This window comes from Mauremys reevesii, linkage group 4 (assembly GCF_016161935.1).
Source record: "Mauremys reevesii isolate NIE-2019 linkage group 4, ASM1616193v1, whole genome shotgun sequence".
Classification (NCBI taxonomy): Eukaryota; Metazoa; Chordata; order Testudines; family Geoemydidae; genus Mauremys; species Mauremys reevesii.
In genome coordinates this window covers 109,193,481-109,295,848 of record NC_052626.1, presented here as the reverse complement: position 1 = coordinate 109,295,848, position 102,368 = coordinate 109,193,481, and the positions used below count along the sequence as shown (strand labels likewise).

General features: G+C 43.3%; 1 protein-coding gene across 2 annotated transcripts; it reads right to left on the bottom strand.

The window, feature by feature from the left end:
• Nucleotides 1-35,472: 35,472 nt before the first annotated feature.
• LOC120404414 (toll interacting protein) lies at nt 35,473-92,148 on the bottom strand. Of its 2 annotated transcripts, none has more exons than XM_039536898.1 (6): nt 92,017-92,148; nt 65,963-66,112; nt 63,775-63,957; nt 59,467-59,619; nt 57,407-57,497; nt 35,473-39,110 (listed from the first exon to the last, which is right to left on the bottom strand). In XM_039536898.1, exons 2-6 carry the CDS (start codon nt 65,999-66,001, stop codon nt 38,896-38,898), a joined length of 681 nt encoding a protein of 226 aa, XP_039392832.1. In that variant the 5' UTR covers nt 66,002-66,112; nt 92,017-92,148; the 3' UTR covers nt 35,473-38,895. The 2 variants fall into 2 exon arrangements, with proteins under 2 accessions (XP_039392832.1, XP_039392831.1); XM_039536897.1 differs by lacking the exon at nt 92,017-92,148 and adding an exon at nt 88,960-89,374.
• Nucleotides 92,149-102,368: the final 10,220 nt, after the last annotated feature.

Genomic DNA, 102,368 nt, shown 5'->3' with positions numbered 1-102,368 from the left:
AGCGGCTTGATTTTTAGTGGTACTGAGCAAACTCAGCTCCCACTGAAGTCCATAGAATCTGCAGGTGCTTATCACCTTTAAAAATTGGGCCAAACGTTTGGGTGTTTTTGTGAGATGATTTGGTCCCCTACATTCTGATTATTTGCTCATGTGCTCACCAGTTACAAAGCCTGAAAAACAGGTTATCTGGTTTGTTGGCTTCACTTACAATGATTTTAGCCACTTTATAAAATGTGCTGTTTAGTACTTACACTTCAAATGTTGCTCAGCTGCCCTCTAGTGACGATTAGGTGTTTCAGTCAACAGAGTACTGTATTCCTATGAGACTATCCAATACAAATTTTAGTATGTGAGACTTATTTACTCACTAATCTCGGGGAGGGAGGGTTTGAAATCCTACAGTACATGCAATACAAAATTTAAATACAATAGACAAAGGGAGACTGGATGGCTCAAGGGATTGATCATGAAATATAGATCTTATCGCCTTTGTCACTATTGAAAAGGTTGTTTTTTTTAATTTTACAAGGTCCAAAGTGTGGTGGGTGCTTACTCAACTTGGGTTAGTAGTGACCAAAGCTAATTGCTGTCGGTTGGCTGCTAGTGGCATGTGAAATGAATTTGATTATCTCAGTGCAGTCCTCGGTGGACTTGTTGTGACATCATTTAAAAAAAACACAACTGGCAACACTGTACTGCCAGATGTGGTGGGTTTTGTGCTGCAGACATCTGAACATTGGGAGATAGATCAAGATCATCAAAATTGTACTGATTTCTTTAATTAGTAAATGTTAATATTTTTACGGCAAGTCATCTATCTAGTATACTTGCTGGTTGCCTCAGCCTGGAGACCAAAGAGTAGATGGGCATAGGTACCAATTACCTTCTTGAGGTATGAACCGCAACTCCCTACTTGTCTATGAAGTACCTAATATACTTTTTTATATAAATAATAACTTTAAAAAAATTAAAAAGAACTGATGGAAAGAGGGACACAGGCTCCTTTCCCCCCAAAACCTAACAAGTGAAAAAACTAGTCCTTGCATTTCCTAATTAAGGAGTTTCCACACTCTTCCCCAGCTAAATTGAGAGTCCAGGATAAAGGGGAAAGCTGCTAGAGCTGATCAGGAAATGCTGATTCCTCAAATCCAAAGTGTTTCACAGAAAGGGATCTTGTTTGACAAACTTCCAAAGAACTGCAGCAGGTTTCCATTGAAAATCTGCCTGATTGGCTGCTGGGACCCCAGGGTCTGCAGCTCTAGGGCATCCCTGCCATGCAGACTGCCCTATGACCAGGGAGCTCAGGGCTTCCAGACTTCCAGGCCAGCTGGCTCTGCAGGCTGCCTGACTCCCATAGTCTTTAAGGGTATGTCTACACTACCAGAGTAGTTCGATTCTACTTAAATCGAATTTGTGGAACCGATATTACAAAGTCGAACGTGTGTATCCACACTAAGGACAGTAATTCGACTTTGTGAGTCCACACTAACGGGGCAAGCCTCGACATTGGAAGCGGTGCACTGTGGGCAGCAGCTATCCCACAGTTCCCGCAGTCCACACTGCCCATTGGAATGCTGGGTAGAGCCCCCAATGCCTGCTGGTGGAAAAAATGTGTAGAGGGTGGTTTTGGGTAACTGTCGTCATTCAACCGTCACTCCCGCCCTCCCTCCCTGAAAGCGCCGGCAGGCAATCAGTTTGCGCACTTTTCTGGTGAGTGACAGCGCGGACGCCACAGCACTGCGAGCATGGAGCCCGCTGCGATCATCGCTGCACTTATGGCCGTTGTCAACTCCTCGCACCTTATCGTCCACCTTTTTCACAGTCAGATGCTGAGAAATCGGGCGAGGAGGCTACGGCAGTGCGGTGAGGACATGAAGTCTGAGAGTGGCACAGACCTCTCACAAAGCACGGGACCCCGCGCCATGGACATCATGGTGGCAATGGGTCATGTTTATGCTGTGGAACGGCGATTCTGGGCCCGGGAAACAAGCACGGACTGGTGGGACCGCATAGTGCTGCAGGTCTGGGATGAATCACAGTGGCTGCGAAACTTCAGGATGCGTAAGGGAACTTTCCTTGAACTGTGTGAGTTGCTGTCCCCTGCCCTGAAGCGCAAGGACACCCGGATGCCAGCAGCCCTGACTGTGCAGAAGCGAGTGGCCATAGCCCTCTGGAAACTTGCAACGTCAGACAGCTACCGGTCAGTAGCGAACCACTTTGGCTTGGGCAAATCTACCGTGGGGGTTGCTGTGATGCAAGTAGCCAGCGCAATCGTTGAGCTACTGCTCTTAAAAGTAGTGACCCTGGGAAACGTTCAGGTCATCATAGATGGCTTCACTGCGATGGGATTCCCAAACTGCGGTGGGGCTATAGATGGAACTCACATCCCTATCCTGGGACTGGACCACCAGGCCAGCCAGTATATTAACCGAAAGGGCTACTTTTCAATGGTGTTGCAAGCACTGGTGGACCATAGTGGACGTTTTACCAACATCAACGTTGGATGGCCGGGCAAGGTTCATGACGCGCGCGTTTTCAGGAACTCTGGTCTGTTTAGACGCCTGCAGGAAGGTAGTTTCTTCCCGGACCACAAAATAACTGTTGGGAATGTAGAGATGCCTATAGTGATCCTCGGGGACCCAGCCTACCCGCTAATGCCCTGGCTCCTGAAGCCCTATACAGGCGCCATGGACAGTGACAAAGAATTCTTCAACTACCGGCTGAGCAAGTGCAGAATGGTGGTGGAGTGTGCTTTCGGATGTCTCAAGGGGAGATGGAGAAGCTTACTGACTCGCTCAGATCTCAGCGAAACCAATATCCCCATTGTTATTGCAGCTTGCTGTGTGCTCCACAATCTCTGTGAGAGCAAGGGGGAGACCTTTATGGCGGGATGGGAGGTTGAGGCAAATAGCCTGGCTGCTGATTACGCCCAGCCAGACAGCCGTGTGATTAGAAGAGCCCAGCGGGAAGCGCTGTGCATCCGGGAGGCTTTGAAAGCTAGGTTCCTCAGGGAGCAGGGTAACCTGTGACTATTACGTTTGTTTACAGAGAAGCTGAACCTGCCCCCGTTTCTTTACCCAGTTAATGTTGACTATCCTCTGCAGTTACATACCCCGTTCACCCAGTTCCCCCCCTTCCAACACACGTTTAAAAATAAAATACATGGAACTTTGTTAATTAACACCGTTTTCTTTATTACTGATTTCGCGGTAAAGGGTTGAAACTGGGATGCAGACTGTGGTGGGTAGGGTGTGTAGTGATGTAAAGACTGCTTCTAAACTCGAGGAATGACAGGCTCCTGCTCCTAGAGCGGTCCGCAGTGGCGGACTGGTTGTTTCAACGGAGCCTGGCACCCCTCCTTTTCGGGACTCTGTGTGTGGGGGCTACGTGACTTTGTGGTGGGGGAGGACGGTTACAGATCCCCTGCTGCGTGGCTCTGTGATCCAGGATAAGGACCGCTGAATAAGATCTCTAACCGCCCCCCCCCCCGAACATGGAAACCACCTCCCAGACTGACCAGGGTGCCTAGTGACTGCACTGTGTGTGTGACCTGCTGCTGAACCTGCCCCCGTGTCTGTACCCTGGTAAAGGTGACTGTCCTGTCCAATTACTAACCCCCTTCCCCCCTTTCAAACACAGTCTCCTCTAAAAGAACATGACGGAAACAGTAATTAACAGAAAAGTATTTTTTATTATCAACTACACAGTTAGGGGATGAAACTGGGACGGGGGCTTGGGTGAGGCAGGAAGGAAAGGACTTATCAAAATTTTGGGAATGAGAGCCTTCTTGTACTTGTGCACTCTTCAGGGGTGGAGTGACAGTTTTCACGGCCCCTGCCGCCCCTCCTTCTTGGTACTTTGGGTGAGAGGGGTATGGAACTTTGTGGCGGGGGAGGGCGGTTAGAGGGGGCTCTGTCCTCCTGCCTCCGGTCCTGCAGAACATCCACAAGGTGCCGGAGCGTGTCCATTTGCTCCCTCATTAGTCCAAGCAGCGTTTGAGTCGCCTGCTGGTCTTCCTGCCGCCACCTGTCCTCCCGTTTGCAGTGTGAGCGCTGGTACTGCGAAATGTTCTCCCTCCACTGGGTCTGCTGGGCCGCCTCTGCTTGGGAGTAGCCCATAAGTTCTGAGAACATCTCGTCCCGTGTCCTTTTCTTTCGCCGCCTAATCTGCGCCAGCCTCTCTGAGGGGGATGCCGGGGTAGGTCGGGAGACAGCCACAGCTGTGTGATGGGAAAAAGGGAGTGAATTCCTTACAAAGATACATTTTTGCGAACAATGAACATAGTCTAGTCTGTCTCTGTGAACAAGACCATGCACAGCACCTATCTCATGCACACTCAGGACAAGGTCGACTTTTCGGCCTTCGCATTCAGTGCCTGGGGCCTTTCAGTGGAGATCAGACAAGCGGGGCAGGACAGCAGAATTCGTGTTGCAGGCAGACATGGTAAGCCGCAGACTTTTGGCTGCTTAAAACTTAATTTATAGCAGTGCCCTCCTTTCACGGTCAAAGCAATGCTCCTAGCATTGGCCAGTTCCTGCTGCCGGCAATCCGGAAAGCATGGACTCTGCCCCTGTCCCACCCCCTCGCGGCGGTCCCCGGGAAAGATCCCTGTATGCTGCCCCTGTCCCGCCTCCACCGCGTGGCTGTAAACCGCCGGTTACAGTTATGTAAAGGAACAGGCAAGCAGTCCCAATCCTAACATTCCCCTAATTCAAAGCAGGTCACCATGAGCGACATCACCCTGATGAGGATCACTGCCACAGATAAAGACCGCATGCTGCGTGAAAGCCAGCAAAAACCAGGGCCCTAAGCCGCCATGCTCTGCGAGGCTATGATACCAGAGTACCAGAGGATAGCCTGGCGCGGAAGAGTGTGCTACCATGGAGGACCCAATAAGGCCGCTCTCCCCAGGAACCTCATGCGGAGGATTTTCGATTACCTCCAGGAGAGCTTCGTGGAGATCTCCGAAGAGGATTTCTGTTCTATCCACGTTCATATTGACCTTCTTTTCGCATAGTTAATATTCCTGTTCTGTTAAAAATAAATGTTTACATGTTTAAAGCACTTACCGACTGATCCTTCCCCTGATTCAGGGTCCGGGTTAATGGCTGGGGAGGGTTGCTAGGGGATCTCCGTGAGGGTGATGAAGAGATCCTGGCTGTCAGGGAAATCAGCGTTGTAAGCGCTTTCGACTGCCTCGTCCTCCTCATCTCCTTCCTCATCTTCCCCGTCCGCGAACATCTCCGAGGAACCGTCCATCGACACTATCCCATTGTCAGAGTCCACGGTCAGTGGTGGGGTAGTGGTGGCGGCCGCACCTAGAATGGAATGCAGTGCCTCGTAGAAGCGGCATGTCTGGGGCTGGGATCCGGAGCGTCCGTTTGCCGCTTTGGTCTTCTGGTAGCCTTGTCTCAGCTCCTTGATTTTCATGTGGCACTGCGTTGCATCCCGGCTGTATCCTCTGTCTGTCATGGCTTTGGAGATCTTCTCATAGATCTTCGCATTCCGTTTTTTGGAGTGCAGCTCCGAAAGCACAGACTCATCACCCCACACAGCGATCAGATCCAAGACTTCCCAATCAGTCCATGCTGGGGCCCTCTTTCTATTCTGAGATTGCATGGACACCTCTGCTGGAGAGCTCTGCATCGTTGCCGGTGCTGCTGAGCTCGCCACGATGTCCAAACAGGAAAGGAGACTCAAACTGGCCAGACAGGAAAAGGAATTCAAATTTTCCCGGGGCTTTTCCTGTGTGGCTGGTCAGAGCATCCGAGCTCGGACTGCTGTCCAGAGCATCAGCAGAGTGGTGCACTGTGGGATAGCTCCCGGAGCTATTAGCATCGAATTCCATCCACACCTACCCTAATTCGACATGGCCATGTCGAATTTAGCGCTACTCCCCTCATCGGGGAGGAGTACAGAAATCGATTTTAAGAGCCCTTTATGTCAACAAAAAAGGCTTCATTGTGTGGACGGGTGCAGGGTTAATTCGATTTAACGCTTCTAAATTTGACATAACCTCCTAGTGTAGACCAGGCCTAAGACAGCTGTCTAAAATGTCTGGCAGCCTGGGGAACCAGCTGGCTTAGGAGTCTGGAAGCTGTGGCATGCCTGGCCCTGGTACAGTCTGTATGACAGGCCTGCCCGGAAGCCACAGAACCTGGAATCTCTTGGGTCTCCGGCCCCAGGACAGACCAAACGGTGCAGTCTCCCCAGAGCTGTGGACCCTGGAAGCCCTGTCAGTGTCAGTCAGAAGGTGGGCAGTACAAAACTGACAAGAATCACGTTAATTACAGTCAGGAGCTGCTGGAGTCAAGGAGAACAAATTTAATTTGGAAAGACCATGTGTTGGTGTTTCCAAAACGAAAATTTGACAGAATTTCCAGCTTGTGGGAATTTTTCCACAAACTGAAATATCTGAGATTAGGCCAGTTGTAAAAACTACAATCTCTCAGAAACAATTGCTACAGAATGATCACTACAAAAGATCAATAGCTAGGAATCTCTAAGAAAGAGTGAGAATCTGAGACACATATCTATCAATAACTGCATAAAAATAACATGAAGATATAAACTTGTGGCTGACAAAGTGATCATTGTTTTTTGCTAAGACAACATATATATCCAGCTATCGTGTGTCCTTTTAATCTAGTTAATCAGAAGAAGAAACCTAACTCTTGAAGTACAGTTAAACAAATACTATGTATTTCTCAGTCTCATGGCAAAATTCTTGAAAATGTTAATTGTGTATTCATGCTGTAAATCAGTGCAGTTACAGACTAGTGAGGATACTGCATTTGAAAAATGAATGGTAGTATATCCGGTAAAATCAGCACTGGACAACTTTGCTAACAATATAATAGATACATTTAGAAAATGTGCACTTTGACTTTCCAAAAAGATGAGCTGATGTCCTGATATTTCATTAGGAACTGTCCATGAGTGGCACTTGTCTACAAAAGAAAATGGGGTGTTAGGATGTTTATCTAATCAAATTGCTAAATTCAGGTGCTTTGGGGTATTGTTATTAGGAGTGGCCATGTTGTAAAATATGCACATATATGCTTCTATTACCCAGTTGGGTACAGTCAATTGGTCTCTCTGCACAAGGTTTATTTTCCCTGTTTCTTTATGTAAACAAATCTGTAAGCTGTCTCTTAATATGATCTCAGGTGTTTGTCCAAAAACAACTGCCTACTTTACAGCAAATTTACTGTTGTTATGAGTTCCTTATCTAAACAATCCATTGAAAATGTCAAGGTTAATTTTTTCTCTTTTGTAAACCTCTGTGTTTACTTGGTGAATTGTAGCGCTTATGAATGTGAGAGAAGCTAGTGCTACTGAACAAAGGAAGGCAATGGGGGGGGTGTGAGGTGTTTGCATGGTGTTTTCCCACCACTCGTCGCAATCCTAATGTGCTGCATGTCTCATTGTGCCCACCTTGGCTTCTCCTGAATAGGTGCTGTCAATCATACCTAGCTTGCTGGTTGTTTGGGAAGTCATAGACTAACCAAATTAGTTTCATTTTGAACAGAAGATGGAACCAATCCCCACTAAACATATGGGTCTGAATTTTAAAGCTTGGGCTCATTCTCTATTTTTCAATCTTCAGTCTCTCTCTCTCTCTCTCTCACACACACACACACTTTTTTTTTTGAAAAATTAATATAATCAGGCACCATTTGATGCCAAGAGAAATATATTGTCGTCCTCCCCTCCCTCCCACTCCTGCTCTCCCTTCTCTCTCTTTCCTCTTTATCATTCAGTCTCATTTTTTCCCTCAGTTTGCCTATCACTAAATTCAGGGTTTTGCTATCCTGCCTCCTCTGAGATACTGAATTGATAGTACGAGACAGTTTCTTCTATTGGGGATTAATCCGAATCCCTCTTTAGTCACAGAATTCCACTCAGCACCACTTTCTTCACTAGGATGTGGCGGCTGTTTCCCATGGTAAGAATTTTTTGTCCATATTCTTGAATGGAAGATGATCATGGCTAAGAATTCTACTAGATACATTTGTTCACATCTTTTACCCTCCCCCTCTCTCCCTGTGCAAAGATGTGTTGGGTTTTTATATTGTTAGTTTTACACATAAGTGTTTTTCATGGTGGAATTTCAATTTGATGAGAGAGTTATATGGCTACGTAAGGCCATGTTATGATGCTATGGGAGTTCACCTAGACTAGTTCTGTCACCACTTGCCCTGTAACCGTGGCTGCTTCAGTGCTATGCACCTGCACCTTTGGCTCAGAGCCCTAGTATCAGCAACATGCTCACAGCAGAATGGCCTCACCATGGCTTCCACCAGCCGGGTTACTCATTTCAGAGTGACACCAACAGCCTTTCCAGTCCTGTATCTTCCCAAAACCATCTCCCCTCCAGTGTCCAGTCCCTCTCACTGGATATTCACACTGAAGTTAAGTTCACTGCCTCCAAAGAGACAGAATACACCAGCTTGTTGCTTTAGTTGAGGACTTCACCCTTCAGTTTAATACACAGCACTGAGTTGGTTTTGTAATAAAGAAAGAGTAAGTTTATTAAGGAAAAACAGTTTTAAGTGCTTTCAAGCAAGAGTGAAAGAGATATGAAAGAGTTACAAACAAAGCAAAACTAACGTGCTTTCTAGTGTCTAAAACGTCATTCTAGAAAGTTATAGCTTTGCCTAAACATAGTTTCTTACTTACACCAAGTTGTTAGCATTCTCCAGCATGACTGGCTGTTCTAGTCAGAATCCAACCCTCACAGAATCAAAGTTCTTTGTTCCTACAGGAAATGGATGTCAAAATGGCTTTTTGCTTCTGCTTATATTTCCTAAAATTCATTGTTTTATCCCCTAGAGTCAGGATGATCTCCTGCTGTTCTTCCCTTCCTTTTGGCTTTCCATCCCCGTGCTGATTCATATGTAAATGGGGCTTCTGTTGTTTTGACTCCATAATGCTTAATTTACACTGGAGAGAGGTAGACAGCTACCTTCCCTCCGTCTGTGAAAAAACTGTTTCTCCTTTTGTTTGGGCACAGATTTTAAAGCATAATATAAATAAGTATCCATAATTCCTCCTATAGTGTTAATACAAACATTTCACAATGAAACCAATCACCAATGTGTCACCGGCTTTAATAAAAGACCTTACTCAATACACTTTTATAGTATGGTAATATTGTATGCAATCAATTGATTCAACTTCTTATTCTTTGGGCTTCAGAAATCCTGTTCCCTCCCTGGGATGTCTATATCCAGATCGTTGCACATGTCTACTCAGGGGAAATTTATATAAATAATCCCAACAGGTGCTAGCCCTGATGTAGGGGCCCTAATGTAGAGGAGACACTGGCAGACTTTAGTATTTTTACCACTCTGATAGTTAAACCAGATGAAAAGGAGGTTTGACACTATGGTAAAATATATCTGGCCACAGATGCCTTGTCTTCAATAGAGCTCCCGTCAGTACTAACCCCAGACAACAGATGTTAGTAGTGGTGGGAATATCTTTATACATTTTCACAGCCCTGACAAAGCTTAAGTTTCAAATGACAGACAAGCCTGAACCAAAATTTCAAATAAAAAATTTGGTCAGGAAAGTTTGGATATATAACTTCGGCCTGTCTCCATTTAAAAACAAAATGAAACTCAGAACACATACATGGAGATTCAGGGTAAGTTTTCTCCTTTCAGTATTTAGTTATCCCTTTTTAAAAAATAGTTTGTTATTTTTTCTAAGAGATTTTTAAAAGGAGAAAACAAGACTAGTATTCCAAACAAACTCATAATATATCTTCTTATAGTTGATTTCTATTATTTTTCAATCAGATTGATTACATAGAGCAGGGCATTGGCCATCCATGTCTGGAAGACAGGGATGGTAACTTTATTCTCTCTGCTGTATTCTAGATTTTAAAACTTTAAAAAAAAAATTATTTTGTGCCAACAGAGAATAAGCTACACTGCCTTGTGAAAAGCCCCTTCACCATTCTACAAGGTATTCCAACCAGAAGCCCCCAGAACAGACAATCCCTCAAGTTTTCTGTAGCTCCATGTGAGACATTTCTCACTAGTGAGAAAATGTCCCTGAGCCCCGCTCTTCAAGACCCTGGTCATTGGGAGCCATGCCAGGGATACAGGGGCATACCTCAGAAGAAAGGGGTGCACTGAGAAAATCAGAGGTGTTGGGGGAGTAAATAGAGGCTGAGTGTACTGGAATAGGCAGCAGCTGCTGGGAGAAAGTTGCTCTGGAAGAGACTCTAGAAGATGGGCGGTTGGTGTCTGGAGGAAGGAGAAGAGAATCAGATAAATCCTGGAAAAGTGGAGGGGTGGACAGTGGAGCCTGGGGCAACCAGGGCAAGGATGTGAGGGGAGAGCTGTGGGAGCCTCTAAGGGCTGTTTGAGGTAGAAAGGAACCTGGGGTAGTGCAGCCAGAGGGCAGGAGGATAGAAGGGAGCTTGGGGCAACTGGGGCTAATAGTTCTACTCAGATCACTACAGCATGTCAGCACAGCCACATGAGAGAAAAGCAAAGCAGGGAGTAACCATCTTGAGCAAAAAAAATGACTGGCTTATGCTAGTACGTTAGACCCTTAATGCTATTTTTATGTATTGTTTTAAAAATCAGTGTATAATTAATAGCTGGAGGTGTTCTTTTCTGTCTGTATGAAACACACACAACCATCAGATTTTTAACAGGCTGGACAATTCCATTACGATACCTAGAGGTGCCCCCTTTTAGACACTTGGCCCAGCCTCTTCAGTCAAACAAAACAAAAATCTCTGTTTTGAAGGAAGGTGCAAAGGATACACAATCCCAAATTAACCAGTCCTGCAGTCTTTAGTCCACTGACAAATATAAGAATATACTCTGGAGAGGGAAAAGAAAGAAAGACAGAAAACTTTGGGGGCTAAATTCATGCCCGAGGCAAGCACATTAGCTTCAGTGAATGCTGGCCCTTTATAATAGGCACACGGTGAGAGACAGTTGATCATAAACTTTTCAATCAGATTATTTAGTGAGAAACGGCTTCTAGGGAGACAAGGGGTGTTGAATTCAACATGCTTCATACGGTCAGTTTATCTCCCTCCCCTCATTGCTGTGTGGAAAGAACAATCCACAGTGATTCCTAGGGCAGGGCTACACTACAGCCTAATTCGATATAATTTAAGTTGTTCAGGGGTGTGAAAAAGCTCCCCCCACTGCCACCCCCCAGAGCGACACAAGTTTTGCACTGTCCATACTAGCGCTATGTCGGTGGGAGACGCTTTTCTGCCAACATAGCTTCTCACCAAGGCGGAGTAATTATGCCGACATGAGAGCGCTCTGTGCCAGTGTAGCACTGTCGGGTAGACTTGGCCCTAGTTCCAGAGCTCTGACACCATGTAAAGAAGCAGCATGCATGAGGTTCATTGCAACATAAGGGAGACCCTGTGTCCCAACAGGAGAGATTCATCAAACCAGTCCCCAAAGAGAGGCAAGCCTAGGCAGCTCTGGAACTTTCAACTCCAGCCTCTGCTCAACTGGAGGCTCCTACCTCCCGAATGTGCCCCACACAGCAGCCCACAAGCAACAAGAGGCTTCCCCCAAACTCACTTTACCAGCAGAAGAGTGCATGCAGGGCAAGGTGGGGTTCTCAGGTCCCTGTGTCACGTTGCCCGTAGCACCCACACTGCCTCCTGCTCGCCTTGGCGCCCTCCTTGTTTCCCTGCCACCTGGAGGAGCTGAACCACAGCAAGGAGAAGCCTAGTCACCAGCATCACTGATCACTGGCCACTGACCATCTCACAGCATCAGCTCCCCCATAGTGTGGCTCTCCTCCAGCCCCAGGCAGGCATGATCCTCAGCAGCAATCAGGCCAGACTTAAGCAGTCCTCTGTTGCCACGCAGCAGGCAGACTGACCAAGTACCCTGGTATTTTTATGCCGGGGATAACATTATTAAATCAGGCCCTGGGAATGTTTTGGTGTTAAATGGAAGTGTCCCTGACATACCAGGTACTTGGTCAGTCTGGTCCTCCAGTGCTATATACAGAGATAAAATCACCTCATTACTCCACTGTATACGCCCAAGGACCAAATTCACCCTTTTTGCCACAGCATTGCACTTGGAGCTCATGTGGAGTTGCGAGTCAAGTGTGCTGTACTCCCCTACATTTTATATTCCCCAAAAAGCAGAGCACTACCTGGTGCATTGCAAGTATTTCATAGGTTCGCAGAGCATCATGAAATTCCTCCATTGTAGCTCTCCCCTTAACTGCTCCTCTACAGCTGCCCTTTACGCAACACGTAATCAAAGTAGAGGAGTTATTTTTAAGCATAACATACCTAACCACCCCACACAAAAATCCACTTCCTTTCCCACCCATCGAGGGATGGATGGTCTCCCTTAAATTCCGTTTTAATAATACGTGCACATCATCTTCTCACAAAGAGCACATCTTTTATTTTAAGATTCTTCCTTAGTTAAGTGACACGTATATAAACTAAGTAGTACCCTTTTAAATAGTTTGGGAACCCTATAGTAGCCTCACTGTCTATGTTCCAGAATCCAGCATTATATATAGGTAGCTAGGCCTTGCATATCATACACAGTTAGCGTACCCAGGTATCGAGAACTCACTATGCCTGTGTGGTTCCTTCACATTACATATGTTGTGTAAAGAGTAAAAGACAACCTGACACTGTCACAGTAGGTTGAGTCTATTCAGATAAGCAGCGATACTGGTTCGCAGAATCCGTGGGGAGGTGGGATCCTAATCTGTGGCCCATCTTTACCCTTTGCTAAAATATTGGATTTTATGTGGGGGAAGAAATCATACAGGGGAACCTAAGGAATCAATAACAAACTCTACTCGTTTTCTCTTTAGCTGAGATTGCATAATCACATACTTCATTTTAGTTATTTCTTCTTCTTAAATGCAGAGATTAGAGTTGGTTAGAATTATTCAACCATTTTATTTTATGGAAAAGCATAGTTCTGGCAAAAATAAAATATTTCACAAAATGTTTGATTATGATAAAGTTTTTTATTTTTCCATCAAAGAATTCAAAAGGAAAATGTTTTCACTTCAAATATTTCATCCATAATCCAACTTTTTCCTCAAATATTTCAAACAAATAATTCTGTCTGAAAATTTTCAAAGAAATGACTTTTTTAAACCAGTTTGAGGAGAGAAAGACCAAAACTAAATCCACAAATCCAATATCCTAGAAAATTTAAGATTTATATCTCAAAATCCATCCTGAGGTTAGCCTATATCTAGATAACACCCTTTCTCCTAAATCAGGTACAGGGAAAGACCAAACTGGGTTTTATGTCATGCCCAGCAGGAAGGGATTCAGGGTCACCCCGATGTAAGCTTCATTTTTCTCTCTCATTCCCTCCTATATCATAGCACGAATGAGCACTCATTTAAAATATAAAAGCAATATCAAAGAAACAAAGATGCTGTGTTCTGATGTCTTGTATCAGAGCAGTGTGGGTGTTTTATGCAGATACACAGTCACAAAGCATTCCTTATGCTCATGCTACTTGCAGACAACTGCCTGTGTTGCTACACTAAATTAATTAAGCTCCCCCGATTTTCCCAGCTGCTATGGGTATTTTGGGTATGGATATTTTGTCTGCTGAAACAAGGTCATAGAAATGTGTCTTCAGTTTGAAAACATGCCATTGGCACTCACACTGTGTTGAATTGTTTCTGATGTGCACTGAATATAACAGAGGCATGAAAGTGAGACAATGTGTTTTTGTTTTAATTTCTGCAGGATCATATACATGCAGCAACAAGGCTCCCTCCTGACCTCACAGGACCTATATCACATGCGTAAGCCCTGAGGTCTGCCAGGAGGCACTTAGCTTTTTTGCTTCCATGCTGTGTGACTATGTCAAAGCCCTGAAAAGCAACATAAATCATCCTTCCTTTTTCTCAAAAGTAAAATGCACCCCACAGAGAAGCTAGCAAGGGAAATGTTTAACTGACTTTCTACATTACGAGCTGTTTCAAACAATGGAGTAAAAACGACAAGCATTTAAAACTAAATTTAAAGTTACTCCCACGGGATTTCATTGTCATAAAGAAGATTTATCACCATGATTTTGGCACCAGCATGCTGAGTGTTTCTGAGATATGCACCCATGGTTTTATCATTTGGAGATGGACTGTCTAGAATTAATAAGAATAGTATCTGCAGTTCCAGTAGCAAGGATAAAAATTACAAAGGCTATCAATCCTCATGCTTCAGGGCATTAGCTGATTCCTAAATTTAGTTGGCAGAACATCCTCCACCAGCATGGGGAAAAAAAATCACACACAAGTACATTATGGGTTTTTTTCCATCCACGTCGAAGTCATCCGCTATAGACCACTGGCTGAGGCAGGATAACAGACAAGACGAACCTTTGGCCTGTTCCTGTCAGGCAATTCTTTTCTTTCTATTTTAGTAAGATTCAAAGCTGATGTTAAAATACCTAACTAGAGCCAATACCTGTAGACATCCAGGCAACTTGACCCACCTGATAGTCAAAAGATGCAGCTTGAAAAAGATAAATGGTAAGAGATCTAAAAATTTTAAATATCCACTAATTCACACCCTCTACTGTGCTCACCACTTGAGCCTCAATATCCAATATAGAGCCTGATTCAAAGCCCACTGAAATCAATAGAAAGATTACCATGGCCTTTGGATCAGACTTATAGCCCCTTATCTCTGTTTTCCCATTGCGCTTCACTCTTTATAAAAAAAATGAATTGTTTAAATAGCTCTAAACAGACAGAATTTTAAAAAAGTTCTGTGGGTGAATGAACCGTGCATAGATAAAGAGGCTATGAAAACTCTTTTTTTGTTTTTTTAAACATGATGGCAAGATGTTAACCTGATGGATTCCGGCAATGTGTTTGCTTGTTGTGTTGGGGCTCCCCACTGAACTGATTTCAGGTCTCTTCATTTGATAAAATATTTGTTGATTTAAAAGGTGTTCGTCTATACTGCCTTACTGGTCAGCATCAAGTCGTAGGTGCTTCGCCTGAAAAATATTTAAAAGCCTAATTTATAGCATTCCACAACATAATTAAAAAAAATAGGCTTTGTTTGGAGTGGGTGGGGAAGGTTGTGTTTGTTTGCTTTTAATTTTAAATCAAAGGGGTTCAATACAATGACAAGGAAAGGGGGTGATTGATTACTAAAAGCAGCAGTGTTACACTTTGAATTTGCTGCACTCTACAGAGATTGCTAACTCCAGTGGCAGCTACTTCTCTCTTGGGCCTGGTCTACACTAGGACCTTAAATCGAATTTAGCAGCGTTAATTCGAACTAATCGCTCAACCGTCCACACCAGGAAGCCATTTAATTCGAACTAGGGGGCTCCTTAGTTCGAATTTGGTACTCCACCCCGACAGGTGGAGTAACGCTAAATTCGCACTTGCTAGCTCGAATTAGGCTAGGTGTGGATGCAAATCAAACTTACTAGCTCCGGGAGCTATCCCACACTGCACCACTCTGTTGATGCTCTGGACAGCAGTCCGAGCTTGGATTCTCTGAGCAGCCACACAGGAAATGACCCGGGAAAATTTGAATTCCTTTTCCTGTCTGGACAGTTAGAATCTCATTTCTTGCTTTGACATCGGGGCAAGCTCCGCGGCACCTGCAACGATGCAGAGCTCTCCAGCAGAGGAGTCAGCCCAATGGAAGAATAGAAAGAGATCCCCAGCATGGACAGACCGGGAAGTCCAGGATCTGATCGCTGTGTGGGGCGAGGAGTCTGTGCTGTCGGAGCTGCGCTCCAACAAGCGTAATGCAAAGACCTTCGAGAAGGTCTCCCAAGCCATGACACAGAAAGGATACAGCCGGGATGCAATGCAGTGCCGCGTGAAAGTCAAGGACCTGAGGCAAGGCTATCAAAAAGTCAGAGCGGCAAACGGACGCTCGAGCACAGCCCCAGACATGCCGCTTCTACGAGGCACTGCATGCCATTCTCGGTGGGTCTGCCACCACTGTCCCACCAGTGACCGTGGACTCAGTGGATGGCATAGTGAACCAGGACAGTTCCTACTCGATGTTCGCCGATGGGGAAGACGAGGAAGGGTCCGTGGAGGAAGCGCGGCGACAGCGAACACAATGCCGCTTTCCCTGACAGCCAGGATCTCTTCCTCACCTCACAGAGATCCCCTACCAACCCTCCCGGCCGTTAACCGGACTCAGAGTCAGGGGAAGGATCAGGCGGTAAGTCGTATAAACAAGAAAACATTTATTTGTACGAAAACATGTATACAAAAATAGAAATTCTGTATCTAAATACTATATCTAAAAGTTTTTTATGGGAAACTACACGAACAGTAGGTCCACACAGATTGGGATGGAACAATAGTCCTCCAGGGACAATTCCACAAATGCGTCAAAAAGTTCCTCAAATACCCTCCGCAGGAGGTTTCTAGGAAGAGGTGCCTTATTTGGTCCTCCGGTGAAGCACACTCTTCCACGCCACGACATCCGTAGATACAGGGGAACCATCGCCTCAACCAGCATGGCCGCGTAGGGTCCCGGTCGGTGAAGTGCTTCCCTTAACATCCTGTCTTTCTGTACTTGAGAGACCCGCCTCAGGGTAATCTCGTTCATGAAGTGCTGCATCTAATTAGGGCAATTAGCGAATAGTTACTGTTCTTAATGGTTTACTTATACTTTGCATAACAAAGCCCCTCGCTTAGCAGCCACGTGCTGTAGGCCACAGAGGAAAAGCATACATTGATCTTTCCCCTGCAGTGTCGGGAGTGGCTGGAAAAGGGTCATAGTATCTGATTTCCAGATTGCCTTTAGCAGGAGGGCACAGCTATCCGTTAACTGATAAGCATAATCTACTGTAAGGCTTACCAGGACTGTCTGCTAGACGGATTCAGCTATCTCTCCCGACTTGTCCGCTCTCCTGTGCAATGCCGCAGCCAATCAGAGCGTAGCCCAAAATGTCGTGCTTGTCTTGAGACCACGTGAGACTTGTTGCCCGGTACGGTCTTGTTCATAGAAATTGACTAGACGGTGTTCACTGTTCGCAAAAATGTATCTGTTCAAGGAAATCACTAACTTTCCCCATCACACAGCTTCGGCTCTTTCCCGGGCTGCCCCGGCATCCCCCTCGCAGAGACTGGCAATGATTAGACGGCGAAAGAAGAAGACTAGGGACGAGATGTTCGCTGAACTGATGGCCTGCTCCCGAGCAGAGGCTGCAGAGCAGAAACACTGGAGGGAGACCCTATGTGAGCAGCATCGCACACTCATGGAACGTGAGGATAGGTGGTGGCAGGAAGACCAGCAGACCACCCAAACGCTGCTTGGTCTCATGAAGGAACAAACGGACACGCTTCGTCGCCTTGTTGATGTCCTGCAGGACCGCAGGCTGGAGGACAGGGCCCCCCTGCAGTGTCTCTGCAATCGCCCTCCCCCGTCAAGAAGTCCTGCCCCCCCCTCACCCAAAAGTACAAGACGGAGGGGCGGTAGGGGCCGTGAGAACTGTCACTGAACCAGAACAGAGCGACCATGTACCCCGCACTTCTCACGTTAGAAATTTGTAGAAGTGCTTCCCTTATAGGCTCAGCCAGTCCCAAATCCAAGTTTCATCCCCCCACTGTTTATTAGATTAATAAAAGATGTTTGCTGTTAATCACTGTTTCGGTCATGTCTTTTCTGTCAGAGGATTTTTCGGTGTATGGGGTGGACAGGGGTTTCATACTTGCACGATATAGCCTACAGTACCAGGGTACAGACTTGGGGAAAGGATCAACTGCAGGGCACACACACACTGCAGTCAGTAGGCACCAGGGTCATTCTGTGTTGTGTATGCTGCCCCTGGTCATTCCGTAATGTGTATGCTTGTCCAGGGTCCTAGCGCCTGCCACGCCATTAATGTAAAGGCAGGCTGCCCTTTCCATGCACTTCCAACGGATCAACGAGCCTATCCGCTGCCCTGAGCCCCAACAAGAGCCCTCATCCACGGACAGATACTCACCCTTCTCCCACACCCATCACCCCTTCCTACGCACAAACCCACAGCCCACTGCCGTCATCCAAACCCCTATGCAAAGAAGGCACCACTCGCCCCTTCTTGCAAACCCTCCCCTTCATGCAGAACCACTTTCAGCCGTCCCCCACCCCAGAGACCTATGTAGGAGCAGGAGGATGTCAGTCCTCTATGGAGGAAGCGGTCTGTACATCAGTGCACACCGTGCCCAGCACAGTATGCGTCCATGTTTCAACACCAGAACAGAAATGCAAAGTAAAACAAAGAGTTATTAATAATTAGTGTAACAATTACTTTGCTTTAAAACGTGCTTTGGAAGTGGGGGAAACTTGGAGAACGCATGTAGCCGCAGATCGAAATCGACACAAACAGACACAGGCCCAGGGTCAGTTTCTCTTGAAAGCAAGTGGAGAGTCATAGGTTACCGCTGGGATATTCTCTCGGCACGGGTGTCTGGCTGAGCGTAAACTGCAGCCAGGTGATTTGCCTCAACCTCCCATCCAGACAAAAAGGCCTCGCCCTTGCTCTCACACAGATTGTGCAGCACACAGCAAGGAGCAATAACTACGGGGATATTCTATTCGCTGATGTCCGAGCGAGTCAGTAAGCTCCGCCATCTCCCCTTGAGACGTCCGAAAGCACACTCCACCACCATTCTGCACTTGCTCAGCCGGTAGTTGAAGAGTTCCTTCTCTCTGTCCAGGGCGCCTGTATAGGGCTTCATGAGCCAGGGCATTAGCGGGTAGGCTGGGTCCCCGAGGATCACTGTAGGCATCTGCATATCCCCAACCGTTATTTTGTGGTCCAGGAAGAAAGTACCTGCCTGGAGGAGTCTAAAGAGACCAGAGCTCCTGAACACACGCGCGTCATGAACCTTGCCCGCCCACCCGACGTTGATGTTGGTAAAACGTCCCCTATGGTCCACCAGTCCTTGCAGCACCATGGAAAAGTAGCCCTTTCGGTTAATGTACTCGCTGGCCTGGTGGGCTGGTGCCAGGATAGGGATGTGAGTCCCATCTATAGCCCCACCACAGTTTGGGAATCCCATCGCGGCGAAGCCGTCTATGATGACCTGAACGTTTCCCAGGTTCACTACCTTTGAGAGCAGTTGCTCAACGATTGCGTGGGCTACTTGAATGACAGCAACCCCCACGGTAGATTTGCCCACGCCAAAGTGGTTCACTACTAACCGGTAGCTGTCTGGCGTGGCAAGTTTCCAGAGGGCTATGCCCACTCGCTTCTGCACACTCAGGGCTGCTCGCATCCGGGTGTCCTGGCGCTTCAGGGCAGGGGCCAGCAAGTCACAGAGTTCAAGGAAAGTGCCCTTACGCATCCTGAAGTTTCGCAGCCACTGTGATTCGTCCCAGACCTGCAGCACTATGCGGTCCCACCAGTCCGTGCTTGTTTCCCGGGCCCAGAATCGCCGTTCCACACCATGAACTTGACCCATTGCCACCATGATCTCCACTGCGCGGCGTACCCTGCTTTCTGAGAGGTCTGCGCCACTCTCCTCACCACGCTGCCGGAGCTTCCTCGCCCGATTTCTCAGCAGCTGACTGTGGAAGAGGTGGACGATAAGGTGCGAGGAGTTGACAACGGCCATAAGTGCAGCGATGATCGCAGCGGGCTCCATGCTCGCAGTGCTGTGGCGTACACGCTGTAACCGAGCAGGGAAGGGCGCGAACAGATTTTCCGCCGGCGCTTTCAGGGAGGGAGGGCGGTTGTGAGTGACGGTTGAATGATGACAGTTACCCAAAACCACCCTCGACACATTTTTCCCCCAGCAGGCATTGCGAGCTCTACCCAGCATTCCAATGGGCAGCGGGGACTGCGGGAACTGTGGGATAGGTTCCCACAGTGCCCCGCTTCCAAAGTCGACGCTGGCCCCGTTACTGTGGACTCAGAAATTCGAATTAGTGTATTTACTGTGGATACACAAATTCGACTTCGTAAGGTCGAATCCACAAATTCGACTTAATTGGATTCGAAATAGTCTGGTAGTGTAGACAAGGCCTTGGAAGCAAACAACTTACTTAACTATTAAAGACTTATTGGGCATGAAAATCAATGAATTTTCCTTTGCTTCATTTTTCCTTTAAGAAAAACAGGAATATTAATACGTACCTACAAATAGCCTTGTGAAGTTTAAAGTTTAGATCAACACTTTTATAAAACCTCAGACAAATCGAAATATTCCTACAAATTAAAGTTGTTTAAAAAATTTTTTGTCTGTGTTTGAAACCCAGACATTACAGCCCTAAGGATCTAGAAGCCAAACAGACACTATACTTTTAAGTGTAGACCAGCTCTAAGATAGCATGGCCTGAAAACTGTGTAAATTATTTGAACAGAACAGAACAGGGGCAACCCCCCTAAAATGCTAACTTCTGTGCTGGCCCTATCCTATCTCTTTCTCAACCAATGATAGGAACACCATCAGGTCCAGGTAGGGTTCATATTTAGAATTTATAAAAATAACCCTTTAAAAAGTCAAATATGAGTGCCTCCGTGACTTCTAAAGACTCCAGAAAAAGGTTGTTCTTTTTAATGAAAATTAAGTTTCCTTGTTATGTTGCATCCCAAATATTGCAGCATTGTGCTACTGTGTGAGAAGCTTGACATGAAAGTGATCAAAAACAAATGGCGAAATGTAAATTTTTAAATAATTTCTCTTACATTTAACATTATTTGTAAGTTGTTGGGGGTTTAGAAAGGATTTTTATTTTTAAAAAATCTGACATTCACCCTCTAAAATACAGATGTGCAATGGGTACTGGATATCCAGTGTGAAGAACACTAGTACAATCTCTTAGGGTACGTCTACACTACGGGACTATTCCGAATTTGCATAAACCGGTTTTGTAAAACAGATTGTATAAAATCGAGTGCGCGCGGCCACACTAAACACATTAAATCGGTGGTGTGCGTCCACGGTCCGAGGCTAGCATCGACTTCTGGAGCGTTGCACTGTGGGTAGCTATTCCGTAGCTATCCCATAGTTCCCGCAGCCTCCCCCGCCCCTTGGAATTTCCGGGTTGAGATCCCAGTGCCTGATGGGGCAAAAATCATTGTCGTGGGTGGTTCTGGGTAAATGTCGTCAGTCACTCCTTCCTCTGGGAAAGCAACGGCAGACAAGCATTTTGCGCCTTTTTTCCCTGGATTGCCCTGGCAGATGCCATAGCATGGCAATCATGGAGCCTGTTTTGCCTTTTGTGACTGTCACCGTATGTGTACTAGATGCCGCTGACAGAGGTGAATCAGCAGCGCTACACAGCAGCATGCTTTTGCTTTTGCATGACAGCAGAGATGGTTACCAGCCATACTGTACCATCTACCAATCCATAAATTGGTAAAAAGATGATCATGGCTACCAGTCGTTTTGCACCATTTGCTGCTGTCATAAGTGCCCCTGGCTGCTCTTAGCCAGGGGCGCAAAAGCCAAAATTGGGAATGACTCCCAGAGTCAATCCCTCCTTTTTGGTATCTAAAAATAGAATCAGTCCTGCCTAGAATATGGGCAAGTGTACTAGAGAACCACTGTATCAGAGAGCACAGCTGCTCTGTGTCAGATCCTGCAGAAATTATGAGCTGTATGCTATTCACAGGGGGTGCTCCTGCAACAACCCCACCTGTTGATTCCGTTCTTCCCCCAGCCTTCCTGGGCTACTGTAGCATTGTCCCCCCACTTGTGTGATGAAGTAATAAAGAATGCAGGAATAAGACACACTGACTTGTTAGTGAGAAATGAGTGGAAGGCAGCCTCCAGCTGCTATGATAGTCCAGACAGGACAGTAAGGAGTGTGGAGCAGAGGAGCCCAGCATCCCTCTGCTAGTCCAGGGCAATTGAATCTTTTTTTACACATGAAGGGTGGGGCTGACAGAGCTCAGCCCCTGTTGCTATGATGATGGTTATCAGCCATACTGTACCATCTACCATGAAAAATTAGGGCCAGGCACCCTTGATCGACCTAACGGATGCTAGTCTGCATGGTTACCAGTCCTTTTGCACTGCCCCATGTGCCAATAGGCTGATGACGAGGACGGATACCAGTCGTATTGCACCATCAGCCACCCATGGCGGGGGGGAGCAAGGATGTTGGTGTTGAGTGCTGCAGCATCGGGTCTATCTGCAGCATTCAGTAAAGATAGGGTGACATGTTAAAGAGTCAAGAGAGGATTGTTTTCCCTTTCACTTCTGGGGGTGGGTGGGGGGGTGCGTAAATTGCCGAGCTATGCCCTGACCCACCGCGGACACTGTGTTTGACCCTAGAAGCATTTGGAGCTCAGCCAAGAATGCAAATACTTTTCGGAGACTGCAGGAACTGTGGGATAGCTTGAGTCCTCCAGTCCATGAGCGTCCATTTGATTCTTGGGCTTTCCATTACGTTTGTCACGCAGCAGTGCGCTGAGCCCCTGCTATGGCGTCTGTCTGGAGATTTTTTAAAAATGATTTTGAATTTTGTCTTCTGTAACAGAGCGCTGATAGAACAGATTTGCCTGCCCTTACAGCGATCACATCCGCATGGTCCATGCGGGAGCTCTTTCTTTATTTTAATTTTTAACTGCATCGCCACACGTGCTGATCTGAGCTCCACGCTAGGCAAACAGGAAATATTCAAAAGTTCGCGGGGCTTTTCCTGTCTACCTGGCCACTGCATCCGAGTTCAGATTGCTGTCCAGAGCGGTCAGTGGTGCACTGTGGGATACCGCCCGGAGGCCAATACCGTCGATCTGCGGCCACACTAACCCTAATCCGATATGGTAATTCCGATACTAGCGCTACTCCTCTCGTTAGGGAGGAGTACATAGACCGGTTTAAAGAGCCCTTTATACAGATATAAAGGGCCTCTCAGTGTGGACGGGTGTGGCGTTAAATCGGTTTTACGCTCCTAAAACCGGTTTAAACACCTAGTGTAGACCAGGCTTTACTCTAGTCAGCAACTGTTATCAAGAAATCTCTTCAATCTCCAGAATGCAGAATGAGAAGGTTGCTCACCCTGTGCAGTAACTGAGGTTCTTCGAGATGGTTGTTGCAGGCGCAGGGATGCAGATTCATCTAAAATGGAGCACCCACAAGGACACACCTCAAAGAAGAAGGATCAGTTTTAAAATGCCGTACATAGCTACTGTTACCATAAAACTTCAAATGAACATTTTTGAATTTGAGTAGCCAAAGTTTGGCATTTGAAGCCATAGGCACCTAAAAAAAATTAAAGATATAGATTCTCAGATGTGCTGAGCACCTGCATTTTCCACTGACTTCACCGGGATTTGTGGGTGCTCAGCACTTCTGAAAAACAAGACCACTTTTAATTAGGTAAGAATATAAGAATGACCATACTGGGTCAGACCAATGGTCCATCTAGCCCAGTATCCTATCTTCCAACAGTGGCCAGTGCCAGATGCTCCAGCAGAAATGAACAAAACGGGGCAATTTATTCAGTGACCCACCTTGTCATCCAGCTTCTGGCAGTCAGAGGTTTAGAGCAGAGGGTTGTGTCCTTTGCACATGGATTCAGCAGCATAACTTTGGGCACCCATTTATTAAAATATTGGTTTAGATCGATAGTGGTTCTGCCTTTCTCTACCTCCAGCAACATTTAAAAAAACCAACTTCTTATAAGAACAATTCTTATACTTGTACTTGGAGTGTTCTTTTGTAGCTGGCAAGGTCTTTGTTGTTGTTGTTGTTATTACCATACCGTTTTACCCTGCTGTTCAGTATTATGGTAACAATCTTTTCTGTCTAAAAGAGAAGCAAACAAAGCAGTTTCTGCCATTTGTTATCAAATCTTGAAAACACATTGTGTATTCCTCTACTTGAAACACTTCAGGCTTGATTACAGCAAAGCGATCTGGATCAGCAGAGTGGAAGAGGAAAGAATTTTCATCCTTTTGCAAAGAGTTGTTAAGCATCAGTGAAGTGCTCTGCATTTCTACCCTGAGCTGTTTATTATGGAAACAGCACAGAGACTCTCCTAGGGCAGGTTTCAGAGTAGCAGCCCTGTTAGTCTGCATCCGCAAAAAAAACAGGAGTACTTGTGGCACAAGTACTCCTGTTTTTTTTCTCCTAGGACAGAATACTGCCATCTCCAGCTCTTAAACCCTTGATTACTCACACAAACACAATCTGCATTTGTAAGTAAAAATAGCAGGGCTATTTTTCTTTGGGCCACTACCAACCAAAGTGGCCATGTAGAATTTAAAAGATGTATCAATTGATCACCAGTTTACATTAAACTCATCATATAAACCACCTTTGTGAAAGTATAAGAAAGAAAAGCAAAGATTTGTCTTGAGCTTTGATTTAAGTGAGATGACTTGAAGGAGCACGGTCCTAGCACACAAAGAAGATGGGCTACCCTTACTAGTCTATACAAATCGAGTTATTTGGAGCAGCATACATCTGGCTTAGAATTGTAAGGAGCCAAAAGACTCCAAATGTAGCAAACATCTTCACAGCACTAAGATAAAACAAATTCACTATGATGGATCATAAGTGTGTTGCTTTGCCTAGTTTCACCGTGACCATTGAACTATGACCAGTACTTATGAGACTGGTCCAACATGGGCATGTCAGGACACTCAGAGTAAACTGCAGACTGCATCACTGTTGAGCAACTTGTGCTTCCACCACAAAGTAGTGTTTTACAATGGACCAGATTGGAGATGGGTGTGGGTGTGTGAGGTAAGATACAGGCACTATCCCTTAATAAATAGCTTGGATCAGTGATGCAGTCACATTTGCTACCATGAGACTTGGGAGAGTGGTGTAAGTGTTCTTAAGCACCTCTTTGCATCAAATTTTGATGAGTGTTTCAGCCCTAGGAGATACTGTCAATCTTCTTTGCTGCAGCAGCAGGCTATGCAGCTACTTTATTAGAGAGGAGATATGGAGTTTGAGCCTAGTGTTACTCAGTGATAGACCATATCAACTATTCATAGTGACCAAATAATTTCCAGGGCTTCACCACTTTGGGAATAGTGACAATGCCTTTGAGCCGCACTCAGGTTGAGTGAGTAAAAGGGGAAGCTAGTGCTTTGGGGCTTCCAAACAGCAAGTTTTAGTTCAGCCTATAACATATCTGGGTTCCACTAACAAGTTTGTTGTTTGCAACAAGGGCCACTCCACATTAATGCTTGTATATGGTGGGAAAGAACAAGAGTTAGATAACAAAAGTTCATTAAAATTTCTAAAATATATACACACATCCACTTCTAGTGAGTACATCTATGATAGGGTTTCTTCATTCACGGTCCTACTGATGATTAGATAAGATATTTTGCAATTAAAGTATCAGAACTCTCCACAAACCAGGTAATAAATTGCACCAAACCTATTTAGAATGTTTGCTATACACCCACACTGCTCCCAGGGACAGTGTTCTTTCGATTTAAAGAATTCAGTCTGTTTACTTCATCAGAAAGAAGGTTGAGAAGTGACTTCATTATACTATATCTGAATCTTCATAAGGAGAAAATGTCAAGTACTAAAAGGATCTTTAATTAGGCAAAGAAAGGCATAAGAACCACCAATGGCTAGAAACTGAAGCTAGGTAATCTCAAATTAGAAATTAGGCATAATTTTAATTTTTTTTCCAAAATGGTGTTAGAATGGTTAATCGCTCTCAAACTAGCAAGACAAGTGGTGGATACTCTCTCTCTTTATGCCTTCAAATCAAGACTGGATGACTTTCTGAAAGTTCTGCTTTACCCAAACACAAGTTAGGCGTTAGTTGAACTAGTTATTGAATTCAATACAGAGCTCCCTATCTCCTCTTGGGATTCCCAGCCATGAAGCTCCTCTCCTGGAGTTAGGTGCCTAAGCCAAGTTAGTCCTTTCTCACCAGAAATGAAGATGTGGCATCCTCTTCCCACCTATCTTCCCCACCCCCATCCCCCAGTACCCTACTGGGTAAAGCACTCACCTGGGATATCAGAGATCCAGAATCAAATCCCTGCTCTGCCTGATTTGGAGCAGGGACTTGAACCCAGGTCTCTGAGCTCCCAGGTAAGGGCTCTAACAGCTGGGCTATAGGGTAAGGGGCAGCACTACCACCTGCTGTGTTTTGTGCAGGCCCCAGACCAGTTGGCCACCTCTGAAAATGCCTACGAGATGGTGCCCTGCAGGTGAGAAAGGCAGGGCAATGTCTAATTTGAGAATTCCTATACGGCTTAGGTGCTAAGCAACTTGGCAGCATCAAGACTTAGGTGGCTTTGCACATGCCCACCAGCAGAAATGTAAGCACATGGGGCACTTTGCCAGCAGAAGTGTAGTCACCTCCAGGGTCAGGTGGCAGCTGAAGAGGGGTTTTTAATTCAGGTGCCTAAAATGGCATTTAGGTATGTAAATCCCTTTGTGTCTAACCCTGACTCATGAACTGCAAGAAGCCCTTTCTTTGGGCTATGGGATGTAGTCAAGCTACTACATTTTTATAAGAATTTTGCAGGTCTGGCCTAATGGTACACCAGCATGCAAGAGACTGGTTCAGTTTCTGGTGCTGGGCTTTGACACCAGGAAGGTCTGTGAGCATTACAGAAAGCAAACAAAATGCTTACCTCACACACCACTCAGTGCTGGCTCCTTTAGACTAATTCAGTTCTTACTGTGGGAAGCTGCACAAAAAGTTTCAAGTTTGAGGGCATATATTAAATTAGGAAATATAGGGATTCTCACAGCTCTGAAACAGGCCCCCAGAAAATTCCCCCTTGCATTTGTGGGGTGGGACTGGAAAAAAATAGTAAAGAAACAAAGGAAATAAGGTTAAAGCTTCTTTGGCCATGTGTACACTACAGAATTAAGTCGACTTAAGTTACATCAACAGTCATAAACCGCTGTAATTACATGACCCTCCTTGTATCAGCGGAGCAAGGCCACAGTTGGTGCTCTACCGCCGACACAGCAGTGCACTGTGGGTAGCTATCTCTCTGTGGAAATCTCCATCTTCTCCCGGTAGGAGGTCTGGGAATGGATTATAGCACATCAAAAGGGGGCGGGATCACTGCCCCATGATGCATTTTTCTCCATCCCATAATTCCAAGGGCTTCTGACTGTGTTTCACACCGTTTTTCAGCTGCCCTCATAAACTTTGCACCTGCCATTTCTGACTGAAAGCATGGATCCTGCACTGAGGACAGGCTCCAGGCACCAGCCAAGCAAGCTCGTGCTTGGGGCGGCAGATTCTAAGGGGTGGCATTCCGTCCAATCCTAGGGACGCCCTTTTTTTCCCCCCTTTTTCATTTTTTGTTCGCCACTCTGGCTGCCCTGTACGGGGTGGCGGCATGGAGGGAGGGGAGCGCCCTGCTGGGAGCTGGCTGCGTGCTCCGTCTGCCCCAGCCGGTGCCAGGTCTGCAGCAAGCCCTGCAGCCCACGTCCTTCCCTCCCCGCCGACCAGAGCAGTGCGGAGCCCTCCTGGCAGGCAGCACGGTGGGAGGGGCTGAGTGGAGAACGTCCTGGCCGAAGGAAGCCCTGGCCGCCCCCCTTCTCTCTCTCCCCCTTGCTCCCTTCCCATGCCCGCTGCTAGCCAGGGCACACACTCCACTGCCTGGGGCACAACTGCAGCACAGGGAGTCCCGCTAGCCGGAAGTTTGCACCCTGGCTCCGGCCGCCCCGCAGGGTTGGTTTTTTTTTTGCTTGCGGCAGCAAAAAAGCCAGAGCCAGCCCTGCCTGCACTGCTCACCAGTCTAGTAATAAGCATTATCAACACAACATGGCTGATCCTTCAGTATTTCATGAGTTGTGAATCTAAGCAGAAATGCATGCTACCTGACCTGCTGAGTGCCATGGAAAGAAAATTCAAGATTGATGTTGGCATTCAGGGAGCAGCTGCACACGGTGGAACATCGCTGTTGGGCTCGGGAAACAAATACTGAGTGATGGGATCAGACTGATGAGCAGCAGCTGCAGAACTTTCATATGGGCAAAGTCACCTTCCTTGAACTCTGTGTGGAGCTCACCTCCACCCTCTGGCACAAGGACACCAAAATGAGAGCTACCCTAATGGTGGAAAGAATGTGGAGGTTGCTGTGTGGCAGCTGGCAACTCCAGACTGCTACTGGTCAGTCACAAATTCGTTTGGAGTAATGCAAGCGTGCAGGGCCATTAATCGCCTCCTACTTCGAAGGACTGTGACTCTGGGCAATGTGCGGGAAGTACGGGATGGCTTTGCAGCAATAGGATTTCCTAACTGCGGCATGGCTATAGATGGCACGCATATCCCAATTTTGGCCCCAGATCATCGTGCAGCAGAGTACATCAAGAGAATGGGCTGCTTCTCTATGGTGTTGCAGGTGCTGGTGGAACACCGGGGTCGTTTCACTGACACCAACGCCGAGTAGTCAGGGAAGATGAATGGTGCCTGCATCTTCAGGAACACTGGCCTGTATAGAAAGCTGCATGCAAGGACTTTCTTTCCAGACCAGAAGATTCCAACAGGGGATGTTGAAATGCCCATAGTGATCCACAGCCGATCCCTTACTCCCGAGGCTCATGAAGCCCTACACCAGAAACCTTGACAGCAACATTTCTTACAAGGGACATGACAGTGAGCAGCACTCTCTGAAGTGAGGATCTCACAGCTGTGTGTAAGTCCAGTTGTCATTATAGAAAATGTCCCTAGGGGTGGTGTGCAAGGGGGACTGACAGGCAGGGAACATGAGAGGAATGAAGAGCCGCATGTGCAGGCTAGATACCTTGTGGGCCTTACCCCAGAAGCAAACATTTGAAATATACAGGTATAGAGCCAATACTCATAACTTCAAATACAAACATGATATATGGATACAAATAGCATAATCATATTCAGCAAATCATAACCTTCCCATAGACATCTTACATGCCACATTTTGTACAAGATTCGTTGCAATTATATAACAGTGGTTGCAACACTGATCTGTATGGTCATATTTTAATCAGATAGCATCACCGCAGCATCAAAGCAAAATGAGTACTTACTGGAGCTCCTCTCTCCTGTTTGAGGCATGCCAGAGTGGGAGTGATGGGACTGGCTAGACCCCTCTGGAGTCAAAAAGAGGTCCTGGCTCGCCACACCACATCACGCCACCAGATGAGCCTGTTGCCTGTCACACATCCTCCTTCAACTCGACCTCCTCATTCACCACTTCGTCCTCAGGGATGACTCCACTGGCCGCTGCCTCCAGTCCCCCCGAAGTATCCACGAGACTCTTGGCGGTGGAGGATGGCGTGCAACTCCTTGGAAAAGTGGGATGTTTTCAGCGCCGCACCAAAGCGATGGTTTCTTCTCTTGCCTTCTGGTACACCTGCCTCAGCACCTTGATCTTAGCATGGTACTGCTGCGTGTCCCTTTTGTACCCATTTTTATCCGTGCCATGAGTGACTTGCTCATAGGTCTCAAAGTTCCTACAGCTGGATCCGAGCTGCGAGTGCACCGCCTCCTCTCCCCAGAGACCCAGCAATTCTGGTGTACTCGAGGCAGGAGGGCGTTTGCTGAGGAAAGCCAGCATGGTCAGCTGGGAAGATCGGATGTGAGCTGTCCATGCTGACCAAACAGGAAGTGGAATTTCAAAAATTCCTGGGGCTTTAAAGAGGCAGGGGCACATGCCTGTGTACCTGGCTGCAGGGCAGCAGAGTAAAAACTGTTTGCCAGAGCACTCATGACGGGCGTTGTGGGACACCTCCTGGAGACAGCTTAGGGTGACATAAACAAGTGCACTCTCTACACAGACACTGTCATTAACTTTGCTGCAAAAGGCTCTATGCTGCTTGTTGAGGTGGTTTTACGATGTCGGCATAGCATGAGAGTTAAATCGGCGGGAGGAGCATTGTTGGAGTACACCTCCACTGTTTTGTTGATGAAACTGTGTAATGTAGACAAGGTCTTAAAGAGGCATAGCCAAGTGGCCTGAGTATGCAACTTGAAGCCATGAACTTGTCTGCACTAATACTCGCTCTGAGAGCACCTCTGGCTTTGGGCTAGGATAAAAAGAGGATAATATGTTCCTACTGTGATGCTGTTAGACAATTCCAACAAATCTTATACAAAGTATGTCATGTAAGATATCACTGGAAAAGTTACAATCAAGTACGATTATCCTGTTAGTATGCATGCATTACCTTTGTATATAAAGTTATGAATATTGACTATGTACCAGTATTTCAAATGTTTGCTCGCTGCCAGGCAGGGCTGGCCCCGAGGCACCCCACGCAGCAGCTCCCCCCCTCCGCCCTGAGTCACGCCCCCCACCCCAGCTCACCCCTGCTCCGCGCACGAGCACCCCGAGTACGCCGTGGCTGCTTCACTTCTCCCACCTCCCAGGCTTGCGGCGCCTAAGCTGATTGGGAGAAGTGAAGCAGCTCACCCCTGCCCCGCCTCCTCCTCGAGCACGCCGTGGCTGCTTCACTTCTCCCACCTCCCAGGCTTGCGGCGCCTAAGCTGATTGGGAGAAGTGAAGCAGCTCACCCCTGCCCCGCCTCCTCCTCGAGCACGCCGTGGCTGCTTCACTTCTCCCACCTCCCAGGCTTGCGGCGCCTAAGCTGATTGGGAGAAGTGAAGCAGCTCACCTGCCCGCCTCCTCCTCGAGCACGCCGTGGCTGCTTCACTTCTCCCAACCTCCCAGGCTTGCGGCGCCAATTAGCTTAGGCGCCGCAAGCCCGGGAGGCAGGAGAAGTGAAGCAGCCATGGCGTGCTCGGGGAGGAGGCGGGGCAGGGGTGAGCTGGGGCGGGGAGTTCCCCCTGCGTGCCGCCCCCCCGTTACTTGCTGCAGGCAGCCCTCCCCTGCCCCAGCTCCCTCTGCCTAAATGCTGGCGGTGACTGGGGCGGCAGAAGATCCAGCCGCCACTGTCGCTGCAGAAGAAAATGGCGCCCCCCAAATCCCAGTGCCCTAGGCGACCACTTAGGTTGCCTAAATGGTTGCACCAGCCCTGCTCCCAGGGTAACACCCACAAGGTAATTTACATGCAGTCTGGCCAGCACATTGTGAATGAACTATTCAATTTGATGGCCCATCAAAGAATACTTCACTCTCACAATGGGTCATAGAAGCTCCTCTCTCTGCCCAGTGAGCCTTCCTGTAGACTAGTGGTTCTCAAACTTTTGTACTGGTGACCCCTTTCACATAGCAAGCCTCTCAGTGAGACCCTCCTTATAAATTAAAAACACATTTTTGTATATTTAACACCATTATAAATTCTGGAGGGAAAGCAGGATTTGGGGTGGAGACTGACAGCTCACAAGCCCCCATGTAATAAGCTCACGACCCCCCCAGTTTCAGAACCCCTGTTGTAGACCCTTTTGCCAGAATACAGGTAATGGCTACTCCTGAGTCAAAGCATGCAAGGGCATGTGACTTGTTCATGTGACCCTGGACTCTCTCTTGCAACTATAATTTCCCACAACCTAAGACAGAGCAGTCAGGCCACAGGTATAAAAAACCCTGGTAGCATCTCCATTTTGCCTTTCCAGTTCTGATCTCTGGACTATGGACTTTACACTAAAAGGAGCATTCCAACCAATGGGCTGAGGACCTTCCAATCTTTTGGAAGTTACCAGACATTACAAGCCAGCAGTTTATTCCATCACGGCTACAAACCTGATCCAAGAACTTTGCAATGATTGTATGTATATGATTTCTTTGACTATTTTAACTTTCTCCTCTTTTCTCTTACAAATAAAGCTATTAGCTACTAAAGGATTGGCAAAAGTGTGATTATTGGGTAAAATCTGAGTTACATAATGACCTGGCTATGTGGCTGATCTCTTGGGATTAGAAGGACCCTTTGTTTGATGAAATATGTTTTCAATAATAGCTTGTGAAGTTGAGTGTCTGGGTGATGGAACAAGGGCTGGGCTGCCTAAAGGAGACTGAAGTTTGGAATTCTTGTTAACCAGTGTGGTGACACAGAAGTTTGTTTTTGTTTCTGGCTTGATCTATCTAATAGAATTACCGCCAGTTTAGGGTAAGTCTGCCCTATTTCACAGCAGTTCATCCTGAACCTGGCATCCGAAGTCATGACCGATGCACGAGGATACCTACTTCACAAGGATAGTGAAGTTTTTAGTTTTTCAGTAAAGCACTAAGCTGGGGTACTATTAAAAGCCAGTAATAAAGAACAAACAGTGGAAGAATGCAAACTGTAGCAACAAAAAAAACCTGAAGAACCAGAAGACTTGTTAAATTCACACCATATTAACTGTATTTTCTCTGAGGAGATGAATTCCACCTTATCAAGAGACTAAGATCTGCACAGCTCCTGTTTCCTGCTGGCCTGCAGGGTACCCAATGTTCTGTATTTCTATCTCAAGTTTCATTGAGAAACGAATTTGAAAACAAAATAAATATTTGACAGCAATTGCCCTTCACCTTAAGCAAACAATGTGTGTATATCCTGAAGAGGTAATGCACTTCAGCTCTGCCATGTAAATACCACTCCTAATTCCCAATCCATAAAGTTGTATCTGCACCAACCTAGAAGACTCCAGTGCCTCATGCTCTCAGAGAACAAGCAGATACTATTCCTAGTAACTGAACAATCCATCGTGCACTCCTAAAGTAACTGAAGAATAAATCAGTATTGTAAATCTTGCTTTGCACATTTTATATCTAGTCTGCCTTGTACTTATTCATAGACTTTAAGGTCAGAAGGGACCATTATGATCATCTAGTCTGACCTCCTGCACAATGCAGGCCATAGAATCTCACCCACCCAACTCCTGTATCAAACCTGTATCTGAGCCACTGAAGTCCTCAAATCATGGTTTAAAGACTTCAAGGTGCAGAGAATCTTCCAGCAAGTGACCCGTGCCCCATGCTACAGAGGAAGGCAAAAAAAACCCCAGGGCCTCTGCCAAATCTGCCCTGGAGGAAAATTCCTTCCTGACCCCAGATATGGCAATCAGCTAACCCCTGAGCATGTGGGCAAGACTCACCAGCCAGACACCCAGGAAAGAATTCTCTGTAGTAACTCAGATCCCACCCCATCTAACATCCCATCACGGGCCATTGGGCATATTTACTGCTAATAGTCAAACACCCATTAATTGCCAAAATTAGGCTATCCCACTATACCATCCTCTCCATAAACTTATCAAGTTTAGTTTTGAAGTCAGATACATCTTTTGCCCCCACTGCTCCCCTTGGAAGGCTGTTCCAGAACTTCACTCCTCTATGGTTAGAAACCTTCATCTAATTTCGAGTCTAAACTTCCTGATGGCCAGTTTATACCCATTTGTTCTTATGTCCACATTGGTACTGAACTTAAATAATTGCTCTCCCTCCTTGGTATTTATCCCTCTGATATATTTAGAGAGAGCAATCGTATCTCCCTTCAACCTTCTTTTGGTTAGGCTAAACAAGCCAAGCTCTTTGAGTCTCCTTTCATAAGGCAGGGTTTCCATTCCTCGGATCATCCTAGTAGCCCTTCTCTGTACCTGTTCCAGTTTGAATTCATCCTTCTTAAACATGGGAGACCAGAACTGCACACAGTATTCCAGATGAGGTCTCACCAGTGCCTTGTATAACCGTACTAACACCTCCTTATCTTTTTATGAAAATACCTCACCTGATGCATCCCAAGACTGCATTAGCTTTTTTCATGGCAATATCACAGTGGCCGCTCACAGTCATCCTGTGATCAACCAATACTCCGAGGTCCTTCTCCTCTGTTACTTCCAACTGATGTGTCCCCGGCTTATAACAATAATTGTTATTAATCCCTAAATGCATGACCTTGCACTTTTCACTATTAAATTTCATCTTATTACTCCAGTTTACACAGTCATCCAGATCTTCCTGTATGATATCCCGGTCGTTCTCCGTATTGACAATACCTCCCAGCTTTGTGTCATCTGCAAACTTTATTAGCACATTCTCACTTTTTGTGACGAGGTCAGTAATAAAAAGATTAAATAAGACTGGTCCCAAAACCGATCCCTGAGGAACTCCACTAGTAACCTCCCTCCAGCCTGACAGCTTTCAAAGTATGACCCGTTGTAGTATCCCCTTTAACCAGTTCCTCATCCACCTTTCAATTTTCATATTGATCCCCATCTTTTCCCATTTAGCTAATAATTCCCCATGTGGAACTGTATCAAATGCCTTACTGAAATCACGGTAAATTAGGTCCGCTGCATTTCCTGTCTAGAAAATCAGTTATCTTCTCAAAGAAGGAGATCAGGTTGGTTTGGCACAATCTACCTTTTGTAAAACCATGTTGTATTTTGTCCCATTTACCTCAATGTCCTTAACTACTTTCTTCTTCAAATTTTTTTCCAAGACCTTGCATACATAGGGCAAAGAACATTGATTTTTTTTTAGGTTGAAATGGGACTGCATTTTTTCGCTGAATAAACTATTCACCGATAAAATTTCACCCTCCTCTACTTATAAATAAGCTCGTTACTAGCTTACAGTACCTTTACATATAATTAGTGATTTTACTAACTGAAAATTGTCAGCTATATTAGAGGACTAATTCTTATGTACAGCTAAAAATAGTTAATATTCAGTTGTCCACTTATTCATTAGCAGGAGACCACTGTTCTCTAGCCAGATTTCATTCCATTGAGATGTTGGAGCCCATTCTTCTCCTTACATGAGTGAGTGTCATTCATACATAGATATAGTTGTTTATTATTTCATCCACCTTACAATTATGCAGACTCTACTTCTTCATTCTGAGCAAAATTTCCTTTGGTGTCACAATACTAGATAACTATGAAGATAATACTCTTGGAATAGAATAGCATCCAAAATACCAATAAGAACAAAAACACACCTATTAGTAGGTTTGTATTAATTCTTTTGGCCACAACTTTGCACTGGAAGCTTATGTTCAGCTGATTTTCCACTATGACTCCAAAACCTTTTTCAGAGTCATTGCTTCCCATGTATCAGAGGGGTAGCCATGTTAGTCTGGTTCTGTAGAAGCAGCAAAGAATCCTGTGGCACCTTATGGACTAACAGACGTTTTGCAGCATGAGCTTTCGTGGTGAATACCCACTTCTTCGGATGCATCCAAAGAAGTGGGTATTCACCCACGAAAGCTCATGCTGCAAAACGTCTGTTAGTCTATACGGTGCCACAGGATTCTTTGCTAGCTATTGCTTCCCATGATAGAATGCTCCCTCCTGTAAGTCTGTCCTACGTTCTTCATTTCTAGATGTACACATTTTTGTTTATGCATGGTGCATGCAGCCACCATAGGACATTTTTAAACACTTACTGCACTAACACTGCAAACTGATTGCATCTCTACAAGAATTCAGATGCAATCTACAATTAAGTAACTGTGGTATTAGAAAATAAAGTGGAAGAGTGATGTGCATAGAAACTAAGCATTGTGCTCAAAGATTTTACAAACATCTGAAGTGAAAAATTTCTCACACCATCCTAGATTTGTCTTCATTTTTATTTTGATCGTTGACCCCAGAAATTGAAAGCTGGATTATTTAGTCTGAATGTATATAGGTTAAGAGGTATAGCTTCCCTCAAATGACTGATTCTTCTGTTTTGGTATACATGATGCATTTATTAAATTAGATAGAATGAAAAAAGTCAAAATGTATTTTACAATAAAAGAAAAACATGTGGACACTGGGCCTCAATACAGTGAGAAACAATGCCTCCAGAATTATTACAGCAACAACATCCTCTGTACAGTATTACATGTCAACCAACACAAGCAATAATATTTGCAAAGGGAAAACATTTGGTACCTTCAGCACACAAGAACAGCGGTTGAAGAGAAAGTAGGAAGGATCTAGCTAGACAAACATATTCCTATCTTTAGTCAGTGCAGACCCTTGGCAGGATTGAAGCTAGTGCAAACACCACTAACTTTTAGCAGATGCCAGTATTACACAGCTGGCTTTGGCTCCAGGCTCTTGTAAGCTGCTGAGTGTGACAGAAGTATGATCAAGACATATTATTCTATTAAATGAAGCATATATGTCACAGGCTGCAACAGAACGTGTGGTTATTTAATTGAAATAAATACCCAGCAAGGTATTGCCTTTCAGTTCTGCATTCCTGGACCCTCAACTGCTAGCTTTCACTATTCCTTGCCAGTTCAAAATCCCTCAGACCTGAAACTGACAAGAAATAGCAAAACAATTGTGGGGGGATATCATATATTGAGAAAAACTGAGTAGGCTTGTGATTTCTGTCTTGTTAATTTTAATGACAAAAAATACAGTAGTGCATCTTGGAGGCTTCTTTTTAATGCATAATGCTTGAGCCTCCATTGAATTAAAATCCCCAGGTCAATATTTCTTAATATGAACACAGTATATTTTAATCCCATAGAGTTCAATTTATTGGCCATACTGCTCCTAAACTACTCACCTTCAATCTATGCAGCTTCTCTCTGCTATACTTCATATAACAAATGCATCTTACAAAAAAAAGACTTCCAGTAGGTCTAGAGATCCCATGGAAAACGTAAGGATCCCCAGAAATTCAATCTACTTAGTGTAACATTCTCACTTCCTCCTCCTAATTGTTAAGAGTACTCAGAGCTGTTTGTTCTATGCTTATATTTCAGCCATAACAGAATTAGCAGTACAATCTCAGGTGACAGCAAAATTACTTTCCCAGACACAGATCAAACCAAGAAAAATCTGCTACTGTAGACTCCAAGTAACTATATATAAATCTTTATTATATACATTTTCCCTGAATTGTTCTATCCTAGCAATTCATAACAATTGTACGAGTGTTATAGCAAGGGACTCATCTCTAAATTTTTACCAAGAAGTTGAGTGGTGATCATCTTTTGTTTTAAAGCATAGGCTGGCAATGCCACAAGAAGTCGCTGTCTTATGAAGATAAAAACCAGATGCTCAATCTAGTGTTGAGTTTTGTGATTAACATGTGATGACACAGGCTACGAACAAGAGGAGCATGGCTAGCTTCTTGATGAAAAGCTGTTTCTAGAGAAGCAAAAAGGTAAAGATTTACCTGCATAGCCCATTACAATGCAGAGACAGACAATGTAGCCTTGAATTCTTAGGGAAATGTAAAACCAGTGGGAGAACGTGAAGACAACTACATTTTTACAAGCTGTAAGTCTGCCAACTAAGACAATGAGGAATTTTTGACATAACAAGTGAGTGTCTGATACATCAAGAAAAGAAGTTTTTAAAAAAAAAAACCAAGCAATGGAAGAAAACCAGGACAATTTTGGTACTGTATTTAAAAAACTCTCAACCCCCGCACACTTAAACAGAAAGATATTGGGAAAAGCAGTTTATTCATAAATATTGAAGAATCTTGTGCTTGGGGAAGAAGAAAAAAAGAGGGGAAGGAGAGAGAATAAAGGCTCTTTCCTTATTCCAAACCTGGCTTATTAAAGTTCTCATGAACCACTCTTGAGATCCTGTATTTCAAGTGTACATTCAAACACGAAGAAAATACAAGCTATGGCTATTATAGAAAGTATTGTAAAACAGTTTTAAAAACACCACCAAAAACCAGAAGAGTGACATTGCACATTATTGAAAATAAATTTGTGCATACTACTTAAAGTGCATTGTTTTGCAGTTTTAAAAAAATTAAGAAGCTGCAGAAATTTATCTAAACAGGTATAATCTGTTCCCTCTCCAAAGGCTCTGCAATTCTATGCTAGAATGTTGCATACACATTAACACAGGCAATGACTGTATGCAATCTCCTTCCCCTTTATGAGGATCTGCCAATTTAGGATATGTCAGATTTTCCATTATCTCACAAGATAGTTTTGATATTTGTATGCACACAATTCAATTGAATTAGTAAGATCAACTGTAACTCAATGAATCATCAAAACAGCTCTTTAAATATTTTATACCTACTGAAGATTCTGCAGCTCTTTGCTACTCCTTATTCCAGACTACCAAAAAACCTTTCCTCATTAAAAAGTATTTTTTTCCTCCATGCAAAAAGACAGTTTTGCTGAAAAACAGGAGTGTAGCATGTTTCTTCTTAAAACATAAATGCTATACTTAAAAAAAACAACAACAACATGTTCTTATTACAAGACAGCTCCTTAAATAATTAAATGCTTATTTTATACATAATTTTCCAGGTATAAATTCTTTCCTTCTGCATTCATCCTTTGGAATAATCACAGGAATGTAGAAGCAAAAAGAGTGCAAGTAACTGCAGGAACACATTAGGGCCCAATCTTGTCCTCTGATGCACAGTGTGTATTGCTGTATATAGAAAACCACCTCCTGCACATTTACTAATACAGCAACATCACATGGTAGGATTGAGCCCCAAAATGCCCACCAAACAAATATATATTGCTTTGGCGCCCAATCACGAGGATAGGTGGGTGGGGCTACCTAATTAGAACACTAAAGACTACAACAAGAAAGCCAGCTTCTTAGTAGATTTAAAACTATGTTAAAGATAGTTGGACTATTCACAGCAATAACTGAACACCACAGGACAAATCAAAGAGCATTGTGTAATCATTTTTTATATCTTGGGTAGAAACTGGTGGCTTACTGAAACAAAAACATGTTATTAAAAGAAGTATGTAAAGAAAAAAATCCAACTCCCAGAAAACATAACTCTTCCGATCTAACAGACAGAGCGGTAAATCCTGTACTGCATAGTGTTAAGAGAGATCATATGAACATGGTCTTGTTTTCAAACAGAGAGAAGGAAGAAAAAGCAGCAGACCCCCACACCTCTGAAAGCAATATAGCCACATACGATAAGGCTGGTATTAACAAAAAAGCTTCTGCAGAACATATGTAAAACAAGCTGTAGAAGAAAAAGTGAAAAAAATGTGCAAATATCCAAGGAGAAAAAGGGGTACAATCTCTTTTAGACAGAATGCTCACAGGAATCTGTTAGGAAATTCTTCCTCTAGCTAAATCCCTGGCTTGGCAAGTCAAAATAAAGGTGGCATCAAGAACAGAGATAATGCAGGGGTTGGGGTCTATAACTCTTCTGCAATCTGAAGTAATGAATTGATAGCTGCATCCTTGTTCCCTCTCTGGGCTTCTAGCACTGAACGAATTACTTCCTTGTCCATATTAGGGAACATGTCTTGGATTGATTTCAGATCCTCTTCATTACACAGGTGCTGAGGGTTGACTGGAGGAGGTGGCACTGCCACTGGTACCATGCCTGGGTTACAGACTGCAGGCATTCCTGAAAACAAAAACAGAGGAAATTAAAAATTCCTCCTACATGAATAATAAAATGCATATTCTTGATCAAATGAAATAGGCACGAAAGGTCCTTTATACTACATATTTCAGAGAAAAGTGTTGACTTTATTTATAGGTGCAAAAACATTGTGATATTTGGGAAGTCATCTGACTGTGGCGAACAAAATTTGCAACAATTCATACTATCAGACATGTTAGTGATTGAGCCCTTATAACGTAATTCCCATGTAAATGGTGTATCCTCTTGCACCGAGGACACCTCTCCATGGGAGGGAATCCCAGTTACCAGGAAGAGACAAGTAATGGTAATAGAGGATTCAATCATTAGAAATATAGATAGCTGGATTTGTTATGACCAGGAGAACAGCATAGTGCACTGTCTGCCAGGCAAGAAGATTACAGATCTCTCACGACATCCAGACAAACTTATGTGCAGTGCTGAGGAGGAGCTGATGGCCATGATACATGTGGGTACCAATGACATAGGAAAATATAGGAGAGGTCCTGGAGACCAAATTTAGGCTGCTAGGTAAGAGATTAAAGTCCAGGACTTACATGGTAGCATTCTCTAAAATGTTTCCAGTTCCATGTGCAGGGACAGAAAAACCACAGGGTCTCAATGCATGTATGATGGGACAGTGTAGGGAGAAGGGTTTTAGATTTATTAGGAATTGAGGAACCTTTGGGGAAAGGAGGAGCCTATACAGGAAGGACAGGTTCCACCTAACCAAAGTGGAACTAGACTATTGGCATGTAAAATTAAAAAGGTCACAGGAGTTTTTAAACTAAGGGCTGAAGAAAAGCCGACAGGTGTGGAGGAGCACACGGTTCCGACAGAGACATCCTATAGGGGAGGATCTATTAATGGGGATTCTCTATAGCCTAGTAAAGAGGGAAAGATAGAAGTTGATACAGTACAAGTAGGAACTGAGGAGAAACAGTCAAATGAGAGTGTCCCATTCAGTTACATGACATGACGGCAGACAACTAAAAAAAAGTGACAAATTTTGTAAGTGCATATACAAAAATGTTTGAAGTCTAAATACTAAAATAGGTGACCTTGAGTGCCTGGTATTAAATAATTATATTGATATAATAGGCATCACAGAAACTTGGTGGAATGATGGCAATGAGACACTAACATCAGGACGCAAAATATATAGGAATGACAGAACAGCTTGTGCTGGCGGTGGAATGGTAGTGTCTGAGAAAGAAAGCAGAGTCAAATATAGTAAAAATCTTAGATAAATCAAACTTACTATAAAATCTCTATTGTTAGAAATTCCGTGCTTGAATAATAAGAGTATATCAGAAGGTATATACTACTGACCAGGATATTGATGGTGACTGTGAAATGCTCAGGGAGATCAGAGGTGCTATAAAAATAAGAAACTCAATAATAGGGGATTTGAACTATCCCTATATTGACTGGGTATGTGCCACCTCAGGACAGGATGCAAAAATTAAGTTTCTAGACACCATTAATGACTATTTCGTGGAGCAGCTAGACCTGGAACTCACAAGAGAGGCAATTCTTGATTTAGTCCAGGATTTAGCATAGGATGTGGTCCAAGAAGTAAATACAGCTGAACCACTCAGTAATAGCAAAACCATACTATAATTACATTTAACATCCGGGGGGGGGGGGGGGGGGGAAGAGGGGAATACCACAAAAGCCCACCACAGTAGCATTTAACTTCAAAAAGGGGTAATACCACAAAAACGAGGAAGCTAAATGGAAATTAAAAGGAATAGTCACAAGAGTGAAATGCCTTCAAGCTGCACGGGAACTTTTTATCAACACCATAATATAGGTTCAAATAAAAACAAATATGAAGAGGACCAAAAAAGGCCACCATGCCTAAAACAGAATAAAAGAAGCATTTAGGAGCAAAAAGGCATATTTTAAAAGTTAAAAGTCAAAGCCTACTGAGGAAACTAGAAAGGAACAAACTCTGGAAAATCAAATATAATTAGATAGGCCAAAAAAGAATTTGAAGAGCAATTAGCAAAAGACAAAATAAACCCAGCAAACACATTTTTAAGTAGACTAGAACCAGGAAGTCTGCCAAATAGTCAGTGGGATCACTGGTCAATCAAGGTGGTAAAGGAGCACTCAACGGAGACAACACTATTGCAAAGACACTAAATGAATTCTTTGCATCAGTCTTCACTGCATAGGATGAGAGCCCAGGAGATTCCCACATCTGAGCCACTGTTTTTAGGTGACAAATCTGAGGAACTAGCCCAGACTGAGGTGTCAATATAGGAGGTCTTTGAACAAACTAATACAATTAACAGTAATAAGTCACCAGGAACAGCTGGTATTCACCCAAGAGTTCTTAAAGAATTCAAATACGAAACTCCAGACCTACTAATGTTAGTATGTAAACCTATAACTTAAATCAGCTTCTGTACCAGATGACTGGAGGATAGCTGATGTGACTCCATTTTTTAAAAAAGGCTCCAGAAGCAATCCTGGCAGTTACAGGCCAGTAAGCCTAACTTTGATACCAGGCATATTGGTTGAAAATACAGCAAAAAAAAGACTTATCAGATGCATAGATAAACATCATTTGTTGGGAAAGAGTCAGAGCTTTTGTAAAGGGAAATCCATTATTGTTTGTTTGAGGGTCAAGCAAACATGAGGAAGAGTGATGCAGTGGATATAGTGTACTTAGGCTTTCAGAAAGCCTTTGACCCGGTCCCTCACCAAAGGCTCTTAAGTAAAGTAAGCTGTCAAGGGATAAGAGGGAAGGTCCTCTCATGAATCAGTAACTGGTTAAAAGACAGGAAACAAAGGGTAGGAATAAATGGTCAGTTTTCAGCAGGGAAGAGAGGTGAATAATGGTGTATCCTAGGGATCTGTACTTGGGACAGTGCTGTTCAACATATCCATATACCATCTGAAAAGAGGGGTGAATAGTGAGATGGCAAAGTTTACAGACGATAAAAAATTACTCAAGATAGTTACGTTCAAAGCAGTCTGTTAAGAGTTACAAAGGGATCTCACAATACGGGGTGACTGGGCAACAAAATAGCAGATGAAATTCTATGTTGATAAATGCAAAGTAATGCAAGTTGGAAAAAATAGTCCTAACTATACATACAAAACGGGGTCTAAATTCAGCTAAGAAATATTTTGGAGTCACCATGGCTAGTTCTCTGAAAACATCTGATCAATGTGCAATGACAGTCAAAAAAGTTAACAATGTTAGGAACCATTAGGAAAGAGATAGATAATAAAACAGAAAATATAACAATATTCTATAAATCTATGGTAAGCCCACACCATGAATAGTGCACGCAGTTCTGGTTGCCCTATCTCAAAAGACATACAGAAATGGAAAAGGTACAGACAAGGTCAACAAAAATGATTAAAGGTATGGAACAGATTCCACATGAGGTGAGATTAAAACAGACTGGGACTATTCAGCTTGTTAAAGATGACTAAGGGAGGAAATGATAGAGGTCTATAAAATCATGAATGATGTGGAGAAAGTGAACACCACAACATAGTCAAGGGTCACCCAATGAAATTAATAGGCAGCAGGTCTAAACAAACAAAAAGGAAATACTTCACATAATGTGCAGTTAATCTGTGGAACTCGTTGCCAGGGGATGTTGTGAATGCCAAAACTATAACTGAATTCAAAAAAGAACTAAAAAAAGTTCCCGAAGGATAGGTCTAACAACAGCATTTTGCCAACATGGGCATGAATGCAGCCACATGCTCTGAGGGTCCCTAAGCCTCAGACTGCCAGATACTGAGACTGGACAACAGGGGATGGATCACTTGATGACTACCCTGTTCTGTTCATTCCCTCTGAAGCACCTGGCATTGGTCACTGTTGGAAGACAGGATATTGGGCTAGATGGACCATTGGTCTGACTCAGTATGGCCTTTCTTATGCTGGGAATGCTGATAAAAGCCAGTAAAAGAGTTTTCCTTCCTTAAGAGACATCATCTTTGACCTTACTGACGATAAGACCTGACATTTTACCGTTAAATTTTTTTGTAGATTTTGAAAGACTGAAATATAATAAAAGCAAGTGAATGAGGGTCTCTTTAGTTGGCATAGGCCTTCAGATATGTAAGAGAACTTACAAAAATCAACTCCACCAAAAACTTGTCTCTACATCACAACCCTGAAGCAAGCAGGCATGAAACTAACCATTTGCACAAACTTTTCAGGAACTACATCTTTCAGTTAACATTTTGCTTTCCACTGCTTCTCTTTCCATAGAAGATTTGTGGACTAAGATCACGCTGCTTCATGTATATGGCCATACCTTAATAAAATGTAAGTCCTCCTGCTTTTCATAAACGAACCCAAGACACCCAAGAGTTAAACAAGAATCTTGTTCAGTTAGTGAACGCACATTTTCCAATGCACTACACAAAGTGTTCCAATTCCAACTATTCCTCCTTTGTCGGTGATTTTAAAAGGTGTTTTGCTCCATTGCCTTCCTTTTTCAAAGACATGCATGAAAGCAATTTAAAACTCATTCATCTTAAGTAACCCATCACAAAGGCCCTTTTTTGGGGGGAGGGGGAGGGGGAGGTGGAGTTCCTCCATCCAGGAATATATTTGTGCTTATTACAAAAATATAAACAGGTGAAAAATTGGTGCAAAAAATTTTACTTCACAGCCTTCTGGATAAAAGTCCAGGTTAATATTGGGGGACAGGAAGAAAGGGAAATAAAAAACAATCGAGATAACTAAGAGAACTGAAAGTAAAAGTTGTGACTTATTTCATGAACTGTATATTAACAGTACCTACACATATGCACATGCATCTGTGCATGTGTATCTTCCACTACATTGCCTTACTTTAAATGTAAATGTGACACAGTCTGTTAAACTAATTGTTAACAGACAGATCTACCTAACGTAATATATTGGAGTCTCATCAGAATGTGCATTTTCATGTACTTCAATGGTCCAAAATTTGGACAAAAAATAAATCCATAAAATACAAATATGAAAGGCCTTACCCATCAGGCACCTTGCCCCATCCCAAATAAGCTTGACTTAGAACTGACAAACATCACAAACTAAGTATACATGTCTAAAGCCTTCATCAGTGAAGATGGCTTCCATGTAGCACAAGGAAGACAACACCACATATGGATAAAGTGATCCAACCAATCAAATGCTTTGGCCTCTCACTATTACTGTCAAAAAATAGTTGGGGTGCAAAGGATCTCAAAACCTTAATTTTCAACCACAGATTGTCTTTTAATAGAACACCAGTTTCTAGACATGGTTTGTAAAACTGTTTTAAATGATTAACAAAATACTTTTTTTTTTTTTTTTTTTTTTTAAGATTCAGCATCAGGTGAATAGCACAAGCAATAACCATCTTACTCAAGAAAAGGCAGTATCACTTCGGTTAGTTTCTGAAGTGATTCACAAACAATAGAAACAGCTCAGCTAATCCACATATTTGAAGTTGTATGTCTTGTCACAGTAAAAAAAAACACAAAGGCCAGAGAGTTTCCTTTCCTACTGTGTGTCATCTTGTGTTAACTCTTGAATCATAGACCTTGTAAAACCACTACTGAATAAATATTCTCAACTTTAGAGTTTAATATATTTTCTTTCCTAATGATTCTAACACTCCATCTTCTCCCTCATTATTGCACAAACTGCAGACAAGTGGTTTTGAAAATTCTGTATCACTTGAAATTCATTTGGTGCACAAAATTAGTCCAAGCACAACTAGATGGAGTACCATAAAACAAACAGTGATATTTAAATATGATGAAAGTTTACTTTGTCTCATTTACTGTATATTCTCTAGTTTTTCAAAATTTAAATACTTTTTTAAATAAAAATCAAATATCACTCCCAATTTACATGATAATCTTCGTGTTAAAGAATTACAATTTTAAGATTAAGAGTTTGTTTTTTAAACTAAAACTGCTTGACACATTAGCTTCAATTTTATAAAATTAAGACTCGGTAAGATGCCACTTCATATAACATACTGTGTAACAGCTCATTTTTCATTCACAAGCATAGATAGAAGATAACAGTATTAAACGTTTTCAGAGGAGCTGGAATTGCACACTGCCATTATGCTCTTGCTTCCAGTATTACAAAGAAAGTATTATAAATTAAGAGTGGAGAGTCTGTTCTCTAAAGCATCAGCGTGACTGCAGTGGGAAACATGCTGGCACAAGCGATGACATTCCAATAATATAAAAATGAACATGTAAAATAGCAAGTCAGTTGATAGCATATTGTGGTCATTTAAGAACAGCAGTGGAAGCAGCAAGGGGGATTTTTTTTAAATCTAGATTGTACACAATGCATTACACAAATATTTTGCTTATTAGTTTCTAGTTCAGTCAAGTGCCTTATGGTCATTTCTTTTCCTCAAAAGTTTTAACAATGAAATATGACAATACATACAATAGTTCCTTGCAGGCTATACCATTTTAATAGTTCTGTGGAAATGCCACTGGGGGGAATTTTGATGGTATCCAAATCATTTTTGCCTAATTCATTCATACCTTTGAAAATTTCCCAAAATGTTTGTTTTGTACAAAGACTCACTTGTGTCAGGATTTTTGGTGCTAAAAACTGTAAGACAATTTTATTTTTAGAACATCAAATTCTGTCTCAACAACATATCCAGTTATGGCATTAACTACAAAATGAACTGACATCTATGGAAAACATGAACATTCTCCAATCCCACAATAATTCAGGTGCTCTGGTGAGGCTAACTAAGATGATAGAACCAAGCCAATCAAGTTGCTTTATATTTTATTTACACCATTTTATCTGGAAGTCAGAATACTAGTAAATGACATTTGATTTATTTAAGAAGAAATCTAGCCCTTCATGAAGGCACTGGACTGGACTTTATACTAAGTTCAAATTGAGGATGTCACAATATCTATTTGAGAGTTCAAAATTAAGGATTTATCAGTGTATATCACTTTGACAAACTATTCAAGAGAAAGGGAGTCGTCTGTTAAACCAATGCCTGAGGCCTAGAGTCACAAAAATACCACAGTACCTAAACTCCAGAATGAAGTGCCTAGGCGCAGAAGTCCCAGTTTTTGGCTTCAGTGCAATTCACAGAATTCATGCTGAATCCATGGGTTCCTAACCTCACTTGGCATCTATGTTTTTGCAGTAAAAAGTTCCCAAGATGCCTATGTTTCTGCCTCTGAGCATGCCTCACTCTAGGGGTCTGGGCACCTATCTCCCACCTAAGCAGCAGAATGATTCACTAACCAGGAAAGAGGTGTTCAACCAGCTAACTTGTGCGCAGGCCCTAGTAAGCATCTCAGAGACAGCCTACTGGAATGGGCACCTCAGGCAAGTTCACACAAAACAGCTGGGGGAGGACCTCCCTCATAACTTGTAGCCCAGTGGTTAGGGTTCCACTGTGGATAAATAATTAGTCACTGTGATTGGGGGCAGGAGAGAGGGATAAAGAGCACAGAGATGGACACACAAGCATGAGAATGATTCTATAGCTTGGTGGTTAAACGACTCACGCAGGATGCGGTAGATCCAGAATCAAATCCCCTGCTCTAACAACTAATTATTATACTATCACATAGCTCACTTGTTAGAGCACTCAGCTGAGAAGTGACAGATGACTGTTCAAATCTGTTTTCATTGGCTGGGGAGGGTGGCGGGGGGGGTGTCCCATATCCAAGATGCATACCTGACCACTGGGCTAAAAGTCAAGCTAGAGGTCCTCTTCCACTGGCTACCTTCTTGCAAAAACACCTGAGATGCCTAACTTCAGAGTGTTCACAGCTGAAAATCGCTAGCAGAGATAGGCACCCCCTGCAGTCCAAACTGAGGCATCTATCTCAGTGAGAGGGGAAGAACTTAGCACATACCCATCTTATTGGCATCTCCCATTGGCTAGTTTGGATGGCTTCCTGTCTAGCATCCTGGCTTTTGTGAATAACGGTCTAAGGCACTTCTCTCTCCCCATTCAATGTATAAGGAGCCTAAGTGCCTAACTCGGGCTTTGCGAATCAGTGTGTTCCTGTGATTTTCTAGGCTCCCAAAAGTTAGGTGCTGCACCACTCAGCATCACAATGCTGAAGTACCTTTGTGAATCTAGGCCCAACTACCCTGAGTAGTGCTCACACAGAAATAGGCATCAGATGACGTAGCTAAGACTAATAATCAAAATGAATATTGCTTCCAAAAGGCATGGTGGTGAAAAAATTTACCCATGAGAATGCAAGGTGTAAGGCTTCAGCCTGCCAAGGTAAGAGGGGTGAGGAAGGGAAAGAAAGGATAGGAAGCTTTGTCAATATGTCACTGGAGAACTTGTTAGCACATGAGCTTCCAAGAAGTTTTTGAAGTCCCCTCCACTCCCACAGTAAAAAAACAAAAACAAAAACCTAGCAGTGGCAGGGGTTGGGATAGTCCTCTCTCCCCCTATAAAAAGGTACAAGTGCAAAATTAGTGCTTGTTGACATTAAGAATGGTTGCTACCTGAATTAGCCCACAAGACTACTTGAACCAGATGCTGTCAATGATTTTGGAATTAGTTCTACAAGTTTCCAGCACAGCTTGCCTTTGTGTATTGATGATTTTAGTATACAGGAAAAAACTTTACTACTTTCATGCTGTTTTAGTTTAAAAATCCTAAAACTAAATATTTTTTTTACCTGAAGACTACTATAACTAATCCTGTTTATTTCTGAAGTCCCTGGAAAGAAAAAGAAAAAAGAAAAAACGTTTAAAGACCATTAGCACCTGCAACAGGGCAAAGATGTCTTTGAATCTTAAAACAGATGTATTAAAACTGTTGTATTGTGACATCCCAGTGCAATGCTCTGTGGTACAATATGCTGTGTACAAACGAAAAGCAATTTCAATGAGCTCATGCAAAAGATTCTCAATCCAATATGGTGGGGTAAGATAAGAGCTCAGAAGACTTACCCAGAGCAAAGTACTCAAGCCCTGAGGATAGGTAGGAAAGGAATAAGACATGGAAAAGAAACATTAATCTACTTTTTACCAGGAAATGAACAGTTTACCCTCCAAGGATGAGAGTCAGGCAAATTCAGATACAAAGCTGTTAGACTATGGATCCTAGCCTTCATATTTCACAGTGTCTTTTAATTAGACGTAACTTGTTGCAACAGTCAGATCAGATTTCCTGAAGATATATTGAGGTGGTTTACACAAGTGATGATCAGAAGGAAAGCTTTGTACCTAGATTGCGATTTCCTTGTGGTAGTGACTTTCTTTTCTCCATGAAAGACAACATATCCTTATAGCACCGCATAAAAATATTTAATACTGATGTGGATTAAGAGCAAGGCGACTTGTAGATCTTAACAGATGCACATTATACTAGCCCTCAGCTTTCATACTATGATAGACTTTAATTTTTTTATTCCTATCAAAGAGCTTTTCATTAAAAAATGGTCACTGCAATCAGAGTTTACAATTTCAGAAGAATGAGTCTGCATAAATTAAGGCATCTCTTGTTAAGATGTGCAAGAAGGTGTAGCCACAATAAGCTAAGATTAGATTGGCAAGAAATACTCTATACCCTTGATGGAGCCCTAACTAGCCACTTTTAATGTCTTGTAGTTCTGACTTAGGCTATGTCTACACCACACATCTTTTAGCAACACAGCTGTGCAGCTACAGGCATGACACTAAAAGTGTAGTGCAGTGTAGCCACTGTTTGTCAGCAGGAGAGAACTCTCCTGATGATAAACCTCCAGCCCCAATGAGCAGCAGTAGCTTTGTCAGCAGGAAAGCTCTCCTGTCGTCAAAGCGCTGTTCACACCAGCGTTTTTCGTCTGCAAACGTGGGGGAATGTTTTTTTCACACCCCGAATGACAAGTTTTGTCATTCAGGGTCCAATGTAGATAAAGCCTTAGTCAATCAGGAGTGAACTTCCTTTAGAGCCTATTAACGCTATTCCTTAGCTGGCTGTAGATATTCTATTCAATGAAGCAAGCTCCTATTTCTTAGAGCTAGTCAACACTGGCAACATTAAAGTGCTACTGCGGTAGCGCTTTAATGTGGCTTGTGTAGTCATGGCCGAGCTCTAAAAAAAAAAAAGCCACCTCCAGGAGGGGTGTGGGCCCCAGTGCTGGTGCACTATCTACACTGGTGCTTTACAGTGCTGAAACTTGCTGTGCTCCGAGGGGGTGGGGGGTTCCACACCCCTGAGCAAGAAAGTTGCAGCACTGTAAAGTGCCAGTGAAGACAAGCCCTAAGTCTACTGCCTCTGCTAGACGACTAGCTCATCATTTGAGAGTTCAGCACCTGAATGCTTTTGAGGTCTGGGCCTAAGTGTCTGGGACCGTGAAAGTATATAACACACTGTAGATCACGGGCCTAGCTGAACTTGCATGACAGAGTTGAGGGGGAGGGGTTTGTTTGTTTTTTTAAAAGCATAGTGCTTTGGAAATTAGATGTTTCAGCAAAACACTAGTATAACCTCCACCACAGCCCCACTCTGCAAATCAAGAAGAGAACATTAGTCATTGGATGGCATAAAATGCTTTTCTTACTAACAAAAATAATGTTCATAAGTGAAGTTTAATATCATGCAGAAATTAGTATTTCTGCTCTAGATCAGTATTGCGCATCTCCCCCATCACAGTGTAAAAATGACCCCATGCTACTCAACATTTTCTTCCTGTGTATATTTTGAGTCTCATCCACTTATTGTGGTGACAAACCATGTTTTCCCTACTTTTTACTCCAGTTAGTACTACGAAGGCTGAGGGATTGAGAGATTCTATTCTGGCTTGCACATCATGATTAACAGTCCTGCTTGCACTAAGTTCCAAATGCAGAGTCTTTTACTGATGAATGAACTAGAAAGATCATAGCTTGACTTTGAGGTAACAGGTTGAGTTTGAGCAGAAAAAAGTTCTCTTTTAAATTGAACAAATTGTGGAAGTCAGACATTTTTTTATTTTTTTTATTCTTTTTTTAAAAAGAATAGCAGTGTAACTTTTCTGAATAGACATTTCAATCCAATCATGAGGCAGAGTTTATTGCTATATTTCAGTCACAAAAAAAGCCTCATCACCAAAACTTTCACTTAGGAATCAGTCTGCAAGATAATTGCTGGAACTGAATGACACCTAGTGGCTATTTACTTAATTGCAGATGTAGTTCACTGGGAGAAATTAAGGGTATGTCTACACTGCAATTAAAAACCTGTGGCTTACCCATCTGATTCAGGCTCACAGGGCTCAAGCTGCAGGGCTGTTTAATTGCAGTGTAGATGTTTAGGCACAAGCTGGAGCCAAGGCTCTAAGACCCTGAGAGGAGCGCAGAGCTCAGGCTGCATCTCAAGATCCCTACACCACAATTAAACAGACCCTTAGCACAAGTCACCTGGCACGGGCCAGACACAGTTGTCTAACTACAGTGTAGACAAACACTTCATAAACCCCATTGTGTAAGATTCTCTCTTTATGATTCCCATTAAGGGGAACAGGACTAGCATGGCTAAATGCCTTGTGGCCTTGGATTCTCTTTGCAGGCAAGGGAACTTCTTGAGAAGAAGTGCCAATTGGGGCATCCTATGTCCTTCCAATCTCACTCAAGTAAACAGAGGATGTAACCCCAACTGATATTTAGTTCCTTCCACTAACAATATGTTATCTCACTCAAGATTGTCGAGTCTGACAACAGTAACTATCTTCTTCAAAACACATTCTACATGGACTCCCCACTGCAGGCAATTGACAAGAAGTCCCTAGACACAAAGGGGATGGATCTGGAAAGTCTATCCGACTAACGATTGCTAGGCTGTTTGCCTCAGAGTATCTGATCTACAGGCCAAATTATTAGTGTTACTTCAAGTGAAAATATGGATGGACCTTCAGGTAGTGTCTTTGCATCTCTTAACAATGGAGATTTTTCTGAGGCATGCATTTGAGGCCTGGTAAAATGTACCTTAATATTCATGAACTAATGGAAAGATTCTGATCTGCTTGGAAATTTTTACTGTTTCCTAGCATGTGAAGATAATGCTAAAAATAAGGCAGCCATCTAGGTGTTTTACAAAGCCCTGGTCAGGCAGTAACTTAAAACCTTACTAACAATGTAGTCTAGCTTTCCCTGCTTATAATTTGTTTATGTGGAAATCACAGGTCACCTTCAACAAGAATCTGAAATGCAGGTATACCTTTATCTTATCATTCTGGAACACTATATATAATGGCTGAACCATTAATACACAGCTCTCACTCTTCAAGCCAACATGATCATGACCAGAAATGCAGTCTTCAAAGACAGATGGTCCAAGAAATATTTGAGCTGCTAAAATTGTGTTTGTAAGCACCACACAAGTCCCAGAATGGGGATAACTCCTGAACAATAGGCAACACAATGACATAATTATGTTCAGGTCATATAGGATTAGAGAATATAGTGGAATCTTGCACCAGTGAAATTGTAAGCCAGGTGCACTCTGACCAAACTGAAGGAGAGATTAGATTGCTTGATGTAAAACAAGTAGTTCACAATAAAAGATTAACAGAATAATAATGAAGTTCAGATCCTTTAATCTTGCCCAGATAGAGAACCAGGTCCATTTCACAGAACGTGAATTTTTGGGTGGAATATTTCCTCCTTTCAAGTAGAATTTTCTGGTCTTTTCAAATTCAATCTGAACTGTTCAACTAGCCAACCACTAGGCAAAGAGCTCAAATCAGGATGTAAATGCTTCTGGGTCAGGAGATCTGACAAACTGAGCAGAGAAAGAAAGATTGGAAGTTCTAGCAGGCCGGAGTACAAAACCCAATGAATCCAAAATGGGGTTCTACAGCTCCACGGGTGATGTTCCAATCATCTCTAACGTGCTGTGGAATTAAATAAATATCTGGCTCCAGTTAATGAAGATCTCCTGTTGTGATATTTTAAAATAATACTGTCTATCCCTAGGAGATTGAGAACTATGGGCATGCTGTAATGGACATACCAATCCAAAAATTCATAGCCTTCTACCATAAGTATGGATGATGATGATATGGTAAAATTATGCATAATTCACAGCAGTGTTAATGATCAAAAATAGATCATTTCATGATATGGTCATTGTGACCTTGTGGACTGTGCTGCCATACATTAACAGTTATTAGCTCACTTTGAGCTAGTCCTGTTTGAAACAGGACTAGGTTAAAGCAAACAAACTGTTAATGCGCAGCAGCTGATCAAAGTGAACTAAAACTGTTAATGTGCAGCAGCAAGGTCCATATAAGTGGCAAAATTTACAGATTCTGTGAAAATGTTGACCACCGTGACGCAGTCATATCTTTAAGCAATAAGCAGGCTCTGCCCATGTAGTTGTACATGGTAGTATCAAATCTGGAGAGAACATCCTTCAGTAAAAGTGAAATGGAATTGGACACTATAAACAAGTTATTCTCTCCAAGACCCCCTGGTCTGAGGTAATGTCATTCTAGCAATTCTTTCCTTGTTCCTACACTGCAGATGAAACTGAACTTGCAGAGGTTGAGATACCACCACTCAGAAGGACAAGATGGTAGTGGTCAATAAGGGTATGCTGATTCACCCCTTGAGTTGAGGGATTCCAAAGCTGAGCATTAGTAAGTTTAAAGTATCATCTAGAGCTGAGACAAGTAGATAGCACTTGAGGGGAAGGGACTCCAGGAGGAGCTTTTATTGTATCCTGGATAACAGAGATTGATCTCTGGAGCCCCTGGGCCACAGAACTCTCTTCTCCAGTGTGTGGTATACCTGACCCATGAAAGTGAGTTATAAGAGAAGGTTTCCTACTTGGACCTCTGGAAATAGAGAATAAAATCAGAAGAAAGAGCAGTGCCGAGAGCTAGCAGTGAAGGAACTCTATCTGTTGTCAGGAAGAGGAACAGGTGGCGTTAGGCAGTCAACAGTATGAACTGACTCTCCAGTGTCCAGGCATTCCACAGGAAGTTCCAGAAGCTGGCACCTGGAAGCCAGCTCCTCCAGATGACCAATACTAGAGGACAATGCTCACAAGCCACCTCAGTGAGGATCCAATGCAGGCAATGCTTGAAGTTTTCCTTCATGGATCATTCTTCTATTTATGTCTATTTCCACTGCTTGCCTTTAGGGATTTTTAAAAGACCAAAATCATTTCTGATTATGAACTAGCCAGAGCCATTATCACCATCATTTCCGCAGAAAACCCTCTGCTTAGAATGGATTTCCAAGTAATTGTTTTAAACACTCAAAAATCCTAAAGATGTCACCAGTGAGTAACTGAAGAGGTTTGTTTACCGTCACCTTAAAAAAAACAAAGTGACCAATTAGAATATCGATTACTCTTTACATTCAGTATCTCTCTACTCTGTTCTAACTCTGAGATTCTGTCCAAGATTCCAGAGATTATCAAATGCAAACCTAGAATGGTGCCATGTGCAAAATGAGCTAAATTAAAAAAAAACCCTAAAAAAGAAAAATCAGAAGCATTAAATAAAACCATTAAACTGTGCATAATATTTTTCTTCTAAGTCACCTTTGGAGTCTTTTTTTTTTAAGTGGAAAAATCTGACATTTGTTACATAAAGGAAGCAATTCATGATGGTCTGAAAAATAAAGAATTGTTTAAGTAGAGAAGCAGGATTTCCTAATACTTTCATTCACAGTAATAACTGAAGCAACCAGTTAACTCTGAAAACAAATGCAACAGTAATGAGTACAGAACTAGAAGAAAGTATGCCATGGCTATGGAACAAGTGTGCTACACCCCCCATACCAGTACAGGTATGTTACCAGATAAGGACACTTCTATACTACACAAATATGAGTTAGGAAACTAGACGTTTAATATAGGAAATAAATACAGTCATATGCACTAAATCTCAGATGTCTGTGCTTTTCTGCTTAGAAGAGTTTCACCAATAAAAGTTCTTCAAAAGATTTTAAAATATTTTCAAATTAAAGTGGAAAGGGGCAGACAACACTAGGTGGTATGCACATCAGATTACAGAAAAGCATTAATCTTTCAACTCTGAAGAAAGCTTAGTTCTCATGTGAAAATGAGTCTCAGGTCAGATCTACATTACAGACTTCTGCTGATACAGGTCAGGGACCACGTCTTCACACCCCTGTGCTTTTAATGATATAACTTGTTTTGTTGGTAGAGGCTAGTTTTACTACACAAGTGCAAAGTGCAACTTTGCCACTATAGCTGCATTCACACCAGTGCTTTGCTAGTATAGTATACCAGTATTCAGTGCTTAATTTGTGCCAGAGTTGCCATGGCTAAGCCCAGCACCTCTGCCCTGGCATCTCTGGGCTTGTTACGAAAGTAAAAAAATTACTTGAGCCCTGGCACCTAATTGCTTGAACCCCAGCACCTCTTTCATTACAAATGAAGCACTGCCAGAGCACTTAGTGTAGGCATGGTCCTTACTACAACATGCAATAGGACTGAGCCAGACAGGCTAGCATTGCAATTTTTCGTAGAGCTGTTTGAGAAATTCTGTACAGCATTCAGTTGTAATCTCCCAGGACCCATTCACACCCCCTTGTTTGTGGAGCACTGAAATTCACAAGTATTGTATATGAAGTATTTATTACATTGATGATTTTGAAGCTACAATAAGAAAAATATTAAATTCTAATTGAAACAGTCAAGAACTACATATGCATTTGGTTTATATCATAATGAAATTGCACTTCAGAGTAGTTTTGACTATAATTCATATAGTTAGCTAGCTGATGAAATGAGGTCTAACACTAAACGGCATTTCTCTGTAACACAATAACTTTTGAACGCTGCTACTGATGAATTCCAAGATTTCAGAGAATGCTCTCCCAGTGGACAGAACCCTACTGATTTTGGTGGGGGGGGAGGGGGGAATCAAAGCCAAAAGGAAGAAGTGGGGCACATGCAGTTTCAGCATCTGGTTAGCAGAGCCATCAGTTTCAATCAATTACTTTTCTTACTTGTCTATAGATCAAAGAACCAGTTGCTGGTAGCCATTAAACACATTGCTACATAATACTCTTCCTCCTCCCCATTTTTAGTTCCCGATACAGTATCAAATTTGCTTCCCTGAAAGACTTCCTCCTCAAGGTTGAAAGAAAATAAGAGCTGAAAGGAGAAGGCAGTGGTGCACAAAGAGCCCCTGGCTTGGGGAACCCAGAGCCACCAGCATGAGGGAGGGAACTGTGTTGCAAGGGGGTTCCTTAACAAGGGGGAAGCGGACGAAGACCAGAGTCCCTGTTCGGTGAAATGCACTAGGACTACAGAAGCAATGAAGTGTGCAAACCTCTAGTACATTCACTGTTTAATATTTCAATCTTTGTATGTGCAGTTATTTCAACGGTCTTGTACACATTACTACTATAGAGTAAATTTGCTTCCACATGCCAGGTAACCCAGATTCCTGATGGAATTTAAGCTTCATATTAACTCTAATAAATGAGTTTGGAATCAGATTTGGGTTCAACCCTTGGTGCTGTGATCATGCCCTATCCATTCTGTCACTTATTCAAATGGACTTAAATGCATTTATTAAACGTAAACCTAAAAACCCACATTGAATTCAGTCTTTCCCTTTGATGTACACAAACTGACATTATATTAGAGTCAGGTACTACACCTGAATCCATGCCCATATCATATCAGAATGAAACTTTTAAACACCATATGTCATGTGAGAAATAAAATATCACAAAAAGCCTATTAAATACTTCAGTGCTGCTTCCAAAGTTTGAAAGGCAATTTCACAGTCTATAATTGATTTTTACTACTTTTTTTACAAAAATAAAGGGCCTCTGCTTCAGAATATAGGCTCTCTCCTTGTCCTGGTTGTGTACAATAGTGCAGTGAATTTCAGCAGAGAAAGTCTATGCTAAACCCTCTGAAGAAAAAGTTGGTCTTCAGCTACTCGTGTATTCTGGGCTGCTATTTTAAATAACTTTCTTCTGCATGCTATTGCAAAGAAGTGCACTCATGGGTAGATTCTGTCCCTCTGTGAGCACAGAAGATCCTGCCAACAGAGTAGAAGTGGTGCAGTTCTGCTACACAAAAGAGGATTTGGAGAGTCTACAGAAGCTAGGTCTCCCTGAGTAACAAATCCCAGCTCCATGGAAGCTTCCTGTGCACCACTGTGCAGAAGGAAGTTGGGGTCCAACTGATCTGCTGCTATATAGATCCACTGACCAATCCTCTGGAGGATGAGCACAAATACAAAGGAAACTACTTGAGTCCTGTGGCAAGATTCCCAAGTTGCAGAGCTGCTCTGCTGCTCCTCTGTGGCCTCTGGGGAAGATTCCTCCCTCGCACCACAGTGCCTTGGGAATTCCCCATTGCACCTTCCTACTTCCCTTGGCCATATTCTAGAATGAGAAATTGGAATTTGGAATGGAGAGCACTTCCTTAACCCCCAATGCAAGTGATCTCCATGATGCTCCCAATCTCTGATTGGTTCAGGTAAGGGATCCATTTGAGCTGGTAGTAGCCAGCATACTATCTTAGTATTTCTCTGGCAGCCTCTGAATTTCTGCAGAATTTAAACTAAGCATTATAAATGAAACTGAACTGATGCAAGCACTACCTGAATGAGTATGCACAGACAAATAAGAGCAATAAGAGAGGTGTGAACTGCCCCAATTCATTTCAAAGGCACTAAATCTGAAGCCTTAATGGATGACTTCAACAACAGCATTAATTATGTCACTGCAGGAACAGCCTGCTACTCTGGGACTTCGTAGCACACCACCACTTTTTAGCCTCTCAGTCTGAACCTTGCCTATGGTACTGACAGCCCGTCTGACATGTGAAGATGGGATCTTCCACTGTGCCAGCCTAAGGCCTTGTCCACACAACAAAGTAGTATTGTTTATACACAATATTCTGACAATTGTATTTAATTTTAACTTAAACAGATTTCTAATCTATTTAGGCCTTGTCGATGCATGAAGTTATTCTGCTATAGCTATTCTGCTTTAAATTCATACCCTACCTTATTTTGGAATAACTCATGTGTAGACTAGTCTTGGTTTAAACCTAAATAAGCTTTTTGCACTGATTTAATTAGCCCAGTTTATAAATCACATCTTTAGTTAATGCAATGTAAATCACGTAGACTAAAAGCTGACTGACTCCGTTTGGGTTTGGTTGCTCTCATGCCTTCTCTCCCCCACTCAACATTACACAGCTGAGAAAGGACCATAGAACAGATACTGCTAACGTCCTCCTACACACAACACAAAAGAACATTATTTTGGCAGTCTGAGGGAATAATTTTCCAAAACCATTAAGGAAGGACGGAAAACATACCTGCAATAGGTACATATCCAACTCCTTCCTGGTATACTGTGGGCATCAGGACGACTGGCTGTGGCTGCATCATCATGGCAGCTGGTATGGACTTGATACCAAAAGGATGACAGAAAAAACAGTTAAACAACTAAAGTTGACAATGCATTTGAGTAAAGCCTTCAAGTCTTGCTAGTCACTTTACATTGACTAGTACAGCAAACAGTTTGGTGGCAATAATAGACATGAATATCACTTTTCAGGAAATCAGTGTGAGTACTCAAAATTAATTGCCATTGAAGGAATGAATCTATAACCCATGAAGCCATGTCAAATTAAGCTAGCTTTTTGTCACAATTCCCAGATAAAAATGAGGTATTCATTAGTAAGTGGGAAAATCTGAATTTCCAAAATTCTCATATATATTCATGAATTCTGCTTCATTTCACAAATTTTTACAATAAAGTAAATTCTGTATAAAGAGTTTTAATCCATTACTATTTAAAAGGGAAGTAATTTCTCAAAATCAAGTGAGTGCAGCTGGATTAATTTAGACAAGCCAAAGAATGTGCATATTTGGTTTAAATCAGTCTCAACTTAGATACTATACAACTTCCATTAATACTAATACTCTCACTGATCAAAGATAACAAAAAAAAAAAAAAATCATTATCCATGTCCACAAGGCGGTGTACTGCATCTTGCATTGTGTTTTAAAGGTTAATGATGTCAAAGGCTCTTTGAGCTCTCTGATCTTGTTCAGTTATTTTTTCTTTTTTAATTGGCAATTTCTGCAGGCACTGCTTAAATCGTTCAATACCTACCTTTAGTGATCTAAACTGGTTCATAAAAATGGTGGAATCTTTGTCATGATCAATAAAAATAATTTAGATCCCAAGGTTTTGAACCAGTCAAACCCAGGATCAAGTTGGTCCTGAGTTTGCAGAGTGCTTCTTGGTTAAGTTCTGCCACCCTTACTCCCCAATTAGTAGTACTTAAGAGTAGTTCCACTACTCACTGCAAGTACAAGTGGTAGAGTCCTCTCCATCTGAAGAGTGCCTTCTGGACCAAACACCATCTAATTTTTCCAACACAAAGATTTTCCAGCCTCTTCCCCTCGCAAAAGGTTCTTTTAACCTATTCTTAGCCTTGTATGACTTTTGATGTTATGAAATTTGTAAGTCTCCAGTTGAACATTAATCTGATCTGGAACATCTGTCTTTACTCTTGTGCTTGTAATAGAAAACCTACAGTCTTCCATGTGAAAGTAAAAGTTCATTGTAAATTTTGAGCTGTCTGTGCCTTCAACTTAAATGATTAAAACTAGTCATTATAGGAGCACTCAAAATACTTTGATGGTGATCAAAGTGGAGAATGATTGTTTGAGTAGGCTTAACTAATCAGGAATACTACTATTCAGATTACTTAGAAAGCTTGTAGGGGGTGAAGGGTTATATTGTTATACAAGCAGCAACAGTTTCACACAGGTAGAAAAAACTAAACTTCAGCTGTAGATAGAACAGCATGGAGGACATGTCTTTTGAAAAATCGGGAAATATGAAGAGCCTCAAAGAATCTGGATACCATTTTTCTCCTTTCATGGTGTGCCCACCTTTTAGGATAACATGCTATACCAGCGGGTCTCAAACTTTTTTACTGGTGACCCCTTTCACATCACAAGTGTATGAGTGTGACCCCCTCAATAAATTAAACCCCCTTTTTAATATATTTAACACCATTATAAATGCTAGAAGCAAGTGGGGCTTGGGGTGGCGGTTGACAGCTCGCGACCCCCCCCATGTAATGACCTTGTGACCCCGAGGGGTCCCGACCTCCAGTTTGAGAACCTCTGTCCTATACAGCAAGTGCAACATCCAGCTATTTCACTGAGTAGAATGGCAGTGTTTATTGATAGAACAGTTAAAATATTAGGTTCACTTACATCAATAGGCTTTAACAATATAAAAACATGACAAAACATGGTTTTACTGAGCTGTTCTATTATATCAGACTTCTCCTCTGTTCCCATCCCTAAGAAAGCCACCCTCCATATCCTGAGGGCAAAAACACATTTGGCTTACCGCATAGGACATGACCAGGTTAATCATTCCTTCTTTGTCATCACCCTGCCTTCCACTCAGGCTATACCACTCATCCTCCACTTTTCCTTGTTTCAGAGACTCAGGAATAGTAATGTGTGTCCAGGCGATGCGGTCATCCATTGAGAAGGCTCGCTGAAGGGCATTAGAAATAAAATATTTCTGATCAAACTCAGAACCTTCAGAAAAAAATTCCTGAACATGATTTCTGATTAACGTTCTTTGAACTCAAGTCTCAGTGTCACATTTTACCCATTTCAGTTTTAAGCCATTCTTTGCAATACAACTTTGGCAGCAGAAATTAAACACTAGGCTGTTCAGCCAATATTCCTTGCAAAGATTTTTTCCCTACTGAAGATTGTATTCCAGCAAGGATACAGCTAAGTACCTTTTTAAAAGGAGGGACTATGGCTTTTCAGTGTGGGGAGTTGCAACAGGGTAGCCAGAGACAGCTTATTACTTTCATATCCACAGATGGAATATGCTGAAGAAATGCAACATTAGCATCAGTATGGACTGTACTGACAGCAGCTCCAAAGTGATATATATCGTAGGTTCTCAAATGCTGATTGATCTGAATGCTTCTAGTTGCACTATTGCTATTTTGAACTACTAGCCACTCATTTATCCTCACTATCTTAGCTCACTAAAGGATCCAAACTACATAAAACTGGAAACCAGCTTGAGGGAAAAGTTATTTTGCACTTTACAGCAAGGATAACCTGGCATTTATCAGAGATGTTTTTTACAGCCCCAGGAAAAAAAAAAAACTAGTTAGCCCCAGTTTAAGGCATTTCCTATTTTTATTTTTTGTTAAAACACACCACATTACACTTAGTTTTAGTTACATATTCAAGTTGTGGTTACATAAGGCAATACATTTATAGATTATTTAGGGCTGTACCAATAAAAAGTAAACTGCAGTGGGCATAATACTAATATAGTCATTATAATACAGAACATCAGAATGTATGTATATATTTTGGTTTGGTATTTTCTCAAGGAAGTTATACAAGTCATGACTCATTTCAGTTTTCAATATTATATAAACAAGAGTAAAAAATATTCCAGTATAGAACACAACAAGGCAGCGATGTAGGCTTGAAGCATTAAACAATCAGAAGCTTGCAGAGTTGCAGACTACCAGTCCAGGGCCATTTGGCCATGCAGCATTTGGCAGCAGACGACTAACTTTGATGTCGTGGATAGACTGACCCTATTCCTAACTTTTGAATGGATGTATCCAGTTTGAAAAGATTTGTTCTGCAAGTTCAGCAACCATAGGACACTGGTGCAATTATTTTTCCCAATTTCCAAGTTTAAACTGGGTTTAAGCTGGTATTTACCTTCACCGTCTTCAACTAGTTTTTCCTGGGAAACTGCCAACTCTGTTGCACAGAAAATTGTTCCCTACAGTTGGAATCCTGAAGTGGAGCCTCCAAATCCACCCCCAGCAAAACCAGTTTTACTTTTGAATGCCTTGACTGTTCACATCAATTTTCTTTGGGGAGAGAGGACAAAATTAAGCTTCCAAACCGGAAGCAGTGAAAGCCCAATTGCTTGACACATTTAACCCAAAACTGGACAAAAGCATTGAAAGACACACTGTAAGGAGCAATCACACAATGGCATTAAGATTGGTTATCTAGTCTAACAGGTATTTCCATATCTGAGTTTTATGATTCTCTAAGCCAAAACAGACTTACTAAAACCAGCACTAGATAAATTTGCTAGAGTAGAATTTTTCATTACCACTTTCTACTAATGGTAGAGCTGCAGAAAAACTTCAGTGTGAGGGCAGAATGTATAATACAAAAAGTTAGAGAGCCTACCAACACTGCCTCCTTTCTGAGGAAGCATATGCTTTGATTCATTTGCGATCATCTCTATCCACTCACCATACATCCATATCTCTTTTATGATTTCTAAAATAATAATATGTGAGCACCTACCAAGTATCTAAAGATAGAAAATACATTTTTCATTCCTAAAATGTAAAAGAGAAACCTTGATTAGTTTGTAGGGATTCTCTTGTGTGCACATGCATGGGCCTGTGTGGAGAAACTGAGGGTGAGCTAGGCAGAATTGAGGTTTATGTGTAGTTGTCAAATTATTAGTGAGGATGTTGGTCATTTCTCTTGTGGGAGTGAGTTCCACAGGTCCAGCTCCTGTGAAAGTTCTGTCTGCTGCTATCACAAGCTTCCACATATTCACCACAGAGTCATTGTTCCAAAGGAATACATCTCCCATGAAAATTAATGTTTTTTAATTTAAGAGGCTGTTGGCACAGACAGTGAAGCACATGTTCAAAGTGAACAGTTTTGTTAACTAGATGGGCTATTGCATTTTTTTGAAACCAGATGAAGCTTTAAGGGAATGTGGTTTCATTTCTACATCTAACAAATTTCAGTAATCAAGGCAGGAAGTCACAAATGCACAGACCACTACAGTCAGGTCTGAACCCTATAGGGTCACCAGTTATTTGTCTGTGGTTATCTAGGCATCCAACTTATTCTGAAGGAAAAATGCCCTTGATAGTGGCTCATGCCACAAAACAAAGCAAGTTCTTCAACATGCTTCCCACCAGCACCACCTTAGTCTCGTCTGGGTTCCAAATTAAGACAGCTGCTTTGTAGTGAGCCAATTTCACTTATGTATTGAGAAACTGACCTATTTACATTTGGTGTAAATGAGAGTTGTCCTAATGATTTCATGTTGATATTGAATAATGTGAGGGGAGAGAATTAAGCCTTATTAAATTCTGCAGATGGAAAGCCCTGGAGATGATCAAATGCCCACCAATAATTCTCTGGATTTAGTCCAAGAAGGAAACACCTAAACCATTCCACAGCATTCCTGTTTGGCTCTGCAGCTTCTTGAGATCAGGACAGGAGTAATTTGGTCATCAACAATATCAAGTGTCTCAGAGATCCAGCAAGTTGAGTACAGATGTACATCCTTGTCTGTGGGCAGGTGATCATCCACAAGAATAAGCGTTATTTAAGTACCATGTCAAGTCTTGAACCCTGACAGAGGAATCCAGGATACCAGCAGAACAGAAGGTTGTGCTTCTTGATAGTTTGCTCAGAAAAGGGAAAACAGTGTGTGATGTCTCTTGTGTAAAGGGATGATTTCTTCATTGCTGGTCTGATTATTTAGGTGGGATGGCAGATTCCTCTCAAAGGAGAGACTGATAGCATCTATTCATTGAGAACCCTGGGACTATCTACCATGACCATTCAGGATTTTGAATAGTTCAGGGTTCCAAAGTACACTATCCAGCACTTGTTGGCCAGAAGATTGGCCACCTTGACATAAGATGCGATGCGGGGAGGGATAGCTCAGTGGTTTGAGCATTGGCCTGCTAAACCCAGGGTTGTGAGTTCAATCCTTGAAGGGGCCACTTAGGGATCTGGGGCAAAAATTGGTCCTGCTAGTGAAGGCAGGGGGCTGGACTTGATGACCTTTTAAGGTCCCTTCCAGTTCTAGGAGATAGGTATATGTCCATACCTGTAAGGTACAAGATTCTAACATGTTACCATTATAGATAGCTTTTTAATGCTACTGTCTCTCCCACACATGCACCAGGAGCAGCAGGGAAAGTTTTAGGCACCAAGGATAGTAAGAGAGGAGCTGGGAGGAAGAGAGATTCTACGAGTGAAGTGGGAGGTAGCAGCAGAAAGAACCAGGAGGAAACTATAGCTGTAAGGAGAGAATGCCTGATATGAACCTGGGATTCTGGCTCATAATCATGTACGATGAATTTTAGTCACTGGAACCCCTTAATGGAATCATTTTTTAATTCAAATTTGTCTACAAAGATTAGTCTACATTTAACTGATTTACTGTCACCAAAACTCTTACATCTTGGATTCAAGCTGTAATCTGATTTGAAAAGTCTTGCAACATTATCTCCCAAAGAACGGCATGAGCAGCCTATTTTTAGTATAAAGTGCAGAATATAAGAATGCTCCTCACGTACTGCACTGTCGTTTAGCATTAGAGTATTCACAAACCACTTGACTTGAAGACTAACATAACTGTCTCAACTCCTATGTCATCCTTCCAGAACTCATAATTACATCAGAATCTCAGCTCTCATTAAAGACAGTGCCTCTACCTGTTGTGGTTGAAAAGAAATATGTGCAAGTGTGATATACCCACACACACCCACACACAAAAAAACCCCCACCACATTCCAGGTGCTGGTATACATCACTGGGCTATGTCACCTCAGTACAGCTTTGTAAGGTCTGACCCCAACCAGCAAAGCAAAAATAAAATTCTAACCTCATCAAATATCTCAAGATAGAAAGAGTCCACACCCGGGGGAACAGTGCATTGAATAACTTTGTTCCAGCGTGGGTTTTTGGCTCCATTGTGCGCTGTAGGAGTTTCATACACAGCATAGCCAAGCCGTACCCGACAGTATGGATCCATGCGGGTCATACCGTAGTTCTTTGCCAGTTTTGCCTGGGAAGAAACCAAAAATGAAGAAAGAAGAAAAAAATAAAAAAATAAAGTTTGCCATTTTCTTTATTAATTCTTATGAGTGAAACAATATCAGTTTAGAAGAAGTCATGATAGAAAGGGGATACTGAATGGGTCCACCTATGATGTGGGCAGACGCTCAAATAAAAAAAAAGCAATGCTCAGTTAGGTTAGATATTAGGGGGAAAAAAACCCATCTTTCTAGCTCTGGAATAGGCTTTCCAAGGGAGGTTATGAAATCCCCATCATAGGAGGTTTTTAGGAACAGGCTGGACAAACACCAGTCACGGACAGTCTATGTTTACTTGGTCCTGCCATAGTGTAGTGGGCTGGAATGGACTTGACTTCAAGGTCACTTCCAGCCCTATGTTTCTCTGATGCTATGATTCTATGATAAGTTATACAACTGCCTAAATAAATGTGGTTAGCAAAAAGCACCAAATTTAGTGTAAAGGCTATATCTTATGACTGTCAATTGCTGTTAACACCTGAGATTAACTGAAAACAAAATTAATGCAATAATTTTTTAAACATGTTAATCGCACACCTCTGGGGAGGGCACAAGTTGGAGCCCCAGAGCCCTGCATCCACCAGGGCTGAAGGTAGGGGGGGATAAAGTGTATCAGCCTTAGGCTTTAGAGCCCAAGCCACAATGTTTACACTGTGGTGTAAACTGAAAAATTATGAGAAAAAGTTTACTGTTAAGTCATTCCCCTTTGAAATTTTTATAATTACAAACGTGTATACAAAAATATGGACAGTGTCTGGAATGGAGGCAATGAAAGGCTGACTAGAAGAAGCAAGTCTTGGGACTTGCAATATTCTTACAAGTAACAAGAGAACTAATTAAAATATATCACACTACTTCTTAACTGAATGATGTGCACAGAAGATTATGCTCTGTGAAGCAGTAAAATATTTTAAGATTCGAATAATGTCAATGTTTTGTCTGGTGGTAGTCCAAACTTCTTGTACCTCATCATCTCTAGCCTCTTTGGCCCTTGCCTTACCTCACTTCAGTCTGTCCAAAAAGCTGTACCAAAAATCATTTGCTTTGTCTATCAGTTAGAATGTACCCAGACCCTTATGAAATTCCTTTAACCTTCTGTCTCAAACGTAAGGACTCTCCCATCACTTTCAAAGCCATGCACAACTTAGCTCACATCTACTTCTCCAATATAGTCTTTTATCATAATTTCTTAGCCAGAAGAAAACTGTTATTTCGTAAGTCAAGTTATACCAGGAGCTTGGTTTCCAAATATCCCCACCCCAAAAGAAGAAGAGTTCACTTAACCAACACTAGATGGCAAGAGAATTGTTGAATGAAGAGAATGCAAAAGTTTAGTAGGCTAAGATGATACAGTAATTATCCAGGAAATGTCCCAGAAACACCAAAACTTCTCACTTTGACATTAAAAACAATATAATAAGAATCGGAGAGGTAGTATACTGATTATATATAAATAAAAATAGAATCAGACATGTAGGGTTGGAAGGGATTTCAAGAGGTCATCTAGTTCAGCCTCAACTGCACTAAAGGAGGACCAATATTATAAGCTGTGGTCGCAGTCATACAGTATCTTATTTTACACCCTGATGAAAAAAAGCTTCTGCCCAAAAGTTATTTTAACAAAAGATGTTACGGAAGCTGCTCCTCCTGATGGTTTAGTAACCCAATGACAGAAGCACATGTCTACTCAATTACTGTACATGGCCAAAATAGTAAATACTGATGAGAATTTTTAAATAGGAAAACGGTAGTACTGTGCATTACTGTTAATGCTGTACAATTTAGTATGTAAACACTGCTAGGCACTGTGGGGAGGTCATATTTTATAATGAGAGACCAGTACACAGAGCCACTTAGCTAGAAACTAAGTTATCCAATCAGTGTAGCAACTTCAATTTCAGCACCAGATCTCATGCGGCCACTGTTGGAAGATGTAGCAGATTAACAAATGTATTAGAAGAGAGAAACAAATCATACCTGTACTACAGTGATGCTGAGTCTGCCTACTGTACCCATCGGTCCCCCATACTGTAACTGTTGAGCTGCCTGTGCATCCAATTGGATTTGCTGCTGCTGCTGTGTTGGGGTGATACGTAGGAAATCCTGAGGAAGTTCACCAATATACACCTGTAGAACAAAGAAATCAGATTCTAATTTATAGCTCATTTCCACTAGTAAAAAGGTTCTCTAACAAGAAATGGAGGAAGGAAAACTTAAAGAAATGCCCACCAAGACACTTCAGCATGATTTTATTCTAATTTTGGTGGCATGAACAAAATGGTAATTTTGCATGAGCTATGCTTAAGAGAAACTTATAATGGTATTATTATGCAGGTCTTTGGACAACAGTGCTGAGTTATGAAGGGTGAGTGTAATATTTTTATTTAAATCACATCACACATTTTAAAAGTTTGCTTTTAAATTAAGCCTGAAAGATAGGTGCTACAGTAATACAAATAAACAGTATTCCCTAAGTCATGGACTAGGATACCATTGTACTAGCTGCTGCACAAACTCAGGAAAAAAAAAAAAGTCTACCCCAATAAGACTACAATCTAAATAAGAGATGAGAGAACCAATGGATACAGACAGATGGGGGAAATACAAGGAACTAAGACAATACTGGTCAGCATAATAAGCAGTGGTGACTGCAAATCATCAGCCTACTCATTGCCAAGTTTTTTTTGTAGCCATCTTGGCAAAGGAGATGTTTGAGGTGAGATTTAAAGGTTGATAATGAGGTAGTTTTGTGGATATTTAGTTTGTGGATGAGATTACCCAGAGATAAGATATAGAGGGAGAAGAGAAGAGGACCAAGAACAAAGCCCCGTGGAACCCCCACAGAAAGCTGGTGGAAGGGGAGATGAGGAGGATCTTTCAAAAGACAGACAGTGGAGAAGCAATTAGCAGGAGAAGAACCAGATTACAGATTCACAGAAGCCAAAAGGGGACAAGATTTCAAGTAGTCCACGGTCGACTGTCAAAGATGGATGACTCATCATCAAGGAGGATGAGAATGGAGCTGGTTCTGTGCTTTAGCTAGGACAGTGTCAGAGACATGCACAGGGCAGAAGTCAGATTGGAAAGGGGTTAGGATGAAATTGGAAGAGATGAACTCCAAACAGTAATTGTACAGTATGTTCATTGACCTTAGAGATGAAAGAGAGACGGGGAAGTAGTTGAAGGGATCATAGTTGAAAAGACAAGTGGGGTCAGTGGTTGATTATAAGATGAAAGACTATAAAGCATGCTTGTATTATAAGAGGAAAGAATCAGAGGACAGCAAGAGATTTAGGCCAGATCTATACCACAGACCTATACTAGACACCCGTGAGCGACAGTTATACCGGGCTAAGTCATTAAGCATTGGCTTTAATTTTGGGATGGGGGGGGGGGGGATGGATTTTCATTTTTAATCAAGTCCTAGCTCAGAGAAAGTTTTACCAAAATTATAAACTCGCTCAGAATATAAGCATCAAGTTAAACACATTAACAGACTCTTGACTAAAGTGTTACATTATTCCACTTGTGTGATTTAGCCCACTAAGCAAATGGAACAACTTAAAAAGTGAATAGAAATGGGTAAAAACAGCCTCTATCATTCTACAAAGGCAAAATGTTTGTATATTTATAATATGAACTGTGCATGAAATAAGACCCTGAATCTATTTTAAAACATTATATACACTGCTCCATTTTCTACAGAACATTACATATCCCGACAATGGTGACACTCAGAAGTATCCCACAAAAATGAGCAACATTGTCATTCTTGCAAATGCTTATCTACAACATCTTATTGTAGAATATTAGAACATCTTTAAGCTACAGTTTGAGAATTACAAGCTCTCTTAAGATATAGCTGCTATACCTTGTAGATACTATGAAAAGTAATTTGGCAAGAGCTGATACTCCTAAAGAAGACTTAGAATCTCAGCGACAGTAGGTGCAGCAGGCCAGGTCTGAAATGTATTGAAAAAGCTAGGGGTAAGGAAGACTCCCTGAATGTCCAGCCACATATTGCCAATTTAAGAATGGCAGAATGCAAACGTGGTATTTAAAATCTCTTGCAAAGGCATCTCAATTGCCAAGGTTCCTTGATATAATGTGATCATGGACAGTGTTTGTTTCAATTAATAAACCCAATACAATCAACATTGTTTTGTGCCAGGCCCAAACTCAAAAATAACTGAAAAACTGCCCTGTGTCTTGTATTGTAGAAGCTTTGAATATTTAGTTTCTGTGAATTAATTCAGATCTTTTAAGGTTACTTCTTGGCTGAATCAGTCCTGAAATATGCAAAGAATAATGGTGTACTTCAAATACTTGTTTAGTCAGCTTAAATGTAAGTACATAATACCTTTCAAACATTTATATAATTGCTATTTGACCCTTAACACAACAATATGAAAGTTCATATCCTAGTTCCAGAGTCAGTTTTTCTAGTACCAAGAGCCTTCATCAAAATGTAGAATTTGTAAAGCACCATGAATGAGGCGAAGTTTGTGTCACAAATATTTTTAGCAAAAATCATGGACAGCTCACAGGCAACAAACAAAAATTCACAGAAGCCCATGACTTGTCCCTGACTTTCACAAAAATATCCCTGACAAAAGGGGTAGGCAGGTTCAGCACCCACTGCTGCTGGGGATCCCTGGTCCCTCACTGCTGCGGGTGTCGGAGCTATAGGGTCTCCTTGCCCCAACTGCAGCAGGGCATCTCTGGGGGGGTCCCCCACCCCCTGCAGTGGCTGGACAGCTCTAAGGGGTCCACCAGCTGCCCAGCCTTGGCAGGCAGTGGGGACTCCCCACAGCTGTCCAGCCTTGGCAGGCAGAGGTACCCTGCAGCTGCCCAGGCACAGAGTCCTATGCCCGCCAACCCCCCCGCCGTGGTTAGGCAGCTGCAGGGTCCCCCCACTAGGGTTGGGGCTGGAAGCTGCAGGGGCAGAAACAGCTGGGAGCTCTAGCTCCAGGGCAGAAAATGTCACGGAGGTCAATGGAAGTCATGGATTCCGTGACATAATAATAGCCTTAACTATGAACTATAATAACCCCAGTGTGCGCGCATGGGGAAGGTACTAACCCTTAAAAAAAAAAAAAAAACCAACAACAACAACAACAAAAAAACAAGCTAGAGTTGCAGCCTAGGAATAACAGTAACAGGAAGCAGAACAAGGAAGAGAAGCAGTGGGCGGCAGTTGTTCCTGAGGTATCTGGATACAAGTCTAACCTGATTCAGAGACTTGGGTGTGGACTGTCAGTATAGGACTCTATACCTGGGGCCTGATAAAATGATTGTTGTAATGATTCTTGGGCTGAAGCCTTATTAAAAAGATAACCACTAACCGGATGCTATGTATGTGCTTCTCCTTGTCCCTGGGCTGTTCAACTGCAATTTATTGCTGCTCCACCTGAAGAAGTTATAGGTGGGGCACACCTGTAGTGTCATGCCAGGCCAAAAAGGGTTGCTCAGGTTGTGACCACACCTTTATGCAGCCCTATTATCTTTTTAAAATAAAAACATTTTATATATAATCAGCGATCCCTCGATTTGAGGATGATCTCTATTACGGATTTACATATGGGTCCTGAGATGACTTAGGAGTCTAATCCCGGAACCACATCAGTTTTCTTGAGATACTACAAAGATGCAATGAAAAAGTGTGTTTCTTCTGATCCATGGTCAGAGATCTCACAGTGGCAAGCTGAGAGTAGAGAACTACTTTTTTTTGGAGGCAAGAATCTGGAATCCACACACAATGTCCAACCCAACAGAGTTGGTGCATGAAAATCATTGTTTCAACGCTGGGGACATTGTCTTCAGGGAGGATGCTGTAATTAGTGCAGCAATCTTCTCACCTGATGCGAAGGATATTCCAGAGGTATCGGTGGTGGTATATATGACACCCAAGTGTGTGTGTGTGTGTATATATATGTGTGTGTATATATATGTGTATGTATATATATATATATATATATATATATATATATATATATAAATATAAAGGAGTGTAGGAAAACAGAGTTCAGAAGGAAGAGTTATATTTTGAAGTATCTGTGCCATGACCGTTGTTTTTAAAGATGATTTGCAAAGAAATAACTTTGGGCTTGGCTACACTTGAGAGTTGCAGCGCTGGGAGTTTACAGCGCTGGTCATCCAGATGTGTAGGAACAGCGCTGGTGTGTGGCCACATTTGCAGTGCTGTTGGGAGTGATGAATGCTGGGATAGCTGCCCATAATGCAAGTGGCAGCAACGTGCTTTTCAAAAGAGGGGGGTGGGGTGTAGTGTGACAGGGAGAGGGAGGGGGGGAGGGGATTTTTGGAGCCGACACTATGTATTAGCTCCCTGCCTTGAAAATCAGAAAATTTTCCCAACCCCTTACTCTTAATTGCAAACAACCTGCAGACCAGATAAGCAGCACGGACTCCCTTTCTCCCCCCCCCCCCCCTCGTCAAACAAACACTCAACCCCTGTGAATGAGGTAGGCAGGGGGTTATCTCATTTGATTGTTCAGTCACTTACAGATTGATCACAGCAAACAGGAGCTGTGTTTGTTTAGATAAGCAGCTCTGGGAGCCCCGGAGCCCCGAGTTCACAACAAAACGAAAAGAGTAATTTACTTAAAAGCATTCTGGGATATCTCCTAATACCCTGGAGGCCAATAACAGCACTGGTGTGTGTCCACACTTGACGAGCAGTGCTGGATCACCAGCGCTGCATTCGCTACACCCCAAGCAGACCAGGTGATCAGCCAGCGCTGCAGCAAGGGAGTTGCAGCGCTGGATGTGTCTTGCAGGTGTGGATAGTTACTAAGTTGCAGCGCTGGAAAGCCTCCACCAGCGCTGCAACTCACAAGTGTAGCCAAGCCCTTCACCACTGCATTCAACGACCCTGTGCAGTCTAATGAGGCATTTCACCATTAAGTTTGTCAAATGCCCCTAAGGGTACATCTAAGCTGTAATCTACATCTCAAGTAGGCATATCCACACTAGCCTTAATCTAGCTAGTACACTAAGAATAGCACGGAGACAAAGCATTGTGGACTTCTGCATGGGCTGGCAATTGAGTATGCATCCATGATCCCCAGGCAGGCTTGTGAAACTAGTGCTGAAGCTTGTGATGCTTACAGTGTAGACATACCCTTAGTGGTCTCTAAGTGATGAGAAGAGCTTCCTACCTGCTCTGTACCTGGAAGCTATTATTTTGGACCCTGCAATGGAAGTAATAGTCCAAATGCTTTCCTGAAGAGTTAGAGCCCCTATGTTTTTAAGAGTGGGCCCCAAGAAAAAGGTGACAAACTATTGTCGCTGGGATTTTCTCTCTCTCCAATGCCAAACAAACAGACAAATATTTTAGTTGGCTGAAAACAAACAAACGCAGTGAAAACCCTCCTAGAAGCATGAAACAGAAAATCTGAAGTCAAAATCACTGTTCAAAGAGAACAATCAGCCTTCTAAAAAAAACCAAGCTAACATCAATTCAACCCTCTCCAGCTGAAAGATGAGTTGCAAGAAAAAAAATAAATAAAAAAACCACACAAAAGGGAAGAAGGAAGATCCAGGGAACTACAGGCCAGTCAGTCTCACCTCAGTCCCTGGAAAAATCATGGAACAGGTCCTCAAGGAATCAATTCTGAACCACTTAAAGGAGGGGAAAGTGATCAGGAACAGTCAGCATGGATTCACCAAGGGCAAGTCATGCCTGACTAACCTAATTGCCTTCTATGATGAGATAACCGGCTCTGTGGATGAGGGGAAAGCAGTGGATGTGCTATTTCTGGACTTTAGCAAAGCTTTTGATACAGTCTCCCACAGTATTCTTGCCAGCAAGTTAAAGAAGTATGGGCTGGATGAATGGACAGTAAGGTGGATAGAAAACTGGCTAGATGGTCGGGCTCAACGGGTAGTGATCAAGGGTTCCATGTCTAGTTGGCAGCCAGTATCAAGTGGGGTGCCCCAAGGGTCGGTTTTATTCAATATCTTCATTAACGATCTGGAGGATGGTGTGGACTGCACCCTTAGCAAGTTTGCAGATGACACTAAACTGGGAGGAGTGGTTGATATGCTGGAGGGTAGGGATAGGATACAGAGGGACCTAGACAAATTAGAGGATTGGGCCAAAAGAAATATGATGAGGTTCAACAAGGACAAGTGCAGAGTCCTGCACTTAGGACGGAAGAATCCCATGCACTGCTACAGACTAGGGACCGAATGGCTGGGCAGCAGTTCTGCAGAAAAGGACCTAGGGGTTACAGTGGATGAAAAGCTGAATATGAGTCAACAGTGTGCCCTTGTTGCCAAGAAGGCTAATGGCATTTTGGGTTGTATAAGTAGGGGCATTTCCAGCAGATCGAGGGAAGTGATCATTCCCCTCTATTCAGCACTGGTGAGGCCTCATCTGGAGTACTGTGTCCAGTTTTGGGCCCCACACTACAAGAAGGATGTGGATAAATTGGAGAGAGTCCAGCGGAGGGCAACAAAAATGATTAGGGGGCTGGAACACATGACTTATGAGGAGAGGCTGAGGGAACTGGGATTGTTTAGCCTGCAGAAGAGAAGAATGAGGGGGGATTTGATAGCTGCTTTCAACTACCTGAAAGGGCGTTCCAAAGAGGATGGATCTAGACTGTTCTCAGTGGTAGAAGATGACAGAACAAGGAGTAATGGTCTCAAGTTGCAGAGGGGGAGGTTTAGGTTGGATATTAGGAAAAACTTTTTCACTAGTAGGGTGGTGAAGCACTGGAATGGGTTACCTAGGGAGGTGGTGGAATCTCCTTCCTTAGAGGTTTTTAAGGTCAGGCTTGACAAAGCCCTGGCTGGGATGATTTAGTTGGGTTTGGTCCTGCTTTGAGCAGGGGGTTGGACTAGATGACCTCCTGAGGTCCCTTCCAACCCTGAGATTCTATGATTCACACTCATCCAAAAAAACAAACAACCAACTCACAGCTCAGACAGGATTATTCACCTCCTGGTATCAAAAAGACTTAATTCAATCCCACTACAAAACAAAATAGCAAGTTTACAGTCTCCAAGAAAGATGTTTGTTGATGTGGAATGAAACTTTCTGCACTGTCCAGACCTTCCATTCCTAGCAGTCCCCCTGTGATGCATGACCAGAAAGAGTTAAGCAACCCACAGGATAAATGACTCAAACTCAACCCTTCAAGACATGGGGGAGGTATTTGTGTATTTACATATATACTGGTAGAGGTCAACAATGTCAAACAGTCCCTGTCTATGCTTTATTCTATTAATTCAGAGATCAAAAGGCCATCTTAACATTTAAATGAACTGTAAACAGTGTATCACTGTAAAAGCAACAAAGAATCCTGTGGCACCTTATAGACTAACAAACGTTCTGCAGCATGAGCTTTCGTGGGTGAATACCCACTTCTTCAGATGCAAGTGTATCACTGTATTCATCTATTTGAAATGTATAGCAAATCATCTGTGAATGGTGGAAAAACAGGCAATTGCCTTATGTTAATCTATATGGATAATCACCAGGGATGCTTAGAAAATGGGTCCACTTCAAGGTCCCCAGGAGTGCCTTTTGTTCACCTAAGGATTCTGAGCTGTCAAAGAAGGCCTGAAAGTGTATAAAAAATGGCTTGGGTCCTGATCCTGTCATCTCAGATCTGCTTGAGGCTTCATGCAGGTGAAGCCTAAGCCATAAGGACTGAGATCCCAGTCCTGACTGGACCACCCTCTATATAAACATTGGACTATAACCTATGAACTATTTCTGAAAGAACTCTTTGCATCTACAAAGCTCACCATCTCTGTTACGAAACTCAACCTCAAGAATTGTGCTCAAGTTTATATGTATACTGAGCTTTTAACCAATTCTCTCTCTTTTTTTAAATACATTTTAGTTTAATAAAAATTGGCTGTAAGCTTGTATTTGGGTAAGATATGGAATATTCATTAACCTGGGAGGTAACATGTCCAATCTTCTGGGATTGGTAGAACCTTTTTTCTATAATGAATAAGATTTTCAGTAATCCTTCTCCTATTTGACTTAGATGTCTAGGTGGAGACCTGAGGCTGGGTTACTTTAAGAAAACTGGTTTCAAAGTGGTAGCAGTGTTAGTCTGTATCAGCAAAAACAACAAGGAATGTTAGTCTCTAAGGTGCCACAAGGACTCCTCATTGTTATTTGTAAGGGAACTGTGTTGTTGGCTTCTGGTAACCAGTAAGGTATAAGAAGAAGCTCTTATGTGCTGCTTTAGTAAATCTAAGTACTGGAATATCCACCAGCTTTGGGGATTGTCTGCCCCATTCTTTGCAGTTCACCCTAACTGAGTGACCTCAATTGGCTGCCCTGGGACACTGGTCACACCCCCACCAGCCAATTTCCTTCTCCTTAAATATGTTCCAGAACCTCCAAACCACTCTAGCTGTACTAGACTTGGAGGGTCCAAGACCATGTTAAGCTGCAACTAGAATCTAAGCCCTATTGCTTTCCTGCGTGCACTCAGATTCCAGAAGTTCTCTGGATGTATCCTTTCAGCAATTTCCTTAGTCCTCTTTATGCTGACAATCTTTGTTGCAGTTTATTGCACTCTGCTGCTAACGGAAGCCACACCTCCCATTGCAAACAGGAGCTGCTTAGATCACTGTTAACCCATTGTCTGAACACTGGTCTGCAAACATGCTATCAGAGAGCCTGCCCTTCAGGAAGGGGGAGCCAGCAGAGCTCCTGGCTCAGTATAGCTGCTCCCACACCCTGTAGGGCAGCTACTTGGTCCCTCTGTGCTCTCTGGTGCCCCCTGCCCTCCCTGGGGCTGCGTGCACTGTCAGGAAAGTAAGTGGGAGCCAACCCAAATAACTTCCCACAGCTTTCTGCAACTCCAGCTCCTCCTTGCTGCTCTGTAGAGTTTGCCCAGAACACGGAGCAAAGCTGACTGGCAGGAGGAAGTTCTCGGCTGCCAGGATGTTGGGGGTCATCCCTCTCCTGGCCATGCTGAGCTGGGAGTTCAGCCTCTCCCCTTCCCTGCAGGGCAACCGCTTGGTCCCACTCCACTCTCTGTTCCTTGTTCCTGGGCCCCCTCTACCCTCTCTAGGGCTATGGTTACCACCTTTTAAATGCAAAAAGCCCCCCCCCCCCCCCCACCACAAGACAAGCCTCCCACAACCTCAACCACAAGGCAATTCCACCACCACTTCACAGACACTTACAGTATCTAAAGAGACAACACACAGATAAGATTGATAACATCCCACTTTTGCCTGACTCAAACCCTCTCACTCACACATGCGCAGTGCACTTGACTATTGGTGGGCATACAGCTGCTGTATTTTCAACAATTTTGATCTGTTATCTCTTAAACTGCAGAAGTGGGAACACAGCAGCATCTTTGGCTGGATACAGAAACTTAACATTAGATATCCCAGTGGATTCTGATAATAATGCAAATCTTTAGACCCACATTAAAAAAACAGCAGATTAAATCATTTTTCTGGCAACTAGTGAATTCATATAAAAAACAGGCAGTTCAGTATAAGGCCTTCTCAAATTGTAGTCATTCTACTGAAACAACCACCAAAAGAGCTAATTATGCATCTTATGTACTCATGTGCTCCTTATGGGCACCCGATTTCCATCAATGGTACTGTCACAGTTGGGAAACCGGGTGGGCCGGAGAGTTTTCCCACAGTGCAACACAGTCATAGGGCTAGTTTAGACACTGAGGAGTTAGTGGAGCTAGGAACTCTGGGATAGAATTACTTGGACTCAGGTTTGTGTACTGCAGTGTGGATGTCAGACCCCTAGGTTTGAGCACGGGTCAGAAAATCCTTAACCCAGGCCATAGGCGGCAGGTTTGTATAATTTTTGGTGGGGCCCAAAATGGTGGTGCCCCCCCGCTCCCGCCCTGTAAGCCGATATAAAATGAAGCTATAACGCGTCAGTGCCACAAGATTACAAGGGTCAATTAAAAGTGGAAAGTCAGAAGCAGCACTTGCCTACTTCAATATACAGTATTATATTTTGTTGCACTTGTTGTGATGAAGTGGGAATGTTAATATTTTCTCTGAATACTGTGTGGGTGCCTCAGTTTCCCCTGCAAGATGCCAACTGAAGGTGTTGGGGACAAAGAGATCAGGTGGCCTCCTTGTCCGGAAGAGACACAGAGGCCAGAGGAGGGAGTGTCAGTTTGGAGCTGGCTGGGGAAATGGGGAGAGACCCAGAACTTGGTTCTGGGCTCCCCACCCCCTAAGATAGACCTGACAGAGGGGTTCTGTTTTCTGTACCAACAAGCTCTGTTTAAACTGTGTTCCCGTCATCTCATAGACTCAGACTTTAAGGTCAGAAGGGACCATTATGATCATCTAGTCTGACCTCCTGCACAATACAGCCCACAGAATCTCACCCACCCACTCCTGTAACAAACCTCTAACCTATGTCTTAGTTATTGAAGTCCTCAAATCGTGGTTTAAAGACCTCAAGGTGCAGAGAATCCTCCAGCAAGTGACCAGTGCCCCACGCTGCAGAGGAAGGCAACAAACCTCCAGGACCTCTGCCAATCTGCCCTGGAAGAAAATTCCTTCCCGACCCCAAATATGGCGATCAGCTAAACCCTGAGCATGTGGGCAAGACTCACCAGCCAGCACCCAAGAAAGAATTCTCTGTAGTAACTCAGATCTCATCCCAGACCATTGGGCATATTTACCTGCAAACCTTCTGTTTTACTGTCTGGCTGAGAGTCACATCTGACTGCGGAGTTGGGGTGCAGGGACCTCTGGTTGCCCCAGGACCCACCTGGGCAGACTCGCTGTGGAAAGTGCATGATGTGGAAGGGCATGCTGAATGCTCTGAGGTCAGACCCAGGAAGGTGTAAGCTTCTTGCCCTGGAAACAGTATGCTCCGAGAGAGGAGGCTCCCCCAGAGTCCTGACTGGCTTTGTATGGAGTTGTTCCAAAGCATCACAGCATCCCCTTCCACACCATGCACTTCCCAGAAGTCCGCACAGGCACTGACACTCCCTCCTCTGGCCTTTGTCTCTTTTCCAGGCATTAGGAGGCCACCCGATCTCTGTTTTCCAACACCTTCAGTTGGCACCTTGCAGGGGAAACTGATTTGGGAGAAATGAAGTAAAAGCTGCCCAAACGGAGCTTGAATTTTGAGGTGTTCAAATCTGGAAGGCAGGTGCTGGGGGTGGGAGGGGGCTGTGGGCTCCATGGGGGAGCATGGCAGCAACTGTCTGGAGTTGCACAGAGCCAGATACGCTGGTCTGAGTGGCACAGTAAGCGGTTTGGGGGTTGGAGAAGGGGTAGGGAGTTCCGGGGGGCAGTCAGGGGACAGGCAGCAATTGGATAGGCATGGGAGTCCAGGAGGTTTATCAGGGGACAGGTAGGGGGTGGGGTCCTGGGGGGACGTTGGGTGGAGTCTCAGGAGGGGGCTGTTGGGGACAAGGAGAAGGGAGGCTTAGATAGGGGCTGGGGTCCCAAGGGGACGTTAGGGGCAGGGGTCTCGGGAGGGGGTAATCGGGGGCCAAGGCCCGGGGGTCCTTAGAGACGGGGTGGGGGTCCTGAGGGCAATTTGGGCAGGGGTCTGGGGAGGGGCAATCGGCGGCCAGGGCTGGGATTCAAAGGGCTCTGGGCTGCTGGCAGCTGCGGGAGCCCTGAGTCCTTAAATCCCAGCCGCGGCCGGGAGTCAGAGGGCTCTGCGCTGCCCGCAGGCTTTGCGGCGCGGCTGGGATTTAAAGGGCTCAGGGCTCCCGCGGCTGCCAGCAGCCCAGAGCCCTTTGAATCCCAGCCCTGGCCGCTGATTGCCCCCTCCCCAGACCCCTGCCCCAATTGCCCCTCAGGACCCCACCCCTATCTAAGCACCACTGGTCCTTGTCCCCGATTACCTCCTCCCGAGACAACTGCCCTTGGAACCCCAGCCCTATCTAAGCCTCCCTTCCCCTTGTCCCCAACTTCCCCTCCTGAGACCCCACCCAACTTCCCCCAGGACCCCACCCCTACCTGTCCCCTGATAAGCCCCCTGGACTCCCATGCCTATCCAATTGCTGCCTGTCCCATGACTGCCCCTCTGAACCTCTGCCCCATCCAACCTCCCCTGCTCCTTGTCCCTTGACTGCCCCCCGGAACCTCCTACCCCTTCTCCAACCCCCAAACCGCTTACTATGCCACTCAGACCAGCATGTCTGGCTCCGTGCAGCTCCAGACAGTTGCTGCCATGCTCCCCCATGGAGCCCATAGCCCTCTCCCACCCCCAGCACCTGCCTTCCAGATTTGAACACCTCAAAATTCAGGAGTGCTCAAGCTCGGTTTGGGCAGCTTTTACTTCATTTCTCCCAAATCAAATATACTGATCCACTGTAACTTGCTGTAGAAAAAGTAGGATAAAATTGAGCAAGAAATGCTTATTAGCACTGGAATTGCTACTTTCAACAGCCATTGCCTTTTTGTTTGTTTGAAAGGAAGACAGTGAGATTGCATTGGCAAATTCCCCATAGAAAGAAAGAGTGGAACAAAAGAATAATAAAGGCTCCTCAACTTTTCCTCATTTATGGAGGACAGTCTTATAATATGCATCCAGATATCCTCCAATCACACAAGCTGAAAATTGTTCCACTTTACTGCAGCTCTGTAAGCATATGGGAACCAATCCTGTCTGTGTTTTGTGCACATCCAAAATTCCGGCTGAACGACCCACCCTGGGAGCGAGTTACCAGTGACCCAGGGCTGGGGCGGAAGGAGGTGTGGGGGGGGCACTGGTGTGGGGAGCCCAGGGCTAGGGCAGCAGCAGGGTGGAGGGAGGGCACTGGTGGGGAGGAAAGGGGGAAGCCCAGCGCTGGGGTGACAGGGTGTGTATGTGGGTGGGGGGAGAGCCCAGGACTGGGGCAGCAGGAGGGTACGGGGGGAGCCCAGGGCTGGGAAGGGGGACAGCAAAAAACCTAGACCTGGCCCTGCCCACAACCCCCAGCTGTGTCCTTGTGTGTGTCTGCCTCCATCATCCCTGGCTGTGTCTGTCTGTCCCACAACCCCCTGGCTGTGTCCGTGTGTGTGTCTGTCCCACAGCTGTGTGTGTGTGTGTGTGTGTCTGGCTGCCCCCAGAGCTCACCGGCTGTGTCTGTCTGACAGTGACAGACCCTGCTGCTCGCTCTGCCCGGGGCTGAGAGCCGCTGCCTGTGGCTCCCTCCCCCTCCCTGCTGTGGAGGCGCGGCCAGGCAGCTCCGGCACCGCCCCCGGCAGCTCCCATTGGCTGGGGTTCCCGGCCAATGGGCTGTGAGTCAAGTCAGCCCCGGAGCCTCTCCAGGGCTGGGGAGAGCTGCCGCTGAGGTAAGAGCGCCCACATTGCTGGCGCGGGGACCCCCAGAGCACAGGGCCTGGGGCCCGAACATTGGTGGAGCTGGGCCCACCCTCGGGATTATTGGTGGGGCCTGGGCTCCACGGGCCCATAGAACACGCCGCCTATGACCCAGGCTTCAAATGCAATGTAGATGCTCATGCCCAGGGTTCCCTGACATGGGTCAGCTGACTCGAGTCCCACTAACCTTGTGCTTAAGGAATGTCTACACAGCAATGTTAGAGGGAACTGAATCCATACCACTCTGTCCTACACACCCCTGACTCTTTCCTACAATACTACCACTAGCGTCAATGGCTTGCCAGTTATCTTTCCTGGTCAGCAAGCCCTAACAAGGGCTCCAACTGGCCCTACTGAAATATATAGGGTTGTGATAGTAAAGCTACTAGTACAGAACAAATATGATTAAAGTTCCTTAAGAAAGAGATTTGCCTTACCCTATGTATAAGTCTACTTTTATTGGCATAGGCCTGATTTTAGAAAACAAGACGTACACTGCAGGTAAGTATCAGAGGGGTAGCCATGTTAGTCTGGATCTGTAAAAAGCGACAAAGTCCTATGGCACCTTACAGACTAACAGAAGTAATAGAGCATAAGCTTTTGTGGGTGAATACCCACTTCGTCAGACAAATTCACCCACGAAAACTTAAGCTCCAATACGTCTGTTAGCCTATAAGGTGCCACAGGACTCTTTGACACTGCAGGTAAGTGAGCAATAATCCATCATATTTACTATTCAGACATGGAACAAACAAATATTCTTAATGCTTGAACACCAATGTAAAAATCTGTTCTCATTACTCACCTCTCAGTCCAGCTTTCAATATAAAACATAAGAACAGCCATACTGGGTCAGACCAAATGTCCATCTAGCCCAGTATCCCGTCTTCCAACGGTGTCCAATGCCAGATGAACAGAACAGGTAATCACCAAGTGATCCATCCCCTGTCACCCATTCCCAGCTTCTGGCAAACAGAGGCTAGGGACACCATCCCTGTCTATCCTGTCTAATAGCCATTGATGGACCTATCCTCCATTAACTTTAGTTCTTTTTTAAATCCTGTTATAGTCTTGGTCTTCACAACATCCTCTGTCAAGGAGTTCCACAGGTTGACTATGTGTTGTGTGAAAAAATTCCTCCTTTTGTTTGTTTTAAATCTGCTACCTATTAATTTCATTTGGTGACTCCTATTTCTTGTGTTATGAACTAGAATAGAGACCACTACCTTTGAAAATACCCAGCTGTACAGTCCAAAAAAATCTCTCCCATCACTATGCAACAGGGAACGATGGAATTTATGATAAATCATTAGATCAAGCTAGCTCTTTGGTTTTAAAGTGGAGTTAATATAAACAGATTCCATTTAAAAGGAGTCAATGCTAGAGGGAATGAACTTAAAAAGCTTTCACCACAACTCAGATTAGTCTCTATGTAACATGACAGTTCCCCTCAGTGCCGGCTCATCAAGCCAGAATATTTTTTTTTTAATTATTTTTTTAAGATTTCCTAGCAACCAGAACAAGCTACCAAAGAAACTGAAAACCTATAACCTTAAAATATTCCGGCTAATGTAGAAAAACTGCACTAACTGCTGGGTTGCACCTGTTCTCAATGTGCAGTAAGGACTGTTTTAGGCCAGATCAGGATCAGGAACTTTTGCCTCTACAGAAAAGTCAGGAGTGTGTGTGATTTTTTTGTAACATTTCTTTGCTGACAAAAGTCCTAGTGTAGACTCAGTATAAAAGAGTGCTTTTGTCAGTACAGCTTGTTTAGCTAGCGAAAAAAGACAACCTATATCACCAAAAGCACCTATCTGCTAGTATAAACTGCATCTTCACTAGGAGAGTTTTGCTAGAATACTATATTGGACTGATATGTTTACTGGCAAAACATTTAAATATAGAAAGAGGGCTCAGTACCGGTTTGTGCAACACTTGGCATAGTAAATTCCCCAATCCTGAGCAATGGCTCTGGGTGCTACAGTGATACAAACAATAATGGAGAGCAGGTGGTACAGTCATTTGAAAGGACTAACATTAATTCCTAGACAAAAAGTTATATTAAAACAGATTTATAGTTGAGAGAAAGTGTCAGTAAAATAATACAGTATAGAAATATTGAAATTATCCCCAAGGCAGACATTATAAACCTAGGGAACTCAGAATTCAGATTTGTTTCAAGTTTTACCTTAACATGTTACAATAGGGAAATGCAGAGTTAGCGCATCAAATATCCTTAAGTGTGCCTTGTAGTAACACCATGCTATACCATGATTAGACTTAAGTCATTTTAGTGTTTGAGGTCCCAAATTAATTAAACTGATTAAAAAACATTTTAGATTTTCTTGCCATCCCCCAACAGTGTCACTACAAGGCACAATTAAGGTTACTCATGTGCTTTAGAAGAGTAGTGTAGATAGGCTTGAAAATACTTAGAAATTTACTGTATCCTTCTCCTCTCCTACCCCATGCAAATCCAGAACCTAGGCCCTGAAAACAAAGACCTTTGCTGGTGATGCCTTTCTAGTCTGGACAGGAAATCCCCACTGCCCTCTTGGATCAGCTGTTCCTGCTATATGCTAGGAAGCCCTGGCCAGAAGTAGGCTTCACCCTGTCCCCACTGTGTGGGGAGGCTGGGAAACCTGAAACCTCTGTCCCCACCTCTGGCTCCTGGGACACAAGAGGGGGAAACGTGATACGTATCCCTGTAAACCCTCACCTGTGAAGTTACCGAAACAGCAGACCCCATAATAATCTCCATTTTTAAGTCTCACTCCTTCCATTTGTAACAAAATGAAGATGTTTTGGATTTCATCTTTTAAACTATACTGTTTAAGAGATGCTGTAACATCCAGCCCACTCCATGTTTCACCAGCAAGCTGCTGACCACAAAATCCTCTCTGTTGTCCGCTTGGCACTGACTTGCACATTGTCTGTATCCATCCCAATTTGTTGGAGTTAATACAAAGCTGGTCTTTTGAGCCAACAATCATTTGCAGAGTGTGTTTGTTTCCCCACAATGAAAATACACAGATGGAGTGTTGTCCTCGTTGTACTTTGAAACCAGTTCACAAACAGGATGCACAATATGGAGTACAAGCCAGAGAACAGTGACAGAAGTTGAGAGGAACTGGAAAAGCTTTCAAATTGTAAACACCTACAGTTTTCGTTTTTAGATTGAAAAATACTGAGCAAAGAAAATTCATACATAGAGAGGTTCATTTAAGAAGTACTACGTCTTACCAACTTTAGTTTATTTTTATAAAATTGAGCTGATCAGTAGAGTGAATTTGTCTGTCTGAAAAATGGTAGTACAGGCAAGTCTCATCTTAGGCAGGGGTTCGGTTCCATGGTTATCATGTAAAGCAAAAACCGCATATAGCCAAAATTATATCCCCAAGCCCTTTAAACCCCTCCTGCAGCTCCTGCAGCCGGGCCAGGGGGGGCATTTAAAGGGCTCCACCAGGCTTCCCACCATGGCGGGGAGTCCAGAGGAGCCCTTTAAATCCCGCCCGCAGCTTTGGCAGCCGGGCTGGGGCTAGCATTTAAAGGGCCCGCAGCTCCACAGTGGCTGGAGCCTTAGGCCCTTTAGTTCGCCACAGGGGCTACCAGCCACCTCTGCAGCTGGGAGCCCCCTAGGTGACTTAAAGGCCCTGGGACTCCCAGCCACAGGACCGTTAAATTTTGAGGCCACGCCCCCCACTTGAGGCCATGGCCCTCCACTCCGGCCATACGCATATAGTTGAAATTGCGCATGTTAAATGCGCGCAAGTTGTGAAAGTCCTGTAGTAAAGGTCATTAATTGATTTGGATTTTTTTGCACTTCAAAATCTATTTTAATGAATCAACCAAATGCCTGAATATTTATATTCTAATAACTAAACATATCCAATTGAAATATGAAGGTATGATTTTTTTCATTAAGAACATGTAGTATTGCTGGCTTCAAAATTTATGGCATATTTCCTTTTCAGAGTTGGCTACAGACAAAGAATGGTAGGTGAAGCAACTATTATGTATTGAGAGGTCAATTCTGAAACTTGGATACCTTAAATGCCCATTTGGACGTCCTTTTAAGTAGCAAAATCAGGGATTTGGGCACTCAACCTTGAAAATTGGGTCCAAAACCTGCAATGTACTTTGGGAGCTTCCTATTTGAGGCCTATGCTACATAAATGAAAAGAATTATTATACCTTTGAAATGTTGCCACAGTTGGAAAACACAGCATTCTAATTATTCACGTAAGTACCTTGTCCCTGGGGCTCAACAAGCCCACTCAAAACTGTGTGCATTCAGCAATCTGCTTAGACCCATTTCACCTAATTCGATAAACTGTTTATTCATCATGCAGGATCTTTCTTTTAAAAGGACAGACATTCTAACCATAGTTATTTCAACACTATGGTTGAGATTTAAACACACAGTTTAGAGAACTGAAGATTTACTTATTAGTAACTAGAGTTCAGAATATATTGGCCTCTGTAGAGACCCACTGACCTCCCTCTTCTCTTTTCCATCAAAGTCTTAAAAATAGACTTCAAAAAGCTTCTGATAAGTGTGATACAGTTAATATACCCCAAAATGATTGTTGTTGCAACCATTAAGGAAAATCAAGTTATTCTGATATCTAAAGTCATAACGCAATTCAGTAGCACATTTACATCTACAAGACTAAATTATTTTAACCATGTCAGGGCAGTGACTTTTGTAACGAGGTCTCCCAACATGGAATGGATAGGGCCTCACTTCAGTATTTTAGTAAGAGGAGAAAAACAAAGTTCCAAGGCAAAGAGTGGTGCAGTATGACTAATACATTTCTTAAAGGTGGTGTAGGAAGATAAATGCTTGCCCTACAGCTTCTCTCAAGCTCAGTCTGTTTTCGTTTTGAGTTGTTTGTTTTTTAAGAAAAAGGTAGCATACAATATTCAACATAAAATAAATATTTGCCAAGCATCGGAAAACCAAGTGTTTGAATGTTCTCCTCTATAAATATTTGCATTCTGTAAAAATTAAATTTCAGACAGGAAAGATTTAACCTACAAGTTCCACGTACCTCCAGCTACAGGTATTCAGAAGGAACCAATGTCATGAAGGCAGTATTGTGTCAGAGTTACTGATAGTGACTGAATCAGATCTGAATTCTGTTGTAAGTTGTGCAAGCTTTATACCTTACTTTCTAAACAATATGATAATATATTTTATTTGTTCCTGCTCTAACTACCTACTAAGGATGTTGGAAGTCTTAGTTTATGTTTGCAAAGAATTTTGAAATGTTAAATGAAAGAGGATAGAGAAGTGTCAAGTATTATAGCTGTAGCACAATAGATAGCTCTGCTACTGTTAAGGTTGAGACCAGCTAACTGTTTAGAGCTCTTAGAACAGCCGAGCTTTAAAATCTGTATAACTAATCGGACTGACTTGAAATTCCTCATGGATTGTTGACCATACCTCATGCTCCCCAACTGGTGCTGCGACTACACAGCCACGTTGCTAGTGAAGACATACCCTACGAAACCAGTCTGTAGAACAACTGCAGCTTTTGGATGGAATGAAGTAACCCACCAACCTTTTGATCAAGATCAAAACTACTATTCCAGTATCATGATCCATAGAAGATATATGTTTTAGTGGTTTAAGCACTGGACACCATGACATCCGTGTTCTAATGTTCAGCTACAGATTTACTGTGTGATCATGGACAAGACATTGAACCTCCATGCCTCAGTTTCCTCTTGTTGAAAATGCTAATGCAGGAATAGCTAATTGACATTCAGATTTGCTTTAAAAAGTATGGGCTTGTCTACACTTACATTTTATAGCACTCTAACTCCCTGGCTCAAGGGTGTGAAAAATCACCCCCCTGAATGTAGCCACTTTGAGCGCTTTAAAGCACTAGTGTGGACAACCCCGGAGCACTGCGTGCTCCCAGAGCTTGGAGCTATTCCCCTTGTAGAGGAGGATTAACAGGAGTGCTGGGAGAGCTCATTCCCAGCGCTTGCTTGTGACCAGACTCACACTTTAAAGCCCTGCCACGGCAGCGCTTTGAAGTTTCTAGTATAGACATAGCCTCAGTGTCTGTGTTTGCGTGGAGAAGAGGTTGAGGGTGTGGAAATTGCTTATCCTGGAAATTTAAGTACTGATTGCACTGACAAGTTTTGAATTCTTCTACATCAGCACACACATCAATAAACCTTCTTCCTTTCCTATGAAGTTTTTTTTGCTTAACAGACAATGATTCTGGATGTATCAGAAATCCTTTGAGTGAATCAGGATAGCTTTCTGAAAGCATTTTTCTTCAGTACATGAGCACTCAGTAGCATTATCTACAACACTTTGCACATTTTCTGTGACAGTGTACCACAGAGACCACCACCATATCACAACTGTGACTCAAAGGCATGTAACATTTACATCTTCTATTATATTTGTATGAAAAATATTAAGTGCATGGAGAAGCTAGAAATGTTGAGATCTGAATTTACTGCAGAATTCAAAGCTTGATCCTTGACCAAGCTGCAGCAGGATAGCTAGATGACATTTGCCATCACTGTACACTGGCATTTCAAGTCCAAGTACATCCCTCTGCAATACAGTTAAATTAGGGATTCCTCATACATTCCAGTAAGAGCATGAGAAGAGGACAGCAAGTCAAATTTAATTTATATCCACAAAGAGCAGCACTTCTTTAGCAAGAGAGCTCTGAATGATAAAATAGCTGGAAGATGTCGTATCTTATCAAGTTGTTTGCCAATTTACACAAAATTGACTGCAAAAAGGAGCAGTTTAAGGAATCGTGAACTTCATATTTTCGTCTCAGATTTAACTAGAACGGAATTTTTTTTAGTAGCACCTTTCACATCAACCGCACATGTTAAAGATACTGATCATACAATAGCTACAAAAAACTACAGCTGCCATTAAAAAAATCAGCCATAATTCACATATTAGAACCTATGTTGTTGTGAAAGGAAGAATATTGGTCAAGACACCAGGGTATGAAAAGAGCCAGGAATATTCTACCTGAACATTTGCCACTGATTGTCAGAAGGAACTTCAGTTTTTAATCATCTGATAAACTAAATGACAGGGACTGTAACTTAATATGTACAAATGAAAGCTACAAATTGGGAAGCATGGACATAAAAAGACTGATGTCAGCAGGTAGCATATTCAATTCTATTATATGCTGCCAGGCACCCACACTTGAGAACCTTGGAACTCTTCCTGCTTGGGTAAACTAATACCACCACAGAGGTCACATTCTCCACAGCATAGGGGTGGATGGAACCTAATGTTTAATGCTTTAGCACCCTTTAGTGGTTACTTACTTGCAGTACAGTTTTGGAAAAAGCTGTATGCCTTCCAGGCTACAGGTAGAGAAATATAGAAAATGCATCTTTTGCTGTGGAAAGAGGCTCAAAAAAGGGGAATTATGTATTCCAGCTACATGGCATCCTTAGGAATCCGAGACTATTTAATTATATATTGCAAGTCATTTTTCTGAAGAGATGAGGATTACATTACAGGGCTAAACCCCGAATGTTAAAACTGGGGAGGAAGGCATGAGCCCTCACCAGGGGTTCTCACATTTACAAATAAAAAGTGATAGTTAAAGTTTTACATAAGTGAAGCAAAAATCACAACACTGTGTTAAACATATGTACAGAAGAGCCTAAATCCATACATAGCACTGAATTACAGATAATTTACCGGGACATCATCAGCATAATTTCTCCTTAAAATCATCTGAAATATGACAGACAAGTGCTATGTTATACACTGCTCACATTAATGTAAACATTAAATATCAAGAACATATGTAGATATGAAGTAACTTCTAGATTGACAAATGAACGCCAGATATCAGCAAATAGCAAACACTGACTAAACATGTTTTATATTTTAAGCCACCTTCTAAATTTCAGCCAGTTAATAACCTGAGATTAATACCATTTTTCTATTAAACGAACAAGCTTTGTACAAAATATTGAGTAGTTGTTTTTGGCATCACAACTATAACAAAATCTCTCTTCTAAAAAACTGTTACATGCTGTCATTTACTATTTTGGAAGTAACATTGCAATTTCATCTCTTTGCACACCAACAACTTTAAAAGATCATTTCATTTAAAAATGACTTGGTGATACCACCAAGTAACAGCAGAAAGCTTAATGTATCTATCTTTCCCCAACTTCAATCTTCTTCCCCAAAAAACCCAGTCTATAAGAGCTGCAGAGAAAAGACATTCAAAATATCAAATTGAGATACCTTTAACTAGTAAGAGAACATCTGTAACCTAAGGAGATAAAATTGAATGTCATAATAATTGGTGATGCGTAGGTCCCTAACCAAAAGAATCAAGATTAAAAAAAAAAGTCCACATAAAGATTTTAGTTCTCACCAACAAAACTGAATTACTAAAACCCACTATATAAAGAAGACCACTCAGAAAGAGCTAATAGAAATGGGATGATTCAAGAAAGAGCTAGGGAGATGCCCAAAGGATATTACCATCATCAGATGAGAAAGGCAGCTATAGCACTTTAAGTACAGTACAGCAATTTAATGGAATGACTCAGTCTTCTCGTCTCTCAGCATCTCTTACACAGATTCATTGTTCTGTTTGGTCTCTGTATATTTTGGTTAAGTCATTTTAAATCCTCAAAAATAAAATTTCAAAAACAGGTCTTCCCCACATTAGCCTGTGCCGCCACTGGACACAAAGTGCAGGAATGGGGTGTGCAACTAAGGCACATGTTTCATCAGCTGTGTCATATAGCATCTAGCAGCGGTGAGGAGAGCCCACTGGCAGCAGTAGACAGTGACCCATGTCAATGTGTCACCTGTGCACACACCTAGGAGATGGCTGTTTCAAATCAAATCCAGTATGACCCTTATGCGCTGCTGTAAACCGGCTCATCACCACACAACTTGTGGTTGAAGTTTCACCTAACCCTGCCCCCCTCTCCACACACACCCTTCAGGTGTCAACCCTGAACAGCAGACAGAGACAGCTGCCCCCTAACGTCTCACTTCCCAGCGGCAGGTTTCTCAGGGAGGCGAGCAGGGCAGACCCCATACACCGCTCCGCGCTCCCTCTGGCTCCCCAAGGGTCACTCTTTCGCCTCCTCCGCCTAATGGGCTATGCTGAGGGAAGAGGCAGAGTCTCCCATCCCTGGTGTGCCACGTGGGGAGTGGAGGATGGGCACAGGGACCCTCCCCGTCCTTAAAAGCCCTTCTCAAGGTGGGAAGAAGGGGCAGACTCCCCCCCCATGGGTGATGGCAATGGGGAGTAGGGTGACCAGATGTCCCGATTTGGGGGTTTTTCTTATATAGGCTCCTATTACCCCCCACTCCGTTGCTGTCTGCTCACCCTAATGGGGAGCCACAGAGCGCCCTGCCCCCCCCTTGGCCCCGGACGCTAGGGAATGAATGGCGGGGAGCCAGCCTGCCCAAGGCCCACGGGCAGGGTGGGCTATGGCGAGAGGTCAGACGCCCGGCCCCTAGGACCCAGGCCCCTGGTGAGAGGGGACAGAGAGCGGAGCCAGGGCAGGGCCCCTGCCCACAGAGACCGGGAAGACACCCTGCCCCTGGGCCCAGAACGAGGGGGAGACACCCTGCCCTCGCCCCCGGCCCCGGGTAGCGGTTACTCACCGGGCCCCGCTGGGTGCTGACGGTGGTCGCCATGGCGGGGACCCGCTTTCCGCCCGAACAGGCCGCTGCCGCCGTTAACCGACCCTCTCAACCCGAGGCTCCGGCGTCAGCTGAGCGCAAGCCGAGCCCCGCCCCGTTTACTCGGCACTGCGCACGCGTGGCGCAACGGATTTCCCGCTCCAAACCCCGCCCCCTTCGGCCGCTTCCAAAAGCGAACCGCTAGGCAAGTAACACGCATGCGCTGTCCGGCGGTTTGTCACTGACCCCACCACCTTTGGTCTCCAGCCTTACGCATGCGGCAAGGGAGTTCGCGCCTTCATTTCCCCCTTCTCCATAAGGTAATACGCATGCGCAACTCAGCTCGCTCTTTCCCCCAATTGAGAAGGGTTGGGGGAGCGACGCGGCAGCTTGGTTAGCGCATGCGCATATGACAGGCCTGGGACTGAGTTCGTGCAAATGTCTCTGACACCGCTATACTGCGCCTGTGCAATGGGATGTGGCCCCACCCCCGCCCTTTGTGGATGAAGGGCGCAGAACCCGCCGGCCCAGAGGAGATCCTGCTCCAGCAGGAGGCGCTGTGCATTAGCGGTGCGCCGAGGGGAAGGTGCCGGCTGTGCCTCTGGTGGGCTTGTGGCACGGGGCTGGGATGCCGGGATTCAGCCCTGTTGTCAATGTAGCGTTTGTGTTGCCTCACGTAGCGACTGTTTAGGTCGCTAAACTGCGACTTTTTATTGAAAGCTGGGGACTGTTCATAGTCCTAATGGTGGAATGAAATATGGGCATGGATGTGTGCCCTGTGATGCAGGTGCATGTGTGCTGAGATACGTGCTCGTGTGTGTAGTGTGAGGAACGTTTGTGTGTATGCTGTGACGTGGGTGTCCTGTGTGCAGTTTTCACAGGGTCTCTTTTGCTGGAGTAAATCTGGTCTTTCTTACTTTTTCCAAGACTTAATTTATTGAATTGTTAAAACACCCGAAGATAACAGCTGATGACTTTAATACATTTTTTAAAGCAAACGAGGAAGTGTTTTCTTACATAGTTAGACTCCTTCCCACAACAACACAATCCTTTTTTATACCTGGTGAATTTTCCACACGTGTAATATACTGAGCCTTAACTCATGGTTTGTTAAATATAAGGATTATTGAGTGTTATTGGCATAAAATGTTTTGTTGTCAGCTGTCTAATGAAAGGTTGTATTTGTTTGCTGAGTCTCTTATTGTGCCTAGTCTGTTTGTATGAATTGTACTTAATTATATTCTGTGGTTTTTCACCTTGTGAGAAGATATTAGTTCACTGTTCTACATCTAAAACAGGACAATAAACTGAAAATACAACTTTTTTTCTGTACAATTGAAATATCTTGAATCAGATACTGATGTGCAAGAAGTAACAGAATACAATTGTAGGTAAACAGAAGTATTTGACTTTTTGGGGAAGTTTTTTTTTCTAAAAATGAGACAACTTAAGATATTACTAAATTACATTTTTTTCTTAAAAATTAAAATACAGCAAATGTCCAGGCCAAACCAAAAAAAGGGGACTTACTTTTCCAAAAAGTTCTTCTCACAGTGATATAAAATAAATTCATCCTACACACTTGCAAAAACAGGATTTTTAATTATGTAATATTTTCCCCATAACCTATTCTTTTTGAACATGTTGTGGAAAGACTTGAATTAAAAAGCCCTCCCCACTTTGAAAAATATATTCTCATCATACATCTGTTGTTAAACACTTACTATATTTAATATTCATGTTCTTTAAAAATCACATGAAACCCATCAGTAAAACAGTTTAATTCAACCCCAACCATTTGGAAAATATGTGTTCAAAGAGCTGTAATGATTCTAGAGCCCATAATATTCTTGCCTATAGTGCAAGTTTTGAACAAAATATGGCATCTTTGGACATGGGGACCATATGGACCTATTGGTGACCAAAAGAAAACAATCATACAGTTTTCCAAACACTGACAATATAGAATGCCTGGAGTTTAGCAATTTTTTGTGCCATCTAGCAACTTTTCAAGGTCCATCTGGCAATTTTCACTGATTGGCATTTGGCAACACTTTCCAGGCAGGAACCTCACTGCCCCACCGTGAGACACTACTGCACCCAGATGTCACCACATTGCACCAAAAAGATCCCAATACCAAAACAGCCACTATCCCTGCACCCATCAAAACAACCTCCATGCTGAGCCACCAGTACCCTTCAGCAAAATGGCCTCTGTGCAGGTGTGTTATTGCACCAAGACCCTACCATCCCCCACAGGGGCGGCTCTAGGCATTTTGCCGCCTCAAGCACGGCAGGCAGGCTGCCTTCAGCGGCTTGCCTGCGGAGGGTCTGCTGGTCCTGTGGCACGTCTGCGGGAGGTCCGCCGAAGCTGCGGGACCAGCAGACCCTCCGCAGGCACGCCGCCGAAGGCAGCCTGCCTGCCGCACTCGTGGCGACCGGCAGAGCGCCCCCCTGCGGCTTGCCGCCCCAAGCACGCGCTTGGCATGCTGATGCCTGGAGCCGCCCCTGATCCCCCACCAAAAAGGCCATTGCCCCCTGCCAAAATGCCACTATGCTGAGGTACCTTTGCAATGAAAGCCTTCCTCCATCCCAAGACAGCCCTACCCAGAGACATCAGTGTCCTGAAATGCCCCATATTGAGATTCCATCCTTCCATGCCAAAATGGCCACTTCCTTGCCCCAAGGCACCACCACACTGCACAGAGAAACTCCCACGCCTTGCTAAGACACCACTGGCTGCCTCACAATGAGACAGCCTCACCCAGGACAATCCGCCATTCTGTGTGATGCCTCTGTTCCAGATCACCTCTGATGTGCCACACACCAAAATGTCCATTATGCTACACAGACACTGCCACTGAATGCCAAGACACCACTGCCCAACCCTGAAATGCCTTTGTCCCTTATTGAGACACCACTGTTCCACCCCAAGATGCCTCAATTTCAGACAGCTCCACCCTGTGGCAAGACAGCCCTTTCCAAAGAGCCCACACACCCAGCGGCACCAATGAGCCACTATAAGACACTAAGAAGTACCTGCCCTGCACTGAAACACCATCATCCTAATCCAAGGTAGCATTGGGCCAGAACACTGCTGCAGTACATCATAATGACACGGTGCTTGAATTCACTGGGCTATGACATGGCAATGTGTGGGTAAAACATTACCGCCATCACCTTGCACTGAAATAGCATTGTGAGGAGGTGATGACATGGCACCAAAACATCATCACTGTCACTTTGCACTAAAACATCATAATTTGACAGTGAAACATCACCATCACAGTTTGCTGAAATGCCATTATGAAGTGGCATGTCAATGTAGCAGCTAAACACCATTGCCTCAGACCAAAATATAATTGGGAGGTAGTGGGACAATGTGACAGTGGAGTGTCACTATGACCTTGCACAGAAAAATCATTGTGTTGCAGTGCAACAATATAGTACATCACCATCACATTGTGCAGAAAAATCATGATAACCACATTACCCTGGCGGGAGGGATTGCCATTACCATTCTCTTGTGCCAAAAGCTCACTGTGATGCAGTGCTACAAAATGGAGGTGAAACATAGTCATTACATTGAAACCTCATCAGGACGTAGCATTGTGAAATGAGAGTAAAATGTCTCCATTGCCTTGTGTTGAAACATCATCAAAACATGATGCAATGATGGGATAATGAAACACCAGCCTCACATTGCACTGAAACATGATTACGATGTGATACAGCGGCATAGCAATGAAACATGGCACTGAAATACCATTGTTACACAGCATGACAATGTGAAGACTGGCCACATTACTGTCATCTTGCACCAAATGATCATGGCAATGCACCACTGTGACAGGGCAATAAGATATCTCTATTACACTGCACTGAAACAGCCTTGTGAGGCCACAGCACAGCAATGGGCTGAGGAAACATCACCATCACTTTGTGCTGAAATGTTGTGATGCATCACAGCAACAGGGCATTAAGATGTCTCCAGCACATTATAATGTGGCACAACATCATGGCAGCTAAACACTGCACTGAAACAGAATTGTAATGCAGCAAGGATATGTAGTGGGAGAACATCCTCACCTTGTGCTGAAATATCACCACTGTGTTGAATACAGCAACTTGATACTATGTGGTGACATAGCAGTGGAACAGCCCTATCATATGGCAACAAAATGTCACCATAGTGCCTCACAGAAATATCACCTCCCAAGTTATGCTGTTAGCATTTCCACAGATTCCCTCTCCCCAAGAAAATGTCCTTTTTGAGGGTGTCCTGGGGCAGCAATCAATGGTGGAAGTTCTGTCATCATGGCCTATCTGAAGCCGTGCTGGCAGAGGAGTGGATCAGAGCAACAGGGGTTCATGAGGTAGTGTGGAGGCATAGGACCACCTGACAGACACCACCAGTGTGCAGATCTCAAGGGGCCACAGTTTCCAGAGTCCAAACTCCCTGTCCATTCAGCAAATTTCCATCCACTCAATCATAGAACCATCTCTTGGAAACTCTGCCTGGGGAAGCTGACAGAATATTCCTCCCTGATATTCTGCAGGTGGGGGTGATCTGGCTCTTGGTTAGGAAACCACCTGTGCCCTCATACCAGGTGTGCCACCACTGTATTGTAGCTAGCCCAGTTTTAGTGATTTTTTGAATGTTCAGTGTTCGACTTCTTCCAACCTATTATGCAATTCCAGTCTTTTCAGAAGAACAAACAGCTTCAGTATTCATTTGAGTGCTGTTCTGAGAGATACAATCTGATCATTGCAAAGCCTATTTAAATAACATAGCTGTTTCCTGCTGTTCGGATCTGCTGCATGAATTTAGTCATTAATTAAAATTCTAGTGCAGATTCCAACAGCTGGAAATAGAACAGTGCAATTGAGAGCATTCCAAATATATAACAGATTTTTTTTCAGCTCAATCATAGCACTTGTATGGAGGAGGAGAGGCCTCAACTTCTTGCTCTTGTCTTACTAGCTCAGAAAATGGACATGATGGGACATAACTGAAATGCGAGTGTGGGGTGTTGGGAAGATAATACAGCTGACACCAGATGCAAGCTAAGAAGCTAGCTGATGATAGAGGCTGGCAGGCTCTCTGGTATATTTACAAACTGTTCCTCTGCTAGAACTAGAATTCATTTCAGGCTATAGGATCATAAATGAAGCAAAGCAGTCCTTTCCCTATGACTGAACCATAAAAAGAGAGCATCTATCATCAACAAACAATAGCACTGAACATTCACATGGATTAAAAATAAAAGGCTTTGTCTATCTGCCTGCCTTTACAACGAGGAATGAGCTAGAAAAAGCATGATTTAGATTTAAACAAAGGCGGACAAATTCACTCCAATGCAATTCATCTGACTTACACCAAAGATGAATTTGGCCCAAGAACACTATCCAGCCACAGTTTCTTGAGTCTGGTCTTTGTGTACCATGGTACAACTTCTGTCAGGTCTGTACAAAGGTAGTTTTGCTATCCCCTGAACCTGTGATCAGTGGCACTGAGCCACTCCCATGGCATTCTGCCAATTTCCCAGATCCCAAGGGGCTGATCCTGGAGCCAGGGATTGCTGGGTTTAAGCACATAAAGCAACACCTTCTTGCCTCTGGCTACATTCTCTGCGTAGAAAGGCTGGGAGAGGGGCCACCCATGAATTCCGCTAGATAAGGAGTCTCCTCCAATCAGGGCCAGCTCCAGGTACCAGCAAAAGAAGCAGGTGCTTGGGGCAGCCAGTGGAAAGGGGTGGCACATCCGGGTCTTTGGCACTGCCAAAGAGGAAGAGAGGGAGCGAAGGACCCGCCACTGAATTGTCGTCGACAAACAAAGCGGGACAATTGAGCTGCTGCTGAAGTGCCACCGATCAGCTTTTGTTGGGGGGGGGGGGCTTGAGGCGGCAAAAAAGCTGGAGCCAGCCTTGCCTCCAATGGCCAGTTCAGCAAAGTTTATGATTGTTTTGCACCAGCAAAGGAACACAAAATAGTGGATCTGAAGATCTGGCCCAAAGTAGACTCCCTGGCTATTGGTCCTAGCAAGCTCCCCCTAATCATTAATCTCTGGGGTGTCTGGAAGTCACCCAGAAATGGTCTCCAAACTCTCCTTTGAACCCCTAATTACTGTTGGTCTTACATGGTTCCAGCAGATAATCACGAGCCAGAGTCCATGTTTACCTCTATGGCCAGCACCTTCACTGTGGAGTTCAGACAGGGAAAACCTGTTTCAGGTTCATCCACTTAAAGATTCTTCCCTGGCTGCCTGGCATTCAGTCAGGCAGGGAAGAACAGGGCCCTCATGTTAGAACGTATGTTCAGCAAATCCACTGGCCTCATTCCCAGGAGGTTGACTGCTGTATATAGTTACAACATGGGAAGAGATCTGTGACTGGCACTGGGAAGAGGAAGAGGACAGTCTTTAATAGTCATTCAGGTATTATTCTTTAGCCAGTGCTCAGGGAGAAGCACCACATCAGGATAAGGAGCAGCCTGGGCAATTTCCTAGAGTCAAAACCTGAGAGGGCAATTTTGAACTGGATGAGAGTAGATCCTTATGCTTAAATCTAGGTTGTGCTCTCTCACCACTTGTTAGCAGTGGCACAATACTTGTAGAGCAGTGCTGTGTGGGGTGATGCTGAGGTTGTGAGTTCAAATCTTCCCCTAGAGCACTAGTTTTGAGGGGAGGGGAGAGCTCAGTGGTTTGAATATTGGCCTGCTAAACCCATAGTTGTGAGTTCAATCCTTGAGAGGGCCATTTAGGGAACTGGGGTAAAAATCTATTTGGGGATGAGCCCCCCTTTGAACAGGGGGTTAGACTAGATGACCTTCCAACCCTGATATTCTACAATTGTCTCTCAAGCATTCTCAGTTCTGGTCATGATGGACAAACCCACAGTTATTTATTTTTGTTTCATGGGGCCAGATTCTGATTTCTGTAAATCAAGAGTTGCTCCACTGTAGTCAACAGTAGGGTGACCAGATGTTCCAATTTTATAGGGACAGTCCCAATTTTGGGGGCTTTTTCTTATATAGGCACCTAATACTCCCCAACCCTCTGTCCCAATTTTTCAGACTTGCTCTCTGGTCACCCTAGTCAATGGAGGGACATCCAATTCACTGAGGTCAGAAACTGGCCGTTGGTTGTGAGATATATTTGTTGGAATTTTCTACAAGCACTCCCAGCATGCATAATTCTTTATGCCTTTGTGATTATTTCTTGTGTGCACTTGCCATGATGTGAATATTCTGAGATATTACTTTAACAAAGTGTGCGTATGTGTTGTTACTATGCCTTTGACAAAGAAAGTTTTGTAATAAAATGTAAATCAATTTAAAAATATTTAAACGTGACCTGGGTTTTATTTATTTCCTCTCTGGGGTTAATTTGTGTCCTAATAACATTTAATGTCATTTCCAACATTTCAGATCAATGTTATTCATTTATTTACTGTGTTTTTTCTGCTGAAGAGGTACAAAAGATTAAATCTGAGTGTGCTTATTAGCTCATTTGATGCATTTGAACCAAAGTAATGCAAAACTTCAGCTCATTAAAATGGTAACGGTAATAAATACAGGAATTTCACCTAGCAGGGGATGGAAGGCTTTAAAACATAAAAAAAATGAGCTGTAAAGTTTCTCCCATTGCAAGAAAATCCCATCATAATTACAAGCTACTGGAAAAGGATTCCAAGGAGAAAGCAAACCTATCTTAAACTTAATATTTTGTGATTTTTTCTATAAAAATGGGAGATTACCATTCAACAGCCCCCAGATAGCCAATACATTCTGGCCATGACACTTCCAGAATGCCCCTGTCGACTTCTGGCCACACCAACAACATATCCCTACACCAGAGGCTGCAAAGAAGATGCAGTGCAAAGTTGTTTTACCAGCCCTATGTCACCAGGGAACTCCTCCTTAGGCAAGGGATATTCCCTGTTTGGATGATCAACCAGCTTTGCAACCCCGCTATGACTGCAGAACCAGCATATAGGGACTGCAGCAGAACCCAGAATTGTGGCTATAAAATAGGAATGCAAAACTTCCTTACATAGAGTAGGATACATGAGTGAAGTCTTTCCTGTCTCACAGAGCATAGTAGTAATGCAATAATTAAGGATCAAATCCTGCCTCTTTCCTTTGTTATTAGTATGACTCGGAGCCATAATCATGGACCAGGACCCCATTGTGCTAGGTGCTGTATAAACAAAGACAACCGCCAGCCCCAAACAGCTCACAATCTAAGTGTAAGACAAGAGACAACAGATGTGTACTGTTATGTTCACAGCTTACAAACTGAGAAGTTAGAGTGTCATGTTTTTTTTAATCTTTCTGGAAGGTTACAACATAAAACTCCAGGGATCGTCAACCTTTGGCAAGTGGCCCACCAGGGTAAGCCCCCTGGCGGGCTGGGCAAATTTGTTTACCTGCTGCATCCACAGGTTTGGCTGATCGCAGCTCCCACTGGCTGTGGTTCGCCACTCCAGGCCTTTTGGGGCTGCGGTAAGCGGCGTGGGCTGGGGATGTGCTGGCCGCCACTTCCCACAGCCCCCATTGGCCTGGAACGGCGAACCGCAGCCAGTGGGATCTGTGATCCCAGGAGGCTTACCCTGGCGGGCCACAGGCCAAAGGTTGCCAATCTCTGTAACACTCCTTTATTTCTTAAAATCCAGAACCTTAACACACAAGAACCAAAGCCACAGAGGGGAAAAGACGGTTGCTCCCTAAAACAGAGAGATACAACTAAGGTGACCAGGTAGCAAGTGTGAAAAATCGGGACACTTTTTTTCAGGGAGGTGTGTGTGTGAGGGGGAAGTATAGTTGTATATATAAGACAAAGCCCCTAATATTGGGACGGTCCCGATAATATTGGGATGTCTGGTCACCATAGGTACACCCCACCTTACTCTAAACTGGTTCTCAGCCGACTGACTGCTGAAACCCCAGATCACACTCTTCCCTACAGAGCCCCCTAGCAGGCAAGCAGGACCAGAAAACCCTTAAAGTGATAGCTTGCAGTTTTAACACAGTTTTCAATATACCACAGCTTCAGACAGATGATGGGACACCAGGAAACAATGAGACAATATTGGTCTGAACTAGAATTTAAGCACGTCTTGTTACCCACATATAAAATATAGAGGACGTTAAGGTCAGTAGCAGATATTTTGGTCTACTTCTTCTTGGCAGCTGTGTCAAAGGTGTCATAGTGTCCTTGTCATCCTAAAATAATAAACCTGTGTCTGTCATTGGCAAGTTCTGATTTGCTCAGCCCATAATCCAGTTGTGCTGAGATAGTGCTTTAATATGTTGAAACCAGCTTGACTTGGGGAAGCAGTGCTCTCCTACAAGTAACCACCTCCTTTGCTAGTGTGATGTGAAGTTGCTGCACCTTCAGAAGGTCGTTAGAGGCAGAATGGCGTTTGGGAGCCAGTCAGAACTCTCTGAAGGGAGAGGAAGGAGTGAGTGTCTCCAGCTTACAGCGCAGTCTAGAGGATTCTGAAATGTCCCTTCCCATTTTAGCTTGCTTGAAGGTGGGGACAGGCCTTTCCACTGGGAGTAGCAGTGATACAGGCAGGGTTCTGGTTTACAGAGGGGCAAGTTGCCAGGAGTCTACATAAGGGGGGATGAGGAGGGCTGGGTTCATGTCCCAGGCATGCCACAGAGCTCTGCTTCACAAGGGTTCCATTGTGTCAGCTCTGGGAGGTGAGGATGATTTTCAGGGGCATAGCTGGTGGATCCACTGCTGTATGAATCCATCTTCTGGTCTCTTTCTTCCCAAGAGCTGTGGAGAAGATTCCTTCTTTTGAACCCCACAAAGCACCCTGTGGGGGGATATTATGTACACTGCCCCAAGCAAGGGGAGGAAAGAATTGAGCAAATTCCTGCAAAGGGAGAAAAAATCTTGCCACACCACAGAGGCAAGAACAGACTGCAATCTATCAGTCACAGACGGAGGAGCATGCAGCTGGACTAGATGTCCTGATTTTATAGGGACAGTCCCAATTTAGGGGTCTTTTTCTTATATAGGCTCCTATTACCCCCCACCCCTGTTCCGGTTTTTCACACTTGCTATCTGGTCACCCTAAGCTGGACCATGTTATGGGAAGCTGTGAAAGGAGGAAAGTGGTCCACAAGAGGGTTTCTTAGTGAGAGTCCCTCTCATAGTCTGGCCCATGGCTGGAAAGATATAACCTCCAGGACCCAGCGAGCTGTAGCAAAAGGCAGTATTTAGATTTATGGAGGTCAAGTAGCCTGATAGGAATGCAGATTCCTTTTAAGAAAGGCTGACTGCTAGACAGACCAGCAGGCCCCAAACACCCCACTGGACCTTCACACACACTTGTAAACAAACCTATTGACTCAGACTTTATGTGGGGAGAGCCTGATCTGAGAAGGTGCTGAGTGCCCTTCCCATGATGGGCCTGATTCTCCATTGCCTTGCCCCTTGAGTAGGCCTTTGCAGAGGCATAAAGCACTACAGTAAGGGGCAAGGCAATAGAGAAGGGGGCTCAGTGATTCTACTGGTAGTTAAGAGCCTTTAGCATCGGGCCTGGAGGGAAGATTTACTTCCACAGAACAGTCAACACAAGTTTTTGTGTTGATTTAATGCTATCGGTTTATAAAAGGTGCTTATACCAATATTGCTTTAGAGAAATCATCTGTACTGATATGAACACTCTATACTGGTATAACTGTGTCCACACTATAGTTGTTTAACTATGGTATATCAGTTTCTAAACCAATGTAGTTAAATCGGTACAAAAATTGTGTGTAGAGCTGCCCCCAGAGAAGGAAAATCAACACTTATCCTGATATAGATATATCATGTTGAGGGGGTTAGTGAAGGAGAATTAAAAGACCATATAACTGTTCACATTTCTGTACCATGCAAGCAAGGGAAAAATTAATTCATTATAAGCACTGCTGGCTTAACTACCTTATCCTCTGAGACATCAGGATGTTGTAATTAAAGAGACCTGGGTTTATCACAGGAATCTCAAATAGATTAGATTTGAGACTATGTCATTGGCCTCTACAAAATTTGCCATCCAAAGAAGAAAGAAAAACAAAAAAATTGTGACATTATTAATTTATAGTTTCCTGTGACTTGTCTTTGTATGTCTTCCGTGAAGGACCCTACACACTTTTGTACATTATAGTATAATTAATAATGGAGCCTTACATGTATACATTTGCAGTACAAAGGTTAACATTGTAGCTTCCTGGATTTCCTATCATAATTTTTCATTGAAGTCAAATTTCCTCTCTTGCTGGGCAAAAAATTTCCTTTTTATTCAGCAGGAATAAACTTTCTCCACCCAAATTCTATTCATTTTAATTTTTTATCATTTTAAAGTGTGCTGCAAAATGCTTTAAAATAAATAAAACGCTACCCAAATCTACACATATCTATTATCTGATGAATCCCTGAAACCACTGTGAAAAATCTCAGCTTTGCCATCTTGTGAGCATCCCAGAGAACTGCAAGTAGCCTTCAGTTAGGAGAGACAGGTGTTACTGTTTCCCCAAGTGGAGTATCACTACAACCATGAAGCACTGGTGCAAAAATATTATGCGAGACATCTGATGAATGCATTGTGAATATGGTAATTAAAGTATGAATGGAAGCCAAGGGAAAGGTGAGAGAACAAAAGTCATAAAACCTTGTTACTGACAACATATGGGCATAATTAAAAAAAAGGTTGAAAAGTAATTAAAGAAGCTAAAATGCTAATAAATTAAATTTATTTTGTAATAAAAGTTTAAATGCCAAATTTCCCCATCTCACCTTCATTCTAAGTCCCATTTTCTTCCCCTCTGTCCTTTATCTCCTCCCTCCTGGATCTCTCCCTTTGTCTTCTTCCTCATCATCTGCTCCTCATTTTCTCTCTTTGTCCTCTAGCTAGTCTCTTGTGCGCTCCTTTATCTTCCTTGTCTCTTTCTTCTTCTTCTTTCTCTTTTCTCTCTCATTTTCTTTTCTGCTTTGACTTTGTGTGATCCCTCTCACCCTTTCCTTTGGCTCCATTATTAATTATACTATAATGTACAAAAGTGTGTAGGGTCCTTCACAGAAGACATACAAAGACACGTCTCCTGGCCCAAATTGCTTATTATAGTTTAAAAATCACAGACATGACAACCCACAAGTCATGGAGTGTGGAAAGCAAGGGTCACAGTGATACAACCACACAGTGGTTACTCAACTTATGCATATACACACCTTGGTCCTTGACTTGTTTGATACTCACATACATAAAGGGCTTGAAAAATATCCCTGATACCCAGTAGTGAAGAGACTAAGCCTGCTAGCTAGATTATAAGCTTTTTCGGGGTAGGGACCATCTTTCTGTCATACACTGCCTATTAAAATGGGGTCCGGTCCATGTCCAGGGCCCCTAATATTACTTTTACTTTTTATTTTGTTTTAAACATCTTTCCCACGCCAACGCTGGTGCATCAGGCAGAAACCAGTCTTTTCCATTCTTCTTGGTCATTTTTGCCAGAATGGTAGCCTGGTTTTGTTTTTATGACCAGGCTGGTGTTTTTATGAAGCTAGGTGGTTAGCTTTGCACTCAATCCACCCCACTTTATCCAGGCTTGGGTGGGGCAGTTACATCAAGGTGCATCAGGGGGAGTTACTGCAAAATAAATAGGCTTGGCAGAATTCAATATTTTTTATAATTGTGACAGATAATATCAGTGTTTATTTTCAAGTATTTTTTAGATTTTTATCTGTTAAATTTTCACAGTTGTGGGAAATTATTGTGGGGTAGACAACTTAATGACAGTACACATTAAGATACAAAAAGTTAAAATGTATAAATTGTTAAAACACAAATTGGCAACATTACATGTCAAAATATATACAGTAAATATCCTTAGATCAACAAATCAAACCTGGTTTTACCATTCATTCGTTAGCCCATTTGTAACAAGCACTGGATTTTCACTCTTATAAGTTCTCAAGCAACATTTGTCTTACTTTATCTATCTATAAATATCTATTATTATTGATGGAAATGTTTTTCATTGGGCTGCACATGTACAATGAAATCAACATTTACTGATAAAAATCTAATACCTCCTAGCCTAAATATAAATAATAATCAAGGTAAAAAAATACATCTACCACCTCTAAGGCCACACCTTCTTCAAATTGCACATCCCATGCAATTTATTATTCATATTTTTGGGCTGTATACTTTGTACTGTGTTTGTGGCAGATCCTCAGCACCCCTGCTCCAGCTCTTTTGGTTCAGAGCAGCAAAGGTGCTCTGATACCATGGTGATCGGTATGGCATATAAACCTGAACAGAATAGAAAGCTGTAGGAAACCTGGTGGATCCAGCTACCTGGAGATTCTGCTGCATAAGGAAATGTTCATG

What these genes read in the sequence shown, in the direction of transcription:
- LOC120404414 (XM_039536897.1), bottom strand. Translation starts at nt 88,992, where the DNA reads ATGGCGACCACCGTCAGCACCCAGCGGGGCCCG. An exon ending in TCAGCATCACTGTAGTACAG is followed by an intron (nt 63,958 to 65,962) that starts GTATGATTTGTT and finishes GTTTCTTCCCAG; the next exon opens with GCAAAACTGGCAAAGAACTA. An exon ending in TGGATATGTACCTATTGCAG is followed by an intron (nt 39,111 to 57,406) that starts GTATGTTTTCCG and finishes TTTTGTTTTCAG; the next exon opens with GAATGCCTGCAGTCTGTAAC.